Source organism: Oryctolagus cuniculus, chromosome 7, assembly GCF_964237555.1.
Source record: "Oryctolagus cuniculus chromosome 7, mOryCun1.1, whole genome shotgun sequence".
Classification (NCBI taxonomy): Eukaryota; Metazoa; Chordata; class Mammalia; order Lagomorpha; family Leporidae; genus Oryctolagus; species Oryctolagus cuniculus.
Window position 1 is genome coordinate 47,778,546 of NC_091438.1, and position 144,179 is coordinate 47,922,724.

General features: G+C 44.4%; 2 protein-coding genes across 2 annotated transcripts; both read right to left on the minus strand.

Moving 5' to 3' along the window:
- Nucleotides 1-20,344: 20,344 nt before the first annotated feature.
- On the minus strand, nucleotides 20,345-31,748 carry PLEKHO1 (pleckstrin homology domain containing O1). The gene is made up of 6 exons (XM_002715621.5): nucleotides 31,402-31,748; nucleotides 30,634-30,780; nucleotides 23,333-23,473; nucleotides 22,553-22,657; nucleotides 22,105-22,206; nucleotides 20,345-21,146 (listed from the first exon to the last, which is right to left on the minus strand). The coding sequence occupies exons 1-6, from the start codon at nucleotides 31,429-31,431 to the stop codon at nucleotides 20,463-20,465; spliced, it is 1,209 nt and encodes a 402-aa protein (XP_002715667.1). The 5' UTR covers nucleotides 31,432-31,748; the 3' UTR covers nucleotides 20,345-20,462.
- Nucleotides 31,749-38,088: 6,340 nt separating this feature from the next.
- VPS45 (vacuolar protein sorting 45 homolog) lies at nucleotides 38,089-115,775 on the minus strand. Its single transcript, XM_051858711.2, has 15 exons — nucleotides 115,566-115,775; nucleotides 114,815-114,949; nucleotides 110,967-111,027; nucleotides 105,955-106,034; nucleotides 103,878-103,946; nucleotides 103,624-103,761; nucleotides 101,961-102,071; nucleotides 99,267-99,401; nucleotides 98,753-98,866; nucleotides 98,205-98,372; nucleotides 86,138-86,296; nucleotides 85,821-85,928; nucleotides 84,552-84,673; nucleotides 71,096-71,227; nucleotides 38,089-38,733 (listed from the first exon to the last, which is right to left on the minus strand). Exons 1-15 carry the CDS (start codon nucleotides 115,656-115,658, stop codon nucleotides 38,646-38,648), a joined length of 1,713 nt encoding a protein of 570 aa, XP_051714671.1. The 5' UTR covers nucleotides 115,659-115,775; the 3' UTR covers nucleotides 38,089-38,645.
- Nucleotides 115,776-144,179: the final 28,404 nt, after the last annotated feature.

The window sequence follows — 144,179 nt, forward strand, 5'->3', positions numbered from 1 at the left end:
CCGAGTTTGCCGTGCCTGCCAGCTGAGACTTTAGCTTCCAGAACGCGCTCCTTTAGGGGAACAAGCGAGGCAGTGTGGAGGGCTGAAAGGCCCCATTGAGGCCCCGGCCCGGAGGCCTTATGCCGCGCTGGCTGCTATGCGGTGCCCCTCGGGAGCCAGCCTGAGCGATTCCTGCCCCCCTTAGCCCCCCGCCCCGCGGCAGCCCCCAAGCTTACAAAGTAGGCTGGTTTTTTTTTTTTTTTTCCTTTATGCTTGATTTTTCAAGTGAAATTCCTTGGAGAGGTATTTGATTCCATTTATTTTTGTTTGTCTTTTGCCTCTGGGTGTCAGCGGTTCCTGGGGTCACCTGGCTCCCTTGGTAGGAGCCCTGAGGGTCCCGGCTGCAGGGCTGCGGCTGCTTCCTTGCCCAGTCAGTGGTACAGCCGCTGGCCTGTGTGTTTCCAGAACCAAGACCTAAGTGCTGGTGTACAGAGGAGATGCGGCAGCATGATGACTGACAGTTTATGTCACCAGCGACTCTTGCTGAGTTTTCCTGAAAGTCGAGCTGGCGAGATTTAGATTCATGCTCACGAATACTTGGGCAGGGGACCGAGATATCAGAAGCCTTGAGATGTGTGTGGCTGCAGTTGCAGAGTCCGAGAGCACTGGCCAGGGAGCACGCACTCCTCTGTGCTGGTCTGGGGCAGCAGGGCCGGCCCAGCTCATCCCTTGGGCTGCGGTTTTCAGTCAGCACTAATAGAGCACCCGTTATGTGTCCGGCTGGAGAAAGGCTTCAGCCCGTGTTCCTGCACTGCGAGGAGTTCCGAGCCTTAGAGCCCCAGACTGGGCGAGGTCCTTGGCGGTCAGCGGGTCCTCCCCTTCCTCTGCAGGAGCACCGAAGCCCAGGAGGGTGGCTTGCTCCGTGACACAGGCAGCTGGTGGCAGACTCCTGACGAAAAGCCAGATCTTTTTACCCCTCATTTGGTACTTTTCTATTCTATCTCTGTTCAAAGTGCCTTGTAGTTGTTAACGAATAATTCAGGATGAAATACAATTGCTAAATTAAAAAATATATATTTGAGAGGGAGAGAGAGAAAGAGAGAGAGAGAGAGATCCCACCTGCTTTTTCTGCCAGGGCTGGGCTGGGACTGAGCCTGGGAACTCAGTCCAGGCCTCCCACGTGGGTGGCAGGAATCCCATTACTTGAGTCATCACTGCTTCCCAGAGTCTGCGTTAGGAACTGGATCAGCACCAGGTCTCCGTTGTGGGACGCGGTGGCCCAGGCAGCACCAGAACTGCTGGGTTGAGTGCCTTGCAGTCATTTGATTAAATCAACCAATCAGAGGTGCAGGTCGGGAGAGATCATTGATAACTAGAGTCGTCTGGAGGTGCGACAGGTTTGGAAGAATGGGATGGTGTGGATATACAAAAGCAGCGGAAAATCTGGTCTCTCTTCTGTGTGGGTTAGGGACATACGTGAAGTTGATGTCCCTTGATCCGGGTGCGAAGCGAGCCCTCTGTTGGCACGTGGGCGTCAGGAGGCACCTGGCTGAGTATCCTGCGCCCTGACCAGGAGAAGGGCACGTTGTGCCGAAATCCACTTTTCCCAATCAAAGTGGAATCCGGGTGGCAGGGGAAGTGACTGACAGACTCCTGGGTAAGCCTGGATGGGCCAGTGCACATTTGGGAATGTACTTGGGTTGCCAAAGCTTTGATTCCACGGCGGGGCGGGGGTGAGGGTGGGGGGTGGGGTAGGAGGGGCGGGCTTGTGGCTGTCCTGATACAAAGAACCTAAAGTGGGGTGAGCGCTATGTGCTGCAGTGGGTTAGGCCGCCACCGGGGGCGCCTGCATCCCGTATTGTGCTCGCGATCACGGCTGCTCTGCTTCCAATCCAGCTTCCGGCTCATGTGCACCCTAGGAGGCAGCAGGTGATGGTTTAAGTAACTACATGGGTTCCTGGAGTTCTGGCTCCTGGCTTCAGCAGCCCCAGCGTGTTCCGAGAGGAGAAGAGTTTGCATGAGAGAGGCGAGCCTGCGGCAGCAGCTTCATGGTCTCCCCAGTCTCCTGGGCAGATATTTTGATGACTGCTTTGTTAGGGCACGGAGGAGGATCCCTCAAAAGCGAACAGGAAGCACGATGCTTGGGAACCAGAGGGAGCAGTGCTCGGTCAGGTCAGGACGTTCAGCCTGGCTACAGCGTGGCTGGAGCCGAGTGGGGGTCTGGCTGTGCGGTGTCTCTGAGGGCAGAGGAGAAGCAAGAGGAGGAAGCTAAGAAGGAAGTGGGCCCCAGGCCACAGAGGACCGCGAACTCGTGGTGGAGGTGGATTCCAGCCGAGGGGCGGGTGGGGGGGGGGGGGGACACTGTGACCGTCAGACCTGGGGTTAGGGGCACTCTGATTGCAGTGTAGGGTTAGCTTATGGGAGAGGGAGGATGAGAGACAGCCAAGTCCTGAGAGGCTGAGTAGACTGGTGCAGTAGTTAACAGAGAGGGCTTGATGACCTGAATCAGAAGGGACAAAACCATGAATGGCAATTTTGGCACTCTGGACGAGCAACTTCAAATTGGCCTCCAAGCAATGCTGTGGCAACGTGCCTTTTGGTAGTTTTAAATCCTGGGCAACCAGGTGCTATTCCTTACAATAATTATGTGGAAACAAAAGCAACCAACCAAACAGAAAAAATTCCTGCCTCCTCTAGATTATGGAATTCAGAGGCAAATCATAATCACCTCCTATGGTTAGGCTGGGGCAGAGACTGTGGGAGGGAGAGAGGGAATTAGAGTTGGGAGCTATTTAGAAGTGAAATAGACACAGAACACTTTTGAGGGGGAAAAGATTTGAAGTTAAAGATTTTCTTTTTTCTTTTATTTATTTAAAAGTCAGAGTTAGAGAGAGAGAGAAGGAGAGGTCAGCCTTCCATCTGCTGGTTCACTCCCCAATTGGCTGCAACAGCTGGAGCTGCGCTGATCCAAAGCCAGGAGCCAGGAGCTTTTTCTGGGTCACCCACGCGGGTTCAGGGGCCCAAGGACTTGGGCCATCCTCTACTGCCTTCCCAGGCCACAGCAGAGAGCTGGATTGGAAATGGAGCAGCCAGGTCTCGAACTGGCATGGCACTGCAGGCCGCGGCTTAACCCACTGTGCCACAGCGCCCGTCCCTGGGAGAGTTTTTCTATTTGCTGGTTCATTCCTCAAACATCTGCAGCAGCCAGGGCTGGGCTAGGCTGAAACAAGGACCCAGGCGCTCCATCCTGGTCTCCTGCATGTTGACAGGGACCCAAGTAATTGAGCTGTCATCTGCGACCAACCTGGGTGCCCATGATCAGATTTCTTCTTTTTTAAAATTTATTTTATTTATTTCACAGAGTTACAGAGAGAGGTAGACAGAGAGAGAGAGAGAGAGAGAGAGGTCTTCCATCTGCTGGTTCATTCCCCAAATGGCTGCAATGGCTGGAGTTGAGCCCGCCAGGAGCTTCTTCAGGGGCCCAAGGACTTGGGGCATCTTCTACTGCTTTCCCAGGCCACAGCAGAGAACTGGATTGGAGGTGGAGCAGCTGGGACTTGAACTGGCGCCCATATGGGATGCCAACGCTGCAGGCCTGGGCTTTAATCCGCTGCACCACAGCACTAGCCTGGAGATTTCTTTACAATTGTATAGCACCTGTATGGCTGGCAAACAGACCTTAGCGACAATTGCCCAATTTGAACACCGCCCGTGCCCCCGCCCCCAGCAAACCTTCTGAGGTAAGTAAAGCGCTATCTGTTCCCATGTAATGGATGATGTAACTGAGGCTCAGGGAGACACATAAATAATCAATAGCAGGGCCCAGGAATAGGTCGCCTCTTGGCTGTGGCGCTTCAAGACCGATGAGGTGAGAGGTATCTTCTCTGATCTCTATCTGCCTGGGTGTGGAATTCTTGAGTCTTGTTTCCCAATCACATTTTGCATCCTAGACGAATGCTTGCCACTTCTAATGTAGTTTTTTATTGAAATAATAAATTACATTAGGAAGCGACTTTGTGGCTTGTAGAACACCTTAAAAATCCATTGACTAAGGATTCTTGCCATACCTTATCGGCTGGCTGTAGCAAATATGAATAATTCTATTTTTCAGATGAGGTAATAGATTTAGAATTGAGACCATTCCGATGTGAAACCACTGATAAGGAAAAGAGAATTCAAACCTGGCTTTCTGGACAGCCATTTCAGTGCCTTTTGATGCTTTCATTGTTGTTACACTTTTATCATGCTTTTGTTAGCTTGCTAGGCTTTAAAAAAAATTCAAACTAGGGAATTTTTGTAGATAGTCTTTAAGAAATATTTATTGAGCACCTATATTAACTGCTCACCTTCCAGTTAGGAGAAAAGTAAACAGATGTTTGTAATCAAAGACAAAAATGTCCTTTGCAATTTGGAGACTGAATAAATGTTTTTGATGACAGTATGACAACTTGCACTTCAAAGTTAATAACCCCAGCTGAATTTTGTAAAAAGCCACAAATTCACATGGCCATCTGAGTGGCCCCCTAACACCAGAGAAAATCCTTTGGCTGCTACATTTTAAGAAGTAACTGGCGTTTTCTTGGCGCGTTCATCTGTAGGAAATGCCAGGCTGTAGGGCTGTACTGTATCATCACAGAATGTCACGTAGATTACAGTATTATGTGATTCTGATGTCACTACCTGGCACTGCTCTGCTCTTCTCCCTACTAACAGACACATTGCCTAGCTCTTATTTCAACAGCTTGTAAAACAGAAGCATTTGTAATGATTTCCTTTGTAAAGAGCTCATTTCCCATTTGTTAACAAAGACCTGGCTTCCTGCTGTCTTCTTGCTCTTGTGAGGTCGTACCTGGTGATTGGCCTGCTCTTCCTTGGTTTTCCAGAGCAGGACATGTGCCCGAGGCAGCCGCTGCAGCCTGGAGGAGAGAGGGGTCAAGGGCACAGGGGCTGGTGTTGTGGTGCAGCAGGCTTAGCTGCCCTGTTGACACTGGCACCCCATGTTGGAGTGCTGGCTCCAGTCCTGGCTTTTCTACTTCTGATCCAGCTTCCTGGGAAGGCAGTGGATGATGGTCCAAGTACTTGAGCCCCTGCGACCTGTGTGGAAGACCAGGATGGAGCGCCTGGCTCCTGGCTTCAGACTGGCCCAACCCTAGCTGTTGGGCCACTTAGGGAGTGAACCAGTGGATGGAGGATCTCTCTCTCTGACTCTCTCTGAATCAATCTCTCTCTCTCCCTCTTTCACTCTCTCTCCTTCCCCTGTTTCTTCCCCTCTGATAATGTTTCAAATAAATAAATCTTTAGACAAAAGAAAGAAAAAATCGTAAGGATTCCACTTTAACTGGAACAGTGTTCAGAGCATTAGGTTTGCAATTTCAAAAACACAAGGGTAAAACTCTCCCGTACCGTGAAGCGTTCATTTTACCAGAAGAGAGCTTTGTCACCAGTCCCCGGCTGGTGGGAGAAGTTCCCCAGGCCTCTGGCACCTCCTGGCTGGTAGGAAGCTCCTTGGCTGCCTGGAGCCCGATCACTGTGCCTAGGACGGTGCTGGGACAAGGCGTTTCCCTTTCACCCCCAGAGGGACGTACAGGCAGGGTGTGTGTGAGTAACCCCATTGAGAACTCCACACGCCAAGTCTTGGAGATGTGCTCTGAGTGGCAATATTATTATTTTAAAAATAGATTAATTTATTTATTTGAGCTGCAGAGTTATGGAGAGAGAGGGAAAGACAGAGAGAGAGGACTTCCATCCATTGGTTCACTCTCCAGATAGCTGCAATGGCCAGGGCTGGGCAGATCTGAAGCCAGGAGCCAAGAGCTTCTTCCAGGTCTTCTACGTGGGTGCAGGGGCCCAAGGACTCAGGCCGCCCTCTGCTGCTTTCCCAGGCCATCAACAGGGAGCTGAATCAGAAGTGGAGCAGCCAGGACTTGAACCAGGGCCTATATGGGATGCCAGGAACACAGGCAGCAGCTTTACCCACTATACCACAATGCAGGCCCCAGAAGCAATATTGATCATTGTTCACCCCCGCCGCCACTCCCCAACCCGCCAGTAGCTGGAAGGAGGATGATGTCCCAGACTTCACAGAAGACAACCGGAGCTGCATGTCTGGGGGCCTCCCAGATGTTGCCCTGTGAGTCTCTTCTGGCTGGTTCTGACTTGTGTCCTTTTGCTATAATAAAACTTTGTTGTAAGTGTCATGCTTCCCTGAGTTCTGTAAATGGGTCCAGCACACAATCAAATGTGGGGGGCTTGCCACTCGCGTCCGAGGGAGCACAGCCCTGGTGAGGCTGTCCCTTCCCTGTGCAGTTGGGCTGAGCCCTTGAGGGTCAGTGCCAGGCACCACTGCAGTCCCCAGCCTGCGTTCAGATTTAGAGTTTGGCTCTTTCTGTTTAGCTACTACTCTCAGCTTTACTTTTTAAACATTTTTAATATTTTGCTTAAAAAGAGATTTATTTATTTGAGAGGCAGAGTTACAGAGAGGGAGACAGAAAAAGGTCTTCCATCCATTGGTTCACTCCCCAAATGGCCACAATGGCTGGAGCTGGGCCGATTTGAAGCCAGGAGTCAGAAGCCTCTTCCAGGTCTCCCACGCAGGTACAGGGGCCCAAGCACTTGGGCCATCTTCCACTGCTTTCCCAGGCCATAACATAGAGCTGGATCGGAAGTAGAGCAGACGGGACCAGAACCGGTATCTATATGGAATGCCGGCACTGCAGGCATTAACCTGCTATGCCCTTAATTTTTAAAATTTTATGCGTTATTTGGAGGTCTTCTGTCTTGTTTTCATCAGAATGTTAATTCTGAAAATAAAGAATTAAATAAAGTGTGAGAGAGCTTTTAGTAGCAAATATGAATACGTCATTTAAAATTGTAAGTTGGGGCTGGCACTGGACACGTCACCTAAGACATGCCTTAGATGCCTGCATCCCATGTCAGACTGCCTGGGTTGGAATCCTGGCTTCACACGCCCTTCCAGCTTCCTGCTGATGCTCACCCTGCGCCGCAGCAGGCCATGGGTCAAGCAGCTGGGCTCCTGCCACCCATGTAGGAGACCCAGGTTGAGTTCCTGGCTCCTGGCTCTGGTTATTGCAAGCTTTTGGGGAGAGCCCCAGGGGATGGAAGAAATCTTTCCCAGCACCTCCTTTCTCTCAGAGTGTCTCTCTGCATTTCAAATAAATACATAAAAATTTAAAAGCTATGGGGCTGGCGCCGTGGCTCACTTGGTTAATCTTCCGCCTGCGGTGCCGGCATCCCATATGGGCGCCGAGTTCTAGTCCCGGTTGCTCCTCTTCCAGTCCAGCTCTCTGCTGTGCCCTGGGAGGGCAGTGGAGGATGGCCCAAGTGCTTGGGCGCTAGCACCTGCATGGGAGACCAGGAAGAAGCACCTAGCTCCTGGCTTCGGATCGGTGCAGTGCCATTTGGGGAGTGAACCAACGGAAGGAAGACCTTTCTCTCTGTCTCTCTCTCTCACTGTCTATAACTCTACCTGTCAAATAATAAAGAAAATTTTTAAGAAAAATTTAAAAACTACAAAGGGCCCCTGGGAAGGTATTATTAGCGGGAAGTAAGTGGTGGGGATGAACATGGTGGAGGCGGAGGTGGAGGTGGGTTAGGCAAGGTTGTATTCAGTTGTCCTTTGTGACACAAAGAATTACTGAGCTCATATTGTGTGCCGGGTGCCGGGAGCTAACGGTGAACAAGTCAGGCTTCTGTTGCACTCAGGAAGAGAGACAATAACGAATACTTACGTTGTGAGTATGGTTGTGAAGGAAGGAACCGAGTGACATGGTCACAATCGCAGGGGGAGGGGACGGGGTGTCTCCCAGACAGGGTGGCTGGAGAAGGGGTCTCAGAGCAGCTGGTGTCTGAATAAGGCTTTTATTTATTTATTTATTTTTTTGACAGGCAGAGTGGACAGTGAGAGAGAGACAGAGAGAGAAAGGTCTTCCTTTTGCCGTTGGTTCACCCTCCAATGGCCGCCGCTGCAGCCGGCGCACCGTGCTGATCCGATGGCAGGAGCCAGGAGCCAGGTGCTTTTCCTGGTCTCCCATGGGGTGCAGGGCCCAAGCACCTGGGCCATCCTCCACTGCACTCCCTGGCCATAGCAGAGAGCTGGCCTGGAAGAGGGGCAACCGGGACAGAATCCGGCGCCCTGACCGGGACTAGAACCCGGTGTGCCGGCGCCGCAAGGTGGAGGATTAGCCTATTGAGCCACGGCGCCGGCCTGAATAAGGCTTTTAAGGAAGAGAACGAGACTGTTTTAGGCAGAAGGAATGCTAAGGGCCAAGGCCCTGAGTTTGCAAGGAGGTGGTGTGTGAAGAGCCGAGTGGAGATCCGTGCGGCGAGGCTGGGGACAACGGAAGGTGAGAATACGCATCTGGGGAGATGATGGAGGTGCCTTATTTGCCAGAGAAAGTACTTGGTTTTTTTTTGTTTGTTTGTTTGTTTTTTAGATTTTTATTATTTATTTGAGCGGTAGATTTACAAAGAGAGAGAGGGAGAGACAGAGAAAGGTCTTCCATCTTCTGATTCACTCCCCAGATGGCTGGAGCTGGGTCTATCTGAAGCCAGGAGCCAGGAGCTTCTTCTGGGTCTCCCACGCGGGTGCAGGAGCCCAAGGACTTGGGCCATCTTCCACTGCCTTCCCAGGCCAGAGCAGAGAGCTGGATCAGCAGAGGAGCAGCTGGGACTCAGACCAGCACCCTTAAGGGGTGCCAGTGCTGCAGGCAGAGGCTTAACCTACTACCCCTCAGCGCCGGCCCCAGGTTTTTAAGAATGTGAATCTTGGATGATTTTGAATAGCCAAGTGACACGAATTTCTTAAAGAAGTTGTGCTTCTGGGGTGGGCATTTGGCACAGTGGTTAACCTGCTGCTTGTGATGCCCATGTCCCACACTCCCTGAGTTCAAGAACTGGCTCTGCTTCCCACTACAGCATGTCCTGGGGGGCAGCAGATGATAGCTCAGTACTTGGGTCCCTGCCCCCCTTGTGGGAGAACCAGATGGAGTTCCTGGCTCCTGGGTTTGGTCTGGCTCAGCCCTAGCTGTTGTGGGCATTTGGTGAATGAACCAGTGGATGGGAGTTCTCTCTGTCTGACTTTCTGCCTCTCAAATAGTAATAATAATAAGTACACTTCAGATGTGGAATGGGGATGAGGGAAGCAGAGAGAGATGGAGGAGAGACTATGTAGATAATTCAGGTGGGGGCTGGTGGAGGGGAGAGAAATAGATTCTAAAGATGCTTAATTTTTAAAAAATTGATTTGAGTGGGGAGAAAGAGAAAAAGAGAGAGGGGCCAGTGTTGCGGTATAGTGGGTTAAGCCACCATCAGTTTCTCCGGCATCTTATGTGGTCACTGGTTTGTGTCCTGGCTGTTCCACTTCTGATCCAGCTCCCTGCTACGACCTGGGAAAAGTCACAGAAGATGGCTCAAGTACTTGGGCCCCTGCACTCTTATGGGAGACCTGGATGAAGCTGCTGGCTCCTGGCTTTGGCCGGGCTCAGTCCTGGCCGTTGAGGCCACTTGGGGAGTGAACCAGCAGATGGAAGACCTCTCTCTGTTCTTCCCCCCACAGCCTCCGTAGCTCTGATTTTCAAATAAATAAATAAATCTTAAAAAAAAAAAGAGGAAGAGAGAGAGTTAGAGAGTGCTCCTCTCCACTGGTTTATTCTCTAAATATCCCCAGTGCCCAAGGCTGGGCTGAGGTCAACGCCGGGAGTTGGTAACTCAGTCCAGGTCTCCCATATGAGTGACAGGAGCCCAGTGGCTTGAGCCATCATCACCACCTCCCTGGGTCTGCATTAGCTGGAACCTGGAGTCAGGAGCCAGAGCCAGGAATTAAACCCAGTCCCTCTAAGGTGGGAAGGCAGCATCTTAACCACAAGACTAAATGCCCACCCCTCGATATGCAGGACTTGCTGGTGGGTTGGCTGTTGGAGACGGGGAAAGCTGGAGTAATGAGATGTGTCAGGTAGGTCCCCTGGGAAGCACAGCTGGTGGTGCCTGTGTGAGGGCAGGGAAAGGAGGCAGGATGAGGCAGGGAGAGCCTTGGGCTGAAATGCAGTCAACATCTTGGGCAACCTACTAGGGAACTCGGGAGCAAAGATGCGCTGTTCAAGGAATTCCTGTTGGCCAGAAATGCCTGAGCCCTGAGAAGCCCTTCGCTCTGCTCCACACTGTCGGGGCCGCCCAGGAAGGGTGTGCGGGAGGCCAGCGGCTCTCTGGCATCCTTGCCTCCAAATAGCAAGCTCTTTCTTGAAGACAGATCCAAGGGGGGCCCGTCGATGGCTGCCAGAGTCTTCCTCTTATACCACGTGGATCCACTTTTCCGTACGCATTGCGGGGAGCTCTCCAGGGGTTCCAGTGGGCTCTTTTCCTAAAGAGGCTTAGGAAAAGGGGGTCAGGGGGACAACCAAAAGCCCATGGCTACAGCTGGCCTGGGGCTGTGAGTGGCAGCTTAGCCTCCTTTCTCCTGTATTTTCTCTGAATTCTCCTCTGCCTCTCTGCTGGAGGTGCTACTGCTGGTCTTGGTGCTTGTCTGACGGTGTCACAGGAGCCCTAGCACCCTGAATCCCTCACAACCTCCCCCTCCCCAGGCTGGCTCTGCTTGCCGTTCCTGTCACAACTGGGCATGATGAGAGATGCCCGAGCGTGTCACCTTAGTTCCATCCATGTTCCTCTCTGTCATGTATTCTGCCCCCTTCCGCTGATCAGGCTCAATATCCCTGCGCTGGGCCCCGCTCAAAGGCACAACAGGCTGCAGCAGTATTCCTAGGAGTGGAGTGTGCTACCTCTGGAACCCAAAGATGCTCTCCACGCGTTGTTTCCGTCTTCGTGGAAAGATGCGGCGATTTGCCTTTTCTTTTAGAAGGACAATCCAGCACCCCCTTGGCCTCCTGACCAAGTGGGGTGGAGAGAGGAACACTTCCAGTGGTTGCCAGTTGACCTTCTCCACCATGGGAACTCATACCCAAGGTGGGGCCCATCAATCCCAGTTACCTGCCCGAGAGACTGGGGCAAGGGCTCCTAGGTGGGGACCACCGTGCACTGGGCTTCGGCCAGTATTCTGTGTTGACTTGGTCCACAGGCCATCACTGCACTGGGGTGGGGTCGGGGGCACAGTGACCCTTCAGGTCTCTGAATGTCAATCAGTGTCATTTCAGAGCCCCTGGCCGACAGGTTTTTAAATGTCTGGATAGTCCTCCTCCCCCAGTTACAGTCACCTGAGTCAACGGCCGGCAGATGCTCAGGAGGAAGTCCCGGTGGGATGATCGCCGCCCGAGCTTGCTGTGAGCCTGCGGGCTCCTTCCTCCCGGACACTGGCCACTTCCTAGATGTTGGGCTTGAAAACTTTCACATCTAGGAAATGAACAAGGGATCGTGATTCTTTCATGAGTTTAGAAAAGTGTATGTTGTTTTTAATTGTGGTAAAAAGCTACATAAAATGCATCATCCTAACCATCTGACGTGTCTAGTTTGGTAGTGCTACGTGTATTTGCAGTGTGGCACAGCTGAGCCCCAGGCCGTTCCCGTCTTGCAGTTCTAAAACTCTGACCCAGTAAACAACAGCCCCAGCTGCTAGCAAGCAGCATGCTGTTTTCTATTCTTGTGAGTCTCACTACTTTATACCTCATATAAGTGGAATAATATAATGTTTATCTTTTTGTGATTAGCTTATTTCACTTAGCATAATATTCTCAAGATTTATCCCTGTTATAGTATGTGACACAATTTCCTTCTCTTTGAAGGCTAAATACTATTCCATTGTATGTACAGGTTGTTTATCCAGGCACGCGTTGATGGACATTGGAGTTGCTTCCACCTCTTGGCTACTGTGAATAATGCTACTAGCAACAGGGGCGTGCAAGCATCTGTTTAAGTTCCTGCTTTCAAGTCTTTCGGATACACACCCCAAAAGGACTGCTGGCACTTCTTTTTAATTTTTTGAGGAACCACCATACTGTTGTCTACAGTGGCTGTACCACTTTACATTCCCATCAACAACTTCTCTACTTCAAGATCTGATGACTTTTGGGGCTGGTGCTGTGGTGCAGCAGGTTAAGCTGCTGCCTGCAATGCTTATATCCCCTATTGGTAATGGTTCGAGAGTTACAGAGACGCAGAGGCAGAGGTAGACAGAGAGAGAGGTCTTCCATCTGCTAGGTCACTCCCCAAATGGCCGCAACAGCTGGAACTGAGTCAATCCGAAGCCAGGAGCCAGGAGCTTCTTCCAGGTCTCCCACGCGGGTGCAGGGGCCCAAGGACTTGGGCCATCTTCTACTGCTTTCGCAGGCCATAGCAGAGAGCTGGATTGGAAGAGGAGCACTGAGACTGGAACCAGCACCCACATGGGAGGCTGGCACTGCAGGTGGCAGCTTCACCCGCTATGCCACAGTGCCGACCTCCAATAAATAAATCTTTTTTAGAAAAGGCAGTCGTGACTACGTGGCTTCTATTGCTGCCACCTGGTCTCTATTGCGTACTCATAGCCAATTATTTCCATTGCTATCAATAATCCCAGCTCTGTACTGCGGTGGCTGCCCACGTTCCTGGCCTGCAGAGGAGCCAGCACTGAGCATGGAGAGGCTGGTGCCCCTCTCACCAGTGCGTTCCTGTGGCTGTGGTCAATGGTGTCCTCTGGGTCATCCAATAACAGTCCCATGGCGAGTCTTCAGGCCTCAAGTAATAGGTCTGGCACTTCTGCTTCCCTTTGCTTTTTTTCTTTAAGGTTTATTTTTATTTTATTTGAAAGGCAAAGAGAGAGAGAGAGAGAGAGAGAGAGAGAGAGAGAGAGAGAGAAGTATCTTCCATCCACTGGTTCATTCCCCAAATGGCCTCAACGGCTGGGGCTGAGTCAGGCAGAAGCCAGGATCTCAGAATTAAATCCAGGTCTCCCATGTCGCTGGCAGGGACCCAAGCACTTGAGCCATTTTCTATTTCTTTCCCAAGCACATTAGCTGGATCAGAAGCAGCCTAGGGGCTGGCACTGAGGTATAGCTGGTAAAGCTGCCACCTGTGGCACTGGCATCCAATGTGGGTGCTGGTTCGATTCCTGGCTGCTGTACTTTCAATCCAGCTCTCTGCTAGTGCACCTGGGAAAGCAGCAGAAGATGGCCCAAGTGCTTGGCCCCTGCATCCATGTGACAGACCTGGAGGAAGCTCCTGGCTCCTGGCTTCAGTCTGGCCCAGCTCCAATAGTTGCAGCCATTTGGGGAGTGAACCAGTGGATAGATCTCTGTCTCTGTCTCTCCCTCTGTAACTCTGACTTTCAAATATATATATATATATTTGAATATATATATATATATTTGAATATATATATATTTTAAATATATATATTTTAAATCGGCAGCACAGCCAGGACTCAAACCAGCGCTCTGATATGGATGTCAGTGTTGCCGGCGGTGGCTTAACCTGCTGTTGCCACGACACCGGCTCGTCCCTTTTTAATCACTTCCTTCACTGCTGTTGTGGTAACTTGCACTTGGTCAGTTTATCCAGGCCGTGAGATCACCCTAATGGCACACTTGTGCTGTCTCCTGGGGTCCTTGCTGGAGCATGAATCCTGTATCCAAGAGAGCGCCCCCAAACTGACCAACTCTTTCTTGCTCACTTTTCTGTTCTGGTGTCCTGGGCAGCTCCCTGGCTCGCGCTGGGACAGGCTGGGTGTTTGTTCCTTTCCTCCTTGGCAAGGTCCGGCACGTGCCTGCCTCAACTATGCTGTGACCTGGCTCCAGGCCAGCGGCCAGACGCGAGGGGACGATGGGACAGATCTGAACAGTACCTCTGCTTTCGGGGAGAGGCCTCTGCATTGTCTTTCCTGAGCGGCAGGTGATGCTGGCTCGCGGCGTGGGCTGCCTTTGCGGAAAGCCGCAATGTGCAGGGACAGCCGCCATGCACAGTACCAGATGGCCCCCTTCCATAGGTCAGGGTTCCGGGCCAGATTTTCCAGTTCAGATTTTCTCAGCCATGGCTCTGACCCAACAGATGCACCTCAGCTGAGGGTTCCAGCTCCCTGCCTCGGTGATGTTAGTTTCTGAAGCTGTCATCTCTATTAATTTCTGAGTTGGGCCTTTATCTTTTACTGCCCTCCTGCCAAAGGCGGATCATGGCTATCAGAGAGGTCTCCCGCCCTCACACTTTCAATTGTTTGCTAACAAGCAGTTATCTTCTCTCTCTGTAAGATGCAGCACCATTCCCGGCCCTGGTGTTCAGTGCTCCCTTTCTGGGTCATTTCACTGGCCAAGGTGGCCCCTCCCTCGGGTCGGTCTCTTAAGTCACTACTGCGGAGACTCGATTTTTCTGGAGGGGGACTGCTCCTGGCTCTCTCTCACTTTTCCGTCAACCCTGCCTTCCAGATGGAAAAGTCCCTATTTTAGTTTCTCTGTCTTCTCAATACCTTATTCACAGCTAAGAAAAGCCTATTGGTACTTCCAACACTCTGCCTGCAAATCTCTTTAGCCACCTCCACCAAGTACATTTTCTATCTTCCAAGTTAGCACAGGTTGATAGTTTCGTGAATTATTCCACCACGACAGAACATAGGTGACCCTTTCCGCAGCCTCTGAGAGCAATTTCCTCCCTGCTTATCCAACCTCTACTAATGGGTCCCTGCTGCCCTTCCAGGCTCTGTGTGCTGTGTGGCCCCAATGTCAGCATCATGTGTTCTCAGTTTTAATTATAGCCACATCCTACTTCCAAGAATCAATTTTTGTTTCATTATCTAATGCTGAGCACCAAATCACCCGAAAGTGCAGTGGCTTACAATATCAATTTGTTAATTTCTCATAATCCTGGGGGGCTCCTGAGCTGTTGGTCCTCAGCCCTGGCCTGGTGTGCTGCTGTCAGCCGCGTTAGCTGAAGGTGTGGATGTTGGGATGGATCATATGGTCTCAGGGCCTCTTTTTATCAAATGGTTTCTCATCAAGGATGTTATCCCAGGCTGCTGCTGATTTTTTTTTTTCTTAAATTTATTTGACAGGTAGAGTTATAGACAGTGCGAGAGAGAGAGAGACAGAGAAAGGCCTTCCTTCCCTCTGTTGTTTCACCCCACAACTGACCGCTACAGCCGGAACTGCACTGATCCAAAGCCAAAAGCCAGGTGCTTCCTCCTGGTCTCCCATGTGGGTGCAGGGCCCAAGCACTTAGGCCAACCTCCACTGCCTTCCCAGGTCACAGCAGAGAGCTGGACTGGAAGAGGAGCAATCGGGACTAGAACTGGCGCCCACAAGGGATGCCGGCGGCGCAGGAAGAAGATTAACCAAGTGAGCCACAGTGCCGGCCCTGCTGCTGCTGCTGCTGCTGCTGCTGCTGCTGCTTTTAAGATTTATTTATTTATTGGAGAGACAGAGTTATATACACAGAGAGGTAGAAACAGAGAGAGAGAGGGAGGGAGGGAGGTCTTCCTCTGGGTTCACTCCCCAAATGGCTGCAACAGTTGGAGCTGGGCCAATCTGAAGCCAGGAGCTGGGAGCCTCCTCCATGTTTCCCACAGGGCTGCAGGGGCCCAAACACTCGGGCCACCTTCCACTGCTTTCCCAGATGCATTAGCAGGGAGCTGGGTCAGAATTGGAGCAGCCAGGGCTCGAACTGGCGCCCATAAGGGATGCCGGTGCTGCAGGCGGAGGCTTAACCTAGTATGCCACATTGCTGGCCCCTGTCCCAGGCTTCTTACACGTAACTGGATTTTGAGAGGGCCACAGAGTGGAAACTGTAAGATCTCATAAGGCAGAAATTCTGGAATACACACAGTGGGGGTTTCTAATGGGCAAAGCAAATCAAAAGGCAAACTCAGATTCGAGCAGCAATTGGAGGAACGCAGGGTCGCTGGAATGGCGAGGATAATACAGTCACATTGCAAAGGCGCATGCAGGAAGGCTGAGTCACTGAGGACCATTATTTAGTGATCTATCCACTTACAGTAAGTTAAAGATGACTGTTAGACACTCAGATAGTAATGGCCAGTGGGCACTTGGCTGTCAGTGTCTCCATCTCAGAGGGAGGGATTTAGGCTGCAGCAATGAACTAGGGAGTCACCAGCACGCGATGTGGTGCTGGTGTGAATCATCCTGCCCTCTGGGTTTCTGGTTGGTGCCTAAGTCTGGGCTGTGCATGAGGCATGGAGCTGGCAGGGTGCAGCTCTGCAGCCAGAGCTGGGGGAGGCTGGGGAGGCAAACATGCTGTTTTGGGGGTGGCCACAAGTCCCCTTCCCCACTGGCCTATGGTGCATCCTGCTAGTCCTATCTCTCCCCTCCACCTCAGAGCCCCAAACATTAGGGCTGGAGGTTAGGATCCTGCTTGCCCAGGATGTAGGACAGGAAACTTTTCTGTTCCCTGTTTGTCACCTGAAGAAAGGAATGCTGGGAGGAAACAGAGTGCTGCATGGTCTTACTATCTGGAAGAAGGAAACCAAAAATGAGGCTGAGCCCATGATTTCTGGCCTGTCTCAAAGCCGCAGCAAAGACCAGGGAGGAAGCCCTAACTCTGTCAAGGCAGGAAGCAAAGAAGAGGAAGGACTGGGGGCTGAGACCGCGGTACAGATCAGTGAGCCGAGCCGGCGCTGCCTGTCTGGCTCTGAGCTGCTCCTCCATCCCCATTCCCCATCGTAAGCCTTAAGGAAAAACTGCCTCCCGCCCATTGTTTCCCAAGTTGCACCAAGCTCTGTGATCTGGATTTAGGAGGAGTTGTGAATCTGCAGTCTTCACTCCTCCCCAGCCCTAATGCACTTCTCCCCACTCCTGCGAACTCTCCAAGATCCTATTTTTACACGGGTGCTGCTGATTTCCCCACTCTCCCATCGCGCTTCCCACCCCAGGGTTGCAGTGGGGTTGGGGTGAGGCACCTCCAAGACTTTCTGGCTCCGTCTCTCATTTCCTGAGGGGGAGCTGGGCTGCACTAATTGACCTCGAGGGTCTCAGCTGTGCTAAGTTGGGTGTTTGTTAGATCTCGTTAGGCTTGTAATTAGTGCAGGGAAATCTAGGTCAGAGGCAACGGCTTGGAGTGATGGTCTCCAGGGGCTTGAGGGAAGGTGGGGAAGAGCAAACAGGTTCCTCATTCTGCGGGGTGAGCCAAGGACAGGCAACGGTGGGACGCGCTTCATACAGACAGACAAATAAGCACAGGGTCACGTGCAGAGAGGCGCTCAAACTCAGCTCTGTGTGTGTGTGTGTGTGTGTGTGTGTGTTTGCGTTTACTCGGGTTTCCTTCCAACCTCTCCATATATGGTGTGGCTCTAGAGCAGGCTGCGGATTGGCTGCTGTTGTTGGGAGACTGGGAGGTAGGAAGGAAGCAGAAAAAGAAATGGACCAAGCCTAGGGAAGGGAGGGGGAGGGGGAGGGGAGGGGCGGTGGGCGCTGGGCTGGCCTGCAGAGTGAGGCTGGGGCTGCCTGCCTGTGAGGTTTAGCTGGGGGCGAGGTCTGTTGGGACTGATTTCTGGGGAGGAGGAGGTAACTCTAGGGTTGGCGGAGTGGTGGGAGAATGGGTGGGGAAGGAGGGAGAGCTTTCCCTCTGGGGTCCGTGCTCAGAGCTTGGCATGTGTGGTTTGTGAGGGCTGGAGCAGCAGTTCAAGGAACTTGGGCTGTTTTTCCCTTTCCCCTTTTCTGTTCATCTCAGACAACCTGCAGCTATGCTGTGGAGCTAGCATGCAAATGAACTCATCAGCTTTCCAGGCCAATAGCTCAGCATTCTTTCTGATGGAGGAGCCCAGGCCGGCACCTCCCTGAGCTCCGGCAAGCCCTCCCCAGCAGCCTGGTGGAGGGAGAATAGAACTCCAGGGACCTGTCGCTGGCGTAGGACTGGAGCGTCTGGGTCTTCACCTGTCTCTGCCCTTCACCCTGCTTCAACTCTGCATCCTGCATTTCCTCTTCCCATCCTCAGCCTCCCCAAGGAGTGTCCCTTTTCAGAGGAGAATACAGCCAAGTTGTGGGGAGGGAGAAAGCAGGAAGGACAAACACATCCTGAAATGTGTGTCCCGCAGCTGTGGGCGACACAGTTGTCCCCGAGTCACTGAGCTTTTTCCTGCCTCTCCATCCACAGCACACGGTGAGCAGGAGGAAGGAAGGGGAACACTGCTGGTGCCAGCAGGGGGAACGCGTCCTGGTGCCCCTCCCTCCTGTCACGGGCCTGGCTCAGCGCACACACTCTTCGTGAACAGAAATCACATCAGTAGTGCACCACGTGTGTACTTTTTTTTTCTGGCTTTGTGTGATGTTCTAAAATTCATACAGAGCAAGGATCACGCTCCTCTGGCCTCTACATCTCTTGCCTGGCTTTGAGGAGAGGGATGGGCTCAGCCTGGGGCCTGGGTTAAGTGCACGGACGGGAAGTGGTAGCGATTAGCCCCCTCTCCCACACCCTTGCTCAAAGCATGCTTGAGTCAGAGCCCCACCGCCCAGTGCGTTGAACAGTGTGGCCGCCGCAGCCAGCACGTGTTCACTGGCAGCCATTGTCCATAGCTTGTCTTCACCCACCCAGCTCTGCAGTTCGCAGGTGAGAAAACTGATGCTCAGAAAAGCGTGTTTTGCCCAGCGCCTCCTAACTAGTAAGCGGTAGAGTCAGAATTTGAATCCAGAGCTGTCTGGTTTCAAATACGGGTTCATTTCACCTCCCTGCGGCCTGGATGTCCTAGTGGTTGCTGAAGAGCTAGAAGCTGGTGCGGGGGCCCCTTCCTGTCCCCCCAGGTCCCCGGTCTCTTTCTGCTCCCCACGGCCTGCCAGTCTCCTCTCCCGGGCATCCTCCCTTTTCTGGCTCCCCTGGGAGCCCCAGATGACTGGCATGTTCGGATAATGTTATTCTTGCTTTTGTCTTTTTTACTCATTATGTAGGAGCAACGAAGAAAAAAGAAGGGAAAATGCTGGTAAAACAGTTGACACCACGATGGAAACCTGGAAAGTATAATTTTAACTCAGAATTTCAATGGCTGTGACAGTGGGCTCTGCTGACCATGTTTACCACCGTTTGCAGAATGAAGCCTCTTTGGAGGCGGGGAGACCTGGAGACCTGGGTTCCCCTCCCCCGTGCCGCTACGGCATGGACATTACTGTGGCTGACATACTTTCCGTCACTCAAGTCCAATACTTGCTCTCCTCGGGGAAGAAATATTGCAGATGACTACAAGCTGGGTCTAGGGAAAAATCCTCATGACAGGGAGGGACTCCCTCTTCCCTGGAGATCCTTTAACTCGCATTCGCCTATCTTGTTTCCTGGAGTTGCAGCAGTAGTGTCAGGGCAGGACGGCAAGTGCAGTTGTTCCTCCCAGAAGATTCTCCCCTCCCCCCTCCCTGGCTTCCCAACGTTAGGGCAACCTCACGTTGTGTTGCTGGGACACACTTGCGATTTGCCCCACCCCAAGGGGAAGCTGACGTGTTGGTTTTTGGGAGATCTAAGGGAGAGGGCCAAGGAGCTTGCAGGGAACATCGGGATTTGTAAAGCTCCTCATTCGTGTGGTTCATGAGGCTCTGATCCCCTTTCCAAAAATCGCTTTTCTGAACCTTTCTACGGTTAGAAAACCTGACCTTGAGAAACGTGAGAGGCAGCAAACAAGATGCCTTGGAGGGGCCCTGCCATGGGCACGGAGGCAAGGCGGGCCGGCAGCTCTAAGGTGGTCAGGGAGGGTGGCGGTGCACGGAGGGAGCTGCTTTTCCAAACTGGACTGATGCTGGCGAGGTCTGAGCAAGGACAGGGCGAGGCGACCGGAAACCTGGCTTGGCTGAAAGGGGAACCTGGACCCCTCGGCTTCCCCCTTCATCCAACCCTCCTCGCATGTTTCACTTAGTTCAGTTCTGTGGGGTCAGCTGTTCTTAGTTCCTCTGAGCTAGCCTGCCTGGGCACATGACCAAACTGCCACCCCCCCCCCCCCCACCAAGGTTGTTATCTTTCAATCAATGTTGGGAAGGGCGTGGGAGAAGTACAGAAACACCTCCAGTAAGAAAACCCAGGCAGCTCAACGGCGATTAGACAGCTATGAGAAGCCAGCGTCTGGGCAGGGAGATTTTTCAGGGCTGGGGTAAATGTCACTTCTGTGTGCATGGACGGGTGGCACCAACCTCCACGTCCCTAGACCTGGAGTTAGGCAGCTGAAATTTCACCCTCAGGTTGCAATCCTGGAATGGGACATGGAAGAGAACCTCCGACCACCCCCCCTCTGACCTGAGAAGCTGTGTGTGTCCCTGGGGGCGCCAGGATGACCCCCGCCCCCAGCCCAGGCCTGGCTCTGTGACCCCTTCTGTCTGCAGGCGATAGCGCCTTTCCCGAACACCGCTCCCAGGGTGGGGTGGGGGGGGCGGGGAGCTTCTCCTCTAGTCTGAGAGGGTGGTGAGGAAAGCGGGCTGGGGGGGGTGGGGGCGGGGTCAGGCATCAGCAACAGCAGTTGAGTTTGATTGTGTTTTTCTCTTTTTTTGATTGAGGTAAATAAAAAAGCTTTATCCTGAAACACGTGGCGATAAGAGTCTGTCCGCCTGCCAGAGTTCTAGATCCGTCTCCCGTCTTCACATCAGGCTCTTGCGGTACTGGCTGTGCTGGGCAGTCTGTCTGAGGTGGGCGTCGGGGGGCTGCAGGTCCATCTGTCTGTACAGGTCCCTCAGCTCCCTGACTTCCTGCAGCACCCTCTTGGCCTGGCTCCAGTTCGATGACGCCTCTCCCAGCAGCCGCTCCGTCTCCAGCAGCAGCTGCTCTGACTCAGAATCAGGCGGAGACCGAGGGGGGTCCTTGGCCTTTCGCTTCCCATCTCCCAGTCCCTGAACCTCTGCCAACAGCTCCTGAGTCTTCTCCAGTTTCCTTGCTACCAGGTCCTGAATCCGGGACAGCTGCCCCGGGAGGGGTGGGACGGAGGCGGAGGGTCCCGAAGCCCGCAGCGGGAGGGCACGGGTTGGGGCAGCGTCCCGCTGAGACAGGATCTCCTCCAGGGAGGCACAGCGGCCCTTCTCTGTGGGGGTCAACTTCTTGGGTGCCTGGGGGGTGTAGGTGGCCCCCTTGTCTCGCTTCTCCCAAGGTCGGGGGAGGCTGCCTGCCCGGTCCGAGTCTGCTCTCCTCCGACTGCCGGCCAGCTGCGCCACAGACTTGTCCAGGTCAACCCGAAAGCTCTCGGCACAAGAGGTTGACTCCTCGGGGGAAGGGTCTTCCTCCTGGATCAGGTCCAAGGTCAGCATGCCATCCGAGGTAGAGGTCGAGGCCTGGGGAGGAAGAGAACGGGAATGAGAGGTTTACACAGTCACCGGCCAGGAACCCACCCCGGGAGCGGCCGCCTCGAAGGTCACGGCCTCCCCGACAGGAGAAGCCCTCACTCGAGTCCTTCGACTTTATTTCCTATGACTCCTTGGACTGAACAGTGATTTCTACAGGTTTTCCGAGAGGCGTCTGGCACAGGCTGCTGATGCACTGCCTTCCCCTTCCATCGGCATCCTCTGAGCCGCCTCTGCTCTTGGGAACTCAGAACTTCTTGTCTTACAGTAAAACTTGGACTCTTTATTACCCTAACAGTCTAACCAAAACATGGTGCTAAGTGTATGTAATACCGCAAATGCTGTTACGTAAACCTGTTGTTTTAACACTTCGTGAGCAAACCTTCGGGGCCGGCGTGATCATGGCCCCGTCTGGGTGTGCAGACGCGCAGCTTCAGGCACAGCGACCTGCCAACGTGCCCGCCCAGGCCCTGACTCTGAGGCCTCTGCTCTCTCTGCTGGGTCTGACTGCCTCTCTCCCCGGAGACGTGGAGCTCCCCTGAATGAGAGAAATCAGCACTCCATGGGTCGCGGGGCTTCCCGCGGCCCTTCCTCCTCGGAGTGCCCGTGGTAGTGCTGCTGTCCGTCAGCACAGCTGCCTACCACGTAGCAGCTTCCACTGTCTTCTATGGAATTTAACTCTTCCATTTTGCACTTTTCTGGGAGCTTATCTTTTTTTCCCCAAAAGATGATAAAATGACTGAGAGCGGGGACTTTTGCATCGTAGTAGGTGCTTTAATAAACCATTTTGATTTAGAAGAGTCAGGCAGGAGTGGAAGACGTCTCCAGCTTGCGACGCTGGTGTCAAGAAGACTCTCACAGATGCCTCTGGTGCTCACGGCTCTCTCTGGGGTGAACGGACACAGAACTGGCCCCTCTGAAAATGTTTAGGTTTCTTAGTCTTACGTACCACAGCCATTAGGTGCCCCCGTGTTGGGGGGCGGCGAGAGTGCTGGATTTTCGCCCTGTCTCGAGTGGGGTGGGCGAGATAGCTGTCCTCCTCCACGGTGACCTGAAGAGAGGCGCTGTGAGTGACAGGTGCTCAGCACCCCCAGGCAGCCCCCGAGGCCCAGACACACCCCGACTGAGAAGCGAACCCACCCCGTTAACTGCTTCTGAGCAAATCCACAGGCAAAGGGATTTACTGGACAGGAAGAGGCTCCTTAAGCTGACCCAAGGCTGCCTCATGCCTCCTGAAGCAGGGGGACAGGAGTGGAGGAGTCAGAGGCTGGAAGGAAATCCAGGGCTTCAGAAAGGAGAACTGGTGAGGAGCAGGTGCCTGGGGCCCACACAGCACGCCTCCCCTCCGGGACGTCCCGGCCACCCCGAGTCTCTCTGCCCACAAGGAGTTCCCTGACCTCATCCAAGATGCGGTTCTTAGCCCGGGTGATAGCGGAGTTGAGGGCATTGATCCACGATTCCTTCTCTTCTGGACTCACGGCCAGGAAGATCAGGTTGGGTGCCTGTGGGGAACAGATTCTTGTTGTGGCTGGAGTTCCGGAGTTGGTGTCTCGTGTTGACAGTGAAGAAGCAGGAGATGATCAGGTTATTCTCTTAAATCCAGCTCCTGGGAGGAGCAACGATTCTGCTCCCAGGGCATCCACACTCAAGGAAACCCAGCCTCCATGGCTGTAAAATGCCACAGCTTGGAAGCTGTTTTCACAATGAGCGAGGAAGAACTAGGAAGGGTGCTGGCACTGCAGATAACCAGAGGGGGTTCAGTCAAGGACAGTAAATCTCTAAAGGTCTGAAGGAATCAACGTGACAGCAAACCCCCCCCCCCCCCCCCCCCCCGTTCTCTTAGCAGGAATCCAATGGAAAACTTCATCTACAGGGGCCAATGAGTTTCTCCAGAGATGTGAGAGAGAGGGAGAGAGAGGAAGAGAGGGAAGGGGGAAGGGAGAGAGATGAATGAATGAATCTTCGTGACGGAACAGGTTAAAGGATGGCCTGCCTGGAGGGAAGCAAATGGCCACAACAGTCGCAGGTTCAACGGTACAAGCCAGAAGCAGAGCGAGTCAGAGCTCCTGGGCCGAGGTCACGGCCGAGAGCAGCTACCGGAGGGTCTCCCCTTGCTCCCTGCCGCCTGCCCCGGCCCCCGCAGTGTTCCGGCATCCGAGGTGGCAGGAGGAACTGACCGTGTTACCAGGCTGTTTGGAGTGGGCGAGAGTAAACTTGCTATGGTTTTTCTTGCTCCTGCTCTTGGATTTCCGGAGCTCTTCACACTTCTCATAGTCACTCAGGTCAAACACCTCTTGAATGTTTTTCTCATCTTTTACCTAGGGGAAGGTAGGGAGTGAGATGAGGAGGATAAAATTAGTTGGCCCCTCCAGCCCGCGGCTACGTTAGATGAGTCTTGGGAAGCAGAGAATGCTGAGGACAGGAGGGGATGACAGCCCAGGAAAGGGCCGGCTGCGGGGCCAGGAAAACTGTCCTCCTCCACAGGGGACAGGGCGGGGGCAGCCTCCACGTCCTGATTCCTGGGTGCATTCTGTCTAAACCTCCTACCCTACTTCCCCTTCCCCAAGCTACCATATCCAGAGCCCTGGCAGGCCCCTCTTCAACCAGAATCCCTAGGCTCTTCCAGAACAACACTGCTTCTGTGTCCTTAAGGCTCATGTCCTTAAAGGGACATCAAGAACAGGCTGATCCGATCACGTTGAGATAAACAAGACCTGGATGTCCCTGACGGTCCAGAGGCAGGAGATAAAAGCAGGCCTCGTTCAGGGAACGTCAGGCCTCATGTCTGGCCTTCCCACTCAGATGTTTATGCTTTCTTGTAAAAAAATAAATTTATTTTCCTTTTATTTGAAAGGCAGAGGGAAGGAGTGGGGGTAGGAGAGGGAATGAGAGAAAATGAGAGACCTTCTATCTCTGGCTCACTCCCCAAATGGCCACAACAGTCAGGGCTGGGTCAGGATAGAGCTAGGAGCCCCTGGAACTTTATATATGTCTCCCATGGAGGGTGACAGGGATCCACTGTCCTTGAGCCAGCACCTGTTGCCTCCTAGCAGGTGCATTAGCAGGAAGTTGGACTTGAAAGCAGAGCCAGGCCTGCAACTCAGGTGCTCTGATATGGCGTGTGGGTGTCCCCAAACGGCGTCTTTAACCACGAGGTCAGTACCCACTCCACACCATGGGCTTTCTTACTCTTGCCAGCTCCCTCCTTTAATATACACTATTATACAGAGACTCCTCCACCTTGCTTCAGGAGTGCCATCGCCACAGGAATAGCAGTCCCTGGTATCTGGTCCTGGGTTTCTGTGGTCAAGCTGCAAAATACAACCGTGGCTCCCACCTCCTCCTCACTTAGTCCAGGAACTGACGATTCGGCCTAACTCCCCAATCCATGAAAAGCCATTTGCCTCAATCACCTCTCTCCAGCCAACGATGCACCCAGACTCCCTCTGGAAGGCTACATTTCAGGCTGCAGTCTTGTTCCAGTTTGAGTGGTCAAGTCCCTGTATTTCCAGGAAGCTCCTCCAAGTACCTAAACTCAGCCCTTCCTGCCACAGGGCCTATCTGGCACGCAGGCCACTTCACCTAACAGTTGGCGCTTACACTTGCGGTACGTCTAATCTGAGCCCACAATTCTATCTACATCCTCCAACACCAATCAGTTTTTTCTGAGTGTCATGAAACAAATTCCATTAACATTTCTTCAAAGGTCTATTTTAAGCCTCTCAGAATTTTTTTCTCCTTTCCCCTAAGGTGGGATTCCTTGTAGCTCTGGTACTCTGAAGCAATGGTTTACGGGTTTGTTTTGCTTGCAAGGACTTAAGTTACAGAGAGCAGACTTAGTTACTAGCCCAGACAGAGCGGCCTGTTCCCTTTTCTACTTGAGCCTGGGGTTGAGAATACCCCAGCAATGAGATCTTCCCGTTCTCCTGGGAGGAGATGTGAAAGCTACCAGCACTTGTCTTGTTAAAGTGAAATGAACATGTAAAAGCAGCCTCATGTCTGAGAAGACATTTATCCTCCTTGAATGGAATCATTTCATAAAACAGCCTTCACTTTCCAAGCTCTCAAGTAAGAATCGTACGCATGGGGGCTGGCGCTGAGGCGTAGTGGGTAAAGCCACCACCTGAGACACCAGCATCACATGTGGTGCCAGTTTGACTCCTGGGTGCTTCCCTTCTGATCCTCCTCCCTGCTGTGGCCTGGTAATGTGGCGAAGATGGCCCAAGTGCTTGGGCCCCTGAACCCACGTGGGAGACCCCAAGAAGCTCCTGGTTCCTAGCTTTGGACTGGCCCAGCTCCAGCCATTGTGACCATTTGGGGAGTGAACCAGCAGATAGAAGCTCTCTCTCTTTGTCTCTCAATTCTTCTTTCTCTGCAACTCTGCCTTTCAAATAAATGTATTTTTTAAAAATATTTGTTTGAGGCTGGCACTGCAGCTCACTAGGCTAATCCTCCGCCTGTGGCGCTGGCACCCCGGGTTCTAGACCCGGTTGGGGCGCCGGATTCTGTCCCGGTTGCTTCTCTTCCACTCCAGCTCTCTGCTGTGGCCTGGGAGTGCAGTGGAGGATAGCCTAGGTCCTTGGGCCCTGCACCCACATGGGAGAGCAGGAGGAAGCACCTGGCTCCTGGCTTTGGCAACGCGCCGGCCGTAGTGGCCACTTGGGGGTGAGCCAACGGAAAAGGAAGACCTTTCCCTCTGTCTCTCTCTCTAACTCTGCCTGTCCAAAAAAAAAAAAAAAAAAAAAAAAAAAAATTGTTTGAAAGGCAAAGATATAGAGAGTAGAGAGAGATCTTCCATTTACTGGTTCACTCCCTAAATGGCCGCAATGGCCCAGGGCTGGGAACCTCTTTCAGTTCTCCCACATGGGTGCAGGGGCTCAAATACTTGGGCCATTTTCTGTTGCTTTCCCAGGTGCATTAGCAGGGAAGCTGGATCAAAAGTGGAGCAGTCAGGACTCAAATCGGTGCTGATAAAGGATACCAACACTGCAGGTGAGGCTTAACTTTCTATGCTACAGTGCTGGCCCCTCAAATAAAATTTTTTTTGACAGGTAGAGTTATAGACAGTGAGAGAGAGAGACAGAGAGAAAGGTCTTCCTTCCATTGGTTCACTCCCCAAATGGCTGCTATGGCTGGCACTGTGCTGATCCGAAGCCAGGAGCCAGGTGCTTCTCCCTGGTCTCCCACATGGGTGCAGAGGCCCAAGCACTTGGGCCATTCTCCACTGCTTTCCCAGGGCACAGCAGAGAGCTGGACTGGAAGAGGAGCAACCGGGACTAGAATCAGTGCCCATATGGGATGCCAGCACTGCAGGTGGAAGATTAACCAAGTGAGCGATGGCGCCGGCCCCTCAAATACACACACACACACACACACACACACACAAAGAACCATGTGTATGGAGGTGACCTCATCTATTCCACTGGTTCTTATCAACTCTGAAATGGAGAAGTATTTCTTCCTTCCACCCAGCAGCCCATTTATAGCCTTGTATCTGCCCAACATTTTGAACTGTTGCTAAGCCTATGTGCTGATGACAGATGATCACGTAACCCCGTTCAAGTGAATGACTACTCACACATCTACCTCTGTTTCAGTAAGGCTTGGCTCCTCCAGGCTCTCCCCTTTTTGGGGCTCCCTAGCTTTAGGCCAAGAAAAGACCAGAGGCCTTGAAGGATTATGGGTAGAAGGAGGACAAAGTGCTGGCAAGGGACATCCAAGAACAATTCCCAGAAATATGGGTCCAGGATGCAGGATGATGCATCAGCCTTTCTTTCCACCTCCTTCCCCAGAGCTGAGACTATCAGCAGAGGCCAGAAAACTTGGAGAGGAAAGTGCTGGGTGTGGGTCTAGCCAGGGGAAGAGAGTAACTTGCTCTGTTTTCATAGGGAAAGGGAAGGGAAGGGAAGGGAGTATTCTGGCTTGGACACAGGCTGATAAGCAGCTCTGGGGAGCAGCAGACAGAGAGGTTAGCCTCGGCAGGGTGGTAGGAGACGGAGTGAGACAAGAGGCACATCAAGCACATTCCAATGCCCAGGGAAGACGGACAATCCCGGGAGCCTTGTTCTCCACTGTATTCTGTCCCCTGTCCCTTATCTAACCCCCAAAGTCTCATTTATAATTACCTATCTTCCAAAGTAACCCTTCCTTTCCCGACTCTTTGTCCTTGGTGCACAAAAGGGAATGCTTCTCATTTGCTAGAGTTTCCCTGAATCCAGTTTTCTCTGCCATGAGGTCTCCCTGAGGTTCAGCTCTGTTCCTGGGCATCAACCCTGATCACAAAGGTACCCTGGCCTCTCTCAGAAAAGTGCTCTTGGACTGAGAACAAAGAAAATGATTCAAAACAAGCATAGAAGAAATTCTACAGTGGAAACAGTTATGGGAGACCTCACCTCTACTTGGGGAAGTAGCAACAGAGACTGGTGCAAATTCCGGGTGGGTTAGAAATTGTCTTGCATTAACACAAAAGTTCCAAACATTATGCTATACTCGTTTCTTCTTTAAATCTTTTTTATATTCTTTTTTTTTAATTTAATTTAATTTTTTTTGACAGGCAGAGTGGACAGTGAGAGAGAGACAGAGAGAAAGGTCTTCCTTTGCCATTGGTTCACACCCTAATGGCTGTTGCAGCCGGCGTGCTATGGCCAGCACACCACGCGGATCCGAAGCCAGGAGCCAGGTGCTTCTCCTGGTCTCCCATGTGGGTGCAGGGCCCAAGGACTTGGGCCATCCTCCACTGCACTCCCAGGCCACAGCAGAAAGCTGGCCTGGAAGAGGGGCAACCGGGACACAATCTGGCCCCGACCGGGACTAGAACCCAGTGTGCCGGCACTGCAAGGCGGAGGATTAGCCTGTTGAGCCACGGCGCCAGCCTCTTCTTTAGATCTTGAATCCATCGCCTATGGAGCTTTGGAAAGTGGGCAGACTAAAGCCTAGACTCCTTGGTCACTGTCACCTTTAAACCCAGGAGCACTGCTGCACAGTCACATCCGCACTCCTGTTCCCTCTTTTCCTAGACCAGTCCCAGCAGGGGGCAGCCGGCCCGGGGACAGTCAGATGCTCCTGACTCATAGGACATCAGATGCTCGCTCGACACTGAGGCCATTCCATCTTCTCCCCTGTCTCTGGACCCCTTTTTCCACAAACAAGGACCAACCATGCTCTTTTGCTCCCAGACTCTGCTCTCTGGGAAATATAAACAAGAAAAAAAAAAAAAAACAGTCTTGCTGCTTCTGTCCTTTCACTGTTCTCATGTTTCCCCTTTGACGTGTAGGAAGTTCTCCTTGATTGCTCACTCGAGTTTCCTGCCATTATGAAGTTCGGGGAAGACAGGAGATACACTCTGACACTTGCCTTTTGTTTTGTTTTGTTTTTAAACTGGCAAGCTAGAAGATTGTGGCGAATACTTTGTAAGATTTGTGATTCGATACAGGAGAATAAAATATAACAATGAATCCTCCTGTGACAGTGGCCTTGCACCTCACTCCTAGGACTCTCCATCACCGCGTTCCTAGCCTGGTGTACACAGCGAGCCTCACCTACCCTCCGGAGGGACCCCTGTGCCCCGGCAGTGCTCACTTCTTCCCTAGTTGCTTAGATGCTGTTCTCAGATGAGTACTTTCTCTTGGACCGCGTGTGTGTCTGGTTCAATACCATAAAAGGATTTATTTACCTAAATATAACCTACTGAATAAGAATCGCTACTACAGAAAGCAGAAGAGGTTAGAACTCAGGGAGGACTTCCGCATTACCCTGGGCAGGGAAACACAGCATGAGGGCAGGAGGGGCCACGGGACAGCCACGCAGGTTCCACTGACAGTCACAGAAGCAGGGGCTGGAATGACTGCTAGCCCATAGAGGGAAAATTCCAATTTCTCAGTGTTACCCCACGTTATCTATCCCAAGACTTAGGGACAAAAAAGGAAGAAATCGAAGTTCAGGGATCTTGGTTCAGGTTCTAACCCAATGTAGAGTGTGGTTTTCATGCTTAACTAAGAGCCAAAGCTATCCAGAGACATATGGGGTTCATGATTCAATTTTTCTCCCTCCTGATAAAAACTGGGGGATGGGAGGCAGGAAGAGGAACCATGTGGTCCCCTGTTTTTTTCTTTTCTTTGAAACTAAAGGAGTGGACAATAATATCTGCCACTCAGAAACACTCTCCTGGGTCCAGTGCTGTGGCACAGTGGGTGAAGCTGCCGCCTGCAGTGCCGGCATCCCATATGGGCACCGGTTCCAGTCCCGGCAGCTCCTCTTCTGATCCAGCTCTCTGCTATGGCCTGGGAAAGCAGCAGAGGGTAGGCCAAGTCCTTGGGCCCTGTACCCACGTAGGAAACTCAGAAGAGGCTCCTGGCTCCTGGCTTTGGATCAGCCCAGTTCTGGCCACTGCGGCCATTTGGCGAGTGAACCAGCGGATGGAAGACTTCTCTTTCTCTCTGCCTCTAACTCTGCCTTTCAGATAAATAAATTTCTTAAAAAACAAAAACAAAAACAAAAACTCTGAGTTCAAGAGAGACTAACCCTGGGTTGTTCAAAGTGACTTCAAAAAGTTTGTGGAAAAAGCCGGCGCCGTGGCTCAATAGGCTAATCCTCCACCTTGCGGCGCCGGCACACCGGGTTCTAGTCCCGGTTGGGGCGCCGGATTCTGTCCCGGTTGCCCCTCTTCCAGGCCAGCTCTCTGCTATGGCCAGGGAGTGCAGTGGAGGATGGCCCAGGTGCTTGGGCGCTGCACCCCATGGGAGACCAGGAAAAGCACCTGGCTCCTGGCTCCTGCCAGGATCAGCGCGGTGCGCCGGCTGCAGCGGCGGCCATTGGAGGGTGAACCAACGGCAAAGGAAGACCTTTCTCTCTCTGTCTCTCTCTCTCTCACTGTCCACTCTGCCTGTCAAAAAAAAAAAAAAAAAAGTTTGTGGAAAAAAGAATTCAAGGATAAACATTTCTGAACTTCACGCAGGTTTTTTTTTTTTTAATATGTGTCTTCCACGAACTTTCTGAAGACCGCTCATAGGTGTGGCTTCTAATGCTGCAAGGTGGTTGTGCTCCTAATAGGACCTGTACGGCTGGGCTACAAGACAGGACAGGGGAGACCAGGAGTAGCAGACGGTAAGCTGGACAGAGGTTTCAGCAGCAGTAGCAGAGAAAAAAACAAACAAAAAAAACCCAAAAAACAAAAACCAATCCTGTGTTCAAGAGGTCAGGACAGGGTAGGAGGCAGCAGGGGCCACTGAGCACTCCTGGGCCAGGTGGGCAGGCTGGCACTGCGGCCAGGAAGGTATTTGCAAAGAAGCAACACGAAGACGCAAACTCAACTTCTAATTGTCACTCGGGTCTTCTCGCTAACGGATGACCTTTCTCTGCAGACAAGACAGAGAGCACTGAACTTGCTTTTGCGGGGCGAGGTCAGGGGACGAGCGGAGTTGGCGAGACGAAGTGGCCGCAAGGGGAGGAAACAGGGGCCCGGTGCGCCCACAGCACCTACCTCCTTCTCAGAGATGTAGAGCTGGTCCCCCTTCAACACCACGTAGCGGTTCTTCCAAATCTCCCTGAAAATCCCTTTCCCGCAGAATTTCCGGACCCAGCCGACCTTCTCCGGCGCTGCAGACGGATGGTTTCCATCCTGCGGCCCCTGGCCCCGGGGGCGAGAGGAGAAGCAGACGGTGAGGCGGTTACAGCTGTTTCCTTCTCCTCAGCCCGGGGCGCACCACTGCTCGGTGCCCCTGTCGCCGCCGAAGGCTGGAGGCGGGGAAGCCAAGGTCGGCGCCCCACTCGGCGCCGCTCTCGCCCGCCGTGGCCCTCCCCCTCCCCCAGGCACCGGCGAACCGCGCGGGGAAGGGGCTGGGCCGCGCCGCCGGGGGGCTCTGGCGCGCCCCGGCCCCCTCCCCTCCCCCGCCGCGCCGGCACTAACGGCATCTCTCTCGTGTTCTTTCTCTCTGTGTCCTCGCCGCTGCACGGCGCGAAGCAAACCGGGCCGGCCGCCCCGGGGAGGCGGGGGTGCGGGTCGGCCAGAAACTAAGCCAAGTTGAAAGCCCCCCGACGCGAGTAAACAAACAAAAGCCCCCCGGTGCCTGGTCGCGGAGCCCGGCGCTGCCAGGCCGGCTGGAGCCCGCAGCTCAGGATCGGGGCTGGGGCGCGGCCGGGGCTGGGGGGTCCCGCGCAGGCCGCCGCGGTCACGGGCAGCCCCGACGGGGCCGGGGTCGCGGGCGCACGAAGTGAGCGACGGTCTGAGGGCCGGCGGCGCCGCACTCACCCTCTTGGCGGAATTGTTCTTCTTCATCATTCCGGGCGGGCGCGGGCGCGGGGCGCGGGGCCGAGGGGCGGCCCGCGTCGGGGGGCCGAGGCCGCCTCGAGGGGCTGCTTCCCAGCAGGCGGGTGTCGGCGATACCCCGCCGCCGCCGCCGCCGCTCCTCCCTGGCTCCCTCCCTCCCGCTCCCGGACTCTCCCCTTCTTTGTAGCTCCGGTTACACTAAAGGCCGGCCTCCCTCGCACTCGCACACACACGCACGCCCGCTCCCCGCCCCTCGGCGCCCTCCATCCCGGCGCCCACGCGGCCCGGGCCCCCGAGCGCGCCCCCGCCACCCGCTCGCCCGGCCCGGCGCGGCCGCTCCCCCGGCCCGGCGCGCTGTGGGCGGCCCAGCCCGCGCCCCGCAGCTCCATCCGCGGGCCGCTGACGTTGCGAGTTCAGAATAAAGGGCGAATCGCGGAGCCGCAGCGAGTGCGCTCCCCCGCCCCCCGCCTTTGTTTCCGACTCGGCGAGGCTGAGGCAGACCCGAGCCCCGCCGGAGCGCGGCTGCCGGAGCGCGCGGGGAGCTGGCGGCGCGGGCCCGCGCGACCTGCCGGGGAGATGCGCCGCGCCGCGGAGCCGGAGATAACCCCGAGGGAGGTCCCCTCGCGCCCCAGAGCTGGGCGAGGGCGCAAGCCCACGGCCGGCGTCGGGATTTCACGCCGCCTGGGTGGCGGAGAGTGACTGGGCAGGTCAAACGTGGGGGAAAAGTTTCCTGCCTCGGCGGGGGTCGGCTGGGGTCGGCGTGCGGCGGTTAGGGGGCAGCGAAGTTCCCAGGCAGACGCATTTCTTGCAGTTTTCAAGCCTCGGAGGCCTTAGGTGAGCCTCGAGGGGGAACCCTAAGTGGGTATTGTGCTCCCCACGGCACAGGGAGAAAGTGAGAGGCACAGGTCGGTCGAGAGATTTGCAAGTGCAGGCTGGAGTAGAACTCTGTCGCCGAAGCCCAGAGCCATCACCCCAATGGCTTGACTTGTTAGCTCTGGGTGAGGGTGAAACTCCTGCCACCCAGATAGCTTTCCCGGCCGCGTCGACTTGTAGCAAGCCTGGCCTGTGTATCGCTCTGGGGGCCAGTGGAGAAAGAGGTCAGTGCCCGCGGATGCCTTGCCTGGGGGCTCCTCTGCTGATCCATCCCAGAGTGCAGGACACAGCTTGGCTGCTTGATTGTATCTGATGGGAAGAGGGGAGCCCAGAGACTCCAGTTTGGCCACCGTGTGTCATCATCACTCTATGGCCTTTGGTCAGGTCCCTGAATTTGTTTAGGTGTCCATTCCTCCACATGCTAAGTGGCGAGAGATGAGCTGCCGTTTCCACCAACAACCCCTAGTTGTATTCCCTTAGGGGAATAGCTGAGGTGACCTGTGTAAGTATTCTCAAGATAAAATATTAGTCCTCCAGGGCTAATTGTAAAATAAGCAGATGAACACATTGCCTGGCATATGGTAGGCACACAATAACCGCAAATGAATAAAAATCGCTGGAACAGAGGAGCAGGCAAAAGGGAAAAAAAATCGTTTTTCTAGAGCTGTCTCAAGATAGAAGGAAGTGTTGGCTGATTTGTGGTTGGAGGGGTGGAGGATATTTTGGCTTTTTGCAGCATTCTGTCAAATGAGGGAGGGCTCCTCTGCTCCCAGCTGGGTGTTTCCGCCTATTCCAGTGATACTCCTTTCAACCTCTCTCCCTTGCCTGTACTGATTAATTCTTCTCTTTTACACACAGAACTTCATCCTTTCAAAAATGGTCTTCAAGGGGGGGGGGGTGTCTTCAGAGCATTCCTGGGAAATGGGAATCATGGAAAACTGCGTGGAATTCAAAACCTTTTGCACTGAAATACATTTCTAGGTCCATTTGCCCATGACCTTTTTTTTTTTTTTTAAAGATTTATTTATTTATTCAAAAGTCAGAGTTACACAGAGAGAGGAGAGGCAGAGAGAAAGAGAAAGGTCTTCCATCTGTTGGTTCACTCTCCAATTAGCCGAAATAGCCGGAGCTGTGCCGATCCGAAGCCAGGAGCCAGGAGCTTCTTCTGGGTCTCCCACACCGGTGCAGGGGCCCAAGGACTTGGACCATCTTCCACGGCTTTCCCAGGCCACAGCAGAGAACTGGATCGGAAGTGGAGCAGCTGGGACTCAAACTGGTGCACATATGGGATGCCGGTGCTTCAGGCCAGGGCATTAACCCGCTGCGCCACAGCGCCGGCCCCTAGCCATGAACTTAAAAAAAAAAAAAAAAATCTCACCTCTCATTTATTTAAATCTCTAGTGGCACCTTGGGGCATATGCACAATAAATACTCATACTCCTCTGGGACAGTGAGGGAACAAGGCAATTCTGTAACTTGCCCAAGTTTTATGCAAGTTTCTAGAATCCATACAACACAAATCCCATTCCCCAATGACTTTCCTTTCCCCACCGCCTCTATTACTTATTCCCCTGTGTTAAAAATGATAAAAGAAGGGGCTGGCATTGTGGCGTAGCAGGTAAAGCTGCTGCCTGTGATGCCAGCATCCCATATGGGTGCCGATTCATGTCCCAGCTGCTCCACTTCCAATCCAGCTCCCTGCTAATGGCCTGGGAAAAGCAGCTAAAAATGGCTCAAGTGTTTGGGCCCCGACACCCATGTGGCAGACAGAGATGAAGCTATTGGCTCCTGGCTTCCTGTGGAGATCTCCTTCTGGATGGATCTCCCACTTTCAGTAACTCTGACTTGCAAAATGGATGCATAATTTTTTTTTGAAAAAAGTGATGAAAGAAGAATGAAAAAGAAAAAAATCACCCCAGGATATGTTCATTTGTGAAGAAGCAAAATGTCCCAGTGCCCTGGTGTGGAAGCTAGCCCATGGGAGCCCTGTGAGGGCTTGCTGGCCAGGCTTATGGGAGTGGTTCGGATTTATAGTTTAAATGGATTCTGCTTTGGGCGGGGGTGGGGGAACTTCATGACTTGCTCCAACTCCCTTCTTCCCCAGTAACTTTCATTTAATCAACACTACAGGAGTGTCTCCTCGTGCGTGTTAGAGCTTTGTGGAACATCAGGCAGAGGGACTGATAGAAAATAAAAAGCCTCCAAAGTAATTTTCAGATTCCACAGCAGATGCATGTGGGCTGCAGAACCTTGCTTGCCTGTCTGCTCCTTAAGATGTTACATAAATTTCGGGCATTTCTCTCATTCCTACCTTGCCTCACCTGCCTCACTTTGTCCTGCCACTCATCCCTCTTGCTATATGCCACACTCTTCCCCTGGCCTGTTCTCCCAGCTGATGTCGCTCTCGCCAGATGAACCTCAATGCACTTGAACTGGGATCTGTGTGGGACTGTTTTCCAAAGACCAATGCCGAAGTGAGAAATCTGAGTAAGAACTTCTGGGTTCCTTTACACATTTTAATAGCACTGTCTCCTTAGTGAGTGCGACGCTACCACGTACACACATCATAAAAATAACTCCCGACAGTTTCTGTCTTTGTGGAGATAAGATACTGGGAGGACTCATGATGGGTTACCTCCTAACTAACATGGATAGCACACCGCTGCCAGCAGCTTTATTCTTCAACTGAATAATTTATAAGTGACTCCACTTAAGGGAAAAGGAAGGGAGCTATCAGAGATAACAACCTGTGAATTGCTGCCTGCAAGTTTACTGGGCGGATCCAAACAGTCATTTAAAAACAAATATCCTTGGCTTTTGTGGAGTAAATGGGATTGAGTGGTTTTGACTGGGGCATTCCCAGCTATGGGGGAGAGAGTTATTACAAGCATATCAAACTTTAATTAAAATACTATTCTTAGAGGGGCAAATAAAGGGACAGTGATAATGAGATCAGCTTTGTAACTCTTACATAGAAATATTCTTAATAAAAGACATACTGACTTGTGGCATCACACACCACACACCTTGAGGGTGGAATTCATTCAGAGCCTTCTTGATATTGTTTGTAGAGAATACAATGGAAGTGGAATGATGTAAGAAAAATCTGTTTTTATTCTCTTTATCCCAAAGAGCTACTTTACCAACAGGAAGGGAAACACAGGTAATTCTCCTTGGGGGCAGGATGTTTCTATTTATTTGAAAGGACTATATAAACTGGAAAATGCTGCATTTAAAATACTGCTTCCTCAAGTGCAGCTTATTTGAAAAACTTAACGAAAAATGAAGAATCAAGAAAATCTCCTAGGGGCTGGTGTTGTGGTGCAGCGTGTTAAGGCCACCGCCTGCAACATAGGCATTCCAGTGAGCAGGATTGGAAATGGAGCAGCTGGGACTAGAACCAGCGCCCATTTGGGATTAACCTACTGTGCCACAGCGCCAGCTCCTGCTCCAATTCTGATCCAGCTCCCTTCTAGTGTGCCTGGGAGAGCAGTGGAGGATGGCCCAAGTCCTTGAGCCCCTGCCACCCATGTAGGACACCCACACAGAATTCCAGGCTTCTGGCTTTGGCCTGGTCTAGCTCCAGCTTTTGAGGCCGTTTTGGAAGTGAACCCTATCACTCCCTCTCTCTAACCTTGTTTTTTAATTTTTGAATATTTTTTTTTTAATTTATTTGAATGAGTTACAGAGAGAGGTAGAGAGAGAGAGAGAGGTCTTCCATCTGCTGATTCACTTCCCAATTGATCACAATGGCTGGAGCTGCGCCAATCCGAAGCCAGGAGCCAGGAGCTTCTTCCTGGTCTCCCACATGGGTGCAGGGCCCCAAGGCCTTGGGCCATCTTCTACTGCTTTCCCAGGCCATAGCAGAGAGCTGGATCGGAAGTGGAGCAGTCGGGACTAGAAGTGGCACCCATATGGGATGCCGGTGCTTCAGGCAAGGGCTTCAGAGTGGACAGAGAGAGAGAGAGAGACAGAGAAAAAGGTCTTCCTTTGCCGTTGGTTCACCCTCCAATGGCCGCTGCGGCCGGCGCATCGTGCTGATCCAAAGCCAGGAGCCAGGTGCTTCTCCTGGTCTCCCATGCGGGTGCAGGGCCCAAGGACTTGGGCCATCCTCCACTGCACTCCCTGGCCACAGCAGAGAGCTGGCCTGGAAGAGGGGCAACCAGGACTAGAACCCGGTGTGCCGGTGCCGCAGGCGGAAGATTAGCCTATTGAGCTGGGGTGCTGGCCCAGGCAAGGGCTTTAACCTGCTGTACCACAGCGCCGGCCGCTAACTCTGCCTTTTAAATAAAGGAATAAATAAATAAATAAATAAATATTTTTCAAAAAGGCTCATACACTTAAGAAAAAAGGAAAATCTACACAGGGTCTGGCATTGTGGTGCAACAGGTAAAGCCACCACCTTTGACACTGGCTTCCCATATAAGCACCAGTTAGTACCAGATGTTCCACTTCTGATCCAGCTTCCTGCTTATGAGGCTGGGAGAGCAGTGGAAGATGGCTCAAGAGCTTGGGCCCCTGCACCCAGGTGGGAGACCTAGATCGAGCTCCTGGCTTCTGGCTTCAGCCTGGCCCAGCCAAGGTCATTATGGGAGTTTATTATGGGAGTCATTATAGGTCATTTAGGGAGTGAAGACAGAAGACAGAATATTGTCTCTCTTGCTCTCTCTCTGTCTCTCTCTCTGCCTTTCAAATAAATAAAATTTTAAAAAGGAAAAAATCTGCCCAAAGTTCTCACAAAAGTGAAAAAAAAAATACATGACCTTAGATCTTAGCTGTAATGCAGGCAGAAGCCTTAGGTATCAGGTGTGCATGTAAAGAAACAACAGCTGAGAACTGGGAGAAACAGAGCAAGAGGAGGTGACCAGAATGATCTTTCAGCCTCCCCTGTATTTCTTTAACTGCTGATTGGGCAGTGGGAGGGTTGACAGGAGCCCAATCATTTTGCATAGTGATTCTGTGTTGTGCCCCCAACTTGGAGACGGGTCAATCTTACCACAATTATTAGTCAGACTTCACTGAGCGGTTACTATGCACCAGACAATATACAAGTATGCATGATTTCAATTTTTTTTGCACCAAAATAAACATCTTTTTATTTCATTTTCCAGGAATTTTTAGAAGTATCCTTATATTATTACTCTAATTTTATAGATGAGGAACCTGAGCTACACCTGAGTAATATCCCAAAGTCACATAAAATATGACATAGATCTGACCCTGGGCTGTCTAACAGTAGACATATTAGAAACATTGAAACACACAAAACACATATACCTACAGAAAACCGGGGTGGAGGTGGTATTTTTTTTAAAGATTTATTTATTTATTTGAAAATTACAGAGAAAGAGAGTGAGCGAGTGAGATCTTCCATCCCCTGATTCATTCTTCAAATGGCTGCAACGACTAGGGCTGGGCCAGGTGAAGCCAGGAGCCAGGAACTCCATCCGGGTCTCCCACATGGGCGGCAGGGGTTCCTGCTTTCCCAGGCACATTAGCAGGGAGCTGAACAGGAAGTGGAGTGGCCGGGGCGCTCATATAGATGCTGGTGCTGCTGGCTGCAGTCTAACCCACTGCACCACAGCGCTGGCCCTGGCTGTGAGGGCTGGACAGCATCACTCTGCTGCTTTCAAGGAGGTGACGCTGGTACCAGGATTTATTATTTGTCTTCACATACTTTAAGTCTCCTTCCAGCGGAGGCAACGCCTTCATTGTTTATTGAAAAGCCAGCTCCTGCCCCACCTCATGCATTCCCATGAATTAGGCTCGAAGACATAAAACTGAATCACTCGTATCTTCTCACAAAATGGATTTTTATTGTCGTCATACATGGTTTCTCAGTGCCACAGAAAATTGCAACGTAGGAACAATTTTTGGATGGCTTTCTAAAGAGACGTGGTGAGTTTTCAGAAATGAGCTGTGCAGGAATGTGGCCAAGGGACAGTAGGAAGGGTCAGGGAAGAGGGAGGGAACCAAGGAGTGCAGCATCTGCGCACACAAGTACTTGTAAATCCCTCCAGGCTCTGCTACCCCTTTTTTCAAGTAAGATCCCAACAAAGTTCATAAGAAATGGAAATGATTGTGCTATCAAATACACAAATAATACATTTCTTTATTTGAAAAAGAAACCATGGGAAAAGTGGGTTGGGTTGGGCTCAGGCTTATTCTCAGCTCATCACTGAGGGTCTCTGCCTCTGTGCCAACAGTGGGGGAGCCTCGGGCTGCCTGCAGAGGCATCAGAACAAGCAAGAAGCCCGCAGCCCCTGCAGTACCTCTGCTCAGGGGGGAAAGCCCGCGGCGGGGCAGGCGGCAGGCGGCAGGCGGGCCGCTCGCCCCACCTCTGCATCGCCGGTTCATCTTCTGCTGGCTGACCTCGACGTGACTTGAGAGCTCTCCTTGCTTCGGCTGTGCAGTCCAGAAGCCAGGACTTCCTCTAGGAAACTGATAAGCAGATTTGAGGTTACTTAAAACAAAAGTATTGCCAAGAATAGATTATCTTGCTCATGACATCTACCGAGATGGAAAGATAGCACGAACAGCACAGGTCTGCTGTGTGAGTGTGGGGCCGCCCTACCCAGAGTGGGAGGGGAGCCCCTCGTGCTCTTCGCTGCGGCCCACACTGCGTGCTTTAGGATTAAACTGGTGAGACCTGTTAGCACAGATATTCCACGTGTGAAATTCCTGGTTAGGAACTCAGAATTTTAAAGGCCATTCTGTTGTCTCAGGAGCATGTCACCTGAATCCTCCTATGCTCCTAAAACTGGTTCAGAACTTGCATTGTTCCTCGAGTGTCTTCTTTCTCCAATCTACCCTACAAAGTAGCACCAGGGTTACTTTTTTTTTTTTTTTAAGACTTATTTATTTGAAAGGCAGACTTACAATGGGAGAGGGAGAGACAGAGAGAGAGAGAGAGAGAGAGAGATCTTCTATCCACTGGTTCACTCCTCAAATGGCCACAACAGCTAGGGCTGGGTCAGACTGAAGCCAGGAGCTCCTTCCGGGTCTTCCACATGGGTGCATCGGCCCAGGGACTTGGGCCATCTTCTGCTGCTTCCTCAGGCACATTAGCAGGGAGCTGAATCAGAAGTGGAGCAGCTGGGATTCAAATTAGTGCTCATATGGGATGCCGGCACTGCAGGCAGTGGCTTAGCCTGTTGTGCCACAACACTGGCCCCCAGAGTTACTTTTCTAACACAGGTTATATCTGACTGTATGCTCTCCTCCCTTCTGCTTTAAAATCTTTCTTTTACTTGCACAAAAATGTAATGTATGTATTAAAGCTCAAGGCCCTTCATAGTGGTTAATAACTAATACATTGTATTTATTTTCTTCTAAGAACTGTTTTAAAGTGTGTGTGTGTACCCGCACCTGTGCACAATCCTATGAAATTTAGAGATTAAGATGGGACTGACACTGTGGCCCAGCAGGTTGTAGTGCAGTGGATTAAGTCACAGCCTGTGTCAACAGCTTGCTTGGACCCCTGCTACCCATGTGAGAGACTTGGGTGGAGTTTCAGGCTCCTGGCTTCGGCCTGGCCCAGCCGCAAATGTTGCAGTCATTTGAGGAGTGAACCAGCAGATGGAAGATTCTCTCTGTCTCTGTCTCTGTAACTCTGTCTTTCAAATAAATAAATCTTAAAAAAAAAAAGAAAAGAAAGAGATTGAGAACGAAAGCTATGGAGAGGTTAGACAGTTGTGGCAGGAGTCAGCCCAGGCTCCAGAGTCCGCATCCCTGGGCCTCCTGTATGCGCTGCTGCTCCCTTGTCCCGTCCCATCGCCCGCTGTGCAGCTGTGCCACCCGTGGTGACTGTTCTGTGCATGTCACGAGCTTCCACATCTTCACGCTTTTGCTCTTACTATGTCCTAAGTCTAAAAGGGAAGGCCGTGCCTTCTCTGATGAACTCTTGTTTCTCCTCTAAGGCTAGGGATTAAGTCACGTTTTTGGCAGAACCTTCCCAGACCCCTCCGTACTGGACTAACCATTCCTGTCACTACTATCACGTTGATTCGGTGCTGTTTTAGCACTCTACTACTGTTATACTAGGTACTGTATATCTTACTGCTGCCAAAACAGACTGAGAGCTACTTTGGTGGGAGGAACTGAGCTTGGATCTCCAGGGCTTGGAGGTACCCAATAAAGGGGTGCTGAGTAAATGAGTTAACTAAATGACTACACAACGGTGAAAGAACTTTCTCTACAATGTAGGGGTTACTGGGGTCGTATTCATCAGTATGCTAAGGATTCTCTCTCAGAAAGAAACAGATCCACGGTAGACAGAGTTGGAGGAATGACAGCTATCTATTGCTTTGCAGTTTTAGACCTGCTAGATTTCAGGCTGAGAGAATGATGTAGTAGAGAGAGAGGAGTAAAAACTAAGTTCATTTAATTCCTTATGAAATACAAGCACTTCTGTCTGGCCTGTTTTTTTTTTTTTTTTTTTTTTTTTTCCTTTGGCCCTTTGTACCAGAGACATATGGAGGCCAGAAAACAAATGTTAGGAGACTGGGGTAGCATTGCTTTTTAAAAGATAATACAGAAAGTGATCAGTAACTTCTAGTAAGAATGGGACAAATGTGCTGGAAAACCCTATAGAAATTCATCAGGTGATCTGTGCTTCATTTCCAAGGCTGCTACAAAGGGAAACAAAAAAGAACTTCCCTAAAATTCTACTTAAAGTTCCTCCTCCTGTGTATCAACAGGACCCCCACACTCCTGACTGAAAAGAGAAAACACTATTTATATTTGCCAGCCCTAATTTTGTTTCCTAAGGCCATGGTGACTTTAAAAAAGTATCTATTTGAGGACTTTGATGAGTCACTGCACAAAATGCTTAAAAATTATGGGCAATGAGCATATTGGTAGCTGTACCCCAAATTTAGACTAAAAAAGGATTTTCCTTTTCTAGATTTGTTTTCAATCAACCTCACTTAAAAAACAGACTCAAAAAACCCCTCTGTGATACTATAATCCAATTTTACTCAGTTCAATTCAATTGAACAAATGTTTACTGAGCATCCACTATGAACTAGGCACTGAATTAGCTGTTCAAATGCACACCTGTTATGATTCCTACCTCAAGGGCTCTCAGAGATAGATACACAGTATCGGCTGAGTATGAAATGTGGTATGAAACCCAGCATCAGGACCTAACAGAGTAGATGAACACTGTGGCTTTTCTCAGGTTGTACTGTCAGCAGGGGTGCTTTCCCGGTTCTGTGCATAGAAAGAAGGTGGGCGGGAAAAAGCAGAACCCCAACCCTCATTTTAGAACATCAGCTTCAAAAAGTCTTGAGTCATACATTGAAAAGCAAGTTTATTCACTTTGTTATTTCCATTTTAAGGGGGGGGGGAGGAGGGAGGGAGGGAGGGAGGGAGGGAGAGAGAGAGAGAGAGAGAGAGAGAGAGAGAAAGGCAGGCCAGGGAGTATGCAGGAGCTTGTATCTGCTACCTCACTTCTCCAGTGCCCCCAACAGCTAGGGCTGGGCCAGGCTGAAGCCAGTAGCCTGGAATTCCACCCAGGTCTCCCACTTGACTCATCATCTGCCAGGATGCACATTAGCTGGAAGCTGGATGGGAAGTGGAGGAGCCAGGTCTCAAACCAGGTATTTTTTTTTTTTTTTTTTGGACAGGCAGAGTGGACAGTGAGAGAGAGAGACAGAGAGAAATGTCTTCCTTTGCCGTTGGTTCACCCTCCAATGGCCGCCGCAGCTGGTGCACCGCGCTGATCCGATGGCAGGAGCCATGAGCCAGGTGCTTTTCCTGGTCTCCCATGGGGTGCAGGGCCCAAGCACTTGGGCCATCCTCCACTGCACTCCCGGGCCACAGCAGAGAGCTGGCCTGGAAGAGGGACAACCGGGACAGAATCCGGCGCCCCGACCGGAACTAGAACCCGGTGTGCCGGTGCCGCTAGGTGGAGGATTAGCCTAGTGAGCCGCGGCGCCGGCCTTCAAACCAGGTATTTAATATAGGATGCAGATGTCCTAAGTGGTGACTTCACCACTGTGCCAAATGCTTGTCCCTAGTTTCTTCACTTTTAAGCCTTGCTAAGGGATTAGAGACCAATTTACAGGATGAAAAATTTTAATTAAAGTAATTCGGCTAAACAACCATGTCTAAGTAAAGCTATATATCATAACAAAACTCTCTCCCTCTGTCTCTGTCTCTCTCTGTGTGTGTGTGTGTGTATGAGGACTCTTCAAAAGTTCATGAAACTGTGTATTATACAAAAGCTGGGGCAGGGGTTGTGGTGCAGCAGGTTAAGCTGTTAAACAGTGCCTGTTTGAGCCCCAGTTCCTTGGGTTCCCATGCAGTTTCCTGCAAATGCACCTGAGAGGCAGCAGATGACCGGTCCTTGCAACCTATGTGGGAGACCCAGATTGAATTTTGGGCTTCTGGCTTTGACATGCCCAGCCCTGGTTGTTGCAGGCATTTGGGGAATGAATCAGTAACTGGAAGTTGTGTGTCTCTCTGCCTTCAAAAAAATGCAACCAAACCAAACCAAACCAAACCAACCAAATAAATACCCCAAAGAAAAATGCATGGATTTTAACTTTTTTTTGTGCCCAAATTTATCATTTAATTCAATTTTCATAAACTTTTTGAAGTACTATTATATGTATATTTAAATTAAAGATACTTCATTCTCCTTTTTCACTATATTCCACAGATAGAAATTACATGTGAGTTTTTATATCTAAGACACCAGAGAATTTAAAATATGAAGCCACATAGTGGCTGGCGCCATGGCTCACTAGGCTAATCCTCTGCCAGCAGCACCGGCACACCGGGTTCTAGTCCCGGTCGGGGCGCCGGATTCTGTCCTGGTTGCCCCTCTTCCAGGCCAGCTCTCTGCTGTGGCCCGGGAGTGCAGTGGAGGATGGCCCAGGTGCTTGGGCCCTGCACCCCATGGGAGACCAGGAAAAGCACCTGGCTCCTGGCTTCGGATCAGCGCTGTGCGCTGGCCGCGGCGGCCATTGGAGGGTGAACCAACGGCAAAAGGAAGACCTTTCTCTCTGTCTCTCTCTCTCACTGTCCACTCTGCCTGTCAAAAAAAATATGAAGTTACATAGTATGAAAAATAAATGGAACATGTGGGGAGCAGGAAAACAGAAAAAGACTTTCAGGAAAATAACGAGGAAAAGCCCCAGATATTTGCTTTAATGGAACAGTATCCTGTTAATTGCAGCCCAAAATGTAGCTGGAATTGCCAGAAGATGGGAGAGGGTAGGGGAGGAGAGGATGGAATTTCTTACAGCTCAGCACACTGAGAAGTCTCCTTCCTGCTCCTCTCAATTCCCACTGCTTACAGCTGTCAGAACCATCGCTGTTTCCTACCCTGTGCTATTACTGGTCCATCTCTCCCACACTGTCTAGTGGAACTGTGTTTTTTTTTTTTTTTTTTTAAACCTAATGCTCACATTATCGCTCTTCTAGGAAGCCTTCTTTAACCACACTGCCTTCCAGTTGGAGTGACATCCTGGTTCCTCCATACCCTGTCATATTCTGATGCTGTCTTCTAATTTATTTGTCTACATGTCCATTTTCCATATAAGCCTATGAGTTTTCTGAGGGCACTAGTGATGCACAAACATACTCTTTGTAAAAGTTTTAAATAGCACACGTAACCTCCAGTCTTTCTTGACTCTTCCCTCCATTATTCTTTCCAGGGAAAACAATTCGTACGGCAAACATTCATGGAGTGCCTCCAATGTGCTAGGCACTGTTCTAGAAGATGTGAATACAGCAATAAAGAAGCAAAAACAACCACATGAACAAAAATAACTCTGGCCTCATGAAATTTATATTGCAATGGTGGAGAAAGAAAGAAGAAACTGATTAGCAGGTAAAATGTAATAATAATAATAATAATAATAAACAAATATCACTTTTTAATGCAAAGTACTATTCTAATGAGGCAGAAACTATCCCTCTTTTGCAAACACACTGACTGAAGCACAGAGAAATCAAATTTTTCATTCTGGGACTGACGGAGCTGGGATTAAACCCCAGGCAGCTTGGCTTCAGAGTTTCTTCTCTTAAAAATGCTGCTACACTGCCTCTCTGTAGTACATTAGATTAAAAAAATGCAATGGAGAAAAATAAAGAAAGCTTAAAGAAGGAGAAATGGAAAAGACAGTGGTGGTGTGAGGTTTAAAATGTAGTACTCATGGGGCTGGTGTTGCGGTGTAGCAGGTAAAGCTGCTGCCTGCAGTGCCGGCATCCCATATGGGCGCTGGTTCAAGCCCCGGCTGCTCCACTTCTGATCCAGCTCTCTACTGTGGCCTGGGAAAGCAGTAGAAGATGGTCCAGGTGCTTGGGTCCCTGCACCTGTATGGGAGACCTGGAAGAAGCTCCTGGCTCCTGGCTTTGGATCAGTGCAGTTCCGTTTTGGCCAATTGGGGAGTGAACCAGCAGATGGAAGACCTCTCTCTCTCTCTGCTTCTCCTCTCTCTGTGTAACTCTGACCTTCAAATACATACATACATACGTACATAAATAAATAAATAAGTAAATATTAAAAAAAAATAAAATGTAGTACTCAGGCCAGTGTTTGGCATCATGGGTAAAGCTGCCGCTTGCAATATCAGCAATCCATATGGGTGACGATTCCTGAACCTATGTGGGAGACCCAGACGAAGCTCCTGGCTCCTGTTTGGCCCAGCTTTGGCTACTGGCGGTCACTTGGGGAGTAAGCCAGCAGACGGAAGATCTCTCTCTGTCTCCCTCCCTCTCTGTAATTCTGACTTTCAAATAGATAAAATAAATCCTTTTTTAAAAATTTAAGGGCCACCATTGTGGCATAGTGGGTAAAGCTGCCAGCTGAGATGCCGGCATCCCATATGAGCGCTGGTTTGAGTCCTGGCTGCTCCATTTCTGATCCAGCTCCCCGCTAATGGGCTGGGAAAACAGTGGAAGATGGCCCAAGCAGATGACGGCTCAGGTGTTTGGGTCCCTGGCACATCTGTTGGAGACCTGGATGAAGCTCCTGGCTCCTGGCTTCGGTCTGGCTCAGCCCTGGCTGTGCAGACACTTAGGAATCGAATGGGCAGATGGAAGATCTTTGCTCTGTCTCTCCTGTTCTTTCTGTAACTCTTTGAAACAAAGAAATCTTTAAAAATAGAATACAATAAAATAAAACACAGTGCTCAGGTGGGGGCCTCACTGAGAAACTGAAATTGGAGTTGAGAACTAAATGAGTTAACAAAGCATATGAGGGGTCTTCAAGAAGTGAAGGAAAATGCATAGAAATCTATATTGATTTCAAAGTTTTTGTACCCCAAAATCTTATCTCTTAATCCCATTACTTCATGATTTCTAAGAAAATTTATTTTCATTTTATTTGAAAGGCAGGGAGACAGAAACAGAGAGATCTTCCATTTGTTGGTTTATTCCCCCAATGCCTGCAGTATCCAGGGCTAGGCCAGGCTGAAGCCAGGAGCCAATCTGAGTCTACCACACGGATCCAGGAACTCAAGTGCCTGAACCACCATCTGCTGCCTCCCAGGATATACGTTAGCAAGAAGTGGGGATGGGGAGCTGAGCCAAGATCTGAACCCAGGAACTCCAATATGGGATGCCGGCGTCCCAAGAAGCGTCTTAACCACTGTGGCCAAATGCTTGTCCCTTATTAACTTTCTGAAGTTGTCTCATGTATTTGGGGGAAGTGCCAGCAAGTGCCAAGGAGCGAAGGCATGGTATGTTTGAGGAGCAGAAAGGAAGCTGGTGTGGCTGAAATGAAGGGCACAAGGTGTTGGGTAGTAAGAAATTACAACGGAGAGGTTAAAAGGGAGTGGAGGGCGGTGTAAAGATGAGATCACACACATTTTTGGTTGTCATAGCTGGTGAAGTCCTACTGGCATCTAATGGGTTGAGGCCAGGAATGTTGCTGAACATCCTACAGTGTAAAGGGCAGTCTCCCACAACAAAGAATTATCTGGTCCAAAATACCAATAGTGTTAAGAGTATAAGTAATTCTGGACTAGAGATACAAATTTGGGAGCTACTCATGGATGGGTAGAATTTACAGCCACAAGACTGGATGAGCTCTCTAAGGGAGTGGGTGGAGATGGACAGGAAGAGGGAGAGCCCAAGGACTGAGTTCCAGGGATTCCAGAAAACAGGAGAAATCAGCAAAAATGGCCAGGGAGGTAGGAGGACCAGGAGAGTGTAGTTCCTGGAAACCAAATGATAAAAGTGTTTCAAAATGAAGGGGCTGATCACCTATGTCAAGTGCTGCTGGCAGGTCAGGTGAAATGAGGACTCATTTAGCAACATGGAGGTGCTGGGGACCACGACCAGGACTAGAGCAGTTCTGAGGAGAGATGGGAGTGAAAGCCTGCCTGGAGTGCTCCAGGAGAATATGTGCGGGAAGAGAACATGTGGGGGGAGGGGCTGGAGAGGGTGAGTGTAAGCATTCTTGGAGAACTGCTATCAAAGAGAACAGAGAAATGGGATAGAACCTGCAAAGAGAAAAGAGGTTAAGGAAGGGTCTTTAAGTAAAAGTGGAAAAAACAGAAGTGTGTTTCTATGCTTCTGTGAATGACCCAACGAAGTGGGTTAACATGATTAGGGAGAGAAAGGGAAGCAAGTTCGGAGTGGTACCCTGGAGCAGGTGAAGCGGGATGGACTTCGGTGCCCGGGGGGAAGGGCTGGCCTGAGCCAGGGGCATTCACGCTCTGACAAGCCAGGAGGCAAAGGGCTACAGTGGCAGTGGGAGCCACGGAAGTTCTCCTAGTGACTTCTCTCACCAGTGAATGTACATCTTAATTATTATCTCCTTCAGATGTGCATCCTTAGAGGTTGAATTAGGTGTTTGCTGAATGGACACATGAGCCAGACACATATTTTACAAAGAGGTTAAGATCCCAACTTAAATGTCACCTAGTATGCCAAATTCTCCCTAAATATCCAACAGAAGTTTTATCAGGAACAAGGTAGAAGGCTGGCATTCAATATCAACAAGGAAACTTCAAAAAGTTCATGGCAAATTAAACTAAATCGTCATTTTGGTAGAGAAATATTTGAAATCCACGCAGTTTTTTCCATAATATTATTCCCATGAGCTTTTGGTAGACTTGTTACATGTCTGAACACACTGGGGATCTCACATGTGGCATCGGCTGCTCCCCATGCATGCACCCTTTACCCATACAAACTTCTCCCTGTTTCTCAGCTGTGCTGCTTCCTTCCTCCCGCTCCTGTCTGTGGCGATGCTCTGTCTTCAGCCCCCACTGTTCCTTTTTCCTAAGGGAATTCCACTTATCCTTTAAGTTCTGGCTCAAATAACATTTCCTCAGTGAAGCACTTCTTGATTACTCTGTCAGGATTAATTATTTCTATGTAGGACACATTTTATTTAATTTATATCATTAACACATATCAAGTCTTTTTACCTTTGAACTCCTAATAGCAGGATAGAATAAATTCAGTAGTCCAGGGGGTATGATTCAGATTGGTATTCCAGCTTACCTCTTCCTTTGAGTTCCAGTAATGTTTTAAAAGTGCTTAATTTTATGCTGTTTTCTATAAACATATTTTAAAGTATTTATTTATTTAGTTCTACCTCTGCACATTCCCCCACATTATAAGAAAATGGACACTCCAAAAGACAATGTCGTATTTATTTTGTATCTTTATGTGTCCCTGGGTCTAATCATACCCTAATTTGAGAAATGTTGATTTGTTTGACTCCCCCACTGGACCGGCAGGTCACTGAAGACAGGGACATTTTATTTATCTTTGTTTTTATTCTCTGCCTCAAATAGTACATTGTGAAAAACAGCCACTCAACAGCCATCCTCTTGTTCCCAATCAGTACAATCACAGCAGTCTGGTAATATTCTTGGCTAACATTTCTTTTGCTCCTTGAGAAGAGCAATAGTAAAACACAAAACAGAAGCCCCCAGATGTCTCCGGACAGCTGAAGAGCGAAGCAAACTGTGGTATGTTCACATAATGAAATGTTACAGCACTGAAAAGTAGCAAACAAGGTCACGGACAACAACAGAGATGAATCTTCAAGCAATGTTTAGTAAAAAAAAGTATGACAACATCTTTATATGGCTCAAAAATAAGCAAAACTAGAGAATAAATACAATCTTCCTCTATCAAAGCAAGAGAATTAAACATAAATTTAGGCTAGCTGTTGTGGGAGATGAGGAATGTATTTCTTCTTTTTTTAAAAAAATTTATTAACATTTAAAAGATTGATTTATTTATTTGAAAGAGTTACACAGAGAGAGGAGAGGCAGAGAGAGAGAGAATCTTTCATCTGCTGATTTATTCCCCAAATGGCTGCAACAGCCATGGCTGGGCCAGACTGAAGCAAGGAGCAAGGAGTTTCTTCTGGGTCTCCCATGTGGGTGCAGGGGCCCAAGGCCTTGGATCATCTTCTGCTGTTTCCCAGGCACATTAGCAGGGAGCTGAATCAGAAGTGGAGCAGTGGAACTTGATCTGGTGCCCACATGGGATGCCCGTGTTTCAGGCGGTGGCTTTACTCACTATGCCACAACGCTGGCCTGAGGGACATACTTAGAGAGGAACACTCAGATCGATTTGTTATTTGCTATTTCCTAGTCCTTGGATTAGGTGAAGGGTTCAAGGGTATACATTATATTATCATGCTTTCTAACTTGTTTTATATATTCCTGTATGAATATCAGTATAAAATGTTACATTAAAACAATGAAAAACACAAACGCTGAATGGGTTTCTTTACTGCAGAGTCTCTCAGGATACTTAACATGCTGATGTGAATTGTGACTTTTCAAGTGAGGGACACAGTGTTTCCCAAACTTAACACCACAGGACCCCCTTTTAACCTGGAACACCTATGCCTATCTCCCTGAACAGAAATTTTCTTTATAGAACGGAGTTCAGAAAACACTGGATTAAGATATAAAATATTTCCTTGATTATAACCTGTTCCACTGAGGTTGCTTTCCCCTACAACACTCTCTCATGAATGACATAACTGGTTATTAAAAAATGTAGCTATTCCTTCCCAACCCCCACCTTAGTGCTGGACACCTGACTTCTGAAAAAACAAAGCAAAACAAAACAAAGAAACAAACAGGAGCTCTTGGCCCTGTTTTCTTTCCCTGGGAGAAGAAATAGCACAAAGAAGCCAACAATGAGGTTCTGTTTGGATCTAGCACTGTGCATATATCATTCATTGGAATATCATATGAAGAAAGAGGAAGAAATTGCCCTTGAAGTTGCAAGGTGAAAGACGGACTCCTCAGGGACAGAACTGCCTGTAAGATCAGTTACATAAAGGTCTGAAAAGAGGTTATCGTTTGAGAATACAAAGAGCTATAGATGTGCTTTCTCGCCACTGGGACAATTCAAGACCGCATCCACGTGTCAGAGCAGCCACAGCCACAGGAGCAGAGTGGTGACCACTACGACCCAAAGCCCCCAGATAACCAACTGTAGCAACCATGGATGCTGAAGGCTTTCTGCAGGTCTTTTATTTATAGAGGTCCTGACTCTGGGGGCCTTTGAGGGGACCTCTTAAATGAGTATTAACAGTTTTTCTCCTCACAGACCACAGAGCTACTACCTTTTCTTTTTTTAAAGATTTATTTATTTTTTACTTGAGAGTCAGAGTTACACAGAGAGGAGAGGCAGAGAGAGAGAGGTCTTCCATCCATTGATTCACTCCCAAATTGGCCACAACGGCCAGGACTGCGCCGATCTGAAGCCAGGAGCCAGGAGCTTCTTCTGGGTCTCCCACGCGGGTGCAGGGGCCCAAGGACTTGGGCCATTTTCTACTGCTTTCCCAGGCCACAGCAGGGAGCTGGATCGGAAGTGGAGCAGCAGGGACTAGAACCGGCGCCCATATGGGATGCTTCAGGCCAGGTGTTAACCCACTTCGTGAGAGCACCGGCCCCAGAGCTACTATCTTGATAGTAAATTTCATCACTGCTTCACTATATTCCCACTGGGTTAATAATATAATCATACTCTTGCATTATGTTTAAGTAAGTGTTTTCTTCTTTTTAAAAAAGATTTATTTATTTATTTGAAAGGCAAAATTACAGAAAGAGAGGGAGATGAGAGACAGAGACAGAGAGAGAGACAGAGAGAGAGAGAGAAATCTTTTATTCTCTGGCTCACTCCTCAAATGGCTGCAATGGCCAGGGCTGGAAAAGGCTGAAGCCAGGAGTCAGCTGGAGCCTCTTCCAGGTCTCCCACATGGGTGCAGGGTCCCAAACACTGTGCCGTCCTCTGCTGCTTTCCCAGGCACATTAGCAGGGAGCTGGATCAGAAGTGGAGCAGCTGGGACTTGCAACGTGTCCATATGGGATATCCTTACTACAGGTGTTGGCTTAACCTGCTATGCCACAGTGCTGACCCTCAAGTAAGGGTTTTTAAAATAAGTGATTTGGAAGTAAGAGTGACAGCAGAGGTACTTGTGATGAATATGCAGTCTTAAAATTTATCTCCTTCAAATATAATAGTAATAGCAGCAGCAGCAAGTAGCCCCTAGTGTTTACCCTGTGTCAGATCTCCTGTAAGCGTTCTACAAATACGCAGGCACTTCAAACGGTTCATGAAAAGGGATTAAAAGTTTATTCTGGTGCAAAAATTTTTGAGATCCATGAATAAATTTTTTCATAATACTAGTTCCATGAACTTTTTGATGACCTTTGTACTATATCAACCAATCATTACAACAATGGTTTGAAGGAGCTATTAGTTACCTCTATTTTACTGTTGAGAAAGTAGAGGCACAAAAAAGTTAAATAATTTGCCTAAGGTCACACACATGGACAAGTGGCAGAACTGGGATTTAGACAAGGCACATGGACGCCAACACCCATGCTCTTAACTGCTATGCTACACTGTGTCTCACCAGACCAAACGGCATGAAAGGCTGCTTTACAAACAACAGGCCCTATTTAAGGCCAACAGATCTAATGGTAACTCTACTGAAAGAACATAGGTCGTAAAGACGTATCATTCACCTGGGGAAGGTAATACAGTTTGGGCAGAGGGATGACAACTTGGATATACTGAATAATCAGTTAGATGCTTTACTAGTGTAAAGAATTCCGTTAGCATCAAAATGATGCTTTGATGAATTAGTAGATTTCACTATTTTTCTAATAACAAGAAAAATAGAAATGCAGATGTTACAGGAAACAAGGAAGTAAAATGGGTCACTTTTAAAAATCTATTTGAAAGAGCTATATAGAGAGGTACAGAGAGAGGTCTTCCATCCACTGGTTCACTCCTCAGATATCCACAATAGCCACAGCTGAATGCAGCTGAAGCCAGGAGCAAGGAGCTTGTTCCAGGTCTCCCACATGGGTGCAGGGGCCCAAGACTTGGGCCATCTTTCACTGCTTTCCCAGGTGCATTAAAAGGAAGCTGGATCACAAGTGGAGCAGCTGGGACTCGAACTGGTGCCCATATGGGATGCCAGAGCTGCAGGCTGGGGTTTCGATCTGCTGTGCCACAGCACTGGCCCCAAATGGGTCACTTTTGTCTTACTATACAGAATTAGCATGTTTGAACTTTTTCTTCTCTTTTAAACATTTTATTAGTTTACTCAACAAATCCTGAAACAAATATGCAGATACTATATTGGATCTTACACACTACACAAAAAGGCAAGTCTCACAAACTTGGGAGGGAAAGCAATATTTTTCTTGTAACAGTTTGCCAGAACTCAACATTCTGGCAGAAAGAAAAAGAAACTCATTCAAAACAGCTTAAGGGAAAGAAAAGTGGGGATGGAGTAGAGAGTGTTGGGGCGGGGTCCATCATGGAACCAATGTAGGATCAGTGCCTCCTAATAGCCTGGAATTTGGAACAGGAGGCATCCACGTGTTGAAATACATTATACTTACAATGTGCAAGAATGACATGTAAATAACCACCCAGCAGCATCCACCTCTCTGACTCTTGTTTCTACTTGTTGCTGTCTCATCTGTTGGTCTCCTTAAGCCTCACACTGCTAATCTCCTTCTTTCTTCACTCTGCATCTGGGTTGACACAAGATGCTTTGAAACCAGTCTTGCTCAAAGGAATTGCTAACTGTTACAAATGAACAGCAGCTAACCTCAGTGTTGGCAAAGTCATGCTGTGGAGATATGGAACCTACTTTGTGTACACGCACTGTATATAAAGCGTTTCTGGCTGGCAGTGCAGTAATTTATCATCCTAAGAATGTTTATACTCTCGGGGCCGGCATTGTGGTGTAAGCTGTTGCCTGCAATGCCAGCATCCTGCACCCATGTGGAGACCAGGATGAAGCTCCTGGCTTCAGACTGGCCCACCTCTGGCCATTGTGGCCATCTGGTGAGTTAACCAAAAGATAGGTCTCTTTCAATTTGTCTCCCTCTCTGTAGCTTTGCCTTTCAAATAAATAAAATAAATCTTAAAAAAAAAAAAAAAAAGAAAATTTGGCCGGTGCTGCGGCTCAATGGGCTAATCCTCCGCCTGTGGCGCTGGCACACCGGTTCTAGTCCTGGTCAGGGTGGCGGATTCTATCCTGGTCGCCCCTCTTCCAGGCCAGCTCTCTGCTGTGGCCTGGGAAGGCAGTGGAGGATGGCCCAAGTGCTTGGGCCCTGCACCCCATGGGAGACCAGGAAGAAGCACCTGGCTCCTGGCTTCAGATCAGCGTGGTGTGCCAGCTGCAGCGTGCAGGCCATGGCGGCCATTGGAGGGTGAACCAACAGCAAAAGGAAGACCTTTCTCTCTGTCTCTCTCTCTCACTGTCCACTATGCCTGTCAAAAACAAACAAACAAACAAACAAAAACAGAAAAAAAAAAAAGAAAATTTAAGGGCTGGTGCTATGGTGTAGCAAGTAAAGCTGCCACCTATGATGCTGGCATCCCATGAGTGCAGGTTGGAGTCCCGGCTGCTCCACTTCCAATCCAGCTCCCTGATAATGCACCTGGGAAAGCAGTGGAAAATGACCCAAGTGTTTGGGTCCCTGCCCCCACATGGGAGACCAGGAGGAAGCTCTTGGCTTCCAGCTTCAGCCTGGCTCAGTTCCCACTGTCAGCCATTTGGGGAATGAACTAGCAGATGGAAAACTCTCTCTCTCTCTTTCTCTCTCTCTCTCCCTCCCTCCTTCCCTCCCTCCCTCCTTCTCCCTTTTTCTCTGTAACTTTGCCTTTCAAATAAATCAATAAATTATTTTAAAGGAAAAAATTTATATTCTCTGGGCCGGGCATTTGGCGCAGTTTGTTAAGATGCTGCCTGGGATGCTTGCATCCTTTATCAGAATACCTGGTTTATGTTCCAGCTCCACTTCAGATTCTAGATTCCTGCTAGTGCCTAGCCTGAGAGACAGCAGGTGGCGGTTTAAGTACTTGGGTCCCTGCTACCCACATGGGAGACCCAGTATGAGTTCCCAATTTCTGGCTTTGGCCTGGCTCAGACATAGATGTTTTGGATATTTGGGAAGTGAACCAGCAGGTGAGAGATTTCTCCCTTCTCTCTCTGCCTTTCAAAATCAAATAAATAAATAAATAAATACATACTTAAACCTGACCTTGAATTCCAGCTTGTACTTCCTAGTTATATGACCTAAGCATATTACTTAACCTCTTCATGTTCTAGTTTCTGCATTGGAAAATTGGGGTCACAGTACTGTTACCTCGTGGGTCACGAAGATTAAGTGAGATAATATATGTAATGAGGTCAGCAAATTATTTGGCACTTAGTATATGTTCAATTATTAGCCCAGTGAACAACTGGACAAGTGTATAAGAAGTAAATAAAATGATATTTAATGCAGTACTATTTATAAGACTGAAAAATTATAAATAATTAACATCAAATAATATTTGATTTGTAAACCACTATATGTCCAATCTCAAAATAGCTTCAGGGGTATAGTAGAGGCTCAAAAAGTATAAATTGTTGAATGAATAAAAAACTAAGGATTGGTTAAATAAATTGTGGTAGAAATCTATAAAAATACCTGTTGACAACATGAATCAGCTTGTTCAATTCAAAATGCCAACTGTTCCGTGAGCCCTTAACTATATTCTCTCCTTAGGGCTGGCATGGTGGCTCAGTAGGTTAATCCTCTGCCTGTGGTGCCTGCATCCCATATGGGTGCTCGAGTCCTGGCTGCTCCTCTTCTAATCCAGCTGTTTGCTGTGGCCTGGGAAAGTAGTAGAAGATGGCCCAATTGCTTGGGACCCTGCACCCATATGGGAGACTGGAAGGAAGCACCTAGTTCCTGGCTTTGGATCGGCACAGCTCTGGCCGTTGTGGCTATTTGAGGAGCGAATCAAAGGAAGGAAGACCTTTCTCTCTCTCTCTTTGTAATTCTATCTCTCAAATAAATAAATAAAATCTTTTATAAAAAAACTATATTTTCTCCAAAACTATTGGTATCACTGACTTAGTCTATTAAATTATTATCAACACTTAAGCATTATTTCAGATGGAGAGGAAAATAACAGCTGCCCTAAGTTAATCATTTAAAATTTATTTATCTGAAAGGCAGACACACACACACACACACACACACCATGCACAGAGACAGAGAGACATCTCTCACCCATTGGTTCACTCCCCAAACTCCTGTTCTAATTGGAGCTGGGCCAGGCTGAAGCCAAGAGCTAGAACTCAGTTTCCCACAAGTGTGGCAGGGACCTAAGTACTTGAGTCATCCAAGAGTGCACATTAGCAGGAAGCTGGATTTGGAGCAGAGCCGGGGGAAACCAAGATTTGAACCCAGGGACCAGCATATGGGATACAGGTGTCCCAAGTGGTATCTTCCGCACTATATCAAAAGCCCGCCCCAAGTTAATAATTTTTATTCAAAGAGCATCATCCTTCCTAACTCTCATTCTTTTTTTGTTTTTGTTTTTTAACGATCTATTTATTTGAAAGTCAGAGTTACACAGAGAGAGAAGGAGAGGCAGAGAGATAGAGGTCTTCCATCTGCTGGTTCACTCCCCAGTTGGCCACAATGGCTAGAGCTGCGCTCATCTGAAGCCAGGAGCCAGGAGCTTCTTCCGGGTCTCCCACATGGATGCAGGGGTCCAAGAGTTTTGGACATCTTCCATTGCTTTCCCAGGCCATAACAGAGAGCTGGATTGGAAGTAGAGTAGCTGGGACTTGAACAGAACGCACATGGGATGCTGGCACTGCAGGCGGCGGCTTTACTTGTTACACCACAGTGCTGGCCCCCTAAATCTCATTCTTAATCACTTTTGAATGACAAAAATCTTCAAACAAAACTAAATGATTCCTTTCTTTTATATTATTTTAGCCCTACTTTAGTTTACAACACTGCATAGTAGGCAGGAAGTTTTACACATTGTCCATTTGGTAAAAACATATTTTTGCTTACCTCATAAGTGACATTTATAAGAAAGAAACTTAAAAAAAGCTTATCTAGGTAAACCTTCCCCAAATATTATTTCAACTGAGTGCCTATATGCCCAGACTGGACACAAACTGTGTTCATTTCAAGTTCTACCACTTACTAGCTTCAAGACTTGGGGCAAAATATTTAAACTTTCTAAATACCTCAATTTCCTTATTTGAAAAATAAAGATGAGCTAATACAAGTATCTACCTTATTCAGTTGTTATGAGAATTAAATCAAGTTAAATGGGTAAGGCAGCACATATCACAAGTATGAGCTACAGGAGTAATTAAAAATGTTCTAGTAGCCACATTAAAAAACTTAAATAAGTGAAATTGTAGCAATATATTTTATTATACAATATATCCAAAATATTATTTCAGCATGTAATAAACTTTAAAAAATTATTAATGAGGTATTTTACTGAACTAAGTCTTAGAAATTTGGTAAAGATTTTACACTTTTAGCACACTTCAGATTAGACTAGGTAAATTTCAAGTGTGTAACAGCCACCTGTGGCTAGAGGCTTCTTACTGACAGCGGAGGTGTAAAGCATCAAAGCAGTGTTCAGCACATCCTATGTGCCACATAAGTTTCAGCTTGCTCTTAGCATCCTCTCAACTCCCTTTTTAGGAATTTCTATAGATTAGTGTTCCTCAGAATGTGTGACTCATAACACCAGCTGATGTCAGATGCTTCTGGGGCATGGCATTCTAAATAGCGTTGGATTATACAGTGAGCATTTGTGAATTATCTTTCTATTTTTTAAAAATTTTTTTGACAGGCAGAGTGGACAGTGAGAGAGAGAGACAGAGAGAAAGGTCTTCCTTTGCCGTTGGTTCACCCTCCAATGGCCACCACGGCCGGTGTGCTGCGGCCGGCGCATCGCGCTGATCCGAAGCCAGGAGCCAGGTACTTCTCCTGGTCTCCCACGGGGTGCAGGGCCCAAGCACTTGGGCCATCCTCCACTGCACTCCCTGGTCACAGCAGAGAGCTGGCCTGGAAGAGGGGCAACCGGGACAGAATCCGGCGCCCTAACCGGGACTAGAACCTGGTGTGCCAGCGCCGCAAGGCGGAGGATTAGCCTATTGAGCTGCTGCGACGGCCTATCTTTTTATTTATTTACTGCCTCAAGGAGAAAGTGTCAGTTTGGTACCTCAGGGCTTTGTTTTTTTTTTTTTTTTACATTTTTTATTGAGATCAAATATAATTAAATCCACTGATTTTAAGGATATTGTTTGATAAGTCTGACAAATACACAGTCATATAACCATCTCTTTAATCAAGATGTAGCACAATCTCATCATCTGAGCATTTTAAAAATCAAGAAACATGGGGCTGGCACTGCGGCGCAGTGGCGCAGGGGGTTAAAGCCCCATCCTGCAGCACTGGCATCCCATATGAGTGCTGGTTCGAGTCCCAGATGCTCCTCTTCCAATCCAGCTCTCTGCTATGGCCTAGGAAAGCAGTAGAAGATGGCCCAAGTCCTTGGGCCCCTGCACCCACGTGGGAGACCCAGAAGAAGCTCCTGGCTTCGGATCAGCTCAGCTCTGGCCATTGTGGTCATTTGGGGAGTGAACCAGCAGATGGAAGACCTCTCTCTCGCTGGCTCTACCTCTCTACTTCTCTCTGTAACTCTGTCTTTAAAGTAAATAAAATAATTAATTAAAAAAAAAGTCTATCTTTAAAAAAAAATCAAGAAACAGGGGCTGGTGTTGTGGCACAGTGGGTTAAGCTGCTGCCTATAACACTGGCGTCCCATATGGGTGCTAATTTGAGTTCTGGCTGTACCACTTCGGATCCAGCTCCCTGCTAATGTGCCCAGGAAAGCAGCAGACGATGGTCCAAGTGCTTGAGCCCCTGCCATGCATGGGGGAGACCCCAATGGAGTTTCAGGCTCTTGGCTTTGGCCTAGTCCAGCCCTAGCCATTATGTCCATTTGGAGAGTGAATAAGTGGATGGAAGATATTATCTCTCTTTTCCTCTCTTTCTCTTCCTCTCTCTGTAACTCTGTCTTTCAAATAAATCAATAAATCTTTAAAATAAAAAATCTTTAAAAATAAAAAATAGAAGTTCCAGTGTTTTTTTTTAAATCAAGAAACAAAACTCAATAAGAGCCATGAAATCAATACCATAGCTTTGAACACATAATAGTAAAATTGGTTTCCAGAAAAATTAAACCAATTTGCACTTCTATCAGTGATACTTGAGACTGCCTCACTGCATGTTAACCTTAAGGAAATAATCAGAAATAGAGATAAGAGTTTACCCCTATATAGGATATATACTGCAGCATTATGGGCAGAAGTGTTTACATAAAAATGTAAACAATCTAAATGTCCAGCAGTCTAAATAGTTAAACAAAGACACATCCTTAAAATTGAAATTATATAATCATTAAGATTATTTTAAATAATTTTTAGCAACATAGGAAAGTGTTCTCAACATAAATGAATAACAGTTAAAAAGTTATAGATACTATGATCCTAATTATGTAAAAAACAAAACATAAACACAACTCAAAAATCTTTAGGTAAAGAAAAATATTGAAAGGAAATAAGTCCAAATATTAATGGTTATCTCTGAGCTGTGGTATTCAAAATAATTTTTATTTTTTAAAATCGTTTAGTGAGCATGAATTACCTGGTGGTGAGGCATGCCTATTTAAAAAACAAAAAAAAAAACTGGGGGCTGGTACTATGGTGTAGTGGGTAAAACTGCCACCTGCAGTGCTGGCATCCCATTTGGGCACTGGTTCAAATCTGAATAGCTCTACTTCTGGTCCAGCTCTTTGCTATGGCCTGGGAAAGCAGAAGATGGCCCAAGTCCTTGGGCTCCTGCACCCGTGTAGAAGACCCAGAAGAAGTTCTTGGCTCCTGGCTTCGGATCCGCGTAGCTCTGGCCGTTACAGCCATCTGGGGAGTGAACCAGCAGATGGAAGACCTCTCTCTCTCTCTCTCTTCCCCTCTCTGCCTCTCTGTAACTCTGCCTTTCAAATAAATGAATAAATCTTTAAAAAAAATGTTTGCCGGGTCCGGTGCTGTGGCATAGCGGGTAAAGCCACCGCCTGTAGTGCCGGCATCCCATATAGGTGCTGGTTCAAGTCCTAGCTGCTCCACTTCCGATCCAGCTCTCTGCTATAGCCTGGGAAAGCAGTAGAAAATGGCCCAAGTGCTTGGGCCCTTGCACCTGCATGGGAGACTCAGAAGAAGCTCCTGGCTCCTGGCTTCGGATCAGCTCAGCTCCGGCCATTGTGGCCAATTAAAGGAGTGAACCTTCAGGTGGAAGACCTATCTCTCTGCCTCTCCTTCTCTGTGTAACTCTGACTTTCAAGTAAAATAAATAAATCTTAAAAAAAAATGTTTGCTAACACTGTCTTTACTAGTTATAGGGAAATAAGTAAAAATGGAATAATGAATTGTTTTGCAGGTTTATAGTGAATGAGAATTTAACTGAATCCAGTAGTGATGCAGAGAACCTACTATGCGCAATAGTTATTGACCTGAAAGGCAACCTGGCAACAAGAGGTCTGCTGATTGCAGTCTCCAGCTAGCAGGATACATCTTTCTCTGTCGAAAGTCTGGAGAAGTGCTGAATTGACAGTTCACAGACCAAAGCTCAGGCACAGCTCAGGCAAAGGAAGCTCTGCTGGCTAATATATTCACTGATCCCATGAAGACAGGGATTTTATTCTATTAGGAAAACAATTCCAACTATATGGATCAGGTTCTGGCCTCTGGCTCACATAGCTAACTTAAAGTGTCAGTTGCTACCAGCAGAGACTCTTTAATATTGATTGACTTGTGAACTGATAAGGCAGGCCAGCTCAAAACCCAAACCAAGACGCTCCTTTATTTGCAAGGTAGGATCATGTGCATCAGAAACACAGCTAGGATACTGGTTCAATTTATTGCAGGTGAATAAATAATGGTTATAGTTTGTTCAAATACACAGAGCAATCTGCACTTTTATAATGAAGCTATGTTCTTTATGATGCATAATTCTCTTAATACACATATGTTCTGACAGTCAAAACATCATGACTGTGCTTAAAACCATATAATGCACACAAATGCACAAAAATGTTTATAGCATATCTTTGATTACATAATGCCACATTGATTTCCAGAAAAATTATAAAGTATAAATCATATCAATTATATAAATTTATACTTCTACCATATTTGAGATTCAAAATAGCCAAAAGATGGACATAACGCAAATGCTCATCAACTGACAAATGGATAAACAAAACATAGTACATGAATACAATTTAGATGTAGAAATACTATTTAAATGTAGAAAGGAATGAAGTACTGATGTATGCTACAACATCGATGAACCCTAATAATATGCTAAGCCAGTCACATAGCCTACATTTTACATGATTTCATTAATATGAAATGACCAGAACAGGGAACTCCATATGGACAAAAAGCAGATTGGTGATTTTTTGGGGCTAAAAGGGGGATAATTTTTGAAGTGATGAAAATGTTCTAAAATTGACTGTGGTGATGGTTGCACATATCTGAAATAATAGTGAAAAACCATGAATTGTATACTTTAAGTGGATGAATGGTTTAGTAAGTGAATTATATCTCAGTAAGGCTATTTTGCAGAAACCCAACCCTACAAAGCTTTCTTCATGACAGACTATAAGCCTCTCCATTATCAGGCCCCAGCTAGCTCTCTGACTGCAACTCCTTCCTTTTCCCCTGGCTCACTCCAACCAGACTCACATCTTCCTTGAGGCTCCTGCACACTGCATGAGCCTGCTTCAGCCCATGTCTGCTGTGCCTGGGATGCCTCCCTCTGTATTCATAAGGCTCACTGCTCTCACCCTGCAGGTGTCTGCACAAATTCTTTCTCTCTCTCTCTATCTCTCTCTCCTTCTCTCAGATTTATTTATTTGAAAGGCAGAATGGTAGAGGGGGGCAAGGTGGGAAGATGAGAGAGAGAGAAAGAAGGAGGGAAAGAGAGAGAGAGCAGCAGAGAGAGGAGAGTGGGAGAGATACCTTCCATCTGCTGGTTCACTCCTCAAATGCCCACAACGGCCAGGTCTGGTCCAGGCTGAAGCCAGCAGCCAGGAACTGCATCTGGGTTCCCATGTGGGTGTCAGAAACCTAAGTATCTGGGTCATCATTTACTGCTTTTCAGGCATCTTAGCAGGAAATATAGCTGGGACTCAAATGGGCACTTGCATATGGAGTGCAGGTGTCCCCATGCTGGCCCCCTAAATCTCTTAATGAGACTTTCCAGACACCACACTGAGTGTGACCTACCCTACTGTTCCCAAACGCTAGCACTTCCCTCTACCCTGCTCCACTTTTCCCCCTCATTGAATTTATCACCTCCTGATTTATTATAAAATTTACTTACTCATTATTATTAATTTCTGTCTTCCCCACATTATGATAAAAATTTTACAAGGGTTAAGATTTTCATTTTATTCGTGGAGGTATCCTAATGCTCAGTAATAAGTGAATTAACTATTGACTTAATGTTGTTCTCATGTGTTCAATAAGTATTTATTTATTCTAAACTAATAAGTAGGACAATATGACTTCTGACTGTTCCATATAGATGTCGTTGAAAATATCTTTGGTGCTATAGCAACAATGCACATCATATATAATGCCCAGAAATTGGAATTTGACATTTCCCCTCTTAATTGAGGATATATTAAGCTAATATGACTAGTGAGACAAATGAAGAGGGAAGTAGTGAGGGGAGGGAAAGTAACTCCCCCATAAGGGAAAGTACTGCGACAGTAGATGACGTCCTGCACACTGCAAACCTGCGTGGCTGGAGACACTGGACTAACTGCTTAGTGCAGGTACCTACGTATGTTCAGGTCACTGCTGAATGCATCACCCAGATGCTTTTGCAGGGCAGTTTCTCTGCCTTAAAAAAGAAAAATTGAAGACCTTTGAAGAGATCTCTGGGATAGGTTACTACCTTTTTTTTTTTTTTTTTTTTTTTTTTTTACAGGCAGAGTGGACAGTGAGAAAGAGAGACAGAGAGAAAGGTCTTCCTTTACCATTGGTTCACCCTCCAATGGCTGCTGTGGCCGGCGCGCTGCAGCTGGTGCACCACGCTGATGCGAAGCCAGGAGCCAGGTGCTTCTCCTGGTCTCCCATGTGGGTACAGGGCCCAAGCACTTGGGCCATCCTCCACTGCACTCCCGGGCCACAGCAGAGAGCTGGCCTGGAAGAGGGGCAACCGGGACAGAATCCAGCGCCCCGACCGGGACTAGAACCTGGTGTGCCGGCGCCGCAGGTGGAGGATTAGCCTATTGAGCCATGGCGCTGGCCAAGGATCTATTTCAAAGAAAGAAGTTACTTAAAAAAAGCCACTTAAATTATAACTTTGAATGCTAACTTGAATTCCAGATTATAGTAATGTATATTTCCTTTTAAGATCTATGAGACATACATCTTAAGCTATCTTCTGGTTTAAGATGAAGCAGCTTACTGATACAGAGGCCCGACTGTCTCATCAAAAATTACATTCATTTCTGGAAATATACCAGGGAATAAAGGAAAGAATTGATTTCTATTCTTTACTTTTTAGTTTTGTTTACAAAAGAGTGCTTCAATTTACAGTAAAGGCAATCTGCAAAGTACCTTAGAAATATATATGAGGAGTCTTCAGGGCCGGCGCCGCGCCTCACTAGGCTAATCCTCCGCCTTGCGGCGCCAGCACACCGGGTTCTAGTCCTGGTCGGGGTGCCGGATTCTGTCCCGGTTGCCCCTCTTCCAGGCCAGCTCTCTGCTGTGGCCAGGGAGTGCAGTGGAGGATGGCCCGAGTCCTTGGGCCCTGCACCCGCATGGGAGACCAGGATAAGTACCTGGCTCCTGCCATCGGATTGGTGCGGTGCGCCGGCTGGGGCGGCCATTGGAGGGTGAACCAACGGCAAAGGAAGACCTTTCTCTCTGTCTCTCTCACTGTCCACTCTGCCTGTCAAAAAAAAAAAAAAAAAAAAAAAAAAAAAGAAATATATATGAGGGGTCTTCAAAAAGTTGATGGGGGTGAGGGGCTGATGTAGCGAGGCAGGTTAAGCCACTGCCTGCAAGGCTGGCATCCCATATGGGCACCCGTTTGAGTCCTGGATGCTCCACTTCTGGTCCAGCTCCCTGCTGATGTGGTTGGAAAAAAGCAGAGGATGGCCCAGTTCCTTCAGCCCCTGCACCCAGGGGACCTGGATGAAGCCCCTGGCTCCTGGCTTCAGCCTGGCCTGGCCCCGAATGTTGTGGCCATTTGGGGAGTGAAGCAGAAGATGTAAGAGCTCTCTTTCTGTCTCTCTCTCTATTTCTCTCTAACTCTGCCTTTAAAATGACTAAAATAAATCTTTTTTTAAAAAGTTGATAGAAGTACACACCATGAAAAAAACATAGATGGACTGAAAAAATATTCTGCATCAAAGTCAACTTACTTTTTAAAACAATTTTGTTCATAAACTTTTTGAAGTGCACTCATATAGGGTACCCCAGGATATCACCCACTTATTACAGTAAATAAATCATCTCATATGATACACTAGTAAGCACTAGTTCTGGGATCTGATTGCAGAATACATTTGCAGGAATCTCAGATTTTGAAAGTTGTAAAGATCAGGCAAGCCAAGTGAACTGTACCCCCCAGATATCCTACCACAGGCATGTCCCACTATGGAAGGACAGCATTTCACACTCAACAGTGACGAGATGTGATTTCCTGTTCACGGTGTTACCCACGAATCTAGAGCCTTGTTGGGTAGTTCACACCATGTCTTCCACAATTCCAAGTACGAAAGGAGGGTATCCACCAGGGCGCATAGGAAAGTAAGTTGTTTTCTGATCTGCAAAGTCTCTCAAAGTAATGTTTCTGTGCTGTATCTTTGTAAGTTGTTCCACTGGGCTTTTCCTTAAGAAATAACCTAAGCACTGCATAGAAAATTACAGGATAACCCCCTCTCCCATCAAATAAACCCTAGTAATTCACAACTTAACTTTTCCTCCTCCACATCAAGTTTTTCATTGCTAGCTCAAGGCAACTGTAATAGTTGCAAGTGAAAAACAAACTGATTTTTAAAAAAATAACAGCTTTTCCCTAAATGACAGTATAGAATGGTAATGAGTATCAGTGTTGTGAACTTACTCAGTACATTAGAACTACTCAAGGTAGCCTAAGTTCATCATGAACTGGAGCCTTTCCACTGAAGGCTGAAACTCTGTGGTGCTTTCAATTACTTAAGCCTTTACAATAATTGGTCTCTGAAATACAATTCCTTTATCTTCTTACTGATAGTGATACATTTCACTATTTACTTACTGGCTAAAGGACATACATTTATAAAAGTAAACTATTAAAACCTGATATTGGATCACTTATGAACTAAAACTATTAACTAAATTTTTTCCAATTTGGTGATTACCACAGCAACTCCCTCTTCCTAAAAGTTTCATTGGTCAGGAGCCAGTGAGCAATGCTGTCTAAGATTTGATTGAATCTTTTATTGATAAGACTCATGCTCAAATATGAACTGCTTAGAATTTGCTGTTAGGTCAAAGAAATACCAAAGCTCGCTACTGTTGGAAGATTTTGTTAGAAAGCTTTTGCCGGGCTGCCTTATTTTCTTTCTTTTTTTTTCAGATGATTATTTAATTTTCAAATACTGTACATATTTTAATATCTTAAATTGTATATACGGCCATTAAAAACTTGCATTAACACTTGGTGTGGCTATGTCACAGCAGTGGTTTCTCAGTCTCCTTTTCCTTGCGGTAGAAAATGGCCTGGGATCCCCAGGAGTGAGGTCTACACAGTCGGCAGTGCAGGCGGCTACACCAGCGTAATGTACAGAGAAGCAGACCCAGAGGGTCGGTGCCCTGCCTTGGGTGTAGTGGTGACTGGGTGGGAAGCCTGATGCCCAGGCTGGGCACTCAGGTGTTTGGTGCCTGGGACTACAAAGATGACTGCCTTACTTTCTTAATTATTTGCTCAAGAACTCAGATACTAACTTAAGGAAAAACCTAGATGTTTCATTTTTTCTTTTCCTTTTTTAAAAAAGTAAAATGAAATTTCATTCACAGTACCTTTAGACAAACACAGCCAGTGATATGTATTTTTGTTTGTATTATGACTAAATTATAAAGACATGTAAAAATCCTTGCTAATCTGTTTTTTTTCATCTAAATTCAACTTATTTTTAAGTTGCAATTTAGATATTTAGTTTAAAACTTCTGAGATTTCAAATTAAAGAGAAGATGCTATAATTCTTAAGCATAGGCAACTGGAGATACAAATAGTGGAAAATATTAGTGCTCAGAAGGATCACTTAAGAGTCAGTTTATCTATTAGTATCCTGATACAGGAGCCTAGTTAAGAGCATATGGTTATCTAAACCAACGGGGGAACTTTAGAAAGTTCATGGAAAATGGAATTAAAGTTAAGTTCTACAAAATTAAAAAAATTTTAATAAAAATTTTATATCTATGATTTTTTACAGTATATATTTTCTATGCATTTTTTGAAGATGCCTCATAAATAAACTACCTCATTTGGATCAAGAAGATAAAATCCTAAATAACTATCAGCAAGTAATAAATAAGACCCTTTGAGTCTTATATTATTAATTATTATTTAGAGGGCAATACAGTATCAAGCATTCAAGTAATACTTATGAAGGAAAAGCATGCACTTTCAATCCTGACAATTTAATAGCCATGTTTATTTGGGTAAGTTAATTAATCTCTCTATGTGCAGTTTCCACATATAGAGTGGAGATAAAAGTAATAGGTACCTTATGAGAAGATTAAATGAGTTAATATAGGTAGAGTACTTAGTACAGTGCCTCCCACACAATATATGCTCAATAAGCACAATTATTATTGTTTTTATTAGCATCAACAGCAGCAAAGGGAGAAACTTGAATAAAATGGTTGATATTACGCCACTTTTGTGTTCAAAACATTCAAGAGCACACCACTGACTACTGAATTGGGTGCGAAACTCTCAGTTTGACACTAGCTGCCCTTCCAAACAATATCATCTAATAGTTTCCAAATTAGCGTAAGATTCATATAGTGTTACTACTATGTTATACTTTCCCAAGATCATAACCATATCGAATTCCACTTCAGGAACTAAGGCAGACTACACAAGGTAAAAATTCTATAACACATATAGAAATGTGGGACAGAAAATGACAAACATCCTTTTAAATGGATATCAAATACTTTAAGAACATAAGAGGAATCTCTAAGGATCATCTCAACAATGGATCCATGATTTAGGTTCTCACACTATGACCACCTGATGGTTGTATGCCAGTTATATTAAATATGGACACTGTATTTTTTTTTTTTTGACAGGCAGAGTGGACAGTGAGAGAGAGAGACAGAGAGAAAGGTCTTCCTTTGCCGTTGGTTCACCCTCCAATGGCCGCCGCGCTGATCCGATGGCAGGAGCCAGGAGCCAGGTGCTTTTCCTGGTCTCCCATGGGGTGCAGGGCCCAAGCACCTGGGCCATCCTCCACTGCACTCCCGGGCCACAGCAGAGAGCTGGCCTGGAAGAGGGGCAACCGGGACAGAATCTGGCGCCCCAATCGGGATTAGAACCCGGTGTGCCGGCGCCGCAAGGTGGAGGATTAGCCTAGTGAGCCGCGGCAACGGCCCTGGACACTGTATTTTAATAGCCAAGGCTAAAAATCAAGGCTTAGGCCTCAGGAAGAAAAGCAATTAGAATTGAGACTCCCACATAGAGCAGAGGCACTCACTGAAAAAGTGGATTGAAAAAAAAAAAACCTATGCACAGGGAGATGACAAGGAAGCTTGAACACAAGATGGTAGTGCCTTTGCATGGTTCAGGAAACCATAAGCATACTACAGAAATTAACGGGAAAAATCATTCCAGCCTGACCCTGCTCTTGGGATAGCTAGCTGAAATGAAAGGAAAATTATGCAGAAGAGATATATCTTCAACTTAGGCACCTCATGGGTCTTATGGATAAAATCTTCTTAAGATAACTCAAAATTTACAATTAGAGAACACATGCAAAAATGATTCATCATGAGCTAATGTTAGCAGACACAACAGCAGAGTTAGACATGTAAATACTTCAGGTTATAAAGAAAAATGATGGATTTGAAAACATGAGAAAAGAAGAGGATATTTAAAATATCAGGCAGATTTGAAAAAGCAGCACAGATAACTTGTAGATATAAAAATGTCTTAAATTAAAAACTTAATGGACAAATTAAACAGAGATTAAACACAGCTGAGAAGAGAACAATTGAACTGGAATACTTATCTAAAAAATACTATACAGAAGGTAGCACAAAGAGACAACAGATGGATAATTTAAACGAGAGGTGTATTCATCAGATTTTATTACTACAACAAAGTACCTGAGGAAAACAGCTTTAAAAGAGAAAAAAATTAACCCAGTTTTGGAGGTTCAAGTCAAAGCTCAGGTGGCGCTACTGGTTTGGCCTCTGCTGAAGGTGGTGGATGGCAGTGGGGGAGCACATATGGAGATATCACATGTGAGCCAGGAAGCAGAAAGGCTGGACCCAAACTTGTATTTTTCTAACAACCTTCTCATGAGAGCTATCTTCCAAGGGCATGTCCCCAGTGACCTAAGGACCTTTCATTAGGCCCCACCTCCTAAACACTAATTTGCACCACTTCTACTCTCTTAGTACCCTTAACTTTTTTTTTTTTTTCTAACAGGCAGAGTTAGACAGTGAGAGAGAGAGAGACAGAGAGAAAGGTCTTCCTTCTGTTGGTTCACCCCCAAATGGCAGCTACGATCCACAGCCAGGAGCCAGGTGCTTCCTCCTGGTCTCCCATGTGGGTGCAGGGCCCAAGCACTTGGGTCATCCTCCACTGCCTTCCCGGGCCACAGTAGACAGCTGGACTGGAAGAGGAGCAACCGGGACAGAATCTGGCGCCCTGATTGGGACTAGAACCTAGGTGCCAGCACTGAAGGTGGAGGATTAGCCTAGTGAGCCGTGGCGCTGGCCAGTACCCTTAACTTATGACTCTGAGGTTTAAAGTCTTGCATGAGTTCAAGGGCCAAAGAACAAGAGACATGAAAAACAGATGAAGAACCAACATGTACCTCTTAGGAGGTTCAGAGAAAATAGAGGAAATGAAAAGGAGGTAGTATTCAAAGAAATGATGATTAGAAAATTTCTAGAAGTCACATCAAATATGAATTTTCACACCAACTAACATAAATATAAATTTTCATTTAGATACATAATGTTGTAACTAGTATATTAAAGAGATAATCAAAAAAGATTCAGATAAGATGACATACAAATAAAAAGCAATCATATTAGAATTGACTTCTTTATAGAAACTATTAAAAACAATATTCCATTGTCATCTGGCTTTTAAGTGCTGAGAAAAAATTACCACCCTGGAATTCTAAACTTTGACATTTTTAGACAAAAACATCAAGTTGACCAGTCGCTTACAGAACTACTAAAGGATGTGTTTTAGTAAGATTGGATTGAAGGAAGAGCCAGGATGAAAGAAAGCAGAGGAGGAAAAAAGGGGAAATTTGTAGACAAATTTTCAAATAGCAATGACCACTGAAAATAATGATTAACTTGGGAACTGAAAAACATGGTAAACCAAAATGTTAGACAATGATACCACATAAAATGGAAGGAAGGTGATTAGAGTAAAAAACATTCTATGAGAAGGGTAGAGATAGATGAAGTTTCCATTTTTCTATTTTTTTTCACTCACTCAACAAACGTCTTGTAAAGCCAAGTAAACTATTTTCTAGTGACAGAAGTTATACTTCTGATTACTTTGCAGGGAGGTGTGATGAGGGGGCATATGGCATTAAGGGAGGCATGTAGGGGTATTGGTAATGTATGTCTTGAACTGGGTGGTGACTGCATATGAGTAGATGTGTTCACTTTGTGATACCTTATTGAGATATCTGTTTATCATTATACTTTTCTGTATGTAAGGAAGTATATATATACAAGTATGCAGAATCACTGAAAAATACTTGGTCTTTGTCTCCAGTTCTTGGCACAGAGCTCCTAAAACCCTTAGAATTTCCTGGGTGATGAGGGTGATGGAAGTGCCTTTTGTTCCAGTGAAGCTATACTTGGCAGGCCCCAACAGTAGCTTCAGGATGGTGCTGGTTGCCAGAAAGACCAAGCCTTGATTAGAAGGTTGGAACTCTCAGCCGCAGGGGGCTCTCAGGAGGACAGAATTGCTGAAGACTGAGTTAATTATTAATAGCCTATGATATAATCTATCGTGCCCACATAATGGAGCCTCCATTAATGACAGGGTTCAGGGAACTTGTGGGTTGGTGAACACATTGAGGTGCTAGGACGGTGGCATGTGTGGAACTGGCATGGAATGCCACATCCCCACCTCCCACCCCCAAACCCTGCCTTACACATCTCTTTGATTTTACTGTTCCAGAGTTGTATAGTTGTATCCCTTAATAATAAACTGGAAATTTTAAGTTAAATGCTTTCCTGAGTTCTGTGAGAGACATTTTGGCAAATTATTAAAGCTTAGAAAGGGGTCATGGAATCCCCAATTTATAGCTGGTTAGTCAGAGTGTGGGATTTGTGATTGGCATCTGAAGTGGGACCAGTCTTGTGAGATTCAGCCCCTTTAACTTGTGAGATCTGCTTTAATTCCAGGTAAGCAGTGTCAGAATTAAATTGAATTGTTGGACATCCAATTGCTGTCAGGAGAACTGGATAAGTGGTCTGGAGGAAAAAAAGCCCTCTTAATGAAATATTTCTATAAAAGTTACACAAGAAAGTCCTACTATATAATTTATATCAAAATAAAATTCTGGTAGATTGTAAAGATAAAAGTTTAAGCCCTAAAAATAATGGAAAAATAGATGTTAGAATTTATACAACCTTGGCTGAGAAAGAACATTCCAAACCCAACATCGAAGCCTGCTATCACCAGTAGCTTTGATGACACAAAATTAAAACAATAATTACAGCAACAAGATTTTTGTGTAACAAAACACTATAAATAATGTATAATAAAACATCAAAAAGAGGAAAAGATTTGTAAAATACAAGTATATTATAGACAAGTTGTTAAAAAATTAAGAGAAATAAAATTACCTCAGTTGTGAAATGGGCAAAGGACATGAACTGGTAATTTACACAAAGTACTTGTATATATATATGTAAATGACCAGTGAGTTCTGGACACTGACAAAGAGGTTAAGCAGCTTGCTCAAGTTCACAGAAATAGTAAGATGGAAAGGTAGGAATGCAGGAATGAAAAATGCAGGTTATAAGACACAATGTTCAATGAGATCCCTTTGTATCCACATACTCATAAAAATATCAATACAGGCTTTAAAAAAAAAGTCTGAAAAGACCAAAAAGTTAACAGTGGTTAAATTATGGGAACTTTTTTCTCCTTATACTTTTAGAATTAATAAAAAAAATCAGAATCAACAATATATCACCTCTACAATAAAGGAGAAAAGTTGTATTTAAAAACCCATACAAATATAAAATGAAAAAGTCACAAACCTTTTAATGATTCCTAGTTATTCATGCATGCATGTACAACATGGATCTCTCAGGTCCCCAATCATTAGAGCCAATCATCATGCCACGGTTCTCCAGGCTCTTCCTCCTCTACCCTTAGCTGCCAAATTAATCTTCCTAAAACAATGTGACCCTCTTGTGATCTCACTGCTAAAAACCCTTCAATAATCCCCCATTTTCTTCATAAGAAAATAGAAATTCCTCAGCCTGGTATTCAACCAACCTTTTTATTTTATTAGCACATTCCAGAGAGTTGACCGCTTGCTTTTCTTTGCGTATGTATGCTGCCTACAGCTTTCACATCTTGTTCATCTGGTTAACTCCATCTAGAAAACTTTTTTTCTATAAGTCCATTTTCTATCCAAGGCTCAGCTTATATACTATCTTCCCTTAGTGACTCGCAAGAATCCATGGCTCTTTTTTCTGCATCCAGGCATTTACCTTCTTATTTTTTATGCTGTCTTTCCTAATAGACAGTGACTTATTTGAAGTAATATCTTTGGCTTACTCTTATTTTTATTGTTTTTACTAAATACTTTTTTGAGTGAATATAATTAATCAACAAAATAAAAAACTCACAGAATTCAATACCATAATGTTTAAGTGTTTTCAAAGTGCCAGTCTGTGGTTATTAAATTTCTCCTTCTTTGAACATAGGAAACACAAGTTGTTAACAGTGAAGGGTGTTTGACCTAATTTAAGTAATTTGTGAACTTAATGAACTATAGATTCTTCAGCCCATAAACTCTAAATTAGTCTATGAACTGATGATACAAACACCAGAACATTTTGATCAATGGTAGTTTGGACAGCATTGACCAAACTTTTCCAACATAAAGGGAATTTAAGCCTTTTTCCTCCATGAAAGGGGACAGAATTGTAGGACTGAGCGTTCTCCTTTACCTTTTGGTGTTGTGCACTGTGGTTCCTCCCAGGACAATCCTCACTCCCGGAGTGGTGCGGTTCAAGTTATAAACTGTTAGAGCCTCTTCATATGTGGCCCCTCCGATTACAAACACAATGATGTCCTGAGGCCTGTGACAAGAAAGATAATGTCACAGGATAAGGAAAAAGGGGCAAAGAGCTATTGTTATTATTATATACACAGAGTTTTAATTTCCAACTCTTTTTTTGGTGGAGGAAGCAGAATTAAGGAGAATAGAATAAAAGGTTTAAAAAAAGTTTTAATTATCTGAAATTGGCAGGAAACAGAGCAGGAAATGCTGAATAGTGATTTGCTTTCTGTTTATGAGCGGATGTCTCATAATTTCTGTGCTGTGGATTTCAGAATAGCATAATAGTGTTTGCTGGAACCAAATGTAGAAATATTCTTTTATATTCAAGAGGCTGCAGAGTGCTTAACTGTGACATGTCAATATAGCAGAAATTTATGCTTGTACTATACATCTTTCACGTATAAGCCCCTTTTCAAACACTTGGTAAAGTGGTGTTACAATGCCTTCTGTCCAAGAACCTCAAAGCATGTTGAAAAGTACGGGTGGATTTGGATGTCCCATAACAGGGGAACTAGTAACATTAGTATTTTGAGTCTAAGAAAAGATTGGGACCCAAATATTAAAGGTACTTCTAGGCACTCCACCTCTTCTCTTAAAATCTTTGTTTTTGAAATTCTTTGAGAAACCAAGGAAAAGAAACCATGGAAACCAAAAAAGAAAAAAAAAAGTGGGTGGTTTTGATACTGGACATGCTGACATATCAGCTCAGCCACTAGCTTCATCTGGGAGCACTGTGATATTTCACTGTCTCATTCCTTATCAAAATGGCTTTGTAACAAGAGTGGCTCTTCAATTAGCTCCTATGTCAGCAAGAAGGAGATCAAAATTGTTAAAGTTTGTCTTGTTCTTCTTTTCTCATACCAACACAAGAAGCTAAAACTACTTAATTTTAGTAAGCAAGACATTTTGTTAAATCACTCATTGGACACTGTTTAAAACTACATCAAGCAAAAGCAGTACCCATTTTGGAGGTTTTGGCACAAAACTGAACAAGGAATACACATGCTTATGTAAAAATCATTTAAAAAATCTAACTCTATGCTTCCTTTCTGTTTATCTCTCTGTCTCTTTCTAAAATATCATGAAGAAATTAATTGAGAGGGTAGTTGTTTTGGTGGAACTTCTTGGAAATAGAAGTGTGGCTACTTAAAAATGTTCAGATAGTCTCTTTACAGAACTCCCCAGTAAAAGATTTAAAAACTCCCACTGATGAAGAAGTGGTTATTTTGCAATTAAATAGGTAAAGAGTCCATTACGACATTTCTATGTGGATTTGGGACTTGAAATCATGCCTTTTCTTGAAGTACTATATTTACCTTTTAAGACAAAATAAGCTCCATTCAAACTATCCCCCTGAAACTATGTAGTTAGTATCATGGTGCTTTAAGAATTACATGCTGTTATATACAGTAATGTTTGTTATTTTAAAATATACTGTTTTTGACTAGAAAAAGGCACACATGGCATAAAATATGAAAGGGCACATACTGAAAGAGTGGGTTTCCTTCTTACCTCTCCTGCTCGTCTTCTCCCCAGTTTCTCTCTAGAGGCAAACACTGTTACTTGTTTCTTAAGCATCCTTTCAGAGATATTCTCTCTCTCTCTCCCCACCCCTTCTACACACACAGACACAGACCCACAGAGAAGCATATTTATACACACCATTCTGCTGCTTGCCCATATCTTGGATATCATGCATTTAAGATTTTGATAGATATTGCAAAGTTGCTTCATAGATGTTTTCTTATCAGAATTTCAGGAAAGTACCTATTTCCCCCACATCCTTATCAACACTATGTATTTTATTTTATTTTTTTAAAAGATTTATTTATTTGAGAGGTAGAGTTATAGACAGAGAGAGACAGAGAGGTGGTCTTCTATCCTCTGGTTCACTCCCCTAATGGCTGAAACTGCCAGAGCTCGGTGGACCTGAAGCTAGGAGCCAGGAGCTTCTCCTAGGTCTCCCATGTGGGTGCAGGGGCCCAAACATTTGGGCCATCTTCCACTGCTTTCCCAAGCCATAGCAGAGATTTGGATTGGAAGAGAAGTAGCCAGGATTCAACCAGAGCCCATATGGGATACCTGATACACCACAGCACCGGCCCCAACACCATGTATTTTCAAAGCTTTTGGTCTTTTCAAACTGATGGGTAAAAAAGCAATATCTCATCATGGCTTCATATTATGACCTGTCCAATAAAGATCTGTGTATCACCAGCACGTGAAGTTTTGGAGATTGTACAGTGTAAGAAAGGAGGTTTAGAGTGGAACCTGGTGAGCTCCAACACTGAAGAATAGGTAAAGGAAGGAAACCTCAGAGGAAGCAAAGCAGGAACAGCAAGGGAACAGAAGATAACAGTAAAACTAGAAAAATATGGCATTATGGGAGCCAAACGTTTCAAAGAAGAAGTTAAAGGAAAACTGCAGACAGGTCAACAAAGATTAGGGCTGAGAAATAACAATGGATGTATTAATAGAGGTCATTGATGATTATAATGATGGCTGTTTTAGTGGAATAGATTTTAAAAAAAGTTTTTTCTTTATTCAATTTACAAGCTGTTTATTCTCAGTGTCTTGTCTTGATTCTCATTTTTCCCCACATATTTTATCTAGATTGGACTATCGCACTACCAGGACTCCAAGCCTTTAGCTTTAGCTTTCACCTTCATTCTTGGTGACTGTACATTTCTGTACACCACAGACCGCAACTCATCATGCCTAAAACCGAGGTCTAGGGGCAAGGATTCAGCCTAGCGGTTAAGATGCCTGCATTCCATATTGCAGTGCCTGAATTTGATGCCTGTCTCCAGCTCCTTACTGTGGCTTCCTATTAATGTGTACCCTGAGAGGCAGTGGTGATGGCTCAGATAATTGGGTTTCTGCCACCCATGTGGGAGACCTGAATTGAGTTCCTGGCTTTTGGCGTTGGCCAAGTCTAGGCCATTGAGGACAACTGGGGAGTAAGCCAGTGGATGGGAGTTCTCTCTGTGACTATCTTGACTACATCCCTTAACTCAGTTTCCCTGGCTGCCTGTCAGAGTCCTATCATAGTCACGACTTTGGTACTTCACTTCTACTTCATTTGTGAGCCACTTTTATCTCCCCAAACACAGATCTGATCCTGCTCTTTCTCTGCCAAAGATAAAAGCAATTGGAGCAATGCTTAATTAATGTATAGTCTTTTTCAACTTCAGTCTATGTTTCCAGCCAGGCTCTCTGTTACAGTCTGTTCTCTTGTTCTAGAGTGCACATGTGATTAGGAAGCAAGCTTTATGGGGTTAGGGAATTTGGTGGGTAGGGAGGAACTGTTTGTTGCTGAGTCTTCCATCTTAAAACAGGGACTCACACACAGTAGGTAGTCAATAAATATTTGTGCAACAAATGACTTAAAGAATGAGTATCATTCTATTTTCTTCTCTCAAAAGGACCATGCATACCAGTAACCATTTGTTGAGTATCTACTATTTGCCAGGTACTTTGCTTACAGCTTTGCAAGGCAAAAATCACACTTGAGGGAGCAGAAATTCAGAAATGTTAATTATCCTATGGTCATTCTATCATAAATAATTTCAGTCAGGTTTGGCCTTCATGACTCCACTAAATAACTTCTCTTGTCAAGATTATACAGCTAGCTCCAAATGATTATTTTCAATCCTTGTCTTACTCAACCTGTCAGTGACAGCTGACTAAGCTGATCACCTGCTTCCCCTGGATATGCTTTCTTCACTTAGTTGCTAATTTTCAGTGTTCCTTGACAGTTCCACCTCATCTCCCCCAGTTCTTGGGTTAACAGTGGAGTACCCAGAGTCCGGCCATTTGTCTTCCTTTCCTCTCAAACTGTACATATTTTATTCCCCAATCCTGCTCTGTCCAATGTAGGGGCCATTAACCACATAAGGCTATATAAAATAAAATAAAATTTAAAATTCAGTTCCTCGGCAGTCTTAGCCATATCTCAAGTGCTGCACAGCCACATATAGCTCGTGGCTGCCTTTGTGCTAGCACAGATAGAGCACATGCCGTCACTGTCGGAAGTTCTACGGATATCACCTCTGAGATGATCTCACCTAGCTTCGTCTTCTTCAATACCTCTACTTGCTGATGACTACCCAGCCTATCTGCAGGGCAGACCTCTCCCCTAAATTCCACTGGGGTCAGAAACAATGAATTTGTAGTGGAGCTAATCTATAATTTTTATGAGTTTTTCTAGTAGCATGGAAAATGGATATAAGCCCAAGGCTAAACTATTAACCCAATATTAATCCAGTGCTTTAGGCTGCAGGAAAAGTTTCTTTATAAATCTTTATGAAAGTAAAGTTCTTCTCCAAGTTCTTTTCCTTCAAGTCTTCCTTCTTCTAGCTACTGGCCAATATTTTTTCTTGTTGAAAAAAGTCACTTGCTTAGGAAGGTGCTGCATGATTATGATACCAATGTTTTTTAATCCATTATAGTGAGCTCTCAATTACACAGAGACTGACTATTCAGGCAAAATATAGATTCTCTTCTTTTCCTCCAATTGATATGTGTTATTCCAATTCTTACTAACATTTCTATAAAGGGGGGAGGATTACAGACAGCTAAAACTCATGTTCAGTTCTTGTCAGGATCTTTAGGAATGTATTTTATAAGAGAGATCAAATAAGCTATAGTTGGCTGTAATTTAAAAACTTATCTGAGTTCCTATAATTTTTATCACTCTGTTACTCTCATGAGTATCTGAAATAGGTATCTTTTTAACACTAAATTTCTAAGGATATTAATTTTTAATTCTTCCCACTATACTGGTACTAGAAAGTACCAATAATCTGATATAAGAAGAATGTCTTAAGTGCAGTAACAATTGGCTTAATATTCATTAAGGGTGTACAGGATGAGTTTTATAGGAGAAAAAAAAAGTCCAGTGTTATATGAATGTCCCATCAAGGAGACAGAAGGCACTCTACCCATAGTTTGGTCTATGTTGTACTGATCTGGGGATCAGATCTGGAAAGCAGGGGAAAAAAGGCATTTAAAGTGTTTAGAAATAATGAAATCCTCAAGGCTTAAAAGAAACTACATTCTCAGAAAATGAATATTTTCTGTAGTAAGACTCCACATACAGTGCTTCTTATGGTGAGGGACAACTCTACCCTAAGGTTCATTATGCAAATTATCTTGAATAGACAAACACCCAGGAACACACAGATCATTTCACTGAGAACAGAGGGAGTTTCTCCATTGCATGGGTACAGTGATCATCTGGTAATTGATGAGTGGATCAGGTAGTACCACCTTTGTTAGAGCTGATCTGATGAGTCAATTTAAAAAGCCACTGAGCAGACAAATCAGTATGAAGTTGCTTCTCTACATGCACTCAGATCAACACTGGTTTCAAGAGTACATCTCTCTTTTTAAGATGTATTTATTTTATTGAAAAGCAGAGTGGGAGAAAAAGAGGGAGAGACAAAGTAGGAGAGAGATCTTCCATCTGTTGGTTTACTCTCCAATTAGCAGCCACAGCCACAGCTAGGCCAGGCTGATGTGAGGAGCCAGGAACTCCATTCTGGTCTCCTCCTTGTAGGTGGCAGGGGTCCAGGTACCTGGGCCATCATTCACTGCCTCCCAGGAGCATTAACAGGAAGCCGGATGGAAAGTGTGGAGTATCCATGACTGCAACCAGTGCTCTGGTATGGGATGTGGGCATCCCAGGCTGTGCCACAACACCTGCCCCTACATCTCTCCCTTCCAGAAAAGAAAGGCAAGCCCCGGGAGGGAATAACTTGAAGTGGGCTTCTAACATAGCCAGAGGATATGGTCCTTCAGGGTGCCAGGGTATTTTTGTATTACAAGAGAAGAAAGAAAACATCATGGATAGTAAACTGCGAGTGTAGGTTAAATAAATGTATGGACAAAATCTGGACACAAGCATAGCTTGCTCATTTGTATACCCAACAAAGATAACTATGTTACACGGGTTCAGAAAGCATTAACAAATGTATTCCTGAGCCTCCTACTACTTATTTAAGCTGACTTGAGGAACACATATGAAAAAAAATTCTTTTAAGTATCTCTGACATTTTTTCCTTTTTACTCATTTCCCTAGTGAATCTTATAGAAGTAAATGCTCTGATGAGCCCAGTGGTAAAATATCCAGCAAATCTTTTAAAAAGGATGCTGAAGCTAAGTGGAACAGAGAAGTCTGATGCTTTGTGCATATCTTCCTATGTTCTGTGATTCACCATAGCAACCAAAAGCATTAATTAATGCAGACAGCAAACATTAGAAAGCAGCAGCCAATTCATACTGTGTATAGATATACAAGGACACCCTGAGAACTCAACCCATTTATATCCCATTTTGTTAGAAAAATAAACTAAAAATTTTGGGGACAAGTGTATGGTACAGTGATTAAGATGCTGCTTGGGACACCTGCATCCCACATCGAAATGCCTGGGTTTGAATCCCAGCTCTGTGTTTCTAATTCCAGCTTCCTGCTAATATGCACTCTGGGAGATATCAGTAGTTGAGTCCCTGCTTCCCATGTTGGAGACCTGTACTGAATTCCAGAATCCTGGCTTCATCCTGGCCTAGCCTTGGCTGTTGTGGGCATTTGGAGAATGAACCAACAGATGGAAGATTTCTGTCTGTCTCTGTCTCTCTTTCAGATAAAAAAAATTAAAAGAAAATGTTTTTCACATACAGTATTTTTGGAAATTATTTCTATATGTGGATAAGTGGAAAAATAAATGTTCAGAAGGCAACATTTTATTTACTTTGTGGACCATTATACTAATGCCTAAAATTTAAGTTTTTAAATTTATTTACAGATGACAATGTTCTTATGAGCATTTACTAAAGAAAAAAGGCCAATGAAATAAATGACTGTTGCTTTTATAGAAATGAAGACTCTACTAAGTTTGAGTACATGTGAAAAGTTTTCCTTTTTGAATTGACTGATTCTGGAATGCAGAATCATACAGCTCCATTTTCTCATTAAATGGAACAGTTTTTTTTTTTTTAAGAGATTTATTTTATTTATTTGAAAGACAGTAAAAGAGAGAGGTAAAGCCAGAGAGAGAGAGAGAGAGGTCTTCCATCCACTGGTTTACTCCCTCAAATGACTGCAATGGCCAGAGCTGAGCAGATCTGAAGCTAGGAGCCAGGAGCTTCTTCTGGGTCTCCCACGTAGGTGCAGGACCCAGGGACTTGAGCCATCTTCTACTGCTGCTTTCCCAGGCCATAGCAGCAAGCTGGATCAGAAGTGGAGCAGCCAGGACTCAAACCGTTGGCCATATGGAATGCCAGCATAGCAGACTGTGGCTTTAACCCTCTGTGCCACAGCACCAGCCCCCAGAAAAGTTGTTTTTATCATACACAAGAAAATTCTAGAGCAAAAAAACTGGCTTGGGAATAGGATATGTGGGACTCCCATCTGCAGAAGAAAGACCAGACCTAATTTGTGGATATAGCTATGCTGCCAAGCAGGTTAACCACTAATTTAATAGCTAAGGGCTGGAAACTTTCTACAAGTGTTCTGGTTTTGCAAAGTTGTGTTCTTGCCACAACTCCTTTGATACTTTCTAATATTCTGACAACAACAAAACCGAGAAGTTCAATCATGATGAGACTTAGATTATCCCAGAGATGACTAAGATCAATGACTTTCCCCAAGTGATGATCCAGGGCCGAGAGAGTGGCCATAGCTATAGTGGGGCCAAGTGGATGCACAGCCAAAATATTGTACAGAGCTATTCACAACCTGCAGAAAGCTAAATTTTTGGTAGTATAAACTAAATTTATTCTCTTGCTTAAATTTTTCCAACTAAAATTTTGGTATACTAACTATTGTAGATGTCTACATATTTTAGCAAAAATCTGTTAGACAACTACTATTTGTATTGCACAGCATTAAATGTTGTGAAAATTTCAAAGATGAATAAAACATAATTCTTACTTTAAGATTACAATATCTAACATAATAGCCAATGGGAAGGATAGATATGTATATGATTAACTACTATCTCAACATGCAGAGGTAACACCTATTAACAATTTTTTACTTATTTTCATAGTTACTATATACACACATTGGTGCTATATACACACATAGTTACTATATACACACATAGCCAAATACTAATTTCTTTATATATGTGTATATAGTTGCATTTATGCGTCTATAGTTGTTTTTAAATGAGAGGAATATAATAGCATCTAACTTTTATATCCAATATAAAAAAAGAAAAACAGAAAGTTTTGCATATCACCTAATGAAGAGTTATGTCATGGTAAATATAGAATTCATAGTATTATATACTGCAATTTAGATAACTATTATATTAATGAATATCTACTGTGTTCCCAGTATTTTTGTTTTTACAAATAATGTTTTGGTGAACAAACATGCATAATCTTTATGTATTGTGCAAGGATATCTACATGGTCAACTTTTAAACGTGGAACTGCTAAGTAAGAGTCTTTTCAAGCCCTCTGCAGTCTTCCTGCAGTTAAGCAGGGCCAAGGGGTGGCATAGGTCTTCTTTGGTCCCCATTACAGTTTCATAACCACTTTTCTCCTTTCTTCCTTCAAATTTTTCACTGTTTTAGAAGCCCTTAGGACTTGTGCTGTGGTGTAGTAGGCTAAGCCTCAGCCTGCAGTGCTGGCATCCCATATGGGTGCCGGTTTGCCGGTTAGAGTCCTGGCTGCTGCACTTCCAATCCAGCTCCCTGCTAAGGCACCTGAGAAAGCAGCAAAAGATGGCCCAAGTACTAGGACTTCTGCCAGCCATGTGGGAGACCCAGATGAAGCTCTTGGCTTTGGCCTTTCCCAGCCCCAGCTGCAAGTGAACCAGCAGATAGAAGTGTTCTCTCTCTCTCTCTCTCTCCCCTATCTCTGCCTTTCAAAAATAAATGAATAAATCTTTAAAAAAGTAAAAAAAGAAGCCCATAATCCATAATGCACTTGTGACCTCCTTTCCTGCCACTGTTATTCACTGAAGACATCATCTCTGCTCACTGAGCTCCTTTCACTCCTTCACCTTTCAGGGTGCTCAGTGACGTTGACACCAACGTGGGCAGCTCATCCGCCACCCGCATCTAGTGTTGCAGTGACCACCGCTTCCGTACTTCACCACCCCCATCCATGGATACAACCTGAACTGCATTACAAGCACCTCCACAGCTCAGGAACCCAAGATCTTTCTCCAGGAACCACTTCTCAACTTCTTTGTTGTTGCTGTTTATTAAAGATGTATTTATTTGAAAGGCAGTTGGAGTTCCTAGCTTCTGGCTTCAGCCTGGTCCAGCCCCAACCACTCAAGTCAGTCAGGGAGAAAACCAGCAAATGGGAGATCTCTCTCTCTCTCTCTCTCTTTCTGTGTAACTCTGCCTTTCAAATAATTAAATAAATAAATAAATTTTAAAAGAGAAATTTATTTGGTGCAAAAAAGTTTTGAAATCCATAGAGAGGAGTCTTTAAAAACTTTGTGGGAAAAGTATATTATGAAAAAACTATGCATGGTTTCAGAATTTAGTCACACCAAAATAAACTTATCCTTTAATTCACTTTTCCATGAACTTTTAAATTATCTTTGTATTTCTCTTTCTTTGTTGGATATTTTTCATTAGATTACAAATAAACGCCCACATTTCTTCTAGATACCATCTCATTTTTCTGTTTCCTTTATACAAAAATTCTTAAAGTGTGTTATATACATTTGCCATTTTATCTTATATCCTGTACTTTTCTGGAATGTGGTTTCCAACCTCACTGAAACGTGGGACCGAGACCATGAAGGACCTTCACATTACCAAGCGATGACCTCCTTGCTTTCCGCATCTTCTTCACTTCTCGGAAGGCTGGACACGGGTTCCCACTCACTGCCTGACCTTTCGGAGGCTGTGCTCTCCTGGCTTCCCTCCTGCCTTTTTGCTTTCTCCTCCATCTCCACTGCTAGCCTGCATCCTCTACTCAGTGCTCTGTCTCAGGCTTTCTTCTTTTCTCTTTCTATGTGTTCTCCTTAACTGATCTATGGCTTTCAATATCACTAATAGCTTGTCAACTACCAAATTTAGCACATGACAATTCCCCCTTGGTTATTTAACAGGCAACTCCAATTTAACAACAAAACTCTACTTCTCTTCAAAACCCCAGAGTTATCCTTGACTTCCCTCTCACCCTTGCTCATCAGTCTGCTCCATTAAAGAAGTCTATGAAGAGGCCGGCGCCGTGGCTCACTAGGCTAATCCTCCGCCTTGTGGCACTGGCACCCCGGGTTCTAGTCCCGGTTGGGGCACCAGATTCTGTCCCAGTTGCTCCTCTTCCAGGCCAGCTCTCTGCTGTGGCCAGGGAGTGGGCCCTGCACCCCATGGGAGACCAGGAGAAGCACCTGGCTCCTGCCTTCGCATCGGCAAAGGAAGACCTTTCTCTCTGTCTCTCTCTCTCACTGTCCACTCTGCCTGTCAAAAAAAAAAAAAAAGTCTATTAAGCCTACCCCTCGCTGAGTCTCGTTGTCAAACCATTTTCATTTCTTACCTGGACTATTGCAGCTGCCTCCTCAGTAATCTCCCTGCTTCTATTTTAGCCTCCAATAGTCCTTTCTCCCCACAAGGTGATCTTTTAATAGTGTTCAGTTCATGTCACTTACATGCTTAAAACTCTCAATAGTTTCCTATGACATTTAAAATTAAAAAACAAAACAAAAAACCAGAAAACCTTTCCACCAGGCCTACAAGACCCTAGGCGATCAGCCCTGCTTATCTTCTCAACCTCTTATTTCCTTCCACCTTACCTATTATGTGCAGCCACATGGGGCCCCTTCTGTTTCACCAGCTTGCCAAGCTCTCTCTCTCTCTTCAAGGCCTTTGCTCTGGGGTTCCCTCTGTGTAGGATGCTTTTCTCCTCATTGCTCTGTGAATGGCTCTTTCTTGTAACTAAAAATTCATCTTAAATATCACCTCGGAGAAGCGCTCCACTAAAGTAGCCCTTGCACCCACGGTTCCTTGGTAGTTTACTACCTTATTTATTCCTTTGATAGCACTTCTCACCAGATTATTTATTTGCTTGTTTGCTCTCTGGCTCCTTCGTGCAAGTCCCGTGAGGGTAGGTACCTTTTCTTTCCTATCTCTCCTGTTTCCTCAGCATCTACAACAGTTCTTAATACATTGAAAGTATTCAGTAAACATCTTTTGTATAAAAGGATGAAGCAATTGAATATCAATTACATACAAGGGAATGGCAAAAAATTAGTGGAAAAATGGAACTAAAACACAATCTGCATTTTCCACAAACTTTTTTAAGGTACCCTTGTACATATTTAGGTTATAGTAACAAATGCTAACAAATAACTGACAAATTTCACTTTGTTGGAAAAGCATCATTTTGAGCTTCATTTAGAAATGAATCATGCAAATTAGAAAGATTTGCTGTTGGAGGTTGATGCTGTGGTGTGATGAGGAAAGCCGCCGCCTGCAGTGCCAGCATCCTATATGGACACCAGTTCAAGTCCCAGCTCCTTCTCTTCTGATTAGGCTCTCAGCTATGGCCTGGGAAATTAGTAGAAGATGGCCTAAGTCCTTGGGCCCTTGTGCCAGAGTGAGAGACCCTAAGGAAACTCCTGGCTCCTGGCTTCAGATCGGCCCAGCTATGGCTGTACTGGCCATTTGGGGAATGAACAAGTGGATGGAAGACTCTCTCTCTGCTTCTGCTTCTCTAACTCTGCCTTTCAAATAATAAGTAAATAAATCCAAAAAAATAAAAAATAAAGAAGAAAGATTTGCTGTTGGGTACTAACCATACAAATACTTTTTTTTTTTTTTTTTTTTTTTTTTTTTTACAGGTAGAGTGGACAGTGAGAGAGAGAGACAGAGAGAAAGGTCTTCCTTTGCCGTTGGTTCACCCTTTAATGGCTGCCGAGGCCAGCGCGCTGCGGCCGGTGCACCGCGCTGATCCGAAGGCAGGAGCCAGGTGCTTATCCTGGTCTCCCATGCGGGTGCAGGGCCCAAGCACTTGGGCCATCCTCCACTGCACTCCCGGGCCACAGCAGAGAGCTGGCCTGGAAGAGGGGCAACCAGGACAGAATCCGGCGGCCCGACCTGGACTAGAACCTGGGGTGCTGGCGCCGCTAGGCGGAGGATTAGACTATTGAGCCGCGGCGCCGGCCACAAATACATTCTTCTGGTAGCCCACAACTTTTCCCTTTAAAACAGTAAGTAGTCAATTTCCATTTCAGTCACTCTAATATAAAATTCATAAGCAAATTAACATTTTCAGTTTTATCACATTAATAAGAAGGCTCAAGAATAGAGAGTCACATGTTTCAAAAGGTCTCTCAGATGGGAGAATAACTTTGGGCTGGTTTTCATTCTTCCTACTGAGCTGACATTTCTGTAACCTGATGCCAAGTCCTTAAACATTTTATCTGAATGAATGTACTCTCTGAATCTAACACTAGATGTTCTGCCTCTGAACCTTGGATTTTTTAGATATGATTTTTTTCTGTTCCATATCGAATTGCAGAGATTTTTAAAAAAGGGACAAAGTGAAAAAATATACTTTGCCATATAATGAGTCATCCACTTTTCCCCCTTTCAGAAATTCATTATATTTAGAAAACACATCCAAAACCCTTAGATTATCATTAGCTGAAATAACAGAAGAATTATACCAATGATAAATTTTCACATTAATCTATCCAATAGAATTCAGTTAGGCCTTTTACAACATATGGTCCAAATAAAAATATAAGAACATAATTTTTAAGTAGGTAGAATTTGTATATATTTAAAAATTCAGATTGGCCAAAGTTTTCTGGACAAGTTTTTTTTTTCTTACTAAAACCAACAAACAGCTAATTACTTCCTTTAGTTAATACTTGAAATGAAAGCCATCCTTTTTTCCTTTGCAACAAATGGTCTTTATTAATTAGGTCTCTCAGTGTGTGTGCTGGCCACATTTGGCAAAGTCCAGTCCTCACCAAAAATAGTAACAACCTGCTCTGGATGGCAACCAAGCAGCAAATCTATTTTTGGCTTTAATGTTTGAAACTCCAAATGCCAGATGCCATAGAACTGAACCTTAAATGGAATAAATAAACTATGCTGATACTAAAATACAGAATACAAGGATTTAGGGGTCTCCAAAACATGCTTTTTTTATTCCAAAACAAATAATTGTTTCAGGCTTAGCAGGGGAATTCATATTGAAGGCTAACATGTGTAAAACCAAAATAATCTGAGAAGTGAACAAAACAGGGGAAGGAGTAGGTAGCAGAAAGATACAACCTCAGTTTTAGTCCCGAATATTTCTCTAAATCTCCTCCTTGCTCTGTGTTTCTTGTTTTTATTGCTGATATCTTTTTTTCTTACCTGTCTCTGAGTGTGCTGGGGCCTAGATAAGGATAGAGATTTTCCTTCAGTTTTCCTTTGATGAGGTGGTCCAGGGTCTCATGCAAAAAAGGCTGGTGCTGTGTATACACATTTTCTACGCCCTAAAACAGAGGAAAAGGATTCTTTGTCATTTTGGGGAAACTACCAACCTAACAGCTACTAATCTTGTACTCACATTTGAAAAGGTCATTCACTCAATAGAGATCTCATGGGATAGCTTCGAATGGCAATTTTAGGAGATTTAAAAAATTATTTTAATCAACTAGAAATGTTCCAAACTTGTAAAAATATCCTGTACTTTAAGCCTAGACGTTGGAAAGAAATTTTTAAAATGGAATTGCTTAAATTCTTTTTTTTTTTTTTTTTTTTTTTTGACAGGCAGAGTTAGTGAGAGAGAGACAGAGACAGAGAGAAAGGTCTTCCTTCTGTTGGTTCACCCCCAAATGGCCGCTATGGCCAGCGTGCTGTGCCGATCCGAAGCCAGGAGCCAGGTGCTTCTCCTGGCCTCCCATACGGGTAAGGGCCCAAAGACTTGGACCATCCTCCACTGCCTTCCTGGGCCACAGCAGAGAGCTGGACTGGAAGAGGAGCAACCAGGACAGAATCTGGCGCCCCGACCGGGACTAGAACCGGACAGTACCAGAACCACAGGTGAAGGATTAGCCAAGTGAGCCGCTGCGCCAGCCTAATTGCTTAAATTCTTTATCATGTCCTCACTGACTCACCCTGTTGTGAAAATGTTAAATGATAAGGAGGGCAAATAAAAGGAAAGGACCAGGTAGAAAAAGAGATTGGAAACACTCAGGAAAAATAAGAAAGGCTAGCAGATTAAAACTAACTTTGACTATTTTCAGGAAATACATTAGTATTTCTAAAAGATGAATAAAAGTTTGCTTCATCTGTAATTTCCATCACAGGGAAACTACCTAGCAAAGCTTAAATTACAAACAAAAGGAGTAAAATAGCTGTGACTAACAGAACCGTTTGTCTTTTTACTCTTGAGTATTTCCTGGAAAGAGTTCCATTAATTTCCTGCTCATCTATTTGGTTCAATGCTCATCTTGCTCCAATATAGACAGCACTAAAAGAAAAAGCAGCTATCAAGAGAGTATGTGCTCGAGCTCACTTAACGGACACAAGCACTAAATCAGAGCAATCGTAAGGACAGTCTGAAGATTGGATTCATTCACTCAGCCTTGGGGACTCCAGCTAGTTCTCACTGGGAAAGCAGGGAGGAGACATCTGTACCTTCAGTCCTTTGAGGAACTGCTTGGTAATAGCCACAGCATCTTTGGGGCTGAAGAGGTCACTGCCTCTGACCCGTTTACCACCATACTCAACAACTGCAGACACCAGCTATTAAAAAAACCAAACAATGTTTTATTGCTTAGGGATCAGGAAGTTTATTTCATAAGAAAATAACTAAGGAAATGATGACATGATAAGGCCAGTACACATTCCTAGAAATAAAAACAGTATGGTTTATTGATTTTTTCAATTTTAGATCTAAGAATAAAACAACAGAGTTGGTTCCTTTGGTGAGTTTACTATATAAATTTGGTTACCTTTCGAAATTTCTCGGAAACACCTTTATTCCTGAGGTCCATCATCAGTCCTGGTAGACTGTTGCTGCTGTGTCGCTCATAATGTAGAGCATAAAGCATCACCAGGCGGGCAGCATCGAACTCCGTCACTTTGGGATTCTGCAGGAGCCTCTTCACATTCTGAAGGAAGGTAGAGCTGACATTTATCCCTGTTTCACTTAAGTGATCTGTCACATAAGGCCATAAATCTAATAATTATTAAATGGCTATGATACATCTGAGTTTACAAACGAGATTACTACTATGACAATATACAAGTCACGCATTTAGCAACTGTCTTAACTATTGGAGATTAAAAGCCTTTTGCTGGAGATAAGATCTAAATATGCAAATATATTCCCACTGTAATTGCTCTAGGACAAAAATGAATTTAATAATAGATTTCCTCTTTTCTTTTCCAATGGCTTAAATTGTAATTTCCTTGCTGAAATAAGGAATAAATACTATGGCTTCAATCAACAGGGCACACAACTGATTAGTTGACTTGTAAAACTCTACTGTTTCCTTCTAGTACTAGTGATTGATCCGTGAAATGGAGACGAGCTGGTAGAATTTTATGTAGAATTAGACTTAAATATCCAGGAAGCATGAAAAATAACAACATGTATCAATATGATTGACAGAGACATGAGTATGTAATAGCATGTAATCTCCAAATTGAGTATGATCTTAAGAGTCAGGTACTGACAGCAAAGGGAGCCAGAACAAATCACGTTTAGGTTTTGTCAATCTTCACATTAAGAAACTTCCACATAGCACAGAGTTCTGTTTATTATGCAGCAGATCAATTGAGTCCCCATAAAACAATATGCCAGGCACTGTTGGGGACACACAGGGGAGTTAGCAACCATTCTTGTCCTGAGTGAATTCACAGAAAATGGGTAAAGGAGGGTAAAACCCGTATAACTCATTCTGCTACAAGTACTAAAATGTTCAAATACTTTAGCCCTAGGAGAGTGGTAAATATGGAGAAGGTGTCAGTTCAATCCAGAAGGAAAGCTTCACCAAGTTGACAAAAAAAAGAGGAAGAGGAGGAGGAGGAGGAGGAGCAGGAGGAGGAGGAGGAAGACAGGGACAAGGAGAACAGCAAAGCAAAGCTTTCAGAAGTATTTTGTGCTAGAAGTATCCGGTTTTGTGGCTTCAGGAATTACTATACTTGCCACTAGGTTAAACTGTCTGGGGGTGGGGCTGGTGCTGTGGCACAGTAGGTTAATTCTCTGCCTGCGGTGCCGGCATCCCATATGGGCGCCGGTTCCAGTCCCGGCTGCTTCTCTTCCAATCCAGCTCTCTGCTGTGGCCTAGGACAGCAGTGGAAGATGGCCCAAGTGCTTGGTCCCCTGCACCCACATGGGAGACCGGGAGGAGGCACCTGGCTTCTGGCTTTGGATCAGCGCAGCTCTGGCCTTGGTAGCCATTTGGGGAGGGAAGACCTTTCTCTCTGTCTCTCACTGTCTATAACTCTACCTCTCAAATAAATAAATAAATAAAATCTTAAAAAAAAAAAAAAAAACTGGAGGAGAGGCAAGTGCAAATGAAAAGGATGCAAAGCTATTTCACCATGTTAAAAAACAAAATAACAGCTGGCACTGCAGCTCACTTGGCTAATCCTCCGCCTGCAGCACTGGCACCGCGTGTTCTAGTCCCAGTTGGGGCGCCAGATTCTGTCTCGATTGCCCCTCTTCCAGTCCAGCTCTCTGCTGTGGCCCGGGAATGCAGTGGAGGATGGCCCAGGTCCTTGGGCCCTGCACCCACATGGGAGACCAGGAGGAAGCACCTGGCTTCTGGCTTCAGATTGGCGCAGCGCACTGGCTGTAGCAGCCACTTGGGGGGGTGAATCAACGAAAAAAAGACCTTTCTCCTTTCTCTCTGTCTCTCTCTCTCTCGCTAACTCTGCCTGTAAAAAAAAAAAAAAAAAAAAAAAAAAAAAAAAAAAAAAACAACAACAACAACAACAACCAAAACTTGACTGATGAAAGCTACTCTCATTAGTATTGTTACTTTGGTGAAATAAGTGTCTATGAGAAGAAAACGGTTTCAAGGTCTTGTTATCTTGAAGAAAATGTGAGCTCCCAAAATCAAGCTGTAGAGAATGGACTGACTTAGTTTCCTGGTACAAATGCCAATGGAAATGTCACTGTGGCAGTACCTTTAGTAGGACTGTGATTATTTTGGATCCTATTTACAAAGTAATATAGATTTTTTTTGACAGGCAGAGTGGACAGTGAGAGAGAGAGAGAGACAGAGAGAAAGGTCTCCCTTTTTCCATTGGTTCACCCCTCAATGGCCGCTGCAGCCAGCGCACCACGCTGATCTGAAGCCAGGAGCCAGGTGCCTCTCCTGGTCTCCCATGTGGGTGCACGGCCCAAGGACCTGGGCCATCCTCCACTGCATTCCCGGGCCACAGCAGAGAGCTGGACTGGAAGAGGAGCAACAGGGACAGAATCCGGCACCCCAACCAGGACTAGAACCCCGGGGTGCCGGCACCACAGCTGGAGAATTAGCCTATTGAGCCGCGGCGCCGGCCAGTTATATAGATTTGCTTCTTTTTCTAAAGATTTTAAGTGGTCTGCTTATAACCCTACTTCTTCATAAAGCTTGCTTCTTTTTAGTGCATGATTTTGCAGAATGTGAGGTTTCTCAGGAAAAAATATGTGGTGGTGTAACAGAAACATATGTATGCAAAGAAACAAAGCAAAACAAAAAACTGACAATTAGTGCAATAAGGGAGAAAGATAAGTGAAAAGAAAGTACATCTTATTGTTGAGGAATCAATGGAAGACTTCATGAAGGAGCTGACATTGGCAAGAGACCCTGAAGAATGAGTAAGAGTTGGAATTAGGGGCTGGCATTGTGGTGTAGCTGGTAAAGCTGCTGCCTGCAGTACCAGCATCCCACATGGGCACCAGTTTGAGTCCCGGCTGCTCCATTTCTGATCCAGCTCCCTGCTAATGCATCTGGAAAGCAGTGAAAGATGACCCAAGTACTTGAATCCCTGCACCCATGTGAGAAACCCGGAAAAAGCTCCTGGCTCCTGGCTTTGGGTTGGTCCAGCTCTGGCCATTGTGACCATTTGGGGAGTGAACCAGGGGATGGACTCCAAGGATGTCACAACAACTGCATGATATTGTACCACTTAAAAATCCTTTCTCATACATTATCTCTTAACTACTTCACAGCAACCATGTTCAATGTCTAAAACTCTTTTGTCCATTCTAAATAGGGCTAAAGATGATATGGAGAGCCTCCCAAGTAGCTCTCATGGAGCAAGCTCTTGGGGCCGGTGTTGTGGTACAGTGGATTAAGTTGTCACCTATGATACCAGTATCCTATATGGGTACCAGTTCGAGTCTCAGTTGCTCCTCTTCTGATTCAGCTTCCTGATAATGGCCTGGGAAAAGCAGTAGAAGATGGACCAAGTGTTTGGGCCCTGACACCCATGTGGGGGATGCGGATGAAGCTCCTGGCTCCTTGCTTTGGTCTGGCCCAGTGCTGGCCATTGCAGCCATGTGGCATCTGGGGAGTGATCCTGTGGCAGATGGAAGCTCTCTCTGTCTGTCTGTCTGTCTGTCCTCTCTCTCTTTCAAAATAAATAAATAAATCTTTTAAAAAGTAGCAAGCTCTGTGAGAGAGATTCCTATTATACTTCTCTGAGTTAATAGTTCACTATGACCAAACTTAAGAGAACAGAAAGGAAGGTATTTTTCTTCCACAGGTTCAGACCCCACATTCATAGAATTTTCTTACTTTTCCACAGAGGACACACAGAATACAGTCTATTTAGAATATCTGTTCACATGTTCCACTATTTTCTACTATAATGAAAGAATTTCTGAGTATAAATTGTTTATCAAGTATATATGCAGAATTTTATATGTATCTCAATCAACTTGACATAAATGTTTAAACTATTAAGAAATCCCACTTGAGATCTCTGCTGTCACTTCTCTTAATGGATCTAATGTTTCATTTTCCTGTTCTTGTAGTCACTCTCTTCTCACCTTAACTCTACTCAACTTCTGATCTGTCTCTGAGCTTTTCAGCAAATTTGAGAAAACCAAGTAAAGTAACTGCACGTCCTCAAAACTGGTATGGAGATAGTCACAGACTACGTGCAATTAGTTTGTGCTTTTCCTACTTGCTTCCTTCCTAATTACCTTCATTTGGATCTTGACACCAAGCTCTATTTTCCAGTTAAAAAAAAAAAAAAACCCAGTCCTATTCTTTGCGACTTGGTACTGGTGTTTAGATTCCCTGGGTTGACTCTCATCTCTCCCTTGAGGACCTGGCCCAGATCTGACCTATGATTGCTGTGAATAGGCTGCTTTGCCTACTTACGAGCCTTTGGGACCCAGGCCCATGATCTGCTGAGACTTATTTATTCCCTCAGGAAAAGAAACCTGCAGTTACAAGCTGAGCTCTTTTTGCTCTCTCAGCTACATCAGTTACTGGAGAAGCAGGCCCTTTTCGTCTGCCTTGATCCCATGTTATCCTTTGAGTTTGTTTTGAACTGTTTCCCTCATGGCTACTTGACTTTTCAACTTGACAGACAGTAGCATACATTATTTTGAGATTCCAGGGCACTAACCAGTGAAGAGGGGGAAAAAAAAAAGAATCAGAGAAGCATCTAATTAAATAGCAGGTGTGGGCTGTGTGGTCATATTTATTGCATATATAACTGGATTAAAGAACTAATTTTTTTTCTTCTCTTCTTATTAAATTTCCCATAAGCCTTGTGAATATCAAGAGAGAAAAATACACTGTCACATAGTAACAATGACTGTGTAAGGAGCAAAACAGAAAACTATTGTTTACTTAAGAAGATAGGATTCAAAAACCTTACACTGAACTCTAACTGTGTAGGCCTAATCAAGGAACAGGAAAAGAACATACTGTCTTTAGAGGTCAAGTTTCCAAAAGGAACTAACATCTGCTCATGAGATATCAGTGAGAAAACAATTATTTTCTGATAGATTCTCCCATTGTTTCTGGCTGACCACTTTTCTGTTTTCTTCTGTCAAAACCATGAGGAAGCATTTCAGCAAGAAAAAATGTTTATGACATATATATATTTTAACTCGCTGCGCTACAGCGCTGGCTCCGACATACATATATTTTTAAACTATTGTATAATCACTGAAGAACTTAATTAAAGATAGTCTCCATTTTTTGCTTCAGTTTAACTTAAAGAACAGGTTTCTTCCTTTGCTATCTACTATCATACTAATGTAGCAACAATTAATGCATAAAACAACAAATCAACAGAGATGGGCATTTGGTCTAGCAGTTAGTTGGTCTAGTTGTCCTATGCTGCTTAGGACAACTAAAGGTTGTGCTGGAGTGCGTAGGTCGGGGTCCCGGCTCCACTTCTGTTCCAGCTCGCCATGGATGTACAACCTGGGAGGTAGCAGGTGATGGCTCATTTAGCTGGGTCTCTGCACCTACATGGGAGACCTGGATTGAGTTCTCAGCTCCTAGCTTCAACTTGGCCCAGCGCTGGCCAGGCCTTTGTGGACTTTTGGCTAATGGGCCAGCAGACTGGAACTCTATCTCTTTTTCTGTCTCTCTGCCTCTCAAACAAACCACCCCCGCCCCCACTTTTTTTTTTTTTTTTTTTTAAAGAAAATAGACTGCACCATCACATAATGATTATCATAATGGTCATATTTAATAGTTGTGGGAGGCTGTAAGTACAGGTACTGTATTAAGTATTTGTTCATTGCAACCTCATGACAGTCTTTGGGGTAAGGACCATTATTTTTCCCAATTTTGAAGACAAAAAGATAAAAGCTTAGACTGCTTAAGAATCGTTTTTAAACCCAAGCTATCAGAAATCCAGGCTCTTAGTCACTATTCTATATTCTTTCAAATAGAATTCTTCTTTCTCATTTTTCCAGAAAATATTTACTGAGTTTTTGCTTTGTGTATTAACAGGATGATTTGAGATTTTTTATCCAAGGTCAAGAAAGAGATATAAAATAGACTGATTCCCCCCTTCACATGAAAAGCTGTGATAAGACACCATGGGCAGCAGTGAGGGTGAGAGGACTGCTTTTCTGCAGCTGTTTCTCTTTATGGTATGAAAATCTGCATTACTAAGCAAGGGACTCTCAAAGGACATGTGTTTCAATGACACTACATTTCTTTCTAAATCAAATTTTTGATAGCCTGTAGGATAACTGGTTAGAAATGGCGGCAACTGTAATCCATAAACTGTACTTTGGAAATTTATATTTACTAAATAAAAGTTAAAAAAAAAAAAGAAATGGCAGCAGCTTAAAGATTAGGTCTTAGCAAATGTATGCAGTTTCTCTTACCATCACTTACTATTCAGTAAAGCAAATCTCATCTCTATTCAAAAAACTCAATTCATGGCTTCATGACGCATTATCATCTAAGGTCAAGCCGAGGAATGCCATAACCCATCTAGGAGTCAAGCCCCTGGCATCTACTTACTAAGGAACAAAAGTTCCCTTTATGGACTACTGTAATCATGTTGCCAAAGAAATCCTTTATGATGCAGGAGTCCAAATCAATTGCTTACCCATAAAACCTCAATACCCTTGACAAGAAAATCTTCAACAAAAGATCTTTTAAAATCATAAAGTGATCAAAATAGAGTTCACATTTTTAAATTATATACTTTTAAAGTGAAAAAAAAAATAAAATTTCAGGCAAAGAATTATAAAAACTTTTTCTTAACTGCTTTCCATATGGTAGGGAGACACAAATAAAAATACTAAAATTGGCTAGTGATTAAGCTTAGTTCTATTGTTTTAAAGGAAAAAAATCAAACACAAGAACATTTAAATTTGGTTACAGGACTAAACTTTGTTTTTGCATAATAAGAGGAAGAAAATTCATTTTATTGAGATAAATATGAGGCAAAAAGTCTATGGAAATAGAATTAAAAAGTAAATTCATTTTTGCATAAACATTTTTGAAATCTATGTATAGTTGTTTCATAATACATATTTTCCACAAATTTTTTAAAGACCTCTCATATAGGAACACTTCTAGAATTCCCACAAAGCAACTATAATCTATTAGTAGCAGTATTGTTTAGACTAAGTTGGTTAAATTCATTTTATATATATATATATACATATATATATATAAGATCTATTTTATGTATTTGAAAGGCAGACTGACAGAGAGAGGGATAGACAGACAGGAGCTTCCATCCTTTGGTTCACTCTTTTTTTTTTTTTTTTTTTTTTTTTTTGACAGGCAGAGTGGACAGTGAGAGAGACAGAGAGAGAAAGGTCTTCCTTTTGCCGTTGGTTCACCCTCCAATGGCCGCCGCTGCAGCCGGCGCACCGCGCTGATCCTGGCAGGAGCCAGGAGCCAGGTGCTTTTCCTGGTCTCCCATGGGGTGCAGGGCCCAAGCACCTGGGCCATCCTCCACTGCACTCCCTGGCCATAGCAGAGAGCTGGCCTGGAAGAGGGGCAACCGGGACAGAATCCGGCGCCCCAACCGGGACTAGAACCCGGTGTGCCGGCGCCGCAAGGTGGAGGATTAGCCTATTGAGCCACGGCGCCGGCTCTTTGGTTCACTCTTAAATGGCTGCAATGTTTGAGGTTGGGCCAGGCCAAAGCCAGGAGCCTGGGCTCAGGGACTTGGGCCATCTTCTGCTGCTTTTCCAGGTGCATTAGCATGGAGCTGGATAGGAAGCATTGCTGCTGGGACTTGAACCAGCACTCTGTTATAGAATGCTGCCATCATAGTCAGTGGCTTAACCTGTTGTGCTATAATGACAGCCCACAATACATCCTTACAAAGGATACTTCTTAATGAATAAGAAAGGAGTGGGTGCTTGGCACAGTAGCTGATTCTGTTTGGGATGCCCACAAATCAGAATGCATGGGATCCATTCCCAGTCCTGCTTCTGATTCCAATTTCCTGATAATGCACTCCCTGGGTCCCTGCCACCCACATGGGAGTCCTGGACTGTTACGGGCATTTTGGGAGTTAACCAGCCGATAGAAGCTCTCTGTCTCTCTGTCTTTCCCTCTCTCTGTCATTCTGCTTTTCAAATAAAAGAACGAGTCTTCAGATTCTGATCTGGAACAATCTGTGACATAATGATTAAGTAAAAAGACAAAATGTAGTGCAGTAGTAATGCTACCATTTGAATTAAGAGAGAGAGAGAGAGAATAAGAGAGTGACACAACCTTGTATATATATATGGAACAAGTAAGGATGCATAAGAAACTATTAATTGACTCAATTTTTCACCAAATACTTATATTATCTAAGAATTAGAATTGAACACAATTTTAAAAATAATAAAATCAGTCTAAAGAACCGAGAGTTCTTTGTGAAGATTTGGGAACATGGGGACAAAAAATAACACTGATGACAGAGCACTTTACATAAATATAAAGCAAATAGCATCTTTTTGATTTTCAAAATGGTGCAGTTTTCTGGAAATTTTGATAAACATTTTAAAAATTAAAAAAAAGCAACTATAAATCCTGGGAAATACGTTGGCATGACTAGAGGATTCACAAGTGGATTTCTTTCCTTTAGTTATATAACCTATAAATGAAATTATGCTTAGAGGCAGGGAATCAACATTAACCAAAGCACCTATCATACAAGAAGCATGTCTATCTCTCACCAAATCCTCCTAACAACCTGAAAGTTAGAAATCATTATCCATGAGGCTTAGGTGAAACAAATAATTTTCCTAAAGGAATTTTGACTAGTAGAGATAGGATACAAGCCAGGACAGCCTGGCTCTAAAACCTGTGTGGTTTTCATTATGCCAGGCTGGCTTACTTTATAAACTAAAGCAGAACTGCAAAAGGAAAAGAAAGAAACTAAGTTTTAGAGTATGGGATCTGGGGCTGCCATTGTGGTGTAGTGGGTAAGGCCCGCCATATGCGCACCAGTTTGTGTCCCGGCTGCTCCACTTCCCATCCAGCTCCCTGCTAATGTGCCTGGGAAAGCAGCGGAAGATGGCCCAAGTGTTTGGGCCCCTGCCACCCATGTGAGAGACCTGGAAGAGGCTTCTGGCTCCTGGCTTCTGACTGGCCCAGCTCCAGCCATTGTGGCCAATTGGGGAGTGACCCAGTGGATGGAAGCTGCTCGCTCACTCCTCTCTCTTTTCTCTCTCTTTGTAACTCTGCCTTTCAAATAAATAAATAAATCTTTAAAAAAAATGGGATCCTATTAACAAGCAAATGTACTTGTTATAAATGGCTTAGACAGTACAAGATGGCCTAGGTCCTTGGGCCCCTGCACCCGCGTGGGAGACCCAGAAGAAATTCCTGGCTCCTGGCTTGGATTGGTGCAGCTCCGGCTGTTGCAGCCATCTGGGGAGGGAACCAGCGGATGGAAGACCTCTCTCTTTCTCTCTCTCTCTCTCTCTGCCTCTCCTCTCTCTCTGTGTAACTGTGACTTTCAAGAAAAATAAATAGATCTTTAAAAAAAAAAAAGTGGCTTAGAAATGGCTGTCTCCCAAAGGACTCTTATTACTAAATGACTTGTTAGTGATACCACACTTTGTCATTTCTCAGGAACCTTGGAATTATCTATTTGTTCTCTTTCTGACTTTGATTTTGTCAATTTTAAAGCATCCTTACTAGATTAAATTTCCCAAAATACTGCTTTCATCATATCAACTTTCTACATAAGAGTCTATGTTAGGTATTTTTGCCTGTCTCAGCAAATACAAATTCCTCTTACAAGCTTCTTCATAAACTGGTTCCTGTTTACCAATTCAATTTTATCTCTTATTTCTATTCCACACCCACTCTCCACAGGTCAAACTGCTTATTATTTCCTGCACACTTATGCATCTTTGCTTTTGCTGTTGTTATTCCTGACTGAAATACTCCTTCAAATTCTCTTCATTCTTTATAGTTCATCTTAACACTACCTTTGCTAAGAACTCTTCCTAATAGCTGCAAATCCTTTTATAGTATCACAATTTTGACTTAGCTAAATATATCTTGAAATATTACCTAACAATTTCTCATGCTTCAGCTTTTTAAATTAAAATATTTTAAAAATTCTTTTGTTTGAGAAAGAGAGAGAGGGAACACACGTGAGAGATCCCACCTACTGGTTAACTCCTCAAATGTCTGCAACTGCCTAACCTGGGCTAGGAGGCTGCAGCCAGGAGTCAGGGACTCAATCCAGGTCACCCATGTGGGTGGCAGAAACCCAGTTATCTGAGTCATCACTGACACTCTCAGGTCTGCATTAGCAGATAACTGGAGTCAGGAGTTAGCAGTGAGTATCAAACCCAGGTACTCAGATATGGGACACAAGCATCTTAACCCAGTGTCTTAATTGCTAGGTCAAATTTTGTCTCTCCAATGATACTCTAAATTTCTTGAGGGCAGGTATCATTATGACACTTTTCTTCAAAATCCTCTGGTAGCTTCCATCATTTTATGATTAAAGTCTAATTTCTTTTAGTGGCTACAACCTGATCCCAACCTGTCTTTCTAATTGACCTAAGACCACTCCTCATCTTGCAACTTCCAATAGTTACACTGAACTATTAACTATTCTCTGTTTATACACACACACACACACACACACAAGTGCGCATGTGCCTTCCCTTCCCATTACCACGCCTGCCTTCTCTCTGCTGCTGCTGTTTCCCCCTTCCCTACACTTGGTATATTCCTACTTATTTATCTGTACAGAGTTCTAATGTCATTTAAGTTTTTTTTTTTTTTTTTTTAGATTTATTTATTTATTTGAAAGAGAGAGAGAGAGAGAGAAAGAGAGACATCTTCCATCTGCTGGTTCACTCCACAGATAGCCACAATGGCCAGGCCTGAGCCAGGCCAAAGCCAGGGGCTGGCAGCTTTATAATGGGTCTTGCATGTTGGGTGGCAGGTGGCCAAACACTTAGGCCATCTTCCGCTACTTTTCCCATGCCATTTGTAGGGAGCTGGATAGGAAGTAAAGCAGCCAGGACACGAATTGGTGCCCACAGGGGATGCTTGTGCCATGAGCACGGTTTTATCCAATATGCCACAAAGCTGGCCCCCTTATCTAAGAAATTCTAAGAAGCCTCATTCTTAGGGAAAACAGCTGTCTTTCTTCTGTAATTCTAGATCCCTTTGTAAATACCTTCATTATAGCACTTACTGCTTGGTATTATAATCCCTGGTTTAACTTTCTTTCTCCTCTACTATAATATGAGCTCCTTGTGGGAAAAAACTGTATTTATCTTTGTTCTCCTAAATCCTACAGCAGTATGTACATGTAATAGATATTCACATGTTTGTGGAATGATAGACAGATCTTGAATAATTTTTTTTAAAACTTAGATAATATTGCCGGCGTGGCGGCTCACTAGGCTAATCCTCCGCCTGCGGCGCTGGTACTCCGGGTTCTAGTCCCGGTTGGGTTCTGTCCCGGTTGCTCCTCTTCCAGTCCAGCTCTTTGCTGTGGCCCGGGAAGGCAGTGGAGGATGGCCCAGGTCCTTGGGCCCTGCACCCACATGGGAGACCAGGAGAAGCACCTGGCTCCTGGCTTCGGACTGGCGCAGTGCGCTGGCCGTGGCGGCCATTTGGGGGTGAACCAACAGAAGGAAGACCTTTCTCTCTTTCTCTCTCACTGTCTAACTCTGCCTTCAAAAAAAACTTAGATAATACATTGTAATATATAACTTTTAAAGGATGCCCAACAACCCTGTGAGGTAAGTACTCATGTTGTTATGCCTACTTCACAAATGAGAAAACTGGTTCAGAAATTAAGTCAACAGCTTCAGGTCACAAAGACAGTAAGTGGTAAACCAAATACTAAAATTCAGACCTTCTGATTTTAGTCTAGCTCTTTTTAGTAGACTAAATAAACTGACTAAATCCTTGGGGAATGCATATTATACTTCTCCTGCGGTTCTTAGTACATATTTATCATAAGTAATATTCCCTTGCATTCTTGTGTCAACTCCTTAGTAGACTAAACTCCATGTTGGTGAAGGATTACTTGCCTTGGTATCTCTTGGTCTGCCTGGCACAGTGTCTTACACATAGTAGGTGCTCATCAAATTGGACTGACCTGGAGAGCACTAGAATGGTCATTTTGACAGGCTAGTTCTTGTTCAACCTCTGAAACTTCCAGCAGATTCCGCTCACTGACCAACCGAGACAGTTCTCCAACTACTGTCACATGCTTCGACACAGTCCCAGACATCTTCTTAAACTGTGGATAATTCTCAACAAAGGCCTGTCATGGAAAAAACATCAATAAGAAGTTCTGTTATTCTCTGACAGAGGATAGGCAGGTATAAAGAAGAGGAAAAAAGCAGCAGGATTGTTTTTTGCCTGGACTAAGGTACCTACAATTCCCAATCACATGGCATTATGTTATGTTTAAGAAGAGAAGAGCTGGTGTGTCAGCTGACTGCGTCTTTAGTCCAGATATGACCGAAGAAAGGAAGAAGCACACAGGTTATTATGACATTTTCAGTAAAGAGAGACATTACAGAAAATATGTATCAACATAAATTATGGTAGAAATTGGAGCCAGAAGATTCCAGAAATGTTGCTTACATGAAAAGTTCCAGAGTCTCAAATGTTAGTAATCCACGTACATGTTCAATTTACCTTCATGTCTGCTATTGATTCTAGTTTTTGCTGTTCTTTTGGTTTCTTCTTCTGAAAGTCTTCCATGAGATTCTTTATATTACTACCGATTTCAGCAAAGTTTAGGTACATATTCTGTGAAAAACAAAGTTGGAAGCATAGTTCATCAACTAGCCAGTGACTTTCAGAAAATTTAAAAGAAGTGAAAAATAATCCCGAATACAGAATTGAAGGGCAGGAAAATTCCATTCTAATTACCAAATTTGGACATTAGCCAGGACACTGGTGATGAATATCATTACTATTCTCACAAAGAGCTAGTAGAAGGGACAGAAGTAAGTAACTGTGTGATCTCTACAAAAAACATATTGTTAAAGGTCAGAATCCAAGTCTTCTGCCTTCCCTTGAGACACAGCCTATTTATAGGAAGTCTCCACCATCCTTTCACTTGAAATCGCATTCCTGCCCCTATTCTAATAAGCCAATATTGGTCTTCTTACATAAAAACAATTCAAAAAATTTAAAAACCACCTACATTAGCGTAGAATTCATCATTTTCAGCGGACAGCACGACCTCTCTTAAGTCTTTACTGATTCCTGGCACTCTGGAAAGGTCAATCCGATTGTTGTTTATTCCTAGCAGCTCATGGACCATGGCCTGATATGTCCACTAAATATAGAAGTATGGCAAGAAAAAAAAAAGGTAACTGACAAAACATGGAAATAGTACACGTTCAGGAAAACAAATGAAAATTGATAACATTTTTAGTAACTAGTCTGCTTTACATGGAGATTCTCTAGTTCAAATTTTTAATACTTGGTGCTATAATAAACATTAAGATTCTCATTTTAACTGGTTAAACACTCAAAAGTCAAGATACTTTTAGATTTCACGCTTTTGGAAGAAGGACAGAAGGATTAATATTCTTGATAGAAAGAAAACAAATTAGATCTATCATTAGTTCAACTCTTTGCCCGTGAATGAAGAGTATATTTTCGGCTTCACAGATAGGGCTATATTGGTACTGCAGTTACAAGCTGTACCATTTCCTGTGCGCGTCTGTGGTTTTCTGCAGCATGAGAAGTGTGTTCTTGCAGATCTGAGTGGTGCTATATTTATCCTGGGAACACTAATATTATCAGAAAAACCTTGTGAGTTGATCAAAATACTGGCATGTTCAGAACCTTGCCTCTGAATTCATTTTGTTTTACGCTCTTAACCTAATATGAATTGTGAGGAAAGATTGATTTCCCATGTTACAAAATGGAAAGCAGAAATCCCCAAATTTTACCTTTTTACCATTTATGGAGAATGAATTGCTCTCAGTCATAGGTCCCTTATATAAAACTATAGTATTTTCCAACAAATTACCTAATAAATATAGAACCTAAGTGCTGAAAGTATTTATATACATCTATTTTATCTTAAGAAAACTAGGCTTATTTAGAAAAAATTAAAAGTGTCATAAAAGAGGGTACTTTCCTAGATTTGCCAAACGAATACCCACAAAAGCAATTTCATTAGGGCACTTAAAAGAAATGCAGCAAGATGCTATGTGCTTCTATGGACAGCATCCTATGCATGCTTCCACCATAGCTCTTATTGGATAATTAAAATTATTTGTTCACTTCTCTCCTCATTGGACCATGAGCTCTCTGAGAGTAGGGATTGTATCTTTTAACCTTTAATCTCCAGTACTTAGTTCAATATGTGGCATATAACAGGTCCTCATTGAAATCTGTTGAATGAATAGTTGCTTTTCTTTGGGAGATGGAATTTTTAGGCAATTATTTTTCTTTCTGCTTTTTTATATAATAAAAAGTTTATTTGGGGGTTGACACTGTGGCGTAGTATGTTAAGCTTATGCCTGTGGTGCCAGCACCCCACATGGGTGCTGCTTCAAGTCCCAGCTGCTCCACTTCCAATCCAGCTCCCTGTTGATGGCCTGGGAAAGCAGTGAAAGAAGGCCCAAGGACTCAGGCTCTTGCACCCACATGGGAAACCCAGATGAAGCTCCTGGCTTCTGGCTTTGGATCAACCCAGCTCTGGCCATTGAGGCCATCTGGGGAGTGAACCAATGGATGGAAGACTTCTGTCTCTGTGTCTCTCCTTCTCTCTGTCTGTAACTCTGCCTCTCAAATAAATAAAGAAATCTTAAAAAAATATTTCTTTAGTGAACATATTTTTCTTTGAATTTTAGGAATACAGGGCTATCTTCTATTAGAGAGAAGTTTCATTGCACAGCCACAGATTTTCCTTTGCAGTAATATTATTATAGTATAAGCTAGAAAGAAACTGAAATATAGACTGCTTTTTTTTTTCTATAAATTCAGCTACTATTAATAGAGCACCTAAAATGTGCAAGGCAGTGTGCTTACACTTACAAAACACACTATGAAGCCTTGAAGAATGGACAACTAGGAGAGGGTGAAAGTAACCAAAGGTATGAGTCCAATATGGCAGGTGTAGCAAGAGACCTAAGAGCAATACAAAGTTCTACAGTGATTTTAGGGAGAAAAGAATGTGTCTAACTGAAAGAATACAGTCTTCAAGGAGATATTAGGTGGCTTTTGAGTGGTTTTAAGGGAGAAATACTCTGATAGGTGAAGGGGAGAAGAGAAGGTATTTCAAACATTCCAGAGTTCAGGTAGCAGGCACAGGAAGTCATGTGGCATATCCACACAGCAACAAGCCATAGGTTTTATGTGTGGTGATGCCCTGGGATGCCAGGTCCAGGAGGTTTTTAACTTGGTAGGCAAATGAGAACCAATGAAGATTTTTAAGCCCAGAGTAGCAGGACTGGAGCTGTGCTTTAGGAAAAGAAAATTAACAAGAATGTATCTGTGGATAAATTAGAATAAGAAGAAATTAAAGTAGGGAATCAACTAGATAACTCTTTCAATATTCCTACAAGACCTTAGAGTCTGCACAAGGCAATGGCAGTAAGAATGGAAAAGGACAGAAAGAGGAACAGAATTGAGAGGCTGTCTTGATTCAGAGTGGGGGGAGTAGCAGCAGAGGACAGGAAGGATGAAGCAGAAGAAAGAGTTCACAATTATTATGGCTGGAAGAATAGTGATACCACAGCATCAAGGAAATACAAGACCAAAACACTAAGAGCAAGAAATAGGAGGCAAATAAATAGACCACACTATTTATCTCCATATCTCTATTTTGAGGAATATCACAAAAATCAACCTTCTATTAAGCTGACAAAGGATTCTGCACCTGATTTAGCAATGGGGTGATGGCATCATCACAGCGATCTAAAATAAGTAGCAACGGAGGAACCTCTGTCCGCCGGAATTCAAACAGCTCGTATTCTTTAGTTATCACTTGCTGTGGTGAAAGAGAAAAATGGTTTGGTAAACCAATTAGCTGCACATGGAGATGACACAAATAAGAGATCAATAAATAAAAACCACACTTAACAACAGTTCTTTGCACCCACATGGGCCTTCCATAAAAGGATTCAAAAGCTTCACAAAGTTTAGTACCATTCCATTTAAGAAGTTAAGATTTTAAACCTTAGTTTACAGGCAGTTTAACTGTAACAAAAAACACTGTAAGGGTCTTGGGTTAAAACTAAGAAATCCTTGTAAAAAAAAAAAAATGCCCAGCACCGCGGCTCAATAGGCTAATCCTCTGCCTTGTGGCGCTGGCACACCGGGTTCTAGTCCCGGTCTGGGTGCCGGATTCTGTCCCGGTTGCCCCTCTTCCAGGCCAGCTCTCTGCTGTGGCCCGGGAGTGCAGTGGAGGATGCCCCAGGTGCTTGGGCCCTGCACCCCATGGGAGACCAGGAGAAGCACCTGGCTTCTGCCTTCGGATCAGCGCGGTGTGCCAGCCGCAGCGTGCCGGCTGCGGCGGCCATTGGAGGGTGAACCAATGGCAAAGGAAGACCTTTCTCTCTGTCTCTCTCTCTCTCACTGTCCACTCTACCTGTAAAAAAAAAAAAAAAAAACCAACCAACCAACCAAACAAACAAAAAAACTAAGAAATCTTGGGGTGTAGTGGGTAAAGCTGCCACTTGCAGTGCTGGCATCCCATATGGGCAATGGTTTGAATCCCGGCTGCTGCACTTCCAATCCAGCTCTCTGCTTCTCTGCTATGGCCTGGGAAAGCAGTAGAAGATGGCTCAAGTCCTTGGGCCCCTGCACCTGCATGGGAGACCTGGAAGAAGCTCCAGGCTCCTGGCTTTGGATTGGCCCAGGTCCAGCTGTTGCGGCCATTTGGGAAGTAAACTAGCGGACGGAAGACCTCTCTCTCTTCTCTCTCTCTCTATCTCTCTCTGCCTCTGCATCTCTGTAACTCTGCCTTTCAAATAAATAAATAAATCTCAAAAAAAAAAAAAAAAACCAACAACAACAACTAAGAATCTTGGGGCTGGCGCTGTGGCATAGCGCTACCGCCTTCAGTGCTGGCATCCCATATGGGTGCCATTTTGAGTCTGGCTGCTCCGCTTCTGATCCAGCAACCTGCTAATATGCCTGGGAAAGCAGCAGAAGATGGCTCAACTTCTTGGGCCCCTGCACCCACGCAGAACATTGGGAAGGAGCTCCTGGCTCCTGGCTTCAGATCGGCTGGGCTCTGGCCATTGCAGTCATTTGGGGAGTGACCCAGTGGATGGAAGACCTCTCTCTCTCTCTCTCTCATTCTCTCTCTCTGCCATTGCCTTTCTGTAACTCTGCCTTTAAAATAAATAAATAGAAAATAAAGAATCTTATCTCTACTGTATAGTCGTTTTATTTTTATATATATCTACCTCTTTCCCAATAAAAATAACACATTATTATCTCCTTGGTTGCAGATAAAATATTCCTTTAGTTTCTGAAGTATTTCAGGGAAATGAATGGCACTGATTTTAGAGAACTAGGGACAGGAAAGGCCATACCTTAACACATTCTGCTAGTCTCTTTGCAGCCTCTGATGAAAGCTGATAACGAATCATGGGGCACTTCTTCAGAGATAAAAGGAGAGCAGTCAGTCCTTGAGTTGTTCTGGAGAGCTGAACTGGATCCCAATTTCTTCCCTTTTTGTTGAAAATAAATATTTAGAGAAAATATTTGAATTTTCTCTTTTAAGTCCAATTACCTGCAGAATTCACTCCCCACTGATAAATTATCTATTAATTCTTTCTTTCCATACCTGACAGCAACCCAAAATATTGAGGGAAAACAAATGTGGATTCACAGCAATGTAGTCACCATAAAACTCCTGCAAATAAAGCACAAGATAAGTTATTTCATGAACTCTACTTTATCAAGCAGTAATATATTCATAGATGATACAATACTGTACAATATAATCAAATATGATGAAATACAAATATAAAAAACATACAAAAATTGTTCAATTAATAATTAACAAGGGTCAGTGCTGTGGTGTAGCAGGTTAAGCCATGCCTGTCACACTGGCATCTTGAGTGCCGGTTAGAATCCTGGCTGTTCCTCTTCCAATCCAGCTCCCTGCTAATGCACCTGAGAAAGCAGCAGATGATGGCCCAAGTGCTTGGGCCCCTGCCACCTAAGTGGAAGACCAGATGGAATTCTAGGCTCCTGGCTTCACTCTGGCCTAGCACTGGCCATTGTGGCCATTTGGGAAAAGAACCAGCAGATGGAAGATTGTTCTCTCTCTGTCTCTTCCTTTCCTTCTCTGTAACTGCTTTTCAAATAAACAAATAAGTCTTCAAACAAACAAACAAACAAACTTGTAGAAGTGGGCACATGGTATTTCCAAAGAATTCTATGTATATTTATCAATTAGTAAAAATTAAACACTGCAATAAGATTTACAATTTTATGTAAAAATTAACTTTGCTGTAGAATGTATTTCATGAGGGAGAATGTGATTTAAACTAGGTCATTCTTTTTACTCATTTATTACCTGGTATATCATCCTGAAAAATTGTAAACTAGTTTATTTGCCACCTTAGAAGACACTGTTTTCACCAAGGTGACAGAAGTTATTCAAATATTTGTGATAAATATATCCAAGAACACTAAAGTGTTTAAGGACGCAAAGTAGGTCAGCGCCGCGGCTCAATAGGTTAATCCTCCACCTAGTGGTGCCGGCACACCGGGTTCTAGTCCCGGTTGGGGCGCCGGATTCTTTCCTGGTTGCCCCTCTTCCAGGCCAGCTCTCTGCTGTGGCCTGGGAGTGCAGTGGAGGATGGCCCAAGTGCTTGGGCCCTGCACCCCACGGAATACCAGGAGAAGCACCTGGTTCCTGCCTTCGGATCAGTGCGGTGCGCTGCCCACAGCGCGCCAGCTGTGGCGGCCATTGGAGGGTGAACCAACGGCAAAAAAAGAAGACCTTTCTCTCTGTCTCTCTCTCTCTCTCTCTCACTATCCACTCTGCCTGTTTAAAAAAAAAAAAGAAGGCAAAGTTAACATATTATGTTCTAATGTGATTATACAGCATGCAGAATAAATGTTTAGTTTCCAAATTTTCACCTAACAACAAAAGTCTGCCTATTATCTTCAGAACAGGATAGTTACAACAGAACTTTAGAAACCCCATTCTCTCCCAAGCAGACATACTTGTATTTCTGTTGATGACCACAGCTTATAAAACTAAGCTACAGCAATATCTGACTCTGTCTTCAAACCTGTGAAACCCGACCTACTGATACACAATGTTATGCTCAGATAAAAAATAATTTTACTGTACAATGTATTTCATGAGGGATTTGATTCCAAATAGGTCATTGTATCAGCCCACTCTCCTTATTCTCACCCATTCCTTTAATTCTATTCTTATCCACTTTGATCTCTTCCAAACTTACTAAATATATGTTGTACAATGCAATTTATTTTGTCTGAACAATAGCCTTCCTTCTTTTGAGACCAGCACCACCTTTTTATTTTTTTTTTAAAGATTTATTTATTTATTTGAAGGCAGAATTACAGAGAGAGAAGTAGACAGAGAGAGAGAGATCTTCCATCTACTGGTTCACTCTCCAGATGGCTGTGATGGCCAGGGCTGGACCAAGCCAAAGCCAGGAACCAGGAGCTTCCTGTGGATCTCCCATGTGGGTACAGGGGCCCAAGCACTTGGACCAGCTTCTGCTGCTTCCCCAGGTGCATTAGTGGGAGCTGGATTGGAAGTAGAGCAGCCGGAACTCAAACCAGTCCCTATATGTGATGCCTGTGCCGCTAGCCACAATGCCAATCCCATCTTGATGTTTAAGACTCAAATATTTTAAAAGGGCCAATATATTTACCTGAACCTCAGCCACAACCTCCTGTTCATCAGCTTCAGCCAATGACTTCACATCACTCTTGCTGATCACATTACTGAAATCTGAAACAGATATGAGTCATGATCTCAAAGGAGATCATCTCTGTTGCAATTAGGCAGAAATGGGCCTGACCACTAAAGCCTAAGGAATAAGTGATGTTTAGTACACATTGTGGTACATGTCAAAGTCAAATACCTTTAAACTGGAATGAGTAGCACGAATATATTTAAATCCATAAGTTCATAATACTAAAAAAAAAGGACCAGTATTGGAGGCATTGGAGAATGCAAAGGAATCAAGTGATTATATTGACAACAGCAAATAAAGGGAAAGAAGAAAGCTTTTATCCTATCTTTTACGTATAAACTGTACTACTAAGTAACTAGTAGATAAGAAGAAATTTTTCTTTGTAGAAATATTTCAGCTAGAAAACAAAGAAGGAATGTTAATGAAAGAATTAGAAAATCATCATTTATCCAACTGTAATAAATCAATGGATAGACCTTGGCTTTGAGCATTAATAGCTGCTAATATCACAAGAAGAAAGCACACAACACCCCTAATAATGTATTCTTGCCAATAACAAAGCAAACTATAATGTAATTAAGGCTCTGCATCCACCTACAAATTGAATTCACAGGAACTAGAGTACATAAACATTTTAAACTGCAAGGAACACATTAAACTACTCCCTTGGGAATGAAATCACCAGTTCCAGGTTGTGGAAAACTTAACCATCTCTTCAATAAATAAACTGCCCAGAGAGACTGGGAAGAGACCTATAAGAGATTATAGAAACTTAACATATTCACCAATAAGAATGTGTGGGACCTTTCATTGATCTTGATTCATACAAACTATGAAAAAAAATGAGAGATTTTGACATTTGAACACTAAACGAGAACCTGAAAATCGTAAGCAATTATTTTTCATTTTTATTTAGATAAAATAACGACATAGTGGTTTTTAAAAATAAGTCCTTATCTTTCAGAGATGCAGATTGAAATATTTATGAATGAAATTACAGATCTTAGATCTGCTTCAAAATAATTTGTAGGGGAGTGGCAGCAACACAGCTAAACAAGACTGGGGCTTAGCAAATGTTGAAACTGGGTGACTGATATATTGGGGTTAATTATACTATTCTGCTTTTGTATGTATTTTAAATTTCCATAAAAAAGTTTTTAATAAAGGGAGGAACCTGTTATATAGGAGATTTAGTAGACACAAAAATATAAATACAATGATAAAAAAATGAGATGAACAGGGGCTGGTGTTCTGGTGCAGAGGTTAAAGCTCCTTCTGCAGTGCCGGCATCCTGTATGGGCACTGGTTCAGGTCCCAGCTGCTTTACTTCTGATTCAGCTCCCTGCTAATGTGCCTGGGAAACAGCAGAAGATGGCCCAAGTCCTTGGGCCCCTGCACCCACATGGGAGACCCAGAAGAAGCTCCAGGCTCCTGGGTTCTGATCAGCCCAGCTCTAGCCATTGTGGTCATTTGGAGAGTGAACTAGTGGATGAAAGACCTTTCTCTCTCTCTCTCTCTCTCTCTCTCTCTGTAACTCTGTCTTTCAAATAAATAAATAAATAAATCTTTAAAAAAAAATAAGATGAACAGCAGAAGGGAGGGAGGGAGGAAGGGAATATCATTAGGTTCTTAAAAATGTATCTACAAATCACATTGAATTTGTTAAAAACTAATTAAAAATGAAAATAAAAATAACAAAAAAAGAAAAAATGAGATGAACGGAAGGCCAGTTTAGTGCTAATATAAATTATGCTGCAAGCTTGAAATGAATAGGATTACTATATACAAATTAATTTTAGTTTACTTCAATCAAATGAAATTCTGAAATGGGTCCAACCAAGAAATTTCAATAGTCTTTTTTTCATAGGCTTTAGTACTAATTTAATATAATTTATTTTCTGTTTCATAGATTTTAAGCCCAAATCAGTCTTTGGAACTACAGAGTAAATACTAAATGCATTATGCTTTATCAATCTCAACTGCTGCATGAAAGAGCTCTTTAGAGGAAAAAGGGTCTTTCACCTCATGACTCATTCAATTTTCAGCCAAGAGACTCAACAAAAGAATGCTTCTATTTTATGAATACAAAAGTTTTTACACTTTCCTGAGGACCTAGTTTGTGACCATACTAAAAAAAACTGGCATGCTACACACCTATCAGAATGGACAGCATCAAATGCTTAGGAGGAGGTAAAGAAATTGGATCACTCATACATTGTAAATGGAAATGTAAAATGGCTTAGTCACTTGTAAAATATTGTACAATTTCTTAAAACACTAAACAACAACATATGCAACTGCCATAGGACTCAGCAATTGTACTTTTGGGCATTACTTATCCCAGAAAAATGAACTTATGTTCACACAAAAGTCGGTACACAGATGTCTACAGCAGTTTTATTTGTGGTCAAAACTGGAAACAACTCAGATATCCTTCAATGGTGAATTATTAAACAAATTGTAGTACATCCATAAAATGGAATACTATTCACCAATAAAAAGCAATGAATTTTTAATACAAACAATAAGCTGAATGAATCTCCAGAGTTATGCTGAGTGTAAAAAGCCAATCCCAAAAGGATACATACAATATGATTCCATGCATAGAGCATTCTTGAAGTGACAAAATTATAGAATGAAGAGTGGATAGGTGGTTGCCAGGGTTAATGAAAGGATTGGGAGAAGAGAAGTGGAGGCTAATAAAAGCGCAATGTGAGGGATTTTTGTACAGACAGAAATGTTCTGTATCTTGACTATATTGGTGTTAATATCCTGGTTATACTAATAAACTATCATTGTATAAGATAGTATATTGGGGGAAACTGGGTAATGAGTGTGCAGGATCTCTATGTTGCATCTGAGTCTACAATTATTTCAAAAGAAAAAGTTTAATTAAAAAAGAAAACCCATAATTATTTGCCAAGAAAACCCAATCAACCAAATAAAAACTAAGATGGCAGAGACTAACAAAATTGATCTTTATTTTTTTTTAAAGATTTACTTTTATTTATTTGAAAGACAGAGTTACAGAGAGAGGTAGACACAGAGAGAGAGAGGTTTTCCATCCACTGGTTGACTCCCCAAATGGTGGCAACTGCCAGAGCTGAACCGATCTGAAGCTAGGAGCCAGGAGCTTCTTCTGGGTCTCCCACACACAAGGACTTGGACCATCCTCTGTTGCTTTACCAGGCACATTAGCAGGGAGCTGGACTGGAAGTAAAGCAGCCAGGGCTTGAACCAGTGCCCATGTGGGATGCCAGCACAGCAGGCTGGGGCTTTAATCCACTGTGCCACAGCACTGGCCCCAAAAATTGACCATTTTTACCTCTTTGGGTGTGGCAGGAGCTGAATGAAATAAAATATGCAAGAGCTATTCATAAAAGAAAATTTTCATTACAAATGTTAAATTTTTGTATCATTGTGGCCAGCACTATGGCATGGAAGGTCAAGCCTCCGCCTGCAGGGCCGGCATCCCATATGGCTGCCAGTTCAAGTCTCAGCTGCTCCACTTCTGATCCAGCTCCCTGCTAATGTGCCTGGGAAAGCAGCTGAAGATGGCCCTAGTACTCAGGCCCCTGTACCCACGTGACAAATCCAGAAGAAACTCTGGGCTTCAGCCATTGTAGCCATTTGGGGAATGAACCAGCAGAAGGAAGGTTGGTCTCTCTCTCTCTCTCTCCCTCCCCTCTCCCTCTCTTACTCTCTCCTTCTATCTCTGTCTTCCAAATAAATAAATAAAAATCTTTAAAATATACATATTATATATATTTATATATATTATTTTTATATATTTTATATATTTCAAAATAAATAAATATTTAAAAAAAATATTTTTATATCATTTAGTAGCATAGGAGAAAGTATGTATATATTAGACTGCAGCTAAAACCCTAAAATGCTAAAGATTTTAAGTAAGCTTCAAAACTTCTCAAATGCCCTACTTTTGTTGAATTTCATCCTTGATTTTAGAGATGCTAGCAAATAGATTATATGAATCCTATAAAGATCAATAATGACATCTAGAGGAGAACAGATGTAACTTCCATACAGAATGTGTTAGATCAAAAAAAAAAAAAAAAAAAAAAACCACCAACCAACCACAGAGAACCCACAAAAACTGTATGGTAACCAGAAATTTAGTTTATTCCCAAACTCCCCCTACCATTTCTTCTGCCCCACAAAAGCTGTGCACACAAGAGTTACTTCCCTGATGATTAACACTTTCATACATTACATAAAGTAACAAAGAGAAGCCGAATGCTCTCATCTGCTATGTAAGTCTCAACTCAACTCAACTCAAGAAAATCTCCCCTAAAATAAGTAAGTCAGCTTCTGTGCCTTTACTCACAAGCATAAAATGGGAATAAGCATGCATTTTTTTAAGGTGGAAGTAGGATGCAGAATTTGCCTACTTCAACAACTTTGGAGCCACAAGACATCTTGAAAGGCCAAATAAAATTTAAAATTTCCTAAGTAGTCAATGATGAATTAAAATCATATTTAGCTCTCTGAAACAAAATGCTGGTTCCAAGACTTTTAATCTTTTGAAAGTAGATGAAATAAACCAGACCTGGGGTGGGCTTTTAGCACAGCAGTGAAGTCACTGGGTGGGAAATGGGATCTCATACTAGACTGCCTGGGTGGAGTCCAGCTCCTCTGCTTCCCACCCAGCTTGCTATTAACACACTTGGGAGGCAGCAGGTGCCACCCAAGTGGGAGATCTGACCCAGCCCTGGTTATTGTGGGCACCTGCAGAGTGAACAGTAGATGAATGGGCTCTCTCTCTCTCTGCCTTTCAAATAAAATGGAAAAACAAAAACAAAAACAAAAAAAACAACCTTGTAATCAAGTAAATCAGACATTTATAGTGAAGAATTCCATCAACTTCTCAATGATATGAGCTACTGAATGGAACAGACCAGCTGGAATACAGTTATATGATTGGAAAAGTGAATTAATATACTTACAAATAAAATATATACTGTATTTGGGTCTTCGGAGCTCCTGAATTAGATAATTCACATTCTCCTAGAAAGGAGAGGACAAACAAAATGTGACTAAGAGTTGTTCATATAAAAAGTAATAATTATCATTCATTTATTTATTTACTAAGAGTCTACTGTATGTTGACTTTAGATTAAGTGTGTATATGTTGGGAGATGAGGACTGGGAACAAAAAAAATAAATACAATAATCAGGAATCGTATATAATTTAATACTACATAATATTAAGTATTATCTAGCTGCATTATATTGGCCAAATTAATATAAAAATATAAAGGACACAGATGTTAGTATTTAGCATGAAATTGATAATAATTCTGCAAATTTACTTAAAGCTACTTGTTTCAAAATTTTGTATTCATCTGATAAAAATTCTTATAGAGAACAACAAAATCTGTCTAGTCCAATAAAAATCAACATTCAGTTTGGTTTTCCATTTACTACGACCTAAGATAACACTGGAGTATTTGTGGGGTACTCACAAATGGCAGGCAAAGACCTTTCCTACAATTACAAAATAAAGTACAAAAATTTATAGCAAAAAACTCTGTTGATTTCTACAAGATCAAACATAAGAATTCCAGTTATATAAGACTATAATGTAGATTTCATCTATTTTTAAAAATGATTAATTTATGTATGTATGTATGTATTTGAAAGAGTACCAGAAAGAGGGAGAGATGGGGGAGATTGATAGCTTGATCTTCCATCTGCTGCCTTAGTCTCCAAATGGCCACAACAGCCAGGTTCAGGCCAAGCCACAGTCAGGAGTCAGGAACTTCATCCTGGTCTTCTAATGGGTGGTAGGGGCCCAAGAATTTTTTTTTATAGAAAGTTTTTATTTAATAAATATAAATTCCATAAATTCAACTTTTGGATTATAGCATTTCTTCCCTCCATACCTGCCCTCCCACCCCCAAACCATCCCACCACCTACTCCCTCTCCCATGCCATTCTTCATTAAGATTCATTTTAAATTATCTTTATATACAGAAAACCAACTCTAAGATTTCAAGAGATTGCGTCTGCACAGACACACAAAGTATAAAGTACTATTTGAAGACTAGCTTTACCGTTAATTCTCATAGTACAACACATTAAGGATTGAAGTCCTACATGGGGAGCAAGTGCACAGTGACTCCTGTTGTTGATTTGACAATTGATGCTCTTATTTATGATGTCAGTGATCACTCAAGGCTCTTTTCATGAGCTGCCAAGGCTATGGAAGCCTCTTGAGTTCACAAACTCCCTCCTTATTTAGGCAAGGCCATCATCAAAGTGCAAGTTCTCTCCTTCCTGCAGAGAAAGGTACCTCCTTCTCTGATGGCCCCTTCTTTCCGCTGGGATCTCACTCACAGAGATCTTTCATGTAGGTCATCTTTTGCCACAGTGTCTTGGCTTTCCATGCCTGAAATGCTCTCATGGGGGCCCAAGAATTTGGATCATCTTCTGCTACCTTCTCAAGCACATTAACAGCAAGATGGATTGGAACAGAAGTAACCAGGACTAGGTTTTATCTATTTTTGATACTATAACACATGACACATGGTTAAATTTCGATGTAAACTGGGTCCCCAAATTAAATATATTATTCTTGAATTTGCTTTTTTAAAAATCATGTGTCTTTACAGAAATAAAAATAATGTAAGCAATGTATATTTCTTTTTAAATGGTCATTTAGGGGCTGGCCTTGTGGTGCAGTAGGTTAAGCCACAGCTTGCAACACCAGCACCCCATGTCAGAACACTAGCTTGAGTCCTGGCTGCTCTACTTCTGATCCAGCTCCCTGCTGACGCACCTGGGAAGGTGGTAGATGGTGGCCCAGGTACTTGGTTCCCTGCCACTCATGGGGGAGACCAGGATGGAAGTCCTAGTTCCTGGCTTCTGCCTGACATACCGTGGCTGTTATGGTCATTTGGGGAGTGAACCAGAGGATGGAAGATTGCTTTCTCTCTCTCCCTGTCTTTCTGCTTTTCAAATAAATAAATCTTTTTTAAAAATAAAAATTGTTATTTAGATAAAACATTCATTATCAATTTACTTTCTAATATAACCTTAAAGGAAATGTGTTTTTAATAATGACTATTTTAAATCTAAAATTATTTAATTAATATGCTAGGTAAAAATGACAAAGTGATATAAAAGATTCCTAGAGGAGTTTGAGAGAGTACTTATAGCCACCATGAGATTCTCTAATAAACAATGTTAGCAAATAATGAAGTAAATGATCTCTGATATCCCACTTGAATGAAAACTGAGAGCTACAAAGGCGAAGCAGTGGAAACTACTGCAACACAGCTTGTATTCACTCAGCAGCTATGTATTCCGTGCCCACTGTGTGGCAGGCATTGGGGCATGAAAGTGAGCAATAAACAGATTCCATCTCTCTCCTGGAGCTTACTACTGGTAGAGAGGACAGGTACTAATCACACAAACCGTATCAATCTTCTACCACGACAAGCATTAGGGAAAAGACGAACCACATAAATTTTCAAGCATTAGGAAAAAGAAGGTATTGTAAGTGCTTCTAAAAGGAGAGGCCAGGGAATACGGTTCAGAAACCAAAGACATCCCAGAGGAATACAAAAGGGAAAGAGTGGACTAAAGTATTGGTGCAGCTGAAGTACAGAGTGCAGAGCAGGACATGGTTTGAAACGGGGCTGGAGAATTGACAGCCTGCATGACACTGGGCCTTGCAGGTTAGAAGGCATGTTGTCTTTATCATACAGGTAATGAGAAGTCTTTCAAAGATTTCAAGTGTGGTAATATCACCAGATTTGCATTTTGGAAAGCACAGAATGTTCAAGCATGATAATAAAAGTGCTTTGGAGCTGGAGAACAAGAATATGAAGCAAGAACATTTACAAACCAAGATTGACATAAGAGAGGATCTTAAAAGTAGGTGACACTCAAGCTGGATATAAAAGGTGATGAACAAAAATTGTGAATAGGTAGAGAACCTTTAATTAGGGGGAGAAAACAAGCGATAGGGGGCAGGAATGGACATGAATATGGGGATTATAAAGTTGCCGAGCTGGCAACAGTGGAGGGACAGAGCTGGGACATGGGAAGGCTGGATACATGGGGGCAGACCAAGCCAGCTAAAGGATGATTCTGATTGCTGGGCTACTAAATAGAGCCTTTTTTTTTTTTTTTACAGATAGTTAGAAAGATCTTCCTTCCTCTCCTTCACTCCCCAAATGGCCGCTACGGCTGGAACTACACCAATCCGAAGCCAGGAGCCAGGTGCTTCCTCCTTGTCTCCCATGTGGGTGCAGGTCCCAAACACTTGGGCCATCCTCCACTGCTTTCCCGGGCCACAGCAGAGAGCTGGAGTGGAAGAGGAGCAACAGGGACTAGAACCCGGCGCCCATATGGGATGCTGGCGCGCAAGCGGAGGATTAACCAAGTGAGCCATGGCGCCGGCCCCTAAACAGAGCTTTAATCATTTAAGTTAAAAATGAGCCACTACGGATTCCTGGGCACAGATGTGAATAAATGGTGAAGTTCCAATACTGTGATGGCTGTACGTAAGATAAGGTGGGAATAACGTTCAGTGACAGGCATAAAGTGATGTGCTTGTCAGAGTAGGTAGTGGTGTTGGGAGTAGCTGTGAACCCAAAAGACATCCTGAAGAAAGAACTGGCTGACAGGGGTAAAATGAGACACGGAAAAGAAAAGAATAAAGGTTAAAACTGATAATTATGATGCCACAAATGATGATCAGACACATTTATTTGGCCTTTTAGTGCTTTCAGATCCGAGTGTCCTGCATGTGCCTGGGCAGATGGCAGTTCAGTATATGTAGTACCTTTGTAGGTCGAAGAAAACAAATCGCCTTCAAGTGCTTCATGATCTCTCGATTCTGAGAATCAATGCGTTCAAAGAGGTACACTTCCTTCTGAAGAATCTCGGACTGAGTGTATACCATACTCACTATACCAGTCTGTGAAGAAAATGAATGAAGATTACGCCAGTCCAGAATACTAAAAACAAACGGCCATCGCGAAGCCTTTTCATTAATACCAGCTGGCTAAATGAAACTCTAAAACACGAAATAACCTTTACTGTACCTGCAAAACAGGAAGTAATGTATCAAAGTAAAAAAAAAAAAAAAGGGCGCTCTGTGAATATGAGCAATTCGTAAATTTCTCAAAATAAATTCTCCATCACCTGAAAGAGCTGTTTCTTTCCACAGTGTGTGACCAACAAATAACCTGTCACGTCAGCTTGAGCCCTGGCAGCTTCACTTTAATAACACAACACTGAGCTGAAGGAACGCGACCACCCCGCAGTCTGCCAAGGGCTGTCTCGCCTAGTAATGATTTCTTAGCAGAGACATTGTGCTGCGCCCAAGAAGTCGTCTCCGGGGAGTGGTGAGCGCCATGGAGACTGAAAACTCACCGGGCAAGCTTTATACAACTTTTCAGTCCCACACAAAGCTGACCTGCGTTTGCAAACCTTTAATGGACTAGTACATGCTACAGTGGCATGGACCAGCCACTGTAAGGGAGGCAGGGAGGGAGGCTTCCCGCACGAACCCGGAGCAAAAGCAAACTCACCGTCTCTTTATCCATGAGGAGCACTTTCATCCCGGGCCCGCTGTCCTCGATCATTTTGGAAATGTACTGCTTCACCGCAAAAACCACGTTCATGGTGGCGAGTGACAGGTGCCCTCGAGCCCTTCCCGCCCCCTTTTTCTTGCTAACTTAACCCCTGGCCTGTTGGCTGGGTCTCAGCCGCTTCCTCCCGGCCGCGCTCCGGCTTCCGGCACTCCGGGCAGCGTCGGTGCCGGGAGTTGTAGTTCCGCCGCGGAGTCCGGCGTGAGCGGGAGACCCGGCCTCGCCGCGGGTTGGAGAAGTCGGCCGCCGGGACTGGCCGTGCGCCGCGGCGGGCGTGGCCGTGCGCCCATCGCCGCCGGGACGTCCGAGGCCTGCGCTCAGCCTTCTCCCAGCCTTTGGTCTCGGCGGCCTGGCGGCGGCCAGAAACCCTCCGTGCTGGCCTGGGGCAGGGACGACGGCGCGTGGCCGTGGTCACACTCTTTGCTCCCCTTTACTTTGGTCGGGCGTGGGGTGGGAAAGGCCAGTGAGGGATGAAGGGCAGGAAAGGTGGCGAAATGCTCCTGGCCGCTCGGGACCGCTTTGATACATCGCACGCAGTATTTGCCTCATCTTCTTCGGCTTCATGGGATCTTTAAGGCGGAGACAGCTCCCCTGTGTTGGGGCGCCAGCGCCCTCCGGGCCAGACTGTGGGGCACCCGCGGCACTGACGCTGCAGGCAGGAGCCCGCTGTACGGATCCCATGCAATTAAAACAAACTAGCCTGGAGATTTTAAGGGAGACCCACACATTTCTGTTATAGAAACTTGACAAAAATCTAGCAACAAAAGTAATCTTGAGATCACCAGTTTCAGAATGACGGCATTTGTGCTTGCAACACACAGGTCTCCATGATGTCATTTCTTCACACTTTTATTTTGGGGGGTTGTAAAATCAAGAAGATAACAAAGAACAATTCTAGAGATCAGTGACTCTAAGAGCCTGCAAGTATTTCCACCAAAATAGTGAACATCGTTTGTGGGATCAGCTTAATCGGTAGGTTCAGCTTTATCCAATAAATTATTATATTTTAAGTCATGTACAGTCAAAACAGCACCTTTATCTTAATCTGGCAAAAATACACAACATTATATGCAGCTCCCAGGTCCTTTTGAAGCCATTTGAAATACCAGAGATTTTTGTCACCTCTGAAATCGCAAAGAATGTGATTTTTTTTGTCCTTTTCAGTTTGTCTAACACTTACTTTTGAAGAAAAATTATACCTTAAAGTGAAAAGTGTATCTTTGAGTGCATACAAACAAGAAAACTTTGTTATTTGAAAATTCTAATCAATGTAAAGCATTCATGTTATAGAAAACATTGAAACAATGCTAATAGAGAAAGTCATATGCAAATCCTGTAAAATACCAAGATTTGAAAATTCACCTCCAGTCTCACATGTCACTTGATTTTTGTTTTCCTTACCCACAATTCGAACTACAATGTAGTTTGCCATAATTTTTTTCCCATTTTCTAAGAAAGAATAAGGAGAAAAATGCTGATCCATGAAACGTATTCTTTTATGGACAGTAGTTAATTTATAAGTAATAAATGGAAAGAAACTGCATCCTTCCTTTTGGTTATTTATGCTTTGACAGTTATAAGGTTTTTTCTTAAGATTTATTTATTTGAAAGGTTGAGGTAGGGCTAGGGAGAGAGGTAGAGGTAGGGCAGGGAAGAGGGAGAATAAGAGGGAGTTAGGAAATACGGTTTTTACATTTGTTTCTTAGACTTGTAAGTATGTATGTAAATTAAATAATCACGAATGATTATCCAAGTAATTATATATACATTAGCATCTTCCAAAGTGTTTATTATTTCGAGATTTAACTCCCAATGTTAAAGTCCTGTTTTCCTCCATCAGAACTCAAGGTTTCAAGACAAAACAAAGCATGAGTAAATAAGTTTCAGTATAGCTATAATAAAATATACCGTGCTTGTATCATGGCTACCAACCAGCTATTGAATTCTGTACAGTGTTCTCACAGCAATGGTTCTGAGTTAATAATTTTGATTACAGATTAAGCTTGCCATTTGTAGCATTTTGAATTGACCAAAGAAGCTGGATTTCTGTATGAGAACTGCCCTACAAACAAGAAACCATTCCTGTCCACGGAGACCACTGGTAATGTACTCAGAGAGCCAAATAACTGAAGTTGGTTCAATACGATCTTCGTATTCCTGAGGGTGAAATGATCTAGTCAGAGTAAAATTTTGGTTCCATTGACTTTGGCTCATGAATATAATTTCCCTTCCACGTTTTAACTCGTTCAAGACCATAGGATGGGTTAGCAGCTTTTCCACTGTGGACCGTGTGGTTTTGTAAGCTACTCTGAAATGGAGTATAAAATAGAATGTGTTTTTGTTTAAAAGATGTTCTTAGCCCACACAGGTAGAAAAGACCAGTTGTGCAGAGAAAGAAATATTTTTGGGGCAAAAAATTAAATAAGATAATTCACTGACGATGAAACCGGTGACTAGTAAATGTGTGACAAGATGGTCAGTGATGACCTGAAAAGTGCAAAGTCAAGTCCCATATTTCATATCTACCAGCTTAGTAAAACGCAAAATATCTGACAATACCAAGTATAGGGGGAAAAGTAAAACAATAAGAATTCCTATATTGCAAGTAGAAGTACAAAAGCTGGCATGATGTTTTGAAGAGCAATGTGGAAGTATTTAAAAAGCTGAAGATGCTCTTGGGCTCAAATAAATAAATAAATAAATAAAGCTTCCATTCCTTGCTATTATGCCAAGAGTGACCAGGCCAAGCAGGGCTTGGGGTAGCCAGAGCCCATAGCAGTCACTGCAGGCTATAAACAGCCTCTTCCTCCTCCTCCTCCCCCACCTCCACCTCCTCCTCCTTCCTTCCTTTATTTGAAAGGCAGAGTTTTGAGAGAGAAATCTTCCATCCTCTGATTCACTCCCCAAATGGCCACAATGACCGGGGGTGGGCCAGGCCAAAGGGTGGCAGGGGCCCAGGGAACTTGGCCATCTTCTGCTGCCTTCACAGGCACATTAACAGGGAGCTGGATCAGAAGTGAGCCAGGACTCAACCCGCACCCATATGGGATGCTAGTGCTGTGGGCTGTGGCTTAACCTGCTACACCACAGCCCCGTCCCCCAGCCTCATTCTTTTACTTACATGCTTTCCCAATATTTCCTGTGTGTGATCATGAGGGAATTGGGAAGCATCACCCTAGAGAACTGTTAATACACATATAAGAATATTTTTGGAGGGGTGGGTGTTTGGTGCAGTGGTTAGGACATTGCTCTGGACATCCTCATCCCATATTGTGGTACCTAGGTTCAAGTCCCAGCTCCATCTGTTTCCAGCTTCCTGCTGATGTGAACCATGGGAGGCAGGAGGTGATGTCTCAAAGACCTGGGTCTCTGCTACCCACACAGGAGATCCAGCAAGAGTTCTGGACTCCAGCTTCAGCCTGGTCTACTGCCTACCATTGTGGGCATCTGGGGAGTGAGCCAGTAGATGGAAGATGTCTCTGCCTTACAAATAAGTAAAAATTTAGAAATATATGTTCTTATTTGAAAGGGGGAGAGAGAGAGAGAGAGAGACAGACAGACAGACAAACAGACAGACAGAGATTGATCTTCTATTTGCTAGTTCACTACCGAAATGCCCAGAACAGCCAGGTCTGGGCCAGGCAGAAGTGAGGAGCACTGGACTCAAACCAGGTTTCTCATGTGGGTAGCAGGGACACAAGTACTTGAGCCATCAGCTGCTGCCTCCCAGGGTGTACATTAGCAGGAAGCTGGAATTAGGAGTGCAGCTGAGACTCAAACTCAGGTTCTGCAATAGGGAGTGGGGGTGTCCCAAGCAGTACTTAACCACTGTACCAAATGTCCACCCCTAAGAATATATCTTAAGAAGACAGCTTCTTCTTCTTCTTCTTCTTCTTTTTTTCTTTTGAAGATTTATTTATTGATTTGAAAGGCAGAGTTGCAGGGTTGGGGGGAGGGGGAGAAAGACACACAGAGAGAGATATTCCATCTGCTGGTTCACTCTACAAAGGGCCACAATGACTAGCTGGGTCAGGCTGGAAGCAGCAGGTTCTTCCAGGTCTCCCACAAGGGTACAGGGGCCCAAGCACTTGGGCCATCTTCTACTGCTTTCCCAGGTGCATTAGCAGGGAGCTGGGTCAGAAGTGGAGCAGCTGGGTCTCGAACTGGCACCCTTATGGGATGCCGGCACTGCAGGCCATGGCTTAACACTCTGCGCCACAGCACCGGCCCCATGGAGAAAGAGGGATGCTGCTGGAGACCAGAGCTCAGGGTGCTTCAACTGTAATGCCAATGCTGAGTTATTGAGATGGGTGGAGGACACAGGGTGTCAGTTTATCCTTTGTTTTATTTCATAATAAAAGTTTTCTCTGGCTTTACTGGTGGAAGGTCATCCACAGCTCAGCTTTGGGCAGAATTAATTGCTGAATAAAAATGTAACATTCATTCCTTCAATAAATGCTTACTGCGTATTTTCTGTGTCAGATGCTGGATGACTTTCCCCAGGCTGCTGCAACAAAGTACTTTAGACTGAGTGGCTTAACCGACAGAAATGAGTTTCCTCCAGTTCTGGCGGCTCCAAGTCCAAAATGAATGTGTCAGAAGCTGATTTCCCGTGAGGCCCCACTCTCCGTGTCATCCCCTCCGAGTCTCTTCGCGCGGTCCCCTCTCTGTGCGTGTCTGTGTCCTAATCTCCTCTTCTTGCAAGGACACCGGCAGGCCAGATTAGGGCCTTATGTTAATTTAATTATCTCTTGAAAGACCGGTGTCCAAATATAGTTGCATTCTGAGATGCTTGGGCTTAGTACCTCAACACGCAGCCTGGGGGAGAGAGGGGACACAGTTCACCCCCTGACAGGTGCTGACTGTTGAATACATTCTTCAGGACTGGACGTTAACATAATAATGTGTAGGGGTAGGCACTGAAGTAGTGTTAGCTGTATTTCCTGTTTCCTCTCCTAGGCTCCAATCTTAGATAAAAATATATGGCCCTATTTCTGTCCCTTCATTGTCTTCTCTTTTAAACTATGTTTCCTTTCATGGAATGGTTGAGATGACTGAAAATACACTACATCAAAAGATTGCTTTAAAAAATTTTTTTAGATTAATAAATAAATACAATGGATTAATGCTGTCTATATTAATTCAAACCCCTCCCACTTTTAGCTGAATAATTTATATTTATATTGTGTTACTGACTTTTATGTTCTTTTTGATGAATCTGTTAGTGAATATTCATTTTTCCTACCTAGGTTGGGAATTAAGGAAAGAATATGAAATATAAGTGTCTGTTTGCATTCAGTACCTTAATTTGCCAGTATTCTTTAAAAATACCCAGTAAATAGTTTATATTTATATCCAAAATTAGATTTGCTGAGGTTGGCATTGTGGCACAGCAGGGTAACCCCCACCTGTGAGCCAGCATCCCATATGGGCTTTGGTGTGAGTCTGGCTGCTCCACTGCTGATCCAGCTCCCAGCTAATGGCTTGGGAAGGCAAAAGAAGACAGCCCAAGTCCTTGGCCCCTGCACCCACATGGGAGACTTGGATGGAGTTCCAGGCTCCTGGCTTTGGCCTGATTCAGTCCTGGTCATTGTAGCCACTTAGGGAGTGAACCAGTTTGGGGAAGATCTCTCTTTGTTGTTCCCTCTCTCTGTAACTCTGCCTTTCAGATAAATAAATAAAATCATAAAAATATATGGTAAAAAAGATTTGGTGGGGTAAGCATTTCATTTAGCAGTCAGACACCAGTTAAGCTGCTGTGTTGCATATCCAAGTATCAGGGTTCAATCCTGGGCTCCCTCTCTTGATTCCAGCTTCTTGATAATGTAGTCACTGGGAGGCAATGGTGACAGCTCAGATAATTGGGTCCCTGGTACCCATCTGGGAGACCTGGATTGCAATCCAGCTCCTGGCTTCAGCCCTGGTCCACTCCTGGCTATTGCAGCCATTTGGGGAATGAACCAGTATATGGAAGATCTTGCCCCCCCCCCCCCCCAATAAATAAAACTGTAGAAAAATAGATTTGGTACATTTTCTAAGAAAATTACAAAATAAGAACTTTATTTTAAAAAGAGGATTTTCCAGCCAGCGCTGTGGCTCACTTGGCTAATTCTCCGCCTGCGGCGCCCACACCCTGGGTTCTAGTCCCTGTTGGGGCACCAGGTACTAGTCCCTGTTGCTCCTCTTCCAGTCCAGCTCTCTGCTGTGGCCCTGGAGGGCAGTGGAGGATGGCCCAAGTGCTTGGGTCCCAGCACCCGCATGGGAGACTGGGAGGAAGTACCTGGCTCCTGGCTTCGGATCGGTGCAGCGCCAGCTGTAGCGGCCATTAGGGGAGTGAACCAACGGAAGGAAGGCCTTTCTCTCTGTCTCTCTCTCACTGTCTGTAACTCTCTCTCTCTGTCTCTCTCTCTCTCACTGTCTAACTCTGCCTGGCCCCCCCCCAAAAAAAGATTTTCCATAAGTAGTCATTAATAGATAAACATAAAGAATATCAAATACCTTTGTATGCTTTTGATATCTAATGTCTATTTTGTTCTTTCTCCTTTATTTTTTATTTGAAAGGCAGAGTTACAGAAAGGCAGAGGGAGGGGGAGAGAGAGATAGGTCTTTCATCCACTGGTTCACTCCCCAAATGGCCACAATGGCCAGAGCTGAGCTGATCTGAAGCCAGGAGCCAGGTGCTTCTCGGGGTCTCCCATACGGATGCAGGGCCCAAGCACTTGGGCCATCCTCCACTGCCTTCCCGGGCCACAGCAGAGAGCTGGACTGGAAGAGGAGCAACCGGGACAGAATCCGGCGCCCCGACCGGGACTAGAACCTGGGGTGCCAGAGCCACAGACGGAGGATTAGCCTATTGAGCCGCGGCGCCGGCCCATCATGGCCTCTTAATATCCTCGAGTCTATGAGAGTTCCTCAGTCTTTCATGAGCTTGACACTTCTGAAGAATACCAGTCAGTTGTTTTATAGAAAATATCTTGGTGTAGATTCATCTAATGTGTTCTTATTGTTAGACTGCGGTTGTGTGTTTTGCAGGAATGGCACAGAGTGATGTGCCTTGCTCGGTGTCAGGAAGGACATCAGGCTCATGTATCTTATTTTTTTTAAATATTTATTTACTTATTGGAAAGTCAGAGTTACACAGAGAGGGGAGAGGTGGAGAGAAAGAGAGAGGTCTTCCATCCGCTGGTTCACTTCCCAGTTGGGAGCTGTAATCCATTGATGGGTTCTGCCTGCAACAATTGATGTTTACTTAGTGGTAATTATTTCCCTTATTTTTTCTATAAAGAAGAGTTGTTTCTTATCCCTTATTTATTTATTTATTTATTCAGTTTGCTTGTGTGTGTATGGGCTCATGCATATTTAAGAAAATTGCTATTTTTAAGTAATAGGAGGGTTATACTGTGGAGGTGAAGATTGCAAGTCCTGATCTGATTCTGCTGTGTGACTTAGGCCAGTTACATAACCTTTCTGTGTCTCAGTTTCTTCATCTTATTTGTTCTTTTTAAGGATTTATTTATTTATTTGAAAGGCAGAGCTACCAAGAGGCAGAGCTAGAGAGAGAGATATCTTCCATCCCCAAGTGGCCAGAATGGCTGGAGCTGTGTCGATCCGAAGCCAGCAGCCAGGAGCTTCTTCAGGGTCTCCCATGCGGGTGCAGGGGCCCAAGGACTTGGGCCATCTTCCACTGCTTTCCCAGGCCATAGCAGAGAACTGGATAGGAAGTGGAGCAGCCAAGACTCAAACTGGTGCCCATATGGGATGCTGGCACTGCAGGCAGCAGCTTTACCCACTATGCCACAGTATTGTACCCTCTTCATTTGTAAATGATGAAAATAACACCTCCCTCAGGTTAGTATAAGAATTCACTGAGAGAGGCCGGTGCTGTGGCATTGCAAGTTACGCCACTGCCTTCAGTGCTGGCATCCCATATGGGTGCTGGTTCAAGTCCCGGCTGCTCCACTTCGCATCCAATAGAAGATAGCCTAAGTCCTTGGGCCCCTGCACCCACGTGGGAGACTTGGAAGAAGTTCCTGTCTTCTGGTTTCAGATTGGTAGAGCTCTGGCTGTTGCAGCCAATTGGGGAGTGAACCAGCAGATGGAAGACCTCTCTCTTTCTCTCTGCCTCTTCTTCTCTCTCTGTAATTGACTTTCAAGTAAAAGAAATAAATCTTTAAAAAAAAGGATCCAAAAGTTGTACTTTTGAAATATATGTATTAAATAAAAGTTTTCTATTAAAAAAAGGAATTCAATGAGATAATACATGTTGTCTTTAGCTAACTTTAATTAACTTTCCTTCTCAAATATTTTATATTCTGCTTAGTTTTACAACTTATAAGTTTCCCTACCCAAAAATTGAATATGAAAATATTTGTTATATGCTTATCTCCCTGAGAAATTATTAAAATTCACAAAAATAATTTTAAAATACCTTATAAAGTTAAGGAGGTATGTAATATGTTCTTTTTTTTTTAAAGATTTATTTATTTGATTTGAAAAAATTACACAGAGAGAGGAGAGGCAGAGAGAGAGAGAGGTCTTCCATCCAATGGTTCACTCCCCAGATGGCTGCTATGGCCGGAGCTGCACTGATCTGAATCCAGGATCCAGGAGCTTCTTCCAGGTCTCCCACACTGGTACAGGGGCCCAAGGACTTTCCCAGGCCGTAACAGAGAGCTGGATTGGAAGAGGAGCAGCCGGGACTAGAACCGGCGCCCATACGGGATGCTGGCGCTTCAGGCCAGGGTGTTAACCCGCTGTGCCACAGCACCTGCCCCTGTAATAAGTTCTTATTTCTTAAAAAAAAAAAAAAAAAAAAAAAAAAAAAAAAAACCAAAACAACTAAGCTAGGTTACTAGGATGCCTATTAAGATCACAATTCTGGGCCAGCATTGTGGTAGAGCCAGTTAATCTGGTACTTGCCATGCAGGGTGCTGGTTTGAGTCCCAGCTATTCTGCTCCCAGTCCTGCTCCCTGCTGATGTACCTGGGAAAGCAGTGAAAGGTGGAACAAGTACTTGGATCTCTGTCAACCATGTTGAGGGAACCAGATTGAGTTCTGGGCTCCTGGTTTTGGCCTGGTGCAGCCCTACTTGTTGTGGGCATATGGGAAGTAAACTCTGGGATGAAAAAATCCCTGTCTGTTTGCCTTTCAAATAGAATGATTAAGAAATAATGTTACAGGCTGGCGCTGCAGCTCACTAGGCTAATCCTCCGCCTGAGGCGCTGGCACCCCTGGTTCTAGTCCCGGTCGGGGCGCCGGATTCTGTCCCGGTTGCTCCTCTTCTACTCCAGCTCTCTGCTGTGGCCCAGGAAGGTAGTGGAGGATGGCCCAAGTGCTTGGGCCCTGCACCTGCATGGGAGACCAGGAGAAGCACCTGGCTCCTGGCTTCAGATCGGCGCAGCGTGCCAGTCATAGCGTCCATTTGTGGGGGTGAACCAACGGAGGGAAGACCTTTCTCTCTGTCTCTCTCTCTCTCACTGTCTAACTCTGACTGTCCAAATAATAATAATAATAATAATAATAATGTTTCAAGAAGACAGGGAAAATAGGAAGTACTAGAAAACTCCTTATAATTTCTTAAATTTCCTTAGTAATAGGTCAGATGTATAATATTTTTATATTGAAATGATTCCTTTAGAACTGGCTTATTATTGATGTGATCAAACATTTGATCCAGATCACTGTTTTTCTTCACTGGAAAGAATATTTTGGGGCCAGCGCTGTGGCATAGCAGGTAAAGCCACCACCTGCAGTGTTGGCATGCCCTGGGGGCGCCCCTGCTTCTGATCTAGCTCTCTACTATGGTCTGGGAAAGCAGTGGAAATTCCCTAAGTCCCTGGGAACCTGCACCTGTGGGGGAGACCTGGAAGAAGCTCCTGGTTCCTGGCTTCAGATCGGCTCCGATGTGGCCATTTGTGGAATGAACCAGCAGATGGAAGACCTTCCTCTCTGTCTCTCCATCTGTCTGTAACTATGCCTCTCAAGTAAAAAAGTAAATCTTTAATATTATAACAATTAGATGCAAAATATTCTATTCAAACATCCTTCCACTTGGAGAAACTGAATTTCTTTAATGTAGGACATTATTATTTAAGATTCTTCTCTTAGTAACGGTACTGAATAGCAGCAGTCATCTTGTATTGAGCTTTTACTATGTGCTGAGACTTTACAAATTTCTCAATTAACTGTTGAGACTTTCTCTTATATTTCTTTTGACTTTCTTTTTAGGAATGAAATTCCTAAAGTGACACAAAGCAGCAAATTGAGAGAAGCAGTCTATCAGTGGACTTTTCACCAAGTGTTTCTTCCTGCACCTGCTTTTCTCAGATCCTGTTTTAGAAACTAGATTGTCATTTCTTTTAGGATAGAGAATATTCTGTCCCATCCTTGTCAGCTAGGGCAGTGCCCTGCACACAGGAGATACCCAATGAATATTTAATGTCAGTGAAACTCTTTACTGGGCAAACTGCTACAACAGCAAGTTAAATCGAGTACAGAGTTGTATGCAGGCAGAACAAACAAGGAGATCAATATATTTATCCAGGTTTTTCATGCCAATAATAATATGGAATATATTCTGAGAAAAATGTGGTATTTCCGAATTCATGGGTAAAAGAGCTGTAGACTTTATTGTTCAGGAGCTCCCCTAACAAATGACGTGACATTGTGTCCTGGACTGTTTGCCAGCAGTGGTTAGAGGGTAGGTGTCATAGGACCGTTGATTAAGGATTTACTTTAGGGGGCCGCAGCTTTTTATGAGTTTAATTTGACTCTGGATGGTTTCAGCATGCAGAGAGAGGGCGCCCTTGCAGTACCAAGAACATCCCAGTACCTCAGGCTGGGTGACGCTGGGTGCTGACTCACCAGGCAATAGTTACAGGAGTAAACGAAAATATATTGTTTTGGCCAAAATAGATTACAAAATACTTACTATTGAATTTCATCTGTTTATGGTTTTCAATATTATTGAGTTGTTGTATGTACTGACTATTGCATAATATTTTCATTTCTTTTTTTTTTTTTTAAAGATTTTTATTTATTTTACTTGAAAGTCGAGTTACACAGAGAGAGAAGGAGAGGCAGAAAGAGAGAGAGAGAGGTCTTCCATCTGCTGGTTCACTCCCCAATTGGCCACAGCGGCCGGAGCTTTGCTGATCTGAAGCCAGGAGCCAGGAGCTTCTTCTGGGTCTCCCACGTGGGTGCAGGGGCCCAAGGGTTTGGGCCATCTTCTACTGCTTTCCCAGGCCATAGCAGAGAGCTGGATAGGAAGTGGAGCAGCTGGGACGTGAACTGGAGCCCATATGGGATGCTGGCACTGCAGGCAGCGGCTTTACTCTCTACGCTACAGCACCAACCCCTGTTTTCATTTCTTAAAGACTAGGTAGGAGTGATTGCTGTAAGATTCAAATTAAACATTCTAATTTGGAAGATTTATTTCAGAAACATAAAGTCATATCTAAGGTCTGAAAGATGGGAATCTGATATAATTTCTATTCATGTCTGAAATTATTAGCTCTCTCATTATAAATACATGTACATACATGTAAATACATGCTAGGCCATGTGTTAAGTACTTTCTGTGCATTATTCTCGCAAAAACTTAGTGATACAAATAGTGCTGCTATCCTTTTTATTTAAAAATATTTATTTAATTGAAAAAATTATATATATTTATTTGTACAATGTAATATTTTCCAATGTGTGTGATCCTCTCTCTCTCTCTCTCTCTCTCTCTCTCTCTTTTAAAGATTTTACCTATTTATTTGAAAGATAGTTACAGAGAGGCAGAGGCAGAGAAATAGGGAGCTCTTTCATTCGCTGCTTCACTCCCCAGATGGCTACAACTGGCTGGATCTGGGCCGATCCGAAGCCAGAAGCAAGGAGCTTCTTCCAGGTCTCCAACACAGTTGCAGGGACCCAAGGACATGGCCCATTTTCTGCTACTTTCCCAGGCACATTACCAGGGAGCTGGGTCAGAAGTGGAGCAGCCAGGACTCAAATGGGCACCCATATGGGGTACTCCCTCTTTTTTCTTTTTAAATGAGAAAATAGAGATTTAGAGAGATTAAGGTGATTTCCACTGATAAGTGACAAAATAGATTTGTATCTGGAGGTGTGAACACCAGAATCCATACTTAGGCGTACAAAATGAGAATTAGGGGCTGGTGCTGTGGTGTAGTGGATAAAGCCTCAGTCTGTAGTGCCAGTGACCCATATGGTTGCCAGTTTGAGTCCTAGCTGCTCCACTTCTGATCCAGCTCTCTATTATAGCCTGGGAAAGTAATGGAAGATGGCTCAAATTCTTAGTCCCCTGCACCCATGTAGGAGACTTGGAAAAAGCTCCTGGCTCCTGGCTTCAGATTGGCCCACTCGGGCCATTGTGACTATTTGGGGAGTGAACCAGCGGCTGGAAAACCTCTCTTTCTCCCTCTCTGCCTCTGCCACTCTGTAACTCTGCCTTTCAAATAAAGAAATCTTTAAAAAAAAAAAAAAAATGAGAGTTAACTTCTGTTCATGGCACAAAATATTCAAATAACAGGGAATTTGGGTTGTCTTTCCCTTTAATTTCCACTGGACAGCAACATCCAGACTCATAATAAGTTAATTTAGGAATAATGTTAGGAATTAAATTTTTTTTTGAGATTTACGTATTTGAAGGCAGAGTTACAAAGAGGCAGAGCCAGAGAGAGTGAATCTGCTGGTTCACTCCCCAGATGGCCGCAACAGCCAGAGCTGAGCCTAACTGAAGCCAGGAGGCAGGAGCTTCTTCCAGGTCTCCCACATGGATTCAGGGGCCCAAGGACTTGGGCCTTCTTATACTGCTTTCTCAGGCCATAACAGAGAGCTAGATTGGAAGTGGAGCAGCCAGGACTTGAACCTGCGCCCATATGGGATGCCGGCACTCTAGGTGGCATCTTTACCCGCTAAGCCACAGTGCCGGCCCCAGGCATTTAATTTTAATAGAGTTAAGATGTCTAAATTTTCTTGGAGGAAAGTGTCTGAGTCACTGATGCAGGCATCCAGTTCTTGGTACTAGCTGCTAGAGGATTTGTGGAGGCTGTTCATTCATGTGAGAAGCATTTTTAAAACATCTGCTATGTGTTAACCATGGAAATATGGTATTGAATAAAACAGCAAAATCCCTAACTTTCTGGGACTTACAATCTAGTGAGGGCAATCAGACAATAAGCAAGATAGAGCTAAAATGCATGATAATTATATTTTAGTAAGTTCTACAGGGGAAAAATAGATTGAAATAAGAGGGCTGGGGGGAATGTTGGATTGTGTAGGAGTTACGGTTATGAATAGGGTGGTCAGAAATCATTTGCTGAAAGGTAGACATTGAGCAAGTGTTTGCAGGGAGTAAAAGGAATAAGGCATATGGAATCTAGCTGAAAATTCACCAGATAAAGGGAAGAATGATTGCAAAATTCCAGAGGTGGCCAGGGTGGCTGGAGCTGTGTCAGTGAAAGGAAGACAGGCCCTGGGGACTGGATTGTGCAGGAAGGACCCTGTTGGGAGGACATTGACTTTTGTTTTGAGTAAATGGGGTGACACTGGAGAGCTCTGGGGAGAGGATCAAACTGGCTGCTGGGGTGAAAACAAATTGTAGGAGGCAAAGGCAAAAGAAGGGAGGTTATTGGAGTTTTTAATCCAGGTGAGGGATGGGAGGTTCTAACCAGGGGTATAGAGATGGTAACAATGGGGTTCTGGAGGTTGAGACCATGTGCTATATTTCCCCTTTAACTCCACTGTTCCTGATCTCCATGTGCCATACAACTGGAACTCAGTAGCAGCCCCTGTGCAGCTTCTTCCTTTTCCGATCCATGCTGTATGCTGCAGGAATCAAGACCAAGTTGTTCAGGGGAAAGTGAATGCTAAAGCAATACAAACCAACTTCAATATTTTCCTTTTATTGCATTGGTTTTGAAATTGCTTCTAATGGTTCAGTAAACTGAGTGGAACTGGAAATAGTATTATTTCCTCTTTATTAGAAATACTTTTACAATTTATTCATTATATTACTTTTAATTTAAATAATGCTTATGTCTTTTCTCTATAAAGTTTATATCCTGTATAAGATGAAGCCTTTTTGTTCACATTTTTTATATTCTTGAGGACCTGCAGTAAGATTGCAGGGAATTAAAATCTGGCAGTGGATGTGGCTGGTGTTGGGGCCCAGTGGGTTAAGCCACTGCCTGCAACACCTACATCCTATGTGGGTGCCAGGCTGTGTTCCGGCTGTTCCACTTCAATTCCACTGCCTGTTAATGGCCTGGGAAAAGTAGCAGAAGATGGCCCAAGTGCTCAGGTCTCTGTCACCTATGTGGCTTTGGCCTGGCTCAACCCTGGCCATTGAGACCATTTGTGGAGTGAAACAGTGAATGAAAGCTCTCTCTTTGTCTCTCCTTCTCTCTCTGTAATTCTGCCTTTCAATAAATAAATCATAAAAAAGATTTATTTATTTATTTGAAAGGCAGAGTTACAGAGAGAGAGAAAGGGAGAGAGAGAAAGAGAGAGACAGAGGTCTTCTATCTGCTGTTTCATTCCCCCAAATGACTGCAATGGCCAGAGCTGCGCTGATGCAAAGCCAGGAGCCAGGAGCTTCTTCTGGGTCTCCCACGCGGGTGCAGGGGCCCAAGCACTTGGGCCATCTTCTGTTGCTTTCTCAGACTCATTAGCAGGGAGCTGGGTTGGAAGTGGAGCAGCTGGGACTTGAACCAGCACCCATTTTGGATGTCAGTGCTACAGGTGGAAGTTTTACTACCCCAATACATAAATCTTAAAAATAAATAAAGAAATAAAAAGTGGCAATGGAGTGGTAGATTTGTATCTTAGGCTGATCTTAACCTTGTGGCATACTGGTCATGCAAAATATGTAATTAGTTTGTTTTAGTTAACATATGTAGGATTATTAACAGCATGGACTAGAAAAGATGGCATGAGGTATAAAAAACAAGTAAATTACTAATTAAAAATAAAAATATTTAATTCTAGTATTTCAGAATCCTCTCTAGAAACTAAGCTAATATCTTAGGCCTTTTAGTCTCCATTTTCCAAAAATTTCCTTCAGCTCTGGTATGTATTGAATAACATTTCTGATTTTAAGAATGTAAGAGGGGCCGACACTGTGGCACAGTGGGTTAACACCCTGGCCTGAAGCGCCAGCTTCCCATATGGGTGCCAGTTCGAGACCCGCTGCTCCACTTCTGATCCAGCTCTCTGCCATGGCCTGGGAAAGCAGTAGAAGACGGCTCAAGTCCTTGGGCCCCTGTACCCACGTGGGAGATCCGGAAGAAGCTCCTGGCTTCAGATTGACACAGCTCCAGCCGTCACAGCCATCTGGGGAGTGAACCAGCAGATGGAAGACCTCTCTCTCTGCCTCTCCTCTCTCTGTGTAACTCTGACTTTCAAATAAATAAATTAATTAAAAAGAAATGCACTAAGGGACATGTTACTTGGGACACCTGTATCCATATTGGAGTTGCCAGGTTGGAGTGCCTGTTCTGCTTCCAATTCTAGCTTCCTGCTAATAAACACCCTGGGAGGCAGCAGATGATGGCCTGACCCAGCTCAGCTATTGCAAGCATTTGGAAAGTGAAGCAGAAGAAGGGAGATTCTCTCTCTCTCTCTCCCTCTCTGCCAAGTGTTAATCTTATGAAGAAGGCTAAAATTAATAATGCAGTGAACCTTACTAGTACTCTAAATCATAGTGACTTTTTTTCATAGTAACATTTTGAAAAAGGCCCATCAGTGAACATGAAATAATAAAGCTGCAATGTTTATGCTATTCTGAACAAGTTAAAGTCTACACATATTTATATTTTGGGCCTAACCTGATGTAATAACAACTCTAAAAAACTACTAAAAGTTCAGGCACTTTTATTATAACATTGAAAAAGAGATTTCTAGATTATTGCTGGAGTCCTGTTTGCTAAAAGCCAGAGGGATGAGCTTCTTCAATATTTGCAGAAATGATTTCTTTTTTTAAAGTAGCTCTGTCAGCTGGGAGCAGAAACAGAAAAAGATCAAACTTGCTGAATGGATTGGAGAAGGGCAAAACTCCTGTCATGGTTCTGTAATTGGCTTTCCTGCTGCAGCTAGGAAAGCTTAAGTGTGGGAAAGATCTATAAGGCTGTCATCCACATCTAAGCCAAAGTGCCTACGTGAGTAATTTTTTAACTTCTGACTGCAAGTATGCTACTGGTTATGACCTTAAAGAACAGCAGTGAACATGTGGGATTTTGTGTTTATTATGATACAGCAAGACTCTGCCTTAGTTGTCTCATCTTTTTTTCAAATAAAGATATTTATTTATTTATTTATTTGAGATGGAGAGAGAGAGACAGATACAGAAAGACATAGCTTGTGGCCAGCACTCTGGCATAAGGGGTTAAGCCATTGCCTGCAAAGCTGGCATCCCAAAAGGGTGCTGGTTTGTCCCAGCTGCTCTGCTTGCAATCCAGCTTCCTGCTAATGCACCTGAGAAACCAGCAGAGTATGGCCCCAGTGGTTGGGCCCCTGAACCTATATGGGAGATCCAGATGAAACTCTTGGCTTTGGCCTGGCCCAGTCCTGGCCACTGTGGCCATTTGGGGAGTTGGACCTGCAGATGGAAGATTCTCTCTCTCTCTCTCTGTAATGCTGACTTTCAAATAAATGAAATACATTAAAAAAAAAAAGAAAGAAAGAATCTATGGGTTCACTCTGCAAATGCCCTCCACAGTCAGGGCTAGGCCAGGTTGAAGTTGTTGGGCCAGAGAGAGACCAGGAGCTGGGGATTCAGTATAACTCTTCCACGTGGGTAGCAGAGACTCAAGTACTTGAGCCATCGCCTGGACAGTTCTGTGAAGCCTGGGGACACTTGGGTAACACTGGAGTCAATTAAAGATCTAGCTAAGATTCTTACCTTCTTTCAACTATTTCATTTGGCTATCTGGGCAGTAGGGAAGAGAATGAGTTTGAGAGGTTGCAGAAGAGGTCCACCAAAGGCCATCTATAAAAGATGTGTATTATTGTATTAATAGATTTTGTTCTTGGCAAGAAGTTTAAAAGTGGTAAATCAGTAAGTTCTAGGAAATGGGGTGGTAGAAATATAAAGCAGTACAATATTTAAAAAATATTTATTTATTTGAAAGTCAGAGTCACAGAGAGAGAGAGAGAGAGAGAGAGAGATCTCTTCCATCCACTGGTTCACTCCTCAAATGGCCACAACGTCTGGGACTGGGCTAGGCCAAATTCAGGAGCCAGGAACTTCCTCTGGGTCTCCCATGTGGGTGCAGGGGCCCAAGCACTTGGGCCATCTTCAGCTGTGTACCCAGGCCATTAGCAGGGAGTTGGATTGGAAGTGGAACAGCCGGGACTCAAACCAGCTCACCCATGCAGGATGCCAGCATTGCAGGCACCAGCTTTATCTGCTGCACCACAGTGCTGGCTGGCCCCATGTAAGACAACTTAGTAATATGTATTAAAACTCTTAAAAATATTCAAACTTTGACCCAGCTTTTCTATCTTTAAGATATTTTTCTAAGGAAAAGAGATGCAGAAAAGTTGTATGAAAGGACTTATGCATAGAAATTCTTCCCAGAATTATTTATGATAGCAAATTGGAAACAAGTTAAATATCTAACAACAGAAATTGGTTAAGGATTGCCTAGTCACAGAATGAAATAACTTGTGATCACTGAAAATTATGCTGTGGACAGAGAACTAAATGCCTTCAGATGTAGCAAGTACATTAAAAATGTTAGAACACTAGGAATCGTGAGAGTTGTGGAACTATGCTCCTCCTGAAGGCATAATAATTCTGTTTATGAAACAACACTTCCGGCCAAGAAAAGGCACTCTGAATTCTGCACACGGGTTTACCAGTTTGAAACATGTACTGTTGAAGAATATCAAAATGTGGTGCACTTTTAAGTGACAAAAGCAACTAAGATGGGGCTGGTGCTGTGTTATAGCACGTAAAGCCACCACCTGCAACGCCAGCATCCCATATGGGCACCGGTTTGAGTCTCAGCTGCTCCACTTCTGATCCAGCTCCCTTCTAGTGGCCTGGGAAGGCAGTGAAAGATAGTCCAAGTGTTGTGGCTCTTGCTGCCCACTTGGGAGACCCACAAGAAACTCCTGGCTCTTGGCTTTGGCTTGGCCCAGCCTAGGCCATTGTAGGCATTTGGAATGTGAAACAGCAAGTGGAAGATCTCTCTCTCTCTCTCTCCTCTCTTTAACTGACTCTCAAATAAATAAATAAATCTCTGAAAAAAAAAAGCAAATAAGAAAAGCATAGGTAAAGAATTATTCCAATTTTTAAAGGACTATGTGTGTTTATAGATAGACCCCTTTTTTATCTTTTAGGTAGTCTACCATAGCCATCTAGAAGAATATTTGCCAAAATAATGGCAAACATGTACTTTGTGCTGGGGTGGTTTTTACCCAACTTTACATATGCTAATCATTTAATCCTAATAGCAAGAGTAGATACTATCACTACCCCTGTTTTACAAATGATAGAGCCGAAGCAGAGAGGTGGTTACATAACTTGTCCAGGGTCATATAGACTAGAAATTAGTGGAAGTAGGATTGAAGTCTTGCCTGCAACATCTCCTTTAACAGGTATGTTCCATTCAAGCCCAAATGTTATGACTTGTCCGAGATTTCTTGTGTGCTTTTTATTTTCTTTGAGCTTTTTTTGGTGCTTAAATTTTTTAAATTTATATTAGACATGTATTTTGTACTCAGAGAAAGCACAATATTTTATTGAAAATGCACATTTATTGCACAGGCATATGCTGCTTTGGGCTTCTCCAATTACTGTTCTCTACTAATGAAAATTAGTTTCTCTGATTTGCTGAGTGCAACCTTAAGCCCTGAGGAAATAAAAAAATAGGACAGGTAAATTGTATGGAGGTAGAATGTAGAGTAACAGGCACAGAGGGACAGCAGAAGAGCATCCAGCCAGAAACAGCAGGATTAGGTTAACGAGGAGTGCAGTGTGGGTGGCTGCCATGGAGAAAAGTTTTGTTTAAGCCTGGCCCTGCACCTCATCTAAAATATTAGGGACCTTCAGAATGTTGGTGGAAAATGGAATTAAAAGATAAGCAAGGCCGGCGCCACGGCTCAATAGGTTAATCCTCCACCTAGCGGCTCCGGCACAACGGGTTCTAGTCCCGGTTGCCCCTCTTCCAGGCCAGCTCTCTGCTGTGGCCAGGGAGTGCAGTGGAGGATGGCCCAAGTGCTCGGGCCCTGCACCCGCATGGGAGACCAGGAGTAGCACCTGGCTCCTGGCTTCGGATCAGCGCAGTGCGCCGGCCCCAGCGCACCGGCCGCGGCGGCCATTGGAGGGTGAACCAACGGTAAAGGAAGACCTTTCTCTCTGTGTCTCTCTCTCACTGACCACTCTGCCTGTCAAAACAAACAAACAAACAAAAAAAGATAAGCAAAAATTGTTAAAAATTCATACATAGTTTTTTTCCATACTAATTTTCCATGAACTTGTTTAAGACCCCTTGTATGCATGGATTTCAAGATTTTTGCAACAAAATAAACTTATCTTTTAGTTCTATTTCCATAAAATTTTTGAGGTACCTGCATATGGTAACTTAGTGCTTTTCTATGTCACTAAAATTTTATTTAGCAGCTATGTATTAGATTCTTCCTTGTTAGGCACAATCAAGCATCCTGTGAGAAAAATCACATAAGCAGTCAATACTTCAGTAAGGGAGAGGCGGGTGACGGGCCAACTGTGCTTGGCTGGGAGCTGGACACTTGATCCAGGTCTCCCATGTGAGTGGGAGGAATTCACCGCTGCCTCCCAGGGTCTGCACTAGCAGGAAGCTGGAGCCATGAATCAGAGCCAGCTATCAACGCACACACTTTAACATGGGACATGCACGTCTTGATCAGTGGCCACCTGCCCCATATGGAAGTGTTGGCTCCTGTGGGTATCTGGAGAGTGAATCAGTGAATAGGAGCTCTTTCTTTCTCTGTCTGCTTCCAAAAAAAAAAAAGTCATTAAAGAATTTAGGAAGGGAGCACTAGACTATTATAATTACTAGCAAAACAAGATATCTTGAGAGGTCAAAGTAGAGAGAGCCTTATTTTATCCCGTATTTCTTGACCCATTGCCAAGTGTCATACCCTGTTCTTGGTGCTGGGAAGGTAGCATATGATGAACTGGATGCAGCTCTGTTTTCAGGGAATTTATATATCAACACTGGAGAAAGAGAAATAATTATAACTTAACCCACTGTAAATACAAAAAAAAAAAAGAAAGAAAGAAAGAAAGAGAGAGAGAGAACATATAAGCTCTGTTTGTAACCTGGCAAATCTGAATACCAAACCCATACAAACCAGCACCAGAGTGAGTGTTATAGACCATTCTAATTTATGAACCCAAGTGCAAAATCTTAAATATTAGCAAATGAAGCCAGCAGTGTTAAAAGATCTATGATGACCAATTAGGATTTATTCCAGGTTTTTAGGAATGGTTTAATATTAGAACATCTATAACTATAATTTACTAAATATGTAGGATATGAAACGGGAAAAGATATGTGATTATTTCAACTGATGCATAAAAAGGATTCAATGTAATTCAGCATCCATTCCTAAGTAAATAAGAAAAATTCTTAGCAGAAGAAGAATACAGGTAAAATAGTTTAATTTAATGAAGGGCTCTTAATGTATAGGCAGACATTGTGTTTATTGGCACAACTGTAGAATTTCCAAAGGAACTCATCACTACTATTCACATTTATTGGAAGGGAAACTAATGTGATAACATGAGAACAGTGTTTTGTAAAGACTGAAGGAAGAAAATTGTCCTGGAGCTGGTGTGGCCAGTGGGTGAAGCCACTGCTTGAGACATCAGCATCCCATATCCGAGTGCTGGTTTAAGTTTTGGCTGCTCTGCTTGCAATCCACTTCCTGCTAATGCTCCTGGGAAGATGATGAATGATGGCCCAAGTACCTGGACCCCTGCCACTCACATGGAGACCTGGATGGAGTTCTTGGATCCTGGCTTTGGCCTGATTCACCTGTTGTTGTTAGTTGGGGAGTGAACAAGCAGATTGAAGGTCCCCCCACCCTGCCCCTCTCTCTGTGACTGTGCCTTTCAAAGAAAGAAATATTAAAAAGATTTTTATTTGAAGATGACCTAATGATCTCCTTAGAAACAAAGTAAACGGGCAAGCTATTTCAACCCATTAGACAAACAAAACTAATGTGTTGTTCTGTATCAGGAGCGACCATTTCAAAGATGAAATAGAGGGACCGGCACAGAGCAACTTCCTGCTATGCCAGCAAACCACATAGGCGCCAATTCAAGTCCTGGCTGCTCCACTTGTCATCCAGCTCCCTGCTAATGGGCCTGGGAGGGCAGTGGAAGATGGCTCAGGTGCTTGGGCCACTGCCAGCCATGCGGGAGACCTTGGAGAAGCTCCTGGCTCCTGGCTTCCATCTGGCTCAGCCCTGGCTGTTGTGACCATCTGGGGAGTGAACCAGTGAATGGAAGAGCTCTCCCTCTCCATCTGTCTCTTTTTCTCTCTGTGTGTGACTTTGACTTTCAAATAAATAAATCAATCTTTAAGAAAAAAAATGAAATAGAGGAGTGGGCACTTGGCCTAGCTCTTAAGACATGGTTTAAGGCACCTGTGTCTCAACTAGGAGTGCCTGGGTTCATTTCCAGTCTGCTGCCAAAGCAGACCCTGGGAGGCAGTGGTGATGACTAAAGGACTTGGGTTCCTGCCACCCATGTGGGAGACCTAGATTGAGTTCCTGGCTTCTGACTAACTTCCAATCAGCCCATTCCTGGCCTTGGGGGCATTTGGGGAGTGAACCAGAGGATACCCTCGCCACCGGCAAAAATTTTTTTTCCTTCACATTGGAAACACAAGAACAACATAATAACTAAATCTAATCACCAAATCCATATTATTTAATCACTAAGAAAAATGTACAGTAACTGCAGGGCAAAAATTTGAAAGTACATCTAATAAAAAAAGAATGCATGCATCAACAATAGGAACTAGTAAAGGGGTAACCATTACTGAGGCTGCTGACGCTCCCCAGGGCAGCTTCACTGCGGTCTGAAGAGCAGATGGGATTGTGGGAGCAGAGACGAGAGAAGCCTGACTGTGAAGGGGCTCGGTAGTTTAGAGAGTGAGGATTTTACGAGCATGGGTTTTGTTTTGTTTGTTTTTAAGTCAGAGTCATATGGGCTGCAGGGAGGGATCCCAGAAAGAAACTGAGACTACAGAAGACAGATGGAACATTAATAGAACAAGTTCCCTGAGGAAGCAGACGGGGATGAGACCCTGCACAATTAACAGGGAGAATTAACTTTGAATAGAAGGGCCGTTTACTCTAAGCCAACAGGGAAGGGCTTTTATCCAGAAACTTGTGTAAGATAAAGATGGATTCAGCGGAATCCGTGGATTTTCAGCTTGTAAATGTAGAACCTGGAGGTTAAGGAAACATCTTTCCATTCAGATCAAGGTCTCAATTTTCCCTGTGAACTTGGAGGTTAGGTCACCTTTTGAGAAGGAGCAAGGTGAAGGTTATTAAGGGATGATGGTGGTGAAGCTTTGGAAATATGATTGAAGGAATTAGGGTTGTGTTCCTCAGCATTAAGCCAATATTTAAAATTTTATATTGTTATCAGCTCACAGATACGATTTTCTGCAGCTGTGCTTAGACTGTAGCAGCAAAGAAATCGGCTTGACTGGCCCAAAGTTAAGAGTTAATGGATTGTGAATGTGAGGACTCTGGAAGCATCCAGGGCGCCAACAGTGTGACCTTGGGACCCAGGGTCCACCGAAAGGAAGTGAAGACATCTGGGACTTGAGATGGCTCTGCTTTATGAAAGATGGCTGCGGATACTATGAGGGAGAGACAGATGGAGGGATAGGAGGTTGTTGGAAATCATGGATTACTGGCCTTGGAGGTTTCAGAGATGACAGTGCAGTGTGGTAGAAAGAGTATATAGGCTTTGGAGAATCCATTGCAACTTCCCTGCTACTTGTACTTGATCTAGGATGAGTTACTCAAATCTCTGTGACCCTTGATCTCTTTATGTGAAAAAATGGGAAGTTAAGGAAATGCTACCACAAATTGCTTGTCCTGGGGACTGTGGAGCCTGAGAAAATAAGTAGCCTCTACTGGAGGCAGCGAAAAATTAACTGGGTTTCTGGAGCTTGCTTTAGCTGGGTTACTAAAACTTCTGGACTCTTTTTTTTTTTTTTTAAGATTTGTTTATTTTATTTGAAAGTCAGAGTTACACAGAGAGATGAGAGGCAGAAAGAGAGAGAGAGAGAGAGAGAGAGAGAGAGAGAGAGGGAGGGAGGAGATCTCCCATCCGATGGTTCACTTCTCAATTGAGCGCAACGGCCAGAGCTGAGCCGATCCGAAGTCAGGAGTCAGGAGCTTCTTTCTGGGTCTCCTTCATGGGTGCAGGGGCCCAAGGACCTGGGCCATCTTGTACTGCTTTCCCAGGCCATAGCAGAGAGTTGGATCGGAAGTGGAGCAGCTGTGACTAGAACCGGCGCCCATATGGGATGCCAGCACTTCAGGCCAGGGCGTTAACCTGCTGAGCCACAGTGCCGGCCCCAGCTTCTGAACTCTTGATTCTCAAACTCTTGGTAACAAAATCTAAAACATCCTTTAGCAATGAGGCCATAATAACCCAACTATCGAGAATGAGTACACTGGAATCACAATTAAAATATAGAATTATTGACACTCAGCAAACTTGCTGGTGTCCAAACCTTGGGCAATAGTTTTAATCAATCAGCAATTTGTGGATGCCTGATCCTACTCTTAACATACCACAGTACATGTTGTTTCATCACTGAAATCTTTTTATTAAACTTGTGACAATTTGGACAAAGATCATCCACTAATGATTGACATAAATAATTCTCCCTGATATCTTTATAAGACTTGGAAATGAAGCTATGTTTCCCACCATCAAGTCAACTTGACATATATTCAATGAAAAAAGTCAACCTTATTGAGTATAGTTGATATTAGATTACTGATACATGATTTGAATTCATAAAGAGTACAGCCTTCTGAGGTCCATTAATAGAGGAATAGATAAACAAAACATGGTATATACATACAATGAAGTATTATTCAGCATGATAAAGAATGGAAATGATAGTGAGGGGAGCATTTGGTGCCATGGTTAAGATGTTGCATGGGACACCCACATCCCATCCTGGAGTGCCTAGGTTTGTGTCCCAACTCTGCTTCCAATGCCATCTTTCTGCTAATGCCCCTGGGGGTTAGCAGGTGATGGCTCAAGTACTGGAGTCTGTACTACTCACAGGGGAGACCCAGATGGAGTTCCTAGCTCCTGGCTTTATCCTGGCCTACCCCTGGCTGTTGTGGGCATTTCAAGAGTGAACCAGCAGATGGAAGATCACTATCTCTTCATCTCTCTCTGTCACTCTTGCAAATAAAAAATGTTTTTAAAAAACAAATTCAACATTTTTAGAGACTACAATTTTAGGCTGAACTTTCTGAGATAAGAAAATTAATTTACTAGATAGTAGGTGATATTCAACAAGATTCAGGTTTTCACTAGATCATCTGTTTGTAGCTGTTCATTCAAAAGAGTTATTTGTTTAAATCAAACAGATTTGGCAAGACTGTAGGATTCAGTTGTCAATAGTACTCTTAATACAAAAGAACCATGAAACTAAGCACATAGAGTCATAGAAGTATTAACAAGTTCTACACAACTTTGCTCAAGCAATGGTAATCACTAGATTAAACCCTATCTAGATCATTTGGCCTAATGAAAGGTTTTGTGATTCTCAAGAGAACCCGAGCAAAGCCAAATTGGGAGAAAAGGCAAGGTGAAAGAATAATTAAGCACTGTTTACAGCAGTTTGGTTTGGGACTCGGGCCATCTACTGTTGCCTTCCCAGACACATTAGCAGAAAGTTGGAAATGGAGTAGCCCTCAGATATGGAATGTGGGATCTCAAGTGGTGGCTGAACTGATGGACCATAGTGCCCACCCCAAAACTGAAGTTTTGTGATAGTTGGATTTTGTGATATTTGGATATTGATATATTATTTTTTACTACTTCAGAAAACATTCCTCTTTTATTTTTTTCTCTGTATTAACACCTGAGAAATTCATCTGTGCTTGGCTAATTAGTCATTTAAGTAATTTAAATTCACCAAATTAGTTGGATTTCTTCACTTTTCTACTTGATATATCTCAGGATAAAATAGCATTTGATTGCTTCATAGGCAAATAATAAATAAAAGAAATATTTCCAGTTTGGAATATTTTAAAAAATGCACTTTCACTTAGCACTTATCCTTTCAGCACTAGTAGTATAGTTGATTAATTATTATAAGGAATCTTCTTTGGTAAATGATATTGGAAATGTCAAGCTGATCACTCTTACCTTTGTGTTATTACTCAATTTTATTAATTTCTGTGGTATTATAATTACTAATTAACTCCGCCTCCCATGTGGAGAACGAGTACCTTAAACTAGGGTAGTATTGTAACCTTGGATCCCCAGAATCTGGTTAACTTGTGCCTATCACATACGGAAGACACTCAACACAAAATAATGACATTTGATTTATGATCTCTGGAGCCTGAAAATGAAAGATGATTAACTTAGGAGCACAGCACATGACTGATGGCAGCTGCTGATTATGCATATAACATAATTCCATTTGCTTTTACATTTAACATTTAAATAAATCTTATATTTATAAATATACTTTTGACTGCAAGTTACAGAAACCCAGATCAAAAAAAGCTTAAGCAAGAAAGGGGGAATATTCTGGTGCTTATGGCTAACCCTACAGAAAGGGCAGGGGTGAAGTTGTTTTCATGGATGACTGGCTCCAAGAGTTTGGATAACATCCAGCAATTCCTCATTTCCTTCTCCTCTCTTTTCACCCCTATTTCTCTTTTTGTGTTGTTGGCCTTAGTCTTATAAATGGTGTCACCACATTTCAGCCATAGTCTTAAGTAGCCTTGGATTTATATTCATGTGACCTTGTAATCTGAGAAAAATCTAGCTGGAAGATCCCAGGGAGCGACTGATAGATCACATTTGAATCATTGTCATCTTTGCACTAACTGTTGAAGGTATGGAAGATGGAGGTGTTGTACTTGGAACAGCCTGGGTCAGGAGCTTATCTCTGTGTCCAGGAAGTAGGATTTTGTTATTGGAAAGTTTGTTCAATATCGTCTAGTGGTGGTAGGAGAGAACAATCTCCCTGAAAAAAGGGAAGTACTATTATGATCAGACAAAATAATCAGTGTTCATTGTGTGGCCTGTGATATATGTTGCTAGCTTTCTTATATCTATTTGGTCTCCTTCCTTAGTAAAAGAATGTAATTTTAACTTGGCAAATGGCCACATAGAACAAATCACACATTTATCAACCTCCTTTGCTGTTGGGTGTGGTGACGGTGAGCAAGTTCTGGCTGATGAATGTGAGCAGGAATGTGTGCAATGCCTAGGAAGTATTCCTAAAGTAAAGGGACGTGCACTCTTTCACTTATTCCTCCTCCCCGGTGAGAACCCCAGAAGGTCTAGTCCTCTCCAAAATTCTACAAATCACCAAGGAATGTTCGTGTTTTCTGAATTCCATATTGGTGGTCACTTGTCCTGCTTGCCAGGTGTCCCCACTCAAAGCCATTCCTGCACCAGAGCTCTGCATGTGCCTCTTGCAAACCTATAAACAGGTGCTACTGGCACTGCTTCTCCTACACTGTTTTGTCCCAAGGATAAACATGAGTACTTGACCACCTCTTCTCCTCCAATCAGGTAATTCTTGTATGGGCTTTCATGGTCTGATGTGACTACTTTCCCTGCTACAAGAATGGGCTGAAGGCCGGCGCTGTGGCTCAATAGGCTAATCCTCCACCTTGTGGCGCCCGCACACAGGGTTCTAGTCCTGGTCGGGGTGCTGGATTCTGTCCCGGTTGCCCCTCTTCCAGGCCAGCTCTCTGCTATGGCCCGGGAGTGCAGTGGAGGATGGCCCAAGTGCTTGGGCCCTGCACCCATGGGAGACCAGGAGAAGCGCCTGGCTCCTGGCTTCGGATCAGCGCGGTGCGCCAGCTGCAGTGGCCATTGGGGGGTGAACCAACAGCAAAGGAAGACCTTTCTCTCTGTCTCTCTCTCTCACTGTCCACTCTGCCTGTCAAAAAAAAAAAAAAAAAAAAAAGTAAAAAAGAATGGGCTAAAGCTTAGTATTTCACCATCTACTACACTGGACATGATATTGGTCTGAGGATAGGCACCTGACTCGACATTGTCCAAACAGAGTTCTTTCCTCAGATATATATATAAAAAATTATTGATTTATTTGAGGGCTACCATTGTGACACAGCAAGTTAAGCCACTGCCTGTAACGCTAGGAGTGCTGGTTCAAGTCCTGACTACTCCACTTCTGGCTCAGCTTCTTATTAATGTGTGAAGCAGCAGATGGTGGTTCAAGTACTTGGGCCCCTGCCACTCCACACGTGGGAGACCTGAATGGAGTTCCTGGCTCCTGGCTTCGGGCTGAGCCAACCCTGACTGCTGTAGTCATTTAGGGAGTGAACCAATGGATAGAAGATCTGTCTTCTTCACACTGTTCTCTGTTACTTTGCCTTTCACATGAACACACAAATCTTAAGAAAAAAAAAAAAAAAAGGAAGATTTTGAACTTGGCAGGAAATACTGGTCTCAGGTCCTTCCTGGTTGCGAGCGCTGTGAGATGGAGACACTGGAGCTGTATTGTTCCCCTTGTGTGGAAGAAGTGGCTCTGTAATAAGGGAGAATAAAGCTCACATTCAGAAAGAAGTGGTGATGAAGGCTTAGAGAATCCTGGAAATACCCAAGCCCTTGGTTGCAGTCTTTCCTGAGTTCTGTCTTATGTTTTGCTTTCTTTACTTTGGCTAAGAGCAAGTCATGGTGTTTTATAAATCTTTCCTCCTGAAGACTGAGGTTTAAAAGTTGAGAGGACTAAATGTGAAAATTATGATCAGTTTTTAGTTTTACAGGTGCCTGGCACACGGCACTCTCTAACATGGTAGCTGTTATTACTTCTACTTACTGAGGCATTTACCTCAAATATCTATATTTGTCTTTACAATGCTTATCATATCTCTTGGTCTAAAGTCCTAAAAGATAAAGAATAACTTCTGAGGGTAGGTGTTATGACACATCGGGTTAAGTCTCTGCATGGGATGCCCACATCCCATATCAGAGTGCCTGGGTTCAAGTGCCACTTCTATTTCTGATCCAGCTTCCTGCTAATGTGTACCTTGGGAGGCAGCAAGTGATTGCCAAGTACTTGGGTTCCTAACACCCACGTGGGATATCCAGATGGAGTTCCTAGCTCCTGGCTTTGGCTTGACCCAGCCTTGGTTGTTGCAGGCATTTGGGAAGGTGAACAAACAGATCCAAGATCTTTCTCTGTCTCTGATGCGCTGCCTTTCAAATAAAGAAATAGTGAGTTACTCCTTTAAAAAAAGGATAATTTCTGTAGTTTTAAAGAAGGACACTGAAAGCAGCATACGATCAAT

Excerpts from the sequence above, each read along its gene's own strand:
- VPS45 (XM_051858711.2), bottom strand. The coding sequence starts at position 115,658 with ATGAACGTGGTTTTTGCGGTGAAGCAGTACATTTCCAAAATGATCGAG. Across the intron at positions 85,929-86,137 it reads TTTCCGAGAAATTTCGAAAG|CTGGTGTCTGCAGTTGTTGA; the intron begins GTAACCAAATTT and ends TTTTTTTAATAG. Across the intron at positions 38,734-71,095 it reads ACAGTGCACAACACCAAAAG|TTTCCTAGAGGAAGTCCTGG; the intron begins GTAAAGGAGAAC and ends TCTGCTTATCAG.
- PLEKHO1 (XM_002715621.5), bottom strand. The coding sequence starts at position 31,431 with ATGATGAAGAAGAACAATTCCGCCAAGAGG. Across the intron at positions 22,658-23,332 it reads CCAAACAGCCTGGTAACACG|GCACCCAACCTGATCTTCCT; the intron begins GTCAGTTCCTCC and ends TGTTCCCCACAG. Across the intron at positions 22,207-22,552 it reads AGAACCGCATCTTGGATGAG|GTCACCGTGGAGGAGGACAG; the intron begins GTCAGGGAACTC and ends GCCTCTCTTCAG.